The 135,544-nt window shown below is 44.9% G+C and overlaps 2 protein-coding genes across 16 annotated transcripts; one reads left to right on the forward strand and one right to left on the reverse strand.

The window, feature by feature from the left end:
- The first annotated feature begins 220 nt into the window (after positions 1 to 220).
- RBM47 (RNA binding motif protein 47) lies at positions 221 to 80,008 on the forward strand. 13 transcript variants are annotated; one of them, XM_049792572.1, is made up of 6 exons: positions 221 to 309; positions 483 to 625; positions 70,008 to 71,167; positions 72,676 to 72,882; positions 76,534 to 76,736; positions 77,151 to 80,008. In XM_049792572.1, exons 2-6 carry the CDS (start codon positions 597 to 599, stop codon positions 77,403 to 77,405), a joined length of 1,854 nt encoding a protein of 617 aa, XP_049648529.1. In that variant the 5' UTR covers positions 221 to 309; positions 483 to 596; the 3' UTR covers positions 77,406 to 80,008. The 13 variants fall into 13 exon arrangements, with proteins under 13 accessions (XP_049648529.1, XP_049648522.1, XP_049648520.1 ...); XM_049792608.1 differs by lacking the exons at positions 221 to 309; positions 483 to 625 and adding exons at positions 36,674 to 36,747; positions 49,430 to 49,623; XM_049792565.1 differs by having other exon boundaries at positions 251 to 625.
- A 22,531-nt stretch (positions 80,009 to 102,539) lies between these two features.
- Positions 102,540 to 110,180, reverse strand: CHRNA9 (cholinergic receptor nicotinic alpha 9 subunit). 3 transcript variants are annotated; one of them, XM_049835071.1, is made up of 6 exons: positions 109,926 to 110,180; positions 108,687 to 108,832; positions 107,728 to 107,882; positions 106,880 to 107,052; positions 106,520 to 106,627; positions 102,540 to 104,691 (listed from the first exon to the last, which is right to left on the reverse strand). In XM_049835071.1, the coding sequence occupies exons 1-6, from the start codon at positions 109,993 to 109,995 to the stop codon at positions 104,132 to 104,134; spliced, it is 1,212 nt and encodes a 403-aa protein (XP_049691028.1). In that variant the 5' UTR covers positions 109,996 to 110,180; the 3' UTR covers positions 102,540 to 104,131. The 3 variants fall into 3 exon arrangements, with proteins under 3 accessions (XP_049691028.1, XP_049691020.1, XP_049691012.1); XM_049835063.1 differs by having other exon boundaries at positions 106,520 to 107,052; positions 107,833 to 107,882; XM_049835055.1 differs by having other exon boundaries at positions 106,520 to 107,052.
- Between the last annotated feature and the right edge of the window lie 25,364 nt (positions 110,181 to 135,544).

The raw sequence follows: 135,544 nt of genomic DNA on the forward strand, positions 1-135,544 counted from the left end.
AGTATTTGCATATACGTGATGAAACACTGCTTGTCCTAAGCTTTCCAGCAAAAAAAGAACTGCATTTGAAGAAAAGTGACTGAAGGGAGAAGCTGAAAACTTTTTTTTTCCTTTTTTTTTTTTTTTTCTTTTCTGTTGCATGACAATGCAAGCAGGAATTACTACTTTAAAAAAAAAAAATCTGCTGGTGTGTGCTTCCTGTTCCAGTTTGTTTAGTCACAAGAGATCTCTGTTGGTTGGTTTCATTTACTATAAACAGGTCTTGTGCTTTGTTTCAATACATCAAAGCCCATAGCCAGGCACAGACAGGTAATGTAAAAGGGGGTGAGAAAGTTTACAGTCTTGCTTCATTGTTTCTTTAAGCCTTCCAGACAACGGTCAGAGGGATTACCCGGAGGTTAAAAGAAGGCTTGGCTGTTGGTTTTTTTGTGTGGTTTTTTTTTTTTTTTCATAAACTGGTTTCTCTTTTGTTCCTTTTCTAGAAACCACATGTAACTTTAGGTCAGAAAAGGGTAAAATGTGGCACTTCTTTAACCAGCGTTACCGCTGCCTTGGGGTAACCGGATCAGGCAAAGGTGTAGGCTCCTCTCCCTGCTATGCTAACGCCGGTGATGCTGTCCTTCAGGTGAGTACCAGTGGTTTATTTTCTTTTCAAATCTCCATCCACCTGAAGGATGCAGATGGCCGAGGAGGGTATTTTCTCATGATTGACACTGCCAAAAAACAGTCACTGGTTTAGCTCTTTAAAGATAAAAGGGAATCTCTCCCTCCCACAGCATTTTTAGTAAAGCTGCTCTAAAAGTTTGCTTTCTTCCAGCCTTTGCATCTCTCCAGGTTTCCCTCTCTCTTTTCTTCCTCTCTTTCTTCTTTTTTTTTTTTTTTTTTTTTTAATCTGCCCTCTTAAAACAACAGGAATGCTGCACTGGCTCTCAGCCAGCCAAGGCTCAGCGAGCAGGGTAAAATTTCAGTTCAGATTTACGGGAAGGTGTTGGGAGTAAAAATCTGGTTTGGTGAGTTTAAGGCAGGGAGTAGTCAAGAGACAACCTTGCTACTGTGAGCTCGGAGAGAAGGGGGGGGGGGGGGGGGAGAGATAAAAAAAAAAACCACCCAGGCTGGGGATGAGAGACCAATTTTTCCCCTGTCCGAGTTTCAGTGCGTGTTCCTGAGCTCCTGCAGCCTTATCGAGTTTGTAGGCAGAAAGTCGGGTCTGGAAGAGCTGCGCCGTGCCGGCAAGGAGCTCCGTGTCCGCTCAGCTCCCTGGAATGTGCAGCTTAGGGCAGGGGCGAGCAGGGGCTTTAGCTTAGCTGGTACTAATTGCAAGTTTCAGTGCTCAAAAACTCTGTTAAAAAAAAAAAAAAAAAGCCAAGAGAAGGGGTTAAGGCTAGGAGCAGCAGTGTGAGGAGTTGCTCAACTCTTGTTTAGCAGCGCGGTAGAAAGGAAAATGCACTAGGTTGCTGCCCCGAAACGTTGCCGTTGCTGCGAATGGTGCTGGGCGCTGAGGCGGGCTCCAGGTAGGTACCGTCGCTTTTCAGTTTGCTCTGCTCTTCCCCTGTCCTTACCTGAGGGTTTACTCTTCTGTGAGTGGGTTAACGACGCAAGAGGACAGAAGTCTGCACAGAAAATACATTTAAAAACGTTTTTAGGAGGAAAAGGCAAACAGAGGGGACTGCAGAGATTCTTGGTGAAGTTTTGGTGACTGTCTTCAAGTGACAGATTTCTGGTGATTCAGAGGAAAGACGACAGGCGAGAGGCAAAAGCAGGTATTGAACAAGGACAGAGAGAGAAGTGATCTGCAGATCTGAGAGTTTTAAACTAAAAGATGTATCTTTCTCCATGGCAAAGAAAATCCACGGCGCGACGTGCCTAATGTCTTTGGAGTAAATTTTGGAAGGGGTATTTTGTTTGTATGGCTGTTTCTTCTTTTCCAACGTTTGAAATACTGTTGTTTGTGCAGAATGCAGAGCGGTGGCACAAGTGACAGGGAGGTGACAAGAGGGCTCTGAGATAGGCTGCTGTCTGCCAGTCTGTTATAGACATTAGCATAAGAATGGGATCTTATCTGGGAAAAGTTTCTGATGAGCGTTTAAAATACTTGTATCGATCAGGAGGTCAAGCACCCCTTTCACTCTGAGGTATGTGTGATTATATGAGAAATACCAGGGACTCCTTATTCATGTTAAAAGAAATAGCAGACGGTTTTTTGTTTTGGTTTTTTTTTTTTTTTTTTTTTTTTTTTTAGAGGGAAAGCCACACAGCTCATTTCTTCTTAGGAATTTAAAATAAAACTTTGAGCTAACGCCAGAGTACTGTAATAGTTAAGGATGGGCTGGGACCTAACAGGTCGCAGAATCCCTCCTCAATTTTATCAGCCCAGCCGGGCTGACCTGGCAGAGGGCAGGAGCGTAAGGCCGGGCTGAAACGAGCCGCCTGAGGCGAACACCAGTTGAATCTGGCTGCCTTTGTGCGCGCCTCCTGGACTTCGCAAACGACAGTTCGGACGAGCCCGCGACCGCTCTTCGCCAGCCGAGCCGAGCCGAGCTGAGCCGAGCCGAGCCGAGCCGAGTTCAGGCCACGCGAGAGGGGGAACCAGGCGCCTTTCGCAAGCGGGCGCAGGCCGGGCGCAGGCCGGCTGCCAGCGGGATCGCCGCCGCCCCGCAGGTGCCAGGCCGCGGGGGCGAGAGGTCGCCCGCCGTGTTAAGCGGAGCCTGGTATACAGCTGGGGAACGGGAAGGCCGCGCGCGCCCTCGGAGAGGAATCGGAGATAAGGCCGGGAATACGCTGCCGGGCGCTGGGTGTCCGGCAGGCTCGCCGGCGCTGAAGGCGAACGAGCCGCCGACCGGGAGATAAATGAGGAGACGAACGCTCTTCTGGGGCATTCGTTGTCTCTCGCCCCGCTCCCCTGCGTATTCCCCTCCCGGGAGAGGTTTTTCTCCCGGCTTCGTTTTAAAGCCGCGCATCCTGCGGGAGCCGAGGGCAGGTGCTCCCACCTCGCCTGCCCGCCCCGGGAGACCCCCAGCTCCCTTCCCCTGCTTTCGGGTTGGTTTGAAGCGGTAGGAAGTAAAGGAATGCGCCACCTCCGATACGCCGGGTTAAAAAAAAAAATACGTTTAAAACCTTGGAATAAAAGTACTTAGTATAAGCAGCAGAGGTGGCAGAGCCTTCAGGGAATACTGTTTCAACGGCAGTTTGGTCTGAAAGCTTGACCTTGCGCGGCCCGTGCTCGGCAGGCTTCGGCAGGGCTCTCCACGGCACCGGGGTCCGCTTTTGGGACTGCCCACGTTTCGGGGTCTTGGCTTCCCCCATATGGCAGAGCCCACTCGCTCCTTTGCTACAGCTCTGTGAAATGCTACACCCTCTTCTGCGAAAGCTGTGAGAGCATCTGACAGAAGGCAGAGGAGTTTGCTTTTCCTTGTTAGGACATATTTTTTCCACTGTCAGCTGTTTCCCCCTGTGAAAATTAAAACCCCCTTGGGTAAAAAGCTGGAAATGATGCTGACTAAAAGTATTTAATCCCAACAACGTAGATGGCAATTCTTACTTCTACCATCACAGATTTATTATTGGCTCTGACAACCAGTGAAATTGATTTTTATGGTTTTAAGTGTATACTGAAGTCCTATTCACTGGGTTGGCAATGTTATATTCCGAATTTATTAATATCCTACAGCTAGAGAAGAAGGTCCAGGGGTTACCCTGAAGTGAGTATGCAAGCACCTGTTGGTTTACCATAGGAGCCCACAGCACTATTACAGTGACAAACTCCAGCAGATGTTATACTACACTTACAGGTGAAGCAATAATACAGTCTTGGCTTTTTCATTCAAACCACTGGCACTGATCATCTGTGCATGGTTTCCCAAATCAACATTGCTCTGACTTATTAAGAAATGTAATAGGGGAAAATATGTGCTCTCTGTGAAGAAATGTTGCCAGATCCTGTTCCTGTCGAAAATAAGAAATCATTTACTTGGATGAACTGAAAGATCAGGTTTGCTTTGTAGCAGGGAAGCAGATCTGGCAGACTAACTATGAAGGGACTATCTCCATGCCTGTGTATGGATGTGTGTAGTTGCCTCTCTCGTCAGGAAGCTGAGATCTCCAAATTACCGATGACCTAAACCCACAAATCCTTCCTTATATTGTAGTTGAGTCACTTTGAAATTTGTTTCATATGGGGATTTCTAGGTGCAATTTTCAAGGTTGTAAAATGGATCCTGTGAACAGGATATTTTTGTGTGCTGCTTTAGCAGAAGGAAGGACTCTGACCTTTATCTTTCCAGTAAGAGGCCTAAAATAATATTTCTTTCTGCTGTTGTAATTTTTTTTGTCTTTTCAATAAAATGCTTCTGGGTACACCTAGCTCTTGCCAAGATCAGGAACATCTCAGCAGCCTTGCTGAGACAATGCAGGCTTTGTATAGCTATGGCTGGTAGGGTTTTGGTGACACGGTAAACTCAACAGAGCAAGGCAACTTCTTAGTAACTGCAAAACTGACTACCTGATATTTGAGGGCATTTTCGTCCTTTCCAGTCTTTCATTTGCTATGATCACAAGCAAGATTTCATTTGAAAAAAAGAGAGAGGTTTTTTATATTTTTTTAAGAGTGTGTTTTACAAAATATACTTAAGAGTCTGGATGTTATCTTTTACCTAGCTAGGGCATAAAGCTGAATCAGCAGTGATGGGCTTATTTGGCACGAGATGGAAAGAAACTACAAATGCACGAGAATCCTCGACCAAGAATCATAAGACAACAGTAACTTTCAGCTATTTCCAAAGTGGGCATGGCTTAACCAACCACTGGCAACAGAAATGCTCTCTGTCCTATTCGCCAACATGAGGGCCATTGGGAGATTTACTCTGGAGAAGCACCATCCCAAGTGCTGTAGCCCAGGGTTTGCATTCATGTTTTGGCCTTTTGAGTACCCAGTGCATGTGCTTGAATTCTACCTTTGAAATAAACTGGAATACTGCCTCTGCATTTCTGTCTTTTATCGGAGAAACTTACTAAGCTCTACCACAAGTCACGGTGTAGGCTCAGCCTCGGCAAGTTGAATTCTCGATAACGTTAAAGATGTTGTTAATTATTGCACTATAATAGATTGGGATTCCTGACCTGGGTGTTGCTGCTGCATGTGTACCCGCTCCGCAGGCAGGTCACTGTCACCACCAAGTGGGGTTTATGGATGAAATACCCAGCGAGAGGCAAGAGATGGGTTAGACACGGGGTGGAGCACAAGGGAATGGTGAAAAGGGTCAGCTAGATACAGAGCAGGTGCAGCACGCTGGCAGCCTGGCTGCTGGTGCACTATTTCAGCAGCAAGGGAGAGATTTGAGAAAGAATTTAGGAGAGACAAGCAAAATTTCTCTCCATTTGTGACCAGGGAGGTAGTCCCAGGGAGGAATTACAAGGGAAAACAGAAAGGTACTTGATGGGAAGCATAAAGTGGGTGTTCAAAAGCTGCAAAAGGCACCCATTGGCCATTCAGCTTGGCCTGCCTGTGCTGTGTGTAAACACAACTTTTATTTTATTTGTTAGAGAATGGAGAGGTGGTCAACAGAAGCACAAAAATGAGTGGCACGCTCAAAGCATCAGGCTGTGAAAATGACCCTTGTAATAGTACTTGGAAGATGAAATAGTGGATCAAGATTGCAATTATGAAAACAGAGAAAAGGATGTTGCTATCATTACTGAGCTAATGCGAGGGTGAGACCCCGGAGAAGTATTTTAGTGATGAGGGCAGATAGAATAGGCAGTGTCTTTGACGTGTAAGCAGAAAGCATCAACAGATATTAGCCATACCTTGAAAGCAAGGCTGCTCAAATAAAAACTATGCCCTGTCTGCAAACAGAGCGGTAATTGTCACTGCGGAGAGAAAAGAGATTTGGGTTATCCTTTGAGAGTGGGGGTATTAGGGACTCTGTTTTACCCACGTTGAGCTGGAAGCAATGGCTAGGCTTTCAGCAGACAGTCTTTGAGAAGACTGCAGAAAAAGTGGGTGAGGGGCATCAGCTGGGCTGGATATTATGGGAAAGCAAATTGAAGGAAGTTGGAAGTATAGGGAGAATTTGCAATTGAACTTGGTAGAAAGGCAAGGGTTAAAAGCAAAAGAGAAGTCATCAGGGCTGATGGAGTGGAAATCACAGGAAGGCTGAAGGGTGGGGCATAATGGGGGAGGCTAATGGATGGTGCTGAATGGGACCACTTGAAGGTTAGTGCAGGGAAAATTCAGCAGTAGAGAGCCTGGAGTCAGAGCAGTGCATGCCAAATAAATGGTCCTTTTTTATGAGTAAAAGAAAAGGATCAGGGCAGAAGAGGAAGGGAATAGGTAAGATGGACATAGTATGATGAGGGGGTGATATGGCTCATCAGCATAAATTAGCAACAGTGAGAAGAGAAAAAAGGAGAATCAAACCCACAGGATTTTGCAGCAAATGTGGTGGACTTGGGTGAAGTGAAGGTGTCTGCAGGGCTGGGAAGGGAAGGGAGTAAATGAGAAATGAAGGATCCTTGTAAAGAGGAGGAGGAGGGAGAAGGCGGGGAGGGGGGGAAGATCAACTCACTGAGTATATTCTGATCACAGTTAGGGAAGATCTGAGATAGAGATGCTTCATTAGGGTTAGAAAGCCTTGCTGCTGAAGCCACAAGGTTTCAGGACCTGGAGGGAAGGAAGTATGGAGGCACTGCGGCTAACTGAGGTCTTTAAAGCTGGAGTGTGTGCTGGAGTGAGAAACAGAGGGAGTGAGGACCGGGCAGGCAGCATGCAGAGTTAAACTGCAGGAGTTCTCAAGGTTGGGGAGAGAGGAAGAGTCAGAGCTGGGAAAAAAGACACCAAAGGCAAGGAGGGAAGATAGAGTCAAACACGAACGTGCACGCAGGGACACATCCTCAAGATGTTTTTACAACAAAAGAGCACGTTCAGCTCACCTTAATAAAATATTAACATGACTTTAGGCCATGTCCACGTCATGTGCATGCTTCTAGCAGTAAAATTTCTGTTGGCTGTGGATGCTGCAATTTCACCAGAGTTCATGCACTGGTACCCACATCCTAATGTGAGCGCTACTCCTCACAGGGAGCGTTTCGCTGTCATTAGTATTCCCATTAAAGATAGCACTAATGAAGTGCCTGAAGCTCAGAGGAGCATGGTCACAGGTAATGCTGCAAGCAGAGGGAGATTTCACGGGTGGGTGTATTCAAACTTTTGGGATTGCAGTATAATCTGTGGTTCTTGAAGACTGACTCTGTCCTTGGCTTCTTGGCCTTGTGAAGCAGGCAAGAAAAGACCCGCCTTATCTGACTTGCTGAGTGCACACGTTCGATGGATGGGAAGCTGGAGGCACCTCAGGTTGGATCAAGGAGATCTAACCGTGCCTATTGTTGCTGCTGTGTGTAGTGTCTTACTCAGTGTTTACGAAGTAAACAGGGCGAGGAGATGCTGCTGACAAGGTTGTCTGCTCACCTTGAGCACCCAGGCCCAGGGCAGCTGCAGACATACCCAGCGGTGCTGCACAACCCCAGGGCCAAGGAGCAAGCTTCAACTTGGGCATGGTCCAAACAGGCCATGATTGTCCTGCAAGGAAGAAAAAAAGTGATTTTCATAGAAGCTAATTGTATTGAGCAATAATAAACAAAAAGGCTTCTACGTGCTTCTTCCACATACTGAAGTCTCCTCTTACCTGTGTGAGTCACAGGTCAGACTGTACGTGTGCAGAATAAATCTTCCCAAATGTCACAGGGGTGGTGAGGGGTGTCTGGTATGCCAGGAGGACGCTCTTCCTCCTGTGGCATGTGATCAGTGGGAACGCGGTCCAAGATGGGCAGCGGCTCCTGAACACATCTGTGGCTGCTCTGCTCCTTGCTGCCTTGTAATGTGCCAGCCTGCAGACTATGGACGCCTTCCTGATTTTGGAAGGTCTTTCCTCTGACCTGTGTTTTACCAGGGGTGTTTGCACGTCCTTATTAGAGGTGCTGAGAACATCAGAGACCATGCCTTCCCGCATTCAATTTTTATTTCTCTTGAAAATTCTGGTTTTCTGCAGGTATTCATCTGCAAGGCTACATTTGTGGTAATCAGCAAGACAGACTGCCAAACAATTTTAATTTTTACTGTCTGCTGACCTTATGAGTCTAAGTAAGAAAATTCCTGTTGAAATTCCTGTGCAAATTCCTGGCCATTCCCATGGCCACCTGCCTCGGGAAGGTTTATCAGCTCACTGTCTGGTTGATATATGGGGCACTGTATAAAACCTACAGCTCTGAGGGATGTGGAATGAACTGCCAGAAGCCCTGAGTAAGTGCAATTAAGTAGTGCTAAACTGGAGGCACTGGTGGCCTTGGCTGTTGGCTTTCTCATCAGAATGAAAAGAGCCCGGAGCAAGCGGCTGTTTTGCTCACAGAAAAGTTCCATGGCTTTTTTTCCCCTCTACCTACAGCATTACCTGGAGTTTTAACTGTGGCTTTTTGCTTTCCCAAAGATGGGTTTGTGGTGGTGTGCTAGTGGGAAGAGAGGCGCCATTAAAACATGGCAGGGATTTGAGAGAGGTGTGCTACCTGTGATCCTGCTAGCCCCTGGGCTGTGGGATTGCTGTGAGCAGACTGTTGGCACTGTTGTGGTGTCCATCCCATCGGTAAAGCAACAGAGTGGAGGGCTGAGCCTGCTCAATCAGCCTCAGCTTGTGGCTTTACCAAGGAGGCTGAAATCTGAGCCAGATCCTGGCATTTCCATCTGTAGATCACTGAGATTAAAAAAAAAATAAAAAATTTAAAAAATGTATATTTATATAAATATATAAACATTTATATTTTTTAATTTTATATATTTGTATGTTATTGCAATCCTTGTGCAAATAGTAGCCTTTCTTCTACGCTGGTATTGGTGATCACTGAATTCAGTGAAGTCAGTAAAAGTGCTCTGTACTTCTATAGGTGCAGAGACCAAGGCTTTTAAGTTTAACTTTGCAGCTTTTAGGGGAATACCTTGCTGCTTCTAAAGATACAGGCTTCTCTGTATACACACAGCAGGTATCAACACAAATCAGTCTCATTGCTGGATTTTTAATTCCCAAAGCACTGTCAAGCAGCTGTCAGTGTTTAGTTACCATCTTTGTCTCTGGTTTAGGGGCATGATCTTGATGGGATCATTTTCCCTCACTGTGCCATAGTTTCCCCACCAATATGTAGGAAATACATTCCCCCCCCCACTTCTTGTGAAACACTAAAAATGCACTCTTGAGGAGTGCTGTAGGAGACAGGCTGTTAAAGAACATACTGCCTATATACAAGAGCTAATAGGGATGCACCTGCTTCTAGCATGAAGCATGTCTCCCTCTTTGTATTTTTCAACAGACACAGCAGTTTTTTCTAAATAAACAAGTTGGGTAAAAAATACAGGGTCTCCAAAGAAAATGAAAGCAAAACTGCTGACAGTGCAATCTACTTACCTATGGGCAGTGTAATAAACTTAGTATTATGAAAAATGGCATGTATCTGTAAGCCTAGAAGGTTAGATTTGCAATAAAGCTTCATACTGGTAATAGAGGAAATCAGTTAAAAGACCATGACTCTCAGTGAATGCAGCGGGTACCCAAGGCACGGACTGCACAGGGGAGTTGTAAGCTGGGGTGTAAGTTTATAGTATCTTTGGACAAATCTTCGTGTTTTTAAAACGTAGGCAACTGTATGTTCTTTTTCTTCTTGTACTCTAGAGTAATCAGAAAGGATCCTGCTGCAGTTTGGGAGCTGTAATCGTGCTATCACAGGGTGGATACAAGGCTATCTGTCCTCATGCATGTAGTCGTGCCCTAGGAATACACACAAACGGCTTGGACAGACCCTTTCCAGAGCTAAGGCTGGTGCAAAGAGGATTAGATAAGCTTGCTAGCTGTTGTTGTGCAAGTTTCTTTCTGAGTACTGGGTTCGAAACAAAACTCGGCCAAAACCACAGGATCGAAACTCCTCGGTGGCCGGACTCCATCCATACGGTGCAATACAGCAGTCTGTATGCAGCGCCTACTGCTGACTCACTGCTTCCCCATCCTACGATGTCTGCCTTTGCTTTCTGGCACGGGTGCCAGTTTCTGGGGCCTCCACACTCTCTGCTTGCTCCCTCTGTGTCCATCAGTGAGTTTGGGTCCGTGGCCGGAGGTCCTGGAGCAGGATGCATGTTTGCTGGCATGCAAAGTGAGGGCTTGCTGAGCAAGGGGGTCTGTGGAGTGCCAGGGCATACGCAAGCCATTTCGGAGCGCTACATAGCTGGATGCGGAGATGCTGGTACCATGGAAAAGCAGAAGGGATGAACCCCCTCCCCACCAACATTGGGAGCTCTGAATGACATGCAAGGTGAAGGAACCAGGCTTTCATTTTCACTGTGTTTCTACATTGTTCAAATATGTGTTCCAGCCACCATGCCAAAATGCAGGAAGGGCTTAGTTTCTGCATTACCTCTGACAAGGGGGCACTGCCTCTGCGTCTTCTAAAGCAAGCATGGTAACGTGAACAAATGTGAGATGGACAGCATTTTATTGCTCCTTCTATAGATCCAAACAAATTCTATCACAGTTCCTCTTCATCTAATCTTATCTGTTTCGTGTTGCAATCCTTGCTGTGCTTCCTTATTTCCAAATCAAAGCACAATCTTTCTGCAAAAAATCTGAAAGCTGCCTCCATTTTGAAATGCAGCCTGTTTTAAACAAAGAACATCAGTTGGTTGTTAACTCATAGGTTTGTTAATCCTTACCTGGAAAGTAACTGATGCCAAAATCATTGCATTCTTAAAGCTCTTGCAAATGTCAATCACTATTAAATAAAGGTTTCTTCTGAGTTCACACATACTATTGTATGTATATGTGCAATAGGGTGTAGAACAAGCCAGGCAAGAAGCAAAAAGTATACAAATGACTGGTTTTGCAGGAAAGGCACCAGTATGAAGCTTAGGAAACCTGGGTTCACATCCCTGCCTTGCCACAGAAAATGGTATGGACAAGTTAACAACGATATGGTCAAGTGGGTTGTTTCTGGTCGCTGTGGATATCTGTTCTGTGGTTACTGGTCTCTACCAGTATAGCTGAACATCCCATCAGGTTGTGAGGTCTCGCAGCAGGATCTGCTATGGCCTATCTTTGGGGAGCTATGGCAAATCTCAGGGTTTTTTCTGTGTGTTTGGCTTGCGCCTCCATTTTGATAGGGTTAGGCAGTGGGCACTTGTGCTGCGAGAGCCCTGGGGAGGGATGAGGGAAGGTCCCAACTGGCTGGACACCTAACCCAAACCACCAGCAGACCCTGGGCTCCCTGTGTGAGCTCCCCTTCCTGCACTGTCCTCAGCAGCCCCACAGCCCTGGGGCAAGGGGGCCTTTGGGAAGTGCTGCTGGTGTTACGTAGGTCGTTCTTTGTCATCACCAATGGCGCAAGCCATCAAGGGAGGATGGGGAACTGCCCGGCAGGTTCTGTTTTGTGCTCCAGTTGTGCGCCTGTGAAGTGAGAGCAAAGTCTCTCTGCCAGAGCGGGTGACCGGCACTTGCTGTGAAACCCCAGGGCTGCGGGATATCCGGGAGTCCCCAGGGTGCTGGCTGTGACAAGTCCCAGGTTTCTGCTTTGCATCACTGCTTTTGGAAAAGCAGTTTGAAATGCACTGCTACAGGGCCTGTGGCATTAGTATTAATAAATAGGTATAACTGTTGTAGCCCACTCCAGAAAAAAAAATGTGCACACAACATAACCTACAGAGATCTAGGACTGTAACTGCTCCAAGGGCGTGAAACTTTGCATCCAGAAGTTCCCATTGTACAAGCAGATGTAAAAGGAAGAAGAGAGAGCAGTTCTGGTTAATAAGCATGCCCTGCATTTTCTAGTAGGAGACTATTTTCATTTGCTCGTAATTTTGCAAAGCTTTAAGTCCCTGGATTGAAAAATCGCATGGCAAAATGTCCGCCTGAGGGTTGTGAGTTGTTCTGCATTCGTCTGGATAGCGGCCCAAGAGTTGCTTAACCTAAAATGATTCAACCATTTCTGAAAATTACAAGTTAGAGAATTTGCATTTTTTCAAATTTTTGCAACCTCTTCCTAGGGCAGTGACTTGATCTTGAGCAGGGCAGTGGCTCTTGCGCAGAGGTATCCAGGTTTAAGCAGGTTATAAACCTTTGAAAATCACAGTTTCCTTGTGTTTAGTGGAAACTTCATCTTTTAACATGCAAGTCCCAGAAACCACTGTTCACACTACATATGGTCCAGTTTGAGCAAGACTAGTTGCAGGTCTGGTATGAGGCTGCTAGGCTGTCTGCCCAAGTTCAAGAGCAGTGTATAGGGCATCTAAAGGTAAAGGAAGCAAAGAAACAGGTACTGGGGCTTGGGGCTGCGAAGAGCAGGTCAGATCTAGGAGCAAGGGAAGAGAGAGAAGAGGACAAGGAGGTAGGAGAGGGAAGACAACTGGCTGCCTGGAAAAGCTGATGGGGAGTCTGAAGGCTGATGGAAAGGGATTTGTGGGGATAACTCAAATGGAATGGTCTGAGAACTGCTGGCTGAGCAGGGAGACAGCACATTTGGGAGCAGAGTCTGACATGGGGGCTGCAAATGCAGCCAGCCAGGCAGGGGGACTCAGGGTGAGAGGTAATGACCGGGGGGAGGTAATAGTGTGAGCCTGGGGCAGTGGTGTCGGACAAGGGCAGGAGGGCGAGATGGTGCAGGTCATCCAAGGAGCCTGGATGGAGCCTGAGCTGGAGCGCTTGGGGATGTGGATCCGGGGCTTTTCCCAGTACCACCTTTCCCTTGGGAAGCTGGAAGGAGTCCCTGGCTCCTGCCTCTTCCCTCTTTCACTGCTGTTGACAGCAAATGCTGGGCTGGGCTGCTGCCCTGCCTCTGTGGTTTACTCAGTTACTTCATGGAGCAGAAGTCCATGTGGTAAATCTCATGTGCTACCCCTCTGGGTGACACATGCATCAGTAGGATGCCACATGATGGAATTTGGGGTTGGGTTTCTGTTTGCATCTCCCTAAAAATATATAGAAGCTTAGGAAACAGTGCACAGATATATCCAACTCAGAAAAAATATGAAGCGTATAATTCAGATGGTGCCAGGTTTATAGTCTGAGCAATCCTAATTTGCTTTCTGGTATGTATTATTATAGTATGATCCTGTTTTTTTGACATATTCAGTACTGTTGAGTTTTTCTGAAGGATCCTTGCCATATACCATGTCTGAAAGGAGGGTGGTCAGTGAGCAATTTACTTTATTTTTTTCTCCTGCTGTTCAGGACATAAGTGGTTCGTGCTCTTGCATTGCTTTGCTCTGAGACTCTTTGGCTTTTTAATGGTGTTCATCTCTATAGCATTTAAATACTTACAAACAGTAATGGGATAATCTGCACAACAACCATTTGATATTTATTTACTAAAAAAAATAGGGACACAGGATATAAATTAAGAAGTTTACCATAGTTTTGACTGTACAGTTTAGGATGCCAGGGCCAGACACAGGTGAACTTTTTTAGTTAAAGGTTGTCTTCACTGAAAAATGTGCTTTAGGATTGACAAGCTTTAGCTATAGATTTATGTCAAGCTAAGACAGAAATGGGTGTGCAGAAATAAACATGTGCAAATAAGTTGGGGTGTTATTTCCACATTTTTTAAATAATGCAACCACATTTTTTTCTTTAGAATGACATTTCATTCAAAAATTTGACCAAATTTAACAATAAAAATGGGGTAGATAATCTAGAAATGAAATGTTTGGCTTGGGGCAAAATAAATTGTCTCTTTTTTTTTTTATTGCACTTCAGCTAGCAGTCTGACTCAGTTGCACTGCTTGCCTTATGACTGTTTTCCAGAAAACTTAGTTTTTCTTAAGATCCACATTTTCAAAGTGCGTTTCCCAGTGAGTTCACTTGCAGCTCTAAGTGGTCTTTGCTTCTGCAAGCAAATTGCAGACCAGAAAATGTTCCCATATGAAAATAAGGAACATGCAGTCAGTGACCATCTATACAAAGCTTGGTTTAAATGACTTGGCCAGTGATACACAGGATCCATACGCAGAGCGAGGACAGAAAGCAGTAACCAAGAGCCTGTTTATCTGCCTTAGCTATGAGTTCCCCTTTCTCACAGTGCATCAGGCGCTGCATCACCTCTGATGTCTCCAGGAGAGTGGTGGCAACAGCAGCCACCATCGGTGCCTGAGCCCAGCTTGTCTGCTGGACCACCCTCTCCACTGCACAGCAAGCAAAGGAGGCCACCATCTCCTGTGAGGGTCCGGAGCAGTGCGGGATGCAATTTGCAGCACCCAGCTTCCAAACATCAGGTGCTCCAGGAGACCTCTGACACTTCTGAGGGGGAGGAGAACATTGCAGTGCTTGCTTTCCCATGCGTGGGTCTGCAGGATCCGTCCAGACCCGGGCTGGCACCTTCACCTAGTAAAACATGGGGATGAGGGCAGTGATACCGCCTGTCAGGTTGGAGGGTACCCAGGGAAAGCACTGTGATGCTTCAGTCCCTTCTGGACCGGAGAGACTGTGTCAGGGTGTGCGCCCAGGGGCAACCAGCTGGGGTGGAGAGATGCCGCCCCCCTGCCACTGCATAGCCAGGGAGCTGCAGGGCCAGGAGGAGAACCCTCAAGAAGAGGCATCCTCGCCACCAACAGCTGATTAGGTTTGGGGCTGGGAAGGAGGAATCATGGAATGTCATTTCTGCGCCTTGTCCCTTTTCTGTGTTTTATCCACATTCCTCCACCTCTGTGTGGTAAAAGAGGTAGGAGTGAACACCGGCTTCTCATGGCTGGGAGTCACCCACGCTGTGAGCTGCACTGGCTTAGGGGCTGGTTTCAGGACGGTTCTGGACTCAATGGTCCCACACGCATCCCTGCTGGTAGGCTGGTGACCCTGGCCCAGCAGGGCAGGTGACCGGTATCTTGCAGGGGTAGCCTTTTTCACTGACACTGTTGCGGCTGGAAAAACAGCCTGTGGAAAAGATAAATGAGGCTGGTGTCCTTAGCATGATAAGAAAAGATAGGAGGATAAAGAAGGAAGACATTATGGAAGACAAATAGTGAGGAGAGTGCTGAGGACTGGGATATTACCTCTGCTAGGTGTCCTAGCATTAGACATTTCCTCGCTTAGGGAAAACATCCAGCATGGCTCTGACCGCCACTTTACATCTCTAGAAGAGATCTGTTTAATAAAAGTGTTTTTTAAAAGCAGGAGTCAAATGTAGCAATCTACCCTGTGCTGCTAGGGTGTTTGGCTCTCCTTTTCCTGATGGATGATAATTGTAAGTGATAGCTACCTGAAGTTAAGCTGTTTTCAGGTGAGGAACAGGAGATTGGGAGAAGACTGAGATGATGGGACTGTGGCCTCGGAGGTATCCACCGCACCGTGCTGTCTCTCTGCTTTGGACTTTGCCTTCAGACAGGTTAGGGCTGAGGCACAGCTGTGCAAGGGGGCTGCTTCTCCTCCCCTAGGGCCATCCCAAAAGCCTCTGTGACTTGAAAGGTGCAGGATCAGAGCCTGAATGCATTAAATGTCCCAGACAGCAAGAACTGGCAAAGATTCGGTTCTTTTAATATATTGTTCTAAAGCAGAAGTGGACAAATGAAAGAAGCCTGTTGCACTGGGTACCGCAGACACCGGAGGGAAAGGCAGCCCCTGGTCAATCAGCTTGAGATCCAGAGTCAGAAATAAAGCACGCAGAGCAACCTCCCTCAAGCATAGCAAATGGCTGAAGATAAGGACGAAACTTCCTGTCCTGAGTGGGCTGAAATGCGGTGGATCATGCTGCAGCCTTCATTGAGCAAGCCCAAGTTGTGAACATGCTTATGAAAACTAGTGGGTGGATGATTCGCAGAGAAAAGGACCCCCCCCAAAAAAGCAAAAAGAAGAGTTTGCACCCTTCTAATAGGGAACACAGCATTTAAACTCTTCTCCTAACCCAGCATGGTAGCGGTATATTCCCTTTCACGCGCCTGCTCATTGGCACTTTCCCTGTTCTTCTGCAAGGTCACTGGCTTTGAGAAGGACCTGCAACGCATGATGATAGCTTTATAACACATGACGGTAACTTTTCAAGAAATGCAGGACTGTCATTATCATTTCATGTCTGTCCATCCTTCTGTTCATTTAATGGGATGATCATAGAGAATGCAAGCCACCCTCTTTTCATCTTCAAAGCTTTGGTCAGGTCTGCAGTGTAAGCGTTCGCTGGCCCAGCTGTGTTGGCCAGATTATATTTAATTCCTTCTTCTCCTTGAGCTTCCCACCTGCTTTCCCACACCAACAAAACAAGGGGTCATACCTGACCACCTTACCAGGAAAAGCTCCTCATCTGCTGACCAGATTTTGCCCGTACAGGCCGTATATAGAGTGTGCTGGTACAACATACGGGGAAAAGACAGCCTGAATTTTGTGTGAGCCATGGCAGCTTGCAGTAGTGACCACCCAGCAGCAGCTCACAGCCACCTTGGCTGTCTAATGGTGGCAAGGAGAGCCTGTGTCTGCACTGGTTATGCCTAATTACTTGAAACTGGTGAAAATCAGCACGTGGTTTTCTGGCTTGCAAAGCTGAATTGGCGTCAACCCCCTTGGAGATAACACACATTATTATTGTTGTACTTGAGCAGGTTTTCTTGCCTTTGTATTCTCTCTCTCTGTTCGGACTTTGATTTAATATTCCTTCTCTCCCTCTGCTTTGGTTACTCTGTGTCTTAGTGCTTAGAGATTTCCTGCCCGTATATTGAAAGTTTTTAATGAAGAATTTCAGCAACACTCAGAGTTACCAGTAAAAGCCCTCTGCAGATTTTGACAGAAAAAGGAGTTATATGAAATTACTTCTAATCTCTTTATCCTTGTCACACCACTCTGCTATGCAGTAATACACCAAAGAATTTCCAGAAAGCAAAGGTTGGCGACTTACAATGCCTACTGACTTGGTTGAAAAAATAAATAATAAAGGAATTGGGAGGTGAATTCAATCTGCTGCTGTGTTAGCTGGGGGACAAAGGAGGGGAAAAGTGGAGAGAGAAGGCTGGAAAAAGTAAATGCTTTCTCAGTTTAATTTAAAAATAAAATAAAACCTTGAGGCCAAGCAAGCCATTTCCCTCAAAAGTTTAGATCATGTTCTGAAACTTAAAAAATGAGGCGTTCTGGTTGACTTTATCACGGCAGCTATCAATGGCACGTTGTTAATCCCTGTTAGAGTGGCAAAGCTGCAAAACAAATAACAGTATGTCCTTGAGTGTACCAGTTCTGTGCCTGACAGGTTTTCATTTTTCACCCCGTTGCATAATGCTGGCATGCACATATGACACGTAGCCTATGAAACTTTCTGGGTAGGGCTTGATCCTGCCTCCATTCAAGTCAAGGGCAATACTCTTCCAGTTCTCAAAAGAGGCAAGGTCGTGGCGTGAGCTGGAGCCAACCACAGCCCGATTGGGAAGCCAGGCAGCAATATTTTAGAGGAGGTCATCTGTCTCCCACTCTAGTCCATTCCCACGTGCCCTTGTGCAAGGACTTACCTTTTGAAATCCCATGGCAACTAATGGCTTTCACCACTTGCCTGCAGTTTTCTCAGATTTATTTCCTTAAAAGAAGAAGAAAAAAAAAAAAAAAGGAAAAAGAAACCCCAGCTACTATCTCCCCCCTGAGATACACACACAGAGGAAACAATATATTGATTTTCTTGTACTCTGTGTTTGTCAGTCTTAGCCAAGCATTGTGTGTAGGTGTTATGTGATTTTAAAAAAATAAGATTAAATGTGGGTGGGACTGAAAAATGCAGTTGCTATTATTCATCTACTTATGCTATCATACACGTGTGATCAGGCTGTGATCAGGCTGTGATCTGGTGCAGCAGCCTAGGAACCTACAGACTGCTTGAATCATCCTTTTGTAAAAGGGCCAGGAGATGTGTTATTTAATCCTTCTACTAGATCAGCAAGGTCTGTATATACTAAATTTGTATTTCATACCTACAGCCAGCATCAGTGGACACATGTGATGAAACATCAGCATAGAAATCCATACCTGTACTTTTTTTTCCTTACAACATGCAAGCTCATCAGGATTCCAGCTAGGGGAAAAAGGTGTAAACAGCACAATTACCAAAAAGTGAAGATTTTGTAAAAATAAAACTATTTCTAAGTTTGGGTCAGGTTTGCAGAACAATCTGATCTGCATAAAAATAAAAATTCCAAGGAAAATATTTCCGCTTTTCAATTTGGAGTACCTTATGTGGGAATTGTAGGAAATTTTAAAGAAGCACTACAGGAAAAAAATCAAGCTGAAATTGATTTTTTAATTTTGTTGAGAAAAGCGAGGAAAAAGAATCTTCGTTATTGTTTTTTCCAGGGTCAACTTGTGATAGAAAGAAAAAAGGTTGTTTACACACCTCTACTTTTGATACTTTCACCTTCCCAGAAGGAGTAAAGGTGTGGCACTGGCACTTGATGGCCAAGGCATCCTCAGCTGGTTTGAGTAGGGAGTTTTTACATGGGAGTTCAATCCTGAATGCTCTTTCAGCTCCGTGGAAACTTAGCTGTGACGTACGCAGACCATCCAAAAATATTAGGTATAGATCCCTTATCGTGTTTTTGCAGGCTTAACCACATTCCTGCTTCCATAGAGAGCAGTTCCTCTAGCTGCAGGCAGTATAAACTTGTTGCCGTGCTAATTATTTGATCATCTGTCTCAATATTTCCAGATGTAAAAGATTTCTTTATTTTGGTAGTTAAAGAACATTTTGGTTTTCTATCTCTGTTCCCCATTAGCTACATCTCTGCTAGTAAATTAAACGTGCCCAGAATTGCTCCCTGGCACGGAAGCTGATTGCCTCCAGAGGAGGATGCTGTCTCACCCGCCAAAACCAAATGGCTGCACTCAAACTGTGTGTTAGGAATGATCCAGAGCTCATCCTAACCCCCAGCCTGTGCCTGGGAGAGCAGTATCTGCCCTCTGGTTTGGGTGACTGGTATTTAAATGACGTGGGTCCAAAGTGTATCAGGGGCTGTTCTGGCCCTTAAAGGGTGCAATCAGTTTCCAGCACCCAGGAACGCTCACTGATGTGATTTAACTTGATTTACTTCTGTAGAGGTAGTTCTTACATCTCCCCCTTCCTTATTGGCACTGATCAGCACAACAGCCTTCTTTCGGAGCCTCCAAAATCAGGTGTATACTTATTATGTCCCCAAGCAAAGTATTTACATTCAAATAAAAGTATAATTAGTGCTACCAGCATTAGCAAGTGTTCTAGAATGAGGCTGGTAGAGGAGAATGGAGCCATCAAGATAAAACCCTGGGATCCGTGGGATGTCTGCCCAGGAAGAAGCAGTGAAACGAGGCAAAATGACAGGTAGCAGCAGATGCTGATGGTGAGGGCTGCTGGCTGCTGCCGAACCCAACAGTCTCGCTGGGAATAAAGCCAAGAATTTCTGAGCAGGCATAAGACAAGAGTGTGTTTTCAGAGGGGGAGGAGGAGTCTGGAGGCTTTAATGGCCTATTTTTGGTGGGGTTTTTGGTAGGGAGGAAACATTTGTTCAGCACAAATATGCTGTGGATGTAAATTCCATTTTCCCTGCTCTATCCTTACTGGGGATGTTATTGCAAGCAGTTCCTTATGGGGGGAAGAAAGCAACTTCTGATTCCCGTGGAAACACAAAAGAAGCCGATTCTTTATAACCAAGCCCCCCCCTGGAAGGACAGGGTGGAAAGCCACTGAGAGCCGCTGACTTCCCAGCTGGTCCGTACAACAGGAATGAGACTCGGTCGCTTTCTCAGTTTAGTAGCAGACAGTCCTTCTGATGAAAGTTTAGAGTTATGCTGTCCTTAGCCAGCTTTTGGTGCTATTCAGGACATGGTTTAGTGGGCATGGTTAATGGTTGGACTCGATGATCTTGAAGGTCTTTTCCAGCCTAAATGATTCTATGATTCTTCTATTTGTATGTACCTATATAGCCAATGGGCTACAGTAGTAAACCTGTAGAATAGTAGAAAATACCTACATTTCCTTTACAAGAAGAATACTGGAAATCAAACAATTTTAATTAAAGCTGGGATTGCCTTCTGTATGTAGAACAAAGTCTTTTCCTGTTACGTGGCAATACTGAATTCAAGGGAGACACTTTTTTCTATGGAATATACCCGATTTAACTGTCATCTGAGACTTCTGTTTCACAGATTAATTTTGTTATCCACTCCTTTCACCCGCACGAGCTAGGGTAGCATTTCAAAGAATTAACAGCAACAACTTTGTTTCTCAGTTATGTCTAGTTTAACTAACATCTAATCCTCTTAGCCTTTATACCTTCACAAACAGGGATTTGTTTGGCTAAAAACTTTTAATTAGCCCAATCACATGGAGCAGGTATTTAACAACCCCAAGGCAAACCCGTTTCAGACATCAGAGGTGTCTCACCAGCAGATTGGGAGAGCTAATTCTAGGAGCCCTTTCCTGCAGGCTGCAGAACTTGAATAACAGGGTTGGTGAGCGGCTGGCACCCAGTTTTTCTACATAAGTGGGCAGCATTCTTTAATGGTAACTTGCCGGCTCCAATCGTTGTTTCGCGATCCTTCGCTAGCCCCCAGTCTCTGCTCTCACCCCCAAGCAGCCCCTCGGTTTGTGCTTGCACAAGGCAGTCCAGCTCTGAAGAGAGCCAAGGATCTTCTCGTGGGTTTGGTAGGACTGCTGAAGACCTGGCAGGTCACTGGAACAAATACTTATGTTAAGCAGACCGAGAGAGGACTGAACCATCTGAACTTTTGATCTTAGTAATTTGAATCCAGAAGAAAGGCTACTCGAGCAGCATACGGGTCCTAACCCAGGAGGCACGGCGTCACTGCTGCGGGGCAGGCGAGGCTGGGCAGGGAACGCCGGTGCCCGTGGTGCCTGTGCTCCTGTGATGCGTGAAATCAGATGAGAAAAGGAGTGGCTAACACAAAGCGGAGGAATGGACGCCAGTGAAAAAGCAGGAGTGAATGCTTGTGTAATATACCAAACGTGTAATTATTAACTCGAGACTAGCTCTGCCACAGGACCAGGGCCACGGCCATGCAAAGCCCACCTGTGGGCGTACGTAAGCAATTCTCCAGTCCAGGCTGTTTCTCCAGCAGGCTCTCTGGGCAGGAATCCTGTGGAGCATTTAGCACTGCCCCTCGGGCAGGCCTCTGGGGAAACAGGCAATATGGTGATTGACTGAGACTGGAGGGGAAGACTGTGAGTGGTGGCTAGCAGGGGTCTCACTTCGTTGCACTTTTCCAGCTGTAGAATCTTCCTCTGCTGTGTCTGTCACCACAGAGTTTTCAAAACACCCGTGCCAGTAGGAGTGACACTGACCAAGAGTCACCCCCATCAAGGGTGCTGACGCGGAGTTATTTTTGGCCTCTGTTCTTATCTTTGGAACATCTCAAAACATGGTAGAAAGAAATAAGTAAGTAATTGAGAAATAATATCTGCATCTTCTCTTTAAAGTTGCAAGAGGCGAGCCTTCAGCATCTACCACTTTCAGCCCTGACTTTGCAACATACTCAGAGCTTGCCTAGGCATCAGCTTTAACAGATTGCCAATTAACCTGAGGTATTTGATACATTTGTCCCCACATTCTCCACATATTCGTTCCTGGCTCCAGCTGCTCCTCTTTAGGATGCCAGTGCTAACTCTCAGAGCTGCCCGGTGGCCCTTTGTCAGCAGGGGAGCAGATGCCTGGAAGGTTTGCCTAGTTAGCAGGGCATGGGGTGCTCTTGGGATGCCTTAGCACACACAGAGACCTGCTAGGAATACAGCTGGCCAAGCTGGTTTTTATGGATGTGTTATGATGAGCTGCTCCTGCTGTAAACAATAAAAAAGCGCCCTCCCATCCCAGTACAGGAGGAAAACCAGATAACCATATAGTGCACATGCAAATGCAGGCTATCTGCTTTAAACCTACTTGGTCACGTTCTAGCTAGACATAAAATCAGTTTTTAAAGCCAATCATTCTGATGAGTGGATGTAAAATCCATTGAAAGTATCTTGCCTGAACAAGACCTGTGTGATCAGGCAGAATTTCCATTACAGACCACTTACTGAGAGAAGTTAAAATAACAAACGTGAAGTATTAGAAGTTGTTCCTTAGAAAGCCAGCTTTTAAAAAGTCCACTGTCTGAGCTCATCCTGAACTTTTGACTTTCAGAGGATGTCTGAAAATCTCACAGAGTCCAGTCAGTTGGGTTATTTATCTCAGTAGTGTCACATGCAGGCATTTGCAAATAACAGTAAGTTTATGAGTGCTCACAGTGTTGATTATGTTCATATCATTAAAAAGTCTGTTTTCTGGCTGACTCTTACAGCTAACTGAAAGCAAGCCATAAGCGAAATGAAAATGCGGCAGAATGATGTGATGGGAGACATAATGTCAGGTAGTATAATTAAAAGCTAGTGAGTGCATCTAAATAATGAGGGGATCTTAGTTTTAATAGCCCAAGTTCAGTACACCAAGTAAAGCAAAATCTTTGCTATTTCACTGAGTACCAAGATGAGAGCAATTGTGGGAATTCAGCCCTCCCACACTGGTGATTAAGTATTTGGGATCACTGGTCCACGCTGAGCTTTGTGTGACTGTTACAGTCAGTACGTTCAATGTCCCGCCAGTGAGCGTGGGGTGAAGTGTTGCAGTGAGGATATGCAAGGAGCCTGGGCAACAAGAACATTTTAGTAAATTGCCTAATCCCTTGCGAACGAGCAACTAAAACATACGTGTGATACTCAGCTTCTGGCTGAGTAGGCTTAGGCTCAGGCAGAGACCACCATAGGGGCCAGTTTGATTCAGGTCTATAAAATCCCAGGTGGTGTGGAGGGGGGGTTGGGGGTGTGAGCTGCTCACTGTCTCTTCCAATGCAAGAGGTAGCGACTGTTAAGGCAAAGCTGTAGGAGCCGTTTTCAGAACAGGAGGAGATACTTCTTCACGCAGCAAATACTAGATCTGTGAAACTCTGCCAAAGAGTGTGTTAATCGCAGCAGTTTTTGCAGGCATTCAGGGGAAAACTGGGCAGGTACTTGGAAGAGAGGTCCACCACTGGGCAAACTATATCAGGCTCAAGGAGTTCCCTGAGCTGAAAATGGTTGGAGGCTAGGAGAGGACTTGCAGGAAAGATCACATATGTTCATCCTGCTCTTGCTGTTCTGCAGGGGTCAGTTTGTAGTCACTGCTGCAGACAGGTTACTGGGCTACATAAGCCCTGAAAATCTGAAGTAATAACACCGTCCTTTTCTTTGGATAGTGAACAATTTTTGTACTGGTTTTCTGATGTGTAGATGAATTCAAGCTGCTCTGTCTTCCCACCTGTGCCTGAGCTGGAGGGGAGAGCACTGCAGGGAGCAGTGGTAGCACAGTACCTGTGGGGAAGTAGGTCCCTCAGCTCTCTCTCTATACCATGGCTATAGGTACCAGATGCAGAGGAAGACAGTAGGGCTCAGTGGCAGGAGCATTGCATGGTGGTGGATGTTGGCTGGGGGGCCAGTAACATGCAGGCTAAGTTCTTTGAAGCCGTGCTACCCACATGTGCTGTAGTGCCCCCAGTTATTTATGCTAGGAAGGTTTTTTAACCCTGCTAAACTAGCCTGACAAGATTGACTTAGCCGAGAGCACCTTCTTCTCTGTGTCCTCTACCCTTTTTGTCCCTCTTTCTCTGCATGGGAAGACTCAGAACTGAGCTCTGTGCTTTCTTTTATGAAACTAAAATAACTTATGCAAAGTTTCTGGATTAACAAATGACCCCAAGTTCTTCCTTTATCCTCTAAATAAGTAAAACACCCATCACAGCAATACAGCAGAACTTGTATTGCCCTTGTGCTTGAGAACATATAGCAGGAAACATTAAACTCAGTAGTTTAAATTAACTTGCTTATCTTCAGACCACCAGAAAAAAAAAAAGCGCATTATTTATCCCCCTCTATTATACTGCAGCATTGATGAGCACTTTGTTAAAGCATATTACATGAATGCAATTCCATTGCCTTAAAGTCTGAAGCTGTGAGGAGGAGAGATTCTGACCAGCTGATTCTGGCCCACTATATTTTGTAGGTTTATAATCTGAGTTCTGATGTGACACAGTTCAAGCGATATAAGTTATGAAATCAGAAAAAAATCACTCTGATATTCCTATTGCTCAGGATTTTTGAAGTTATTTAAATTGAAGAAAAATAAATAATTTTTCAAAAATATTTTAAAATAATTTTTACAAAGCAACAAAAGTGATACTGCAGATTTTGTGCACACATACATGCACAAAAGCATGAGAATTGTGTCAAATATGTGTTCAAGTGCATGTCGTCCTAAGGTGTGAGTTTCTTTTCTGTGGCTGCAGGGAGTTAGGGCATGTTTTCATATGGACTTTTTTTTGAGATCTCTACATATCTGTGCTGCCTGGGATACAGGCTTTTATAAAAAATTTTATAAATGGTATTTCCTTTTTTTAAGTTGCATTAACTGCTATAGGATTTTTAGGTTTTGTCTCAGAGGCGATAAAACAACTTACTCCTGATATTAGTCACATTTCTTAAAGATCTACTGTGAAGCCCTCAGATGATAAGCATGGTATAAGAACATATCTGAAATTGTACAGCTACCTTGACTGTAGAGGAATTATGCTAATTTGGTTTAACAAAGAATGCAGACTCATTAGGTTAAAAGAAGTTGTCTCAAATCATAATCTGATAACCCAGACAACTCGGTGGATTCTGACTGATACATTAATTTGCATGACTGGGCACTGTATTGTTTTTCTTTAGGCTAGAAATGCAGGCATTTAACTTGGATATTGCTGCAGCATCTCAGTCACAAGGCAAAAAAAAGACCTTGGAGACACAGGTTTCTAAAAGAATGTCACCAATAATACGAAAGGGCTGAATCCTCTTTTTGAGCGACTGCCGTAGTCTCACCATTTCCTTCTTCACTCAACTGGAACGAAATCAGTAGAAAATTTCATTTTGAGAAATCTGTTTCCCAGGGATATGCATTTTTTAACGAGGCTGTGCAGAATTCCTTTCACCTTCTCTGGAACATCATTTATCTTCTTTCCTTCCTTGCATATAGTACTTCATGTGGGCCTACAGATGGCAAGGGAGGGATTTTAGCAGAATTAAGTCAATCCAACCCCTTTGCCTCCATTTCTAGTTACAGTGTGGAAGGAACAGAGCTTCCAGGACTAAACAGTTGTGTGTTGGCTTGTCCTTGGGTGTGTATGGCACCCAAGGGATGCTAACCTAAGGCATGGGACACATTAGACTATTTTCTCACTAGAAATAAATTCCCTCAGAATACCCACCACCAGCTTCTGCAGAAGCCCAGAAGCTTGCAGAGCTCCTGACAACCAGCAGCATCACGAGTAGCACAGGGATGGAGGGTCCTTTTGTTTAAACAGTGGCAATTCCTTGGTATAAATCCCTCTCTCCTTCATTTCTCCCCCTCAGAGATAATCATGGGTGGGAGATCTGCATGCCAAAGGAGCTGCGAGCTACCACTTTCTTTTATGTTCCTTAACAAAGAATGCAATCAGCAAGTTGCTAACATCCAAAATGTTGACTAACACACTGTTGAAAATGAAGTTCAGCAAGTGTTAATCCCTGTGCCATTTTTTGCGAAAGATCACTGCAGGCTCTGCCACACAGTCTGCAGACTGATTCATAGCCTGGAATTTCAGGCTCACACACGGTGTGACCCCAGAGGCTTATATTCATGACTGCTCTGCCTGGTGCATGTTTTTTGTGGGCTTAGCACCATAAGAAAACGTCAGTTATTTACTTAACGGCAAGCAAATGAAACTGTATTCAAACTATCAATAAAGTGACATCAGCCAAGAACTAGAAATGGTCTCAGTAACTGGGATTTAATCAGTAAGTGAACTGTAGCATCCATCGTCATAGCATCCAAGAATCAAATGTGCACGTGAAGAATAGCAGCAAACCCAAAAGGTGCAATTGTTCTTCCCCTGTGCTTCTATTTGTTTATTTTTACTGGCTGAGTTGCCCTCACTCGTTTGTATCTGGGAGCGACATTGTTCCAACACGCCATTGCCTTCGTTCCTGAGAGAAGCCCGGCGTGAAGAAACAACTTACCTTTCCCCTAAATGTGCTGGGGTTACGGCTCAGCCCGGCCGGGGCGGCTGGGCGCTCCCCAGCCAGCTGCCTGCCGCTCTGCCGGCATCCTCCCAGCCACGCTGGAAGCCAACGCTGGGGCGGGGGGAGGACAGCACGAGATCCGCCCCGGTGGCAGGCTCTCAAGCCCAGCTCTTGAACTGGTGCCCCAACCCAGAAATGAGCTTGCGGAGAGGAATGAGGCTGGTCGGAGGTGGTGCCGGCTGGTAGGGCAGGCTCTCACCGGCTGCATGCCGTAAGCTCTGCAAAAGACACTGCAGGAGCACTTCTCACCTCAGCTCAGACAGGGCTGGTATCTAGCAGGAGATAATTCATTATTTTTAGTGAAGCCAATACAAGTGACAAATAGGAAATTTGCAGACACAGCCTTGGCTGGCCCCAAACCAAACACAGCAGAGATGTTGCTCTTTGTTGCGTTGGATCTGTTGTCGCCCTCCACAGTTCTTCACTTTTGAGCAGTCATGCATCCCTACTTCCTACCTGAGCAATGGGTGAGGGTATGGAAACACTATTTGTGATCTAGATCCTTCTTTTATTTTAAAAATGAAATAGACGAGAGCTTTCTGACTTTTCCTAGGATGAATGGTGCTTGCTGCTGGTACTCTTGGAAACAGTGCTGTACTTTAATAAGAAGAAAAACCTTTAGAAGTGGCTAAGATGCTCCATTTCCCAAGCATAGCCATCCCTACATTTTTAACAAGTAGCCGGCTAATGTGTGAGATCAGATAAATGCGTCCTATCTCTCAAAATGCTCCCCGTAACCTTAGTGAAACCAAGTATTTTTTTAAATTTCTAACTTTAATCATTTCACACTGTGTTCTCCTTCAAGAGCTGACTGTATATCAAAGGAGGTGAAAACACTATGTGAAAATACTTCAGCAGCTGAGCTGGGATTCCTTCAAGGGAAAGGCTGTGCAAGCGTAAGCCATTAATAGCATTTAAATCCCACGAGTATGTAACTGTAATATGAAACACTGACTATCACTGCAACATGCTTCAGGATTATTCTAAAACACCAATCAAGTTTGGGTTTAGATTCAGGTGATAAGTTGCGAAAGTAAAAGGAGAGTATAATCAATCATGAAAAAATCCTGTTTTCAGGTTTGCAATAGCACTCTCACACTTCTCGACATTGCCAGACTGCTAATGGTTTGTCTGGTGTCGGAATCTGGTAGTTTATTAGTGTTGGGTGACTCTTAGACAGCCACCTAGCAATCTTTCCTAAAGCATCTTTTAAGACCTTTCTCATAATCCGGTGACAATTGGAGTGTTGGTAATTGTTAAAATATGATTTGTCATCTCTCTTCACAATGGTCTGTAACATCCATTTATTTCTCTGAATGTATGTTATTACAGAACAGTGGTTGCCATACTTCTATTCCCCTACGTTTACAGAACAAAAAAAAATCTAGCTGTCCATGACTGATGTGCAGTACCATAAAAATGACCCAACTAGGAGTTCACAACACAGGCAAAACTTCAATACTCTTCAATATCCACATGGAATAAACAGCTGTGTTGAATCAAATGCATCCTTTCATTTCAGGTGTTTAAATTCTCACTGGTCAGGGGCACATTTTGAATCTACAAAGCCAACGATCTGGCTCTAGTACAGATGCAGCTCAACTCTATTGCAAACTGTTGCCCTCACAGAGATTTTGTTCTAAGCAGAAGTCCTGCAAGAACAAGCTGGTCCTGAGAGTCCCTCTATCTTGTGCAAAGGTTAGTGAGAGCAAACTGTGTAATTCCAGTTTTAACATAAATCAAATCTAAGCCTCAAATCTGAATTGTAGCCTGCAGGTAAGCTGGACTGAGACCCAACCACAAATAGCTGCACCTGTGCTTAAAAATAGACAGTACTTTTTTTCCACTGAAATACATGTATCCAACAGCTCCTGATTTCATAGTAGTGAGCAGAGCTGGGTTCTGTATGTCAGCTCTCAAAATAGTGTGTCTGCCTAAGCTGAAGGGTTACAATGTGAATTTTGCAAAATCCAGTGAAAGGTTCCTGAATTCTAAAAACGTGTAGGAACAAGACGGATCTTACAACTTGGGAGTTTGAATCAGGATTTTTCCAGTAGCCATGCTGCGAGCCTCAGGATAGCCAGATTGCAGATCAGGTTGCCACGGATCTCAGAAAATGCATCGATATGCTGGCCAGAGTAGGCATTACAGATTTTCTCTTAAATCATTCCTTTGCATGGAAAAACAGATCTACTTTGAGCATTAATGGAAGCTCTAAAAAATAGAAATACCATAAAACTACTCTGGGAAACATATGCTGGCTGAATGCTGTGGTTTTCTGGTACAGAACATTGTGTTACCCAGTTCTCCAGCTTTCATACAATGGTTGGGAACACTATAAGCATAAAGTATTCCTGGTTGTGTGTGCATGGGAGTAAATGATATCTGGTTTTAGCCCTTACATAGGAAAAAAAAAACAAGTTTAGCAACATATTTTATCTGCACATGTGATGTAGCCACTGTGGAGAGGGTATTGCTGGTTCTCTTAGGCTCCTTTTATGTGAAGATTTTTAATAAGTAAGAAAATCTGCTTGGGGCTATTTTTATCACAAACAGGAAGAAGGTTTGTCGTTTCATTTTTTCTTTCTGAACCGTTACCCTTCCAGTTCCCACTCCTCCTTTCATCCCTGCCCCATGACCAGCTCCACCACACAAGTAGTTTTGGCCCTAACCTCCTTGTTTTTGTGCGGTCGGGCTCTGTTGCGCTGTCACCTCCAACACTTTCCCTCTGCTCTTGAGGCGAACTCCATCTCTTTCACCTTTGTGCCAGCATGGCTCCCAGCAGCCAGCACAGTGGTGCCAAATGCCGGGGTTGAAAGCAGATGACCCACCAATTCTTCCTTCACCCAGAGACTGGCAGTCCTTTTGGATACGTCCTTTCAGTACACTATTATTTTATCTGACTCATTCACATTTCTTTAGAGCCAGCCTTTGTAAATTCTGTATTTACTGCTTCTGCTTTCCAATTCAAACCTCATTTTCTCCTTGTAGATCATACATTTTTCTCCCTTCTCACAAGCATTACTACGTCTGATTAGTTGTCCCTCCAAAACACCTTACCTCACCCCAGCAGCTGGGTTGCACCATCCTATTTTTCCTTTCCCTTCAGAAATTAGGGATTTTCTCTCATCTCTTCTACACACAAGATGCTTTCCAGCTCTGCCCCACCTTCCTTTCCAGCTGTCACCTGCCCTATAAGGAGTTCACAACTCCTGTTCCTCCTGAACCACGCCTGTTCATCTCTGTGATTCTCTATTAACTTCTTTCCAGACAATTACCAAGTCCCTGACTCCATCCCAAGCATCCTCAGTCTTCCTCTCATTTTTGTGGTTGCCCATCTAGCTCCAGCCATGTCTTAGCCATGCTGCTGCCTCTAGGCACCTCCAAGGTGCTTCTGTTTCAGGAAGCCTCCCTCCACCTTGGGGTTCCCCCAAAAGAGAGGAGTGAGAGGCAGCTGGACACCTCTCACAGGTAGACGATAGAAAAACCACAAAGCAAGAGGTCCACCGTGTGGATCAGCCCTTCAGACCTCCATCCCACTCGTGTAAAATGTCATTTCTTGTGCCTTGAATTTGGTGATGAGGTGGACACGCTGTAAAAGGCATCTGTGTACTGAAGCTGAGGTATGGTTTTGGTTGCATGGAGATAATTAAGCAGTAAATAATAGCTTCCAAATAAAGTACAGTCCTGAGGAACTGGCCTCACAGAGATCTGTATCAATATCTCCTCTGAGATTCTCAGCAAAGCAAATAAGAAAAAAAATACTTCATTCATCTGCTTGGCAGTATCTGCCGGAAAGGCTGGTTCAGTCCCAGCTTTTCCATTCAGCTATAAAATCTCTGTAAGTATTATCTTCTTAAGCATTATTTTTAAATAGAAACTTTCCTTATCTCCTGGGGCTCATTCAAAGCAACTAGCTGCACTTGTGGAGTCTGATGAAGATATTTCATGTCATCAAATGTTAGGCACTGAATTATATGGCAAATATCTGCCCAAATTCAACATAAGGCACTAAGGACAGTGCTAAGAAGACTGTTCATTGCTAAAATAGCTACAGGATAGTTTCAGTTCCAATGTTAAAGCCCAAGAAAGTAGAATTAAGGCATTGTTAGCAACACATGTATACCCTTTTATTAGACATTCTTACTTTTTACAGCTCCACATACCCAGTCAGGTGTCCCAAAGGATTGTAAAACCTAGTGTGTCTTGAAAGAAAGATATATAATGCATAGATAAATAGACAGATATAGGCAGACAGCCCATAGATGCTGATTCAAGTACTCTCCTGTATAAAATAAACAATTTTATTCTTATCTTAAAGGAACTACAGGGAAATGAAATGTCATGTACCAAGCTATGGCTTGTAATTATTTAATTCATATGCGTAATAAGTGTATTTAACCAAGTAATTAAAAATGTCTTCACTGAAATGTAAGTGGAAGAAGTCTTTCTTCCTAGTAATACCCCTTTAAAGGAGAAAATTAGTAAAACCACTATATTGATATTAGGGTTGTTTAATTTTTCAAATTTTTACATTTTCTAAACAACTGTCACAGAACTCTATAAATACTTTATTCTAGTATATTTTCCACCTGCCTTTTATGTCTGGCAGCACATTTGTGTGGCAAATGGCACCCGCCGCGAGGGACTCTTTGTGGACCCTGTCCGGCTGCTGCAGGTCGCTTGGCGCTTGGGTAGCCCGATGCTCTGGGTTGGTGTTTGCAGTGCTTGAGCACGGTCTGAGAGATAGAGGCTGCCACGCCAACCTCCCTGGTAAAAGGTCTGATTTATAAAACCACTCCGCTCTTTGCAGCTCCACTTGTGACACCGGTGCCCAGGTAATCTCTGGGGTACTGTTTTTGGCTCAGGCTTATTTTGGTGCCTAAAGTGAGAGGTGGGCTCTTCTAAAAATGTGTTTCAACACACTGTGTTTTTCTCCCTGAAGAAGTAATAATTTCCCGCTGCAGTCGAAAAGCTCTCCAGCTTCGCCAGGGTACCTTTCTGTTGCGCTCACCTACACGCCAATGTGCTACAAGACACTGCTACGTGCACCCAGTGCCATCCCGATGGCAGGCCAGAGCAGATGTGCCTGCCAGGCACTCCTGGTGCTGCGGGTGCTCCTGGGGGCATCACCCCCAGACCACTGCCAACCTGCCCGTTCGCTCCTCTGCTCCTGGTCTCCACAGGCGGACACGAGGGATCAGGCACATGGCAGGGACATTGCTCAAGCACCCAAACCACACAGCCCTCCCCAGTTGCCCGGTGAGGATCCTGACTAAGCCAGCACTGTCGAAGCCCAAGCCTGAGATTCTCCCTGTTCAGTAATTGTCACGTCAGGGAAATCCCAGAAGCAGCTGAGCTGAGGGACTTTTGCACTCAAATCAAACCCATGGGGAATGCACAACTGTGATTTTAAACCATCACGTTTCCAGCACGATCCTTTCCTAAATGTGACTGTGGGTGGCATCACGCAATGCAGCAATACATGTAAAAGCAGTTGAACAGCTATGAAGAAGGGAATATTTTGAAATATTTGTCTGCAGTGTGAAGTTGCTAAATCACCAGCATAGTGTGGTCGTACAAAACACAAATAAAGTCAAAATAGGCAGTTCTCAAGAAAGCTTTGGATGATAAGGTTTTGAAATATTATTTTTGCAAAAAAAAAAGCTGCATATAAGGGAGTGAGCAAGAAAGGTGGGATGGGGTGATTTGTTTCTTTTAATAAAACCTCTTCTTTTAGGGAGTTTATAGCCTGGCATTATACGATTTTCTACCAGTGTTGCCCATTTTTGCTAGCCAGGTGTTTAACAAATCAGTTCTACAGAAACTGCTTGCAAATATTCTTTCCCATCAACGTTCAGTTTCTCTGTGAATCGTGAGCAAGTTTTCTTACATCTCTCATGTATTTTGCAAGGTCTGTTCCCTCCAAGGGAATAGCGAAGACTGAAACTCTGCCCAGTGAAACCACTAGCAAAACAGCTCTGGGATCATCTAGTAGAGACGGTTTGTAAATAATTCCCTTGCTCTCTCCTCCCTCTTATCAGCTGGAGGAGCACTTTGTCTGTCCAGTGCTGAGGACTTATTCTGCAGTAGATGAAGATCCACGGGGCATTTTGCTCTGAAATTTCAGCGCAAGATACTAAGTTATGGACCGAAGGGAAGAATAGGTATGGCAAGGCTGTAGCTCTTGCACTGCTGGCATGGCCAGGTACCATTTCCAAGAGCCCAGACATCCAGCCAAAGCCACAGCTGGAGAGGTGTCCTCATGTGTGCCACCTTCAGGCCACTGCTGAAGAGCCCTCTCAATTCACCCTTCACGTCTCTGCTATTTTCCTGTTCGATAACAATCTTCCACAGCTCACAGTGATTATTTTTCCCCTCCCACCTGTTTCTTTTGCAGCAGGCCATTGCTAGTCCTTCTGCTCCAGAGGAGGGGACGTAGGTCCCGTCAGAGGCGATCAGTGCTGTTCCAGTATTTCCTGGGGAGGTGGTTTCGACACGCTGCTTAGGGATGGGTCTGAACATATGCAGATACGGGAGTTTCTTTAACTGGGAATGTAAAGTTTTCAGAGCTTCCACAGTAGCCCCTCTGGATCTGCCTGTACTGTTTTCCAGAGTGTTGCCATGCAGGATGAAATACAAATGCATCTGTTGAAAGAGAACTGGAACAAAATTAAACCCCGCTTAAGAAGATTCACAGAAATTTCCCCTTCTGTTACCTGATCCCCATGTTTTAGTTTTGTTGTTTGATCTATGTGTTGTTAAGACTGCTAACACTTCGTAAGTAAATTGGTGTTTCACTGAACGTGCTTTGCCCAAAAGCCTCTGAATTTTAGGTACTTTTTCACTTTTAATATCCATATCTTTTATTTTACCTGCTCCCAAGCCAGTCTGAAGTTATACGGTGCCTGTACTAAATTAATGTTTGACTTTACAGTTTGTGCTGTACAGCCCAGCACCTCCTCCATTTGCAGTAAGTAAATACGCAAGTGTTACGCTGCCCTTGAAACCTGTGCTCTGTGACAAAGGTTGCGCACTGAGAAGAGAGTGAAATGCCAAGTTTCCCTGGGTCACAGTCCCTCCTGTCAGCCGTGCGTTAATCAGAAATCCACTGCCGGTTATCTGCGAAAGAGTGGTGCAGGGAACTTTGGACCAGGTGACACAGGGGCAGACTTGGTCTCCTGAGAAGCATCTGCCTCTTTCTAAGCCCTTGGCTGTGCAAACCTCATCTCTGAGAGCAGAAAATAAAGAGAAGCATGTTAGATTCAGGTTGGCCAGAAGCCGACCACACTTGTTTCAGGAACACTGGGAATGATACCTGCAGAGCTGACTGCAGGTGTGACCTCTGGGAAATTACTTTATCTCAGCCTACCCCAGTCTGTTGAAGAGCCAGCCAAAGGCATCAACACTTCAGGGAAATGCCTCACAACAGTACTTAATCCAGTCGTTCATGTTCACGATTGCTTTCGGATCTAACACCCTATAAAAATTACTACTGCTATCACTTTCTTACAAAGAAAGGTAAAACTCATTGGTTTTGGGTGATTTTTGTTTGGCGGTTAATCTCTGAAAACCAGAGGAAAGGTTGCACAAGCTTGTGTGAATGAAAGACTGAGGTTTTACAAGGTGGTAGCGATACAGAGGCACATAAGGAAGGTAATTATTTTTCGTATTGCTTGTGCAACAATGAAAAAAATGTTTGGTCTCTGTTGCATTATATCAGCTTATGTACAAGGGCAGATTTAGAGGAAGGACCCATCAAATTGTCCACTGTTCTATTTGTCCAAAGTGATATGATACAACTTCAGTTGTACGATAGTACAACCATTTTTTCTGTGGTAGCTACACCTGGCAGCTGTAACCGATAACTGAGTTTCTCGGAAGGCCTTTGGCCTCAGTGGGTCAATACAACACACAATTTGACTCTCTTAGGCCTGTACCGGGCTAACATGCTTTGCAGAAGTACTAGCACTGTAGAAAAGTGAGTATTTGCACAACCATCCCATAACAGGCAGTGACCTTGTCTAAGCTGCCAGGCAAACTAAATTTGAGCTGGCTCCATAACTCGAGTACCAGCGTGATGCTCTTCCCCTTTCAAATCTCACCACTGCAGCTTCAGTTTCCAACCTTGCCGAAGACTGGACTGGCAGTGTCATGACATGAAACACAACGATGATAAAATGTAGATCTGATTGGGCAGTGCTCCTCCAGAGTTTTCTGCTGAAATGCTTCTGCAACCAGGAAATGCCACCTTGCCAAAAGCAGACCTTTTCACAGACACATGATCTCTTCCACCCAGGTTTTATTTGGCAGATTTGAGAGATCTTGAGCGGAGTCCTTATTCAAGCAGGAGAGAGAAACAGCATGGCTGGACCTCCCCCCTCTCTGGGAGCAGCTCTTGATACCAGGTGGAGCAAGACTGCTAGGAGCAGCGTCTGCTCCCCAGAGCTGGTTAGGTAGGGTCTTAAGTGCAGATAAGCTCTTTCAGATAAGACCCCTTTTTCTGCCTGGGGGTCTCAGAGCTGATAGCCACAGCTGAGACTCCAAGCAGCTCTGTGGAAGAGCAGGTTGTTGTTATTTCCACTTACAGCTGGGGGATCAGCAAGGCACGGAGAGGCTAATGTGATGTGGCAAGTGTCCTGCCACAAGCCTGAGAAGCTGGCAGAAGAAGATGGGTCTCTCCCTCCCCTGTGTGTTCATCACAGAGCTCTTCCTTACAGGTTGGGAGCAGATGCTGTAAAGCAGCTGTGAGGGTTTTTTATCTAGAGGGAATACAAGTTGAAGGCTGGGAATTAATAAGACTTATGCAAAAGACATTACCAGGTCTTGCAGTTGTCCTACAGCAGCAGAATTGTGTCTAGCAGCTGTGGGGAAGTCTGTATGCCTTCTCTGCTCCTGCCAGCAGCCTCTCCTACCAGGGAGTCACAGGCTGCCATCATGGTGGCCTTAAATACCGAATCTGTGAGAGACTCCCCTTCTGCCCCTCCTTTTCCAGGCAAAAGGGGAGGGGAGGGGAGTGAGGGCCATCAGGAGGGAACACAACACCGGAAAGCACCCACACCAAATGGTGGCACCTTGGAGAGCTGAGCAGGCTCGTGTGCCTTGGGCGCGCTGGGCAGGCCGCATGCCACACGGGCTGCAGCCACAGGGCTCGTGCTGCGGCAGCGGCTGGCCACGCATCGGCCCCTGCGGGCTTGCCCTGAGCCCTGGGCTCTGAGGAAACCCCCTCAGCAGTCCTGGCTCAGGGAAGGCACTCCTGCTTTTGGTGACACATCTGCTCGTGTCCAGCCACAGCCCATTGCCGCACCGACAGTGTCACACGTGCTGGCGAGCTGGACGCAGCTGTGCCCCTGGCCCCCCGTGAGTACACTGCAGTGTGCCCAGAGGGCAGAGGAAGCCTCTCCGAACGGACCGGACTCATCTGGTGTCCCTCCGCACAGCATCACTGAGCGTGGGCAACCCCATCCCTGTGCAAGGCCACACAAGATCCAGATCAACAGCAAGCCCAGCACACGGACATGCTCCTTGTTGCACTAAGTGGCGGGTTTTAATAGCTAATCTGAGCTAATCTTTAGTAGCTGGTGATGTAGATTTTCTCCTCAAACACATGCATTAAAGTATGTACTGCTCAAGTCCGGGATCCTAGACTAGACAAAATGAATCACTCTTCCCCAAACCAGGACTGAAAGGCCATGACAGACAAGGCAGTATCACAAAACCACACACAGCATAGCCTCGATTTTCCTGTTGCTCCTCCATAAGCGCACATCTGCGTACCAGGCCCATAAAGGGTCTCCCAGGTTGGGAGCAGCCACCGAGTCCCAGCATCCGAGTCCTTCCCAAGCTCAGCAGCTGTCCTCTCCTCCTCAGGGAGCAGCAGCAGCACCTTGTCAACGCCGTGCTCGGCTGCCAGCCCATTTCGGCTGCCCTCTGCTTGTAATTGTTAACTTGCTGGGAATGGGAAAGCTCCGGTTAGCACAGGTAGAGCTTTAACTCCGAGGCACTCCCAAGAAGCTGAGACGCAGGAGCAGAGCTTCTACCCGCAAGGTAAAATGTCACAGATTGCCTTGGCCATTTCCTTGCCCCGTTTTTGTGTTTAAGCTCCCTTTGCGTTATTTTATGATGCAGTTTCAGGTCTTTTTGCAAATTTATGTACTCCCATAATTTAAGCATTCCCTCTCAGCTTTCAGCCAGACACGCCTAGGCTTGCACGCAGACTTAGAACAATACGGAGACAGGTTATCATGACTTACCTGCCACAAATTATCTATTAATAGCACCATTTTTGTTCCTTTTTTTCCCTCCCCCTTCGTGGCATGCTTTCCCTATGTCCCCCCTCTTAGCAGGTTTCCCTTTTTTGCTGTGCTTTGTTTTCCCTGTGGAGGACAGGGCAGGTAGAAGAGAGGCGACCTTTTTGGCACTGGCTCTGCCCCCGTGGCCCCGGCGCTGCCTTCCCCACGGGGTGTTTGCAGGGAGGGTGGGACAACAGGCTGTTCACAGCCTGGTAAAACATTGACCCGCGTAGGCAGCCGAGGCTGCAGAGGCACTGGGCTGCCCAGGGAGGCAGGCAGCGGGAGCCCAGCGGCAGCCAGCACCCACGGGAGCACGCCAGCTTCTCCCCAGGTACCATTTTCCACTTCAATTTTCCTAGCTTTAAGAGGCAGAAGGGCGACGGCGCCCAGTTAAAAGCTTTGCCAGAGGTTCGCTCCCTAAAAGTCGGAAGAGGAGTTAGCAGTGCTATTTTGCAGTTTGCTTGCGTCAACTGTAGTTGACTGCACGGTGTCATCTAGATCACGGGTTGATTAACCCATGCTTGATTAGCTAGTTGGTTTGATTTTGTTGTATCTTCAAAACAAACAAAAAAAATTAATGCACACTTGCATTTGAAAACTTAATGGTTGTCTAATAAAACTCAGAACAGCTGGCTTCTGCTCATCTAACTGAAGACTAGGAACAGGAGTCAGAGTTTCTAATGAAAATGTGTAATCCAATTATTGCAACAGGGATGAGGGTAGTGACTCATGCTGAAAAACACTTGCTGATTTTTGAACGAGCTTTGCAGAAATATGCAAAGTGACTAATTTTTTCAATATTTTTTCCATGTTCCAAGACAGTAGACACAGAAAAAATACCCAGATTTAAGTTCCGAGGATGCATATGCCACTGAGGGAGGTGAAGCTGAATAGATTCAAATAATTGTTTTAAGTTTGCCCAGGGACTGAAAGTTTCTGCCACATGGTGGAAGCTGACTCGGTTCATGCAGGAACCACCCTCCATGTGTGCTTTGCTAATCTGGATGTGTCTTTATATAAGTACATATGGTGACTGCCCAAAAATTACCTTTTACATCCCAGGTAGCTGTCAAGTAATCCTGAAAAGGGCTTAGTGTGAAGTGACCAACATGTAGTCAGTATTCATAATTTATTTACGGCATGTTTTGTGTGCAGAACAACATGCAAGAAAGAGATTTTTTTTTTTTTAGTTTGTTGCTTCCAGTTTATCAGTGTCGTGCACTAGTTGTGTTTGCTGCTTGTTTCAGTCCTCCCTGATGTGACAGATTTTCTTGATGTGTTGGCTAACCAGGCTTGCACATGACATGCTATTTATGCTTCGTAAATGCTCAGTGGTGTTAGGCGGTACTGAAGTGTGGTAACACATTTACTTTATTAAAAGTAGTCTAAGTGTGGCTTCAGTTCTTAGCAGTACTAAAACTCCCAGAGCAAAGTGCAGGGGAAAAAATTACCAGAGAACAAAGCAACTGGATTCCCACAAGTATCTGCTTTAAAGGATTGAAATATGATTCAAGAAAAATTTTGGTAAAGGCTGCACCATAGTTTCAGTCTGTCAGTGAATTCGTAGACATAAAGCATGACTATGACTAAAGCCTGTGATTTTTATGTGTGTCATAGCTGATGTGTGATTCTTGCCCTCTCCTCCCAGGAATGGTGGTTCCAGTATTCGACAGTAAATTGGACTGATGTAGAAGTTTCTTTTGCAGTAACTAAAGAAAGAGGTCAAATCCTACCTCAGAGCTCACAGAGACTGAATTTTAAAAAATAAATATCTAAATGAAAGACAGTGATGACAATGTTATCTTGTCTGTTTTCATACAAAGATAGGGTTCTTGCTGGTGACTATAAGGGAGATTATGTGGCTTAAATGGAAGGAATAGGGCTATTGACAAAATCTGTTCAGTCTTTGAGTCCTGTTTGCAATACAGAGGACCTCTTTCACAGGAATGCCAACCCCTTTCCATCTCTGAATCAAGGAGTCAAGGAAAAACATCATCAGACTTCAGGGCAAGGGGGTCATAACTATCTGTAAATTATCAGCAACTTAAATTGTTCCAGTAAATAATAACATATTATGACACGGTAAAATGAAACGAGCAGGTTTCATTCTGTGTGCTTGATTTTCAGCACAGCTGTTTACCAAGTTTCAGTTGGTTAAACCTGTGTACATATGCTAAAAGGAGCAGGGCTGCACAGGGATCACAAGAACAGCCTGGTCTGCAAAATCTTTTTCTGGGTATACAAGGTGGAAAAGACCTGCTTAGCCTGGGCTGGTTACAGAGTCACCAGTTAAAAAGAAGTCTCTCTTCACCCTTAAAGGCAGCTCCTGTGACACAGGTGTTATTGCTAGACCTGTGCAAAATAAATATCGTGGATCCCACTAAGATCTCACAGTGACACTTTTCTAAATTTATATTTGAACCAGAAACGACCATATTAAAGGGCTACATCAAAATGGGAATAATCTCTTCGGATGCTTTGGAGGGGAGTGATACTCTCAATAGAGATGCCGAATATTCGGATGGCAAAAAAAGAAACCCTGCCAAACAGAAAACCCCACGCAACCAGGATTACCGAAGAGTAACAGGGGCATAGCAAAACTCTGCTGTCTCCTCCCTGGAAAGTGTCAGGGTTTCCCCGGCTTGCTCGCATGCTGAGCAGTGCCCTTGCAGAGGCAGGAGTAGCCTGGGTCCCTGCTCTCCGCGGGCAGGTGACGGGGCTATCACCGGGACGGTGCCACGAGGAGCATCCAGGCTGGGCGCTCAGCGACCTCCTGCACTCCCGTCCCGTTCCAGTGGCTTTCCTTTGTTTACTGTACTTGTTCGTGTAGCAGCCATCGCACCACGGGTGAGATGTTGCAATCGCTTTCCTTGACTCCCCGTTACAAAGACGTTGACAACAAATCAGCTGGATCGGACGGGTTAGTTGGGGTTTGCTGTGCTAGACCTCTTGTTTAAGAGCGTATCCCGAGTGGAGATCCTCATAGTCGTTATTTTTTCCCCCTGACACAGCAGCCACATGGATAAGGCCATTGCAGATGCTTTGGGCTTGAGGCAGAAGAGCAAGCAGCTCTGCGGTCTCTGGCAGAGTCTCATTCCTTCTCTGAAGATGCGCCTCCCTGCTTTTCTCTCTGCAAATCGGAGAATCTTTTCTAAAGCTGTCCACTTGTACAATACCCACATGACTGGAATAGCTCCTTCATGTTACTTTGGGAGCAATTTAAAACATTAGCATTTAAGTAGTTTATTTCCTTAAGGCAGAAGTGTGACTTTTACTGGGGGATTTTTTCCTTTTATAGGAGTAGGAGTTTTCTGAGGGAAACGATTTACCTTTTCAGAGCCAGTTGCAGAAGCATATTTTTGTGACAATACGCTGTTTTTCCTCTTTCTGTTGCAGTGAACAAAATGATCAGGCAAAATGCAAACCTTTAAGGACAGTGATTAGAGACAAGCAAACTTACCCTTGCACAGTTCCAGCTAAGCATAAGTGCTAGTGATGCATTGAAACCCCAGCTCTTCAATTTTGCTAAAATAATACAAAGTGTTAACCCATGAATTGCAGCTGAACATGAAATACAATTTCTGAGAAATGAAGTAACTTTAATTATTTTAATTACCAAATTATTTTGTGCTGGATGCATGTATATGCAGTTCCCAGTGATGTCAATGAGAAATGAATGCTTAGCTCTTGATGTAGCTTTTTTCTTCTTTGCAATGTGTGCTTTCAGTGAGAATATTTCTTTATGCAATTTGTTGCTTTCAGTAATAACTTTCAGAACTTTTACCTCATCAGAAGTCAGATGTTGCAGAGATCAGAGTGCAGTATATAGTTGATGATTAAACATATCTATCCAAATGAATGGCAGCCCTGCCCTCCCCTGCCCTGGTGCTGGGTCACAATGTTTCCCTTTACCTGCAATATTTAACAACAGCTGTCAATATCAAACGGTATTTGCTTACACGCTGGAAGGCAAAAGTAGAAATAATAACCAATAATTTTAGCAGAAATAATTTTTTTAATGGTTGACTAAACAAAGGCTTACTTCTCATATGACAGTATCCTGACTCATGTGGATTTACTGGTCTTCTTCCCTGCATCTCCCAGGCTATAAGAGTGAAAAAAAAAAGACACTGAGCAAACGCTGCAGTGCCATTTTACCTTCATATTTGGGAGGAATCAAGTTTGAGAGGTCGTCAGATTGCCTCTCTTTCATCAGATGATCATTTGGCTTAAAAATGAAAATGCATTGTTCAAACCAAAACCTTTTGGGTGTTGAGTGAAGGAAGTCATTTTTTGCAGATGTGAAACCTCCACTGACTTTTCATCCTTTCGGAAGACCTGCAGAAAACAGTCATTATTCCAGTCCTTCCTACCTCCTGCAAAGATATTATCAGAGAAATGCTGTGGCAATATACAGTGATGTATTTTTTTTAATGGTCTCCAGGAAAAAATGCACATCTTGCTTGGATCTTCTTTCCTCTGGACAGTTTCCGTAATTGCAACTGAAGGCAGCCCCCGCAGCAGCCCTTAGACAGACTATCAGCTGGGATCATGCTAAGCTTTACTGAACTGAATACTTTCACCTGAAAAATTGGGGATGCTTTAAAGGGAAAATTGCTATGTAAACATTCTGTAATGCACAGAAACAGCTTTTTCTAACCTGGTTTATGGCACTTTTGTTAATGCTTCTCCAAGCACTACTCAGGGCAGCCACTCTGTCATGAAGCTCTTCCACTTCAACGGCTCCCAGAGTTGCTCAAACCACACCTGTAGTTAGCTCTGTGTGGGCAGACAACTTTCTAAATAAAGCTGAAGCTAAGGACTTGACAATAGAAAATTCATGGATAGGCAGCTTCAGGTTGAATTTGATGGGATTACTCAGTCCATTGGTGCTAATTGGTGGGATTGATAGCTAAAATCTTGATTCTGCAAACCCTTCTCTACCTGATATCATGTTTATTCCTGCTAACATTATTCTTGGGAACTACATTGCCATTAGGTACTGCATACTGAAGGGGCTCAATCAGGCTATGCTTATGAGCAAATGCTGTATCCGATAGGGCTATGCCTACCTGGACCATTAAATAGACATAATGGCAAGGATGCTTCTGAATGGAGTTCCAGGGGAAAACTCAGGCTGTAGTACCAAAAATTTATAGAATGTGCCTATGGACCTTTATAAGTCTCTTCAGGCACCACATCTGCATGAAAATGTAGGAAGAGTGCCTGGGATTACTGCTTGTTTGGCTTGGTGGTGGGTACCATCAGTACAGATGGCAGGGAGTGGGTACAGTGGAGGTTACTGCAGGTACTATCACAACTTCATTTTTATTTAAAACTTCTTGTCATTCAATATTGAAGCACAAAGCTTAGCTCTGCATCAGCAATCAGTTGGGAATCCCTCAGCAAGGGGGACGTTGTTTGAAACTGTGCAATGCTGTGAGTAAAGGCATAATCACAGTGGCTGCAAAAACAGTATTGTAGGTAGGAGCGTGAGATGATCAAGCACATCTACCCAAATGAGCACCACTGATCCCAGAGCTCTCTGTGGAGAGGGCTTGAAATAGGGGTGGGCATGGGGGGGCCTTCATGCCCTCTGCCGAGGGGAGGGCTGGAAGGCAGGGAAGGAGCTCTGGGTACCTGGTGTCTCAAGACGACCCTGTGAAAAAATCCCACGGAGAGGAGCAGTATCACAGAAACAAACAGGGAGAGCGGTGGGTGAAGGCAGTAGGGGAGCAGCAGGAATGGCCAATGTCCAGATGTCTGGACGTCGGAGAAGCTGCCCATCTCGGAGGCTTATCACACCCCATAGCAGAGCAGGGTCATCCAGGTGGAAGTCCGAGCTGACAGTGCTGAGGAGCAATAAAAAGGGCCTAAATAAGCCTGTCTTCTTGACAGGCTCCCTTTTCTTCATCTTTCTACTTCTGAAAGACCTTACGCTTCAGTGTCCTGTGATACCCTCTGTACACCAAAATACCACATGTACCACACCAGAGAGTGAAGGATTTCCAGAGGTTTACAGGCAACAGACTCCCTCCTTTTCACAATCTGGAGATAAGGGAAATTATCAGTATATCCAACAGAAACATATTTTGACAGGATCAACAGGCTACAGTCCTCTTCTGCAAAGTCCTAGTGGGGTTTCACCCTGGACTAAAGTCAACGAAGACCATCCTAGTCCATTTTGTGCTGTGCAGTTGCTCCAGTGAGGCTGAAGAGAAGAATTTCTTTCTGATCAGCCAGGGTGAAAACCATCATTATGATTCTGTACTACCACCATAATTACAGATAACCCACATTGAAACTAGCATCATGCACAGCTGTTTAATACGGTGCTGTTCTATATGCTAAGTTTTTTTGCTCTAGGTAGTAATCTATTTTCTGCTGCAGAATATTTTGATGTAAATGGCTGGTGAGTTAATGCTGATGTTGGATACAAATACTATGACTCTCACTAACTGGAGTAATGTAGATGTCTGCAACTGAGTGTTTTTCAAAGAGACTGCTTTCTGCACAGGCGTAAAGGACTTTTTTTTGACAAAGAATGTGTTTCTTTTTAGTTAGTTTTTAAAATGGCAAATAGAAAGGTGAGCAGCCTTTTGTAAACAGAAGCAGGATACATACATAGAGAGCTTTCTTTTAAACTTCATGATGACACATCTCCGTACGGAAGAAAAGAGGAAGGCATGGAAATTAAATCCGGTTAAGGCACTTCCTCAGCTCTGCTCTTCATTTTCATTTAAACAAGGAAGTTTCAATAAAGAAATTATTGAATTACTTGGGAGTGTCTTCAAGGCAGCATGAAAACACAGTGAAAGCTCTTCTATGCATTAACTGCAGTGGTAGGGAGGTTACTGAGACCTCTGGCTACCTTTTGGGAGAGGCAGGTAGGGCACACCCCAGCCAGCACATGTGTCATTTTAAACACATTGTAGTTGTGTTAATGTAGATGAGACTTAAAATGTTTTCACTTGCTTAGATACTTTGCTGCATTGGAAGTCTAATTAGAGATTTGATTTATGAAAAACTGAAGAACTAGGTTAAAAAGAAGTTGAGAAGGAATTATCTCAAAAACATGCATAATAATCATGCTTAGTCAAATCTTAGAATTTCTGGCAGACACTAACAAAACTGGCAAACTCATGCTTTCATGAGTTCTTCCCTTTCTTCCCTTACAGAGGCGAAAAGCCTTCTTAAACTCCCACCTGATGAAGGGAAGGGGCTCTGTGTTAGCACCCCATAACAGCACTTCATGGCGCAGATCTCCATAGGCCCTGAGTATGTAGCGCTCTCCAGCAACCCCAGTAGACTTTGTGTCCAGAGTGCATGATTACTCCGCTTGGCAAGTTATTAACTGGCACTTAAGTTTATCTGAACGTTGAGGCCTCATGGTTTTGTTCTTCAATATACTGGAGATGTATGCAAAAAAAAAAAAGGGGGGGGGGATTGTTTTGAAGAATTTTGACAGTGTTTTAGGAAGTCAAATTTTGACAGTGTTTTGGGAATGGAGTTGTGCTAACATGCCAGGCTATGGGAGATAGGATCTCTCTCTCCTCTTTTTTTTTTTTTTCTTTTTGCTTATCCAATCCAGTTCTAGGGAGTTTGCTGTTTTGTTTAAACTCAGGTTTTCCAGAGTTGTAATTATGTAAATTACTTATCATTAATGTTATGTTTTTGTGAGTGAAGTCCAAGTAATTTAAAAAAGGGTTATTCTAGCTTATAGATTAGTTCCTGCATTAAGGCAGCAGGCACATGTTTCTTAAGGGAAGTGAAAAACTGAAAATATCTCTGTTTTGTGTCCTTCAGACTGTTAGCATACAAGATCTGCGAGTTTGTGTAAGGGGGGGCATCTGCAAGTATCTGACAAACAGATTTGCAAGCAAGTCATTGAGCGCAACCTCTCTCTGCTTCTCCTCTTTAATCCGGGTGACCACCTTGACTCTGAAAGACAGTTAATACTCCAATATCTGCAGGTGGAGTTTTGATATTAGAGATGATGGCAGAGGAGGCACTGCATATAGAAACTGGCATTTGGTCATTCCAGATCTAACTTTCATCTGATTAAAAAAAAAACCCAAACCACTACTTTTTTAATTAAGCAACTTTATAAATGTTAAATATCCTTAGCTGTGATGGCAGCTTTTTGAGACCTCAGATAAGTGTAGTACATTGGTGGTATTTTTATGTGCAATAGATTTTCCTGATTGCTTATAAAAATATTTGGGAGTAGCAGTTTTTAGTCATATAGCTAATTTATAGTGTGTATGTCTCCTGTCAGGTCTATCAGTAAGAGATGGATAGGGTCAAATATTTTAGGGGTTTTTTTAGAAAATTAATGTGGGGCTGAGTAAAGAGGCTGGGAGGTTGTGGGGTTTTTTTTAAGAAAACCATCACCAGAACAAATGCATCCTTCTGGATCATCTGTTCAAGTCGCCTTTCAAACAGGATTTATTTCTGATTCACAAGCATGCTCTATTTCTCATTTATTCCTCTGAATACTGATGTGAAAAAGAACAGACACAAATACCAGGAAGATGGGACTCCTTCCCCAGGCTTAAAAGTGGGGAAAATGCACAGCAAAGGGCAGGAGAGCTGCACACCAGCTCACAGTCCCAGCTGTGCGGAGGGCATGTGCACAGGGGCTCCATACCCAGGTCCATCGCCAGATAGGTCTGGTGGAGAGAGCGCAATTTTGCCTTCCTGAGGGGGACAAAATGCAAAAACTGACTGGTGTGGACTGGGCTGGTACTGAAGGAGGAAGCATGCAACTCTTGGCAGCTTCTCAGATTATTATACAGCAATTAAAATAGTTCCCACCATGTAAAAACACACCATCAGATAACAGGACACTCTGACTCATTAAATACACCCTTGCCAAAATCGTTTCTCTGGGTGTTCCAGTTTCTTGCTTGGGTCACGATGTTAAATCATTACATGCACTCAAAATCTATGAGCCAGCTACTTGCTGATTGAATAGACCCATAAACACAGCTGTGCTGGCGGCTACTTTTTAGAAGGTTTTCTTCAAGCATTTGGCCTGACTTTTAAAAATAGCCTGTTTCTTTTGCACAGCCTCTCATCTCCAAAGCATGACCCCCTTGTTGAAATCTGATTGTGAAATATGACTCTCCTGTTCACCTGCTAGCAGCAGGATGGTTTCTGTACGAGCTGGGTGTAATAGCACAGTATTTCATTCATGTCGTTTGGTGATTTGACGCTCTCGGCAGCTGGCTGTGCCATGCCGTGTCTCTGTCTCCTCTGCTTGTCTGTGTTATCCCAGGGGAAGGCTCCATTTTCATTTGTGTAGGGTTTTTTTTTAACCTCTTGCACTGCAAATGCCCGTGAGAGGGGGGCAGGAGGGGGGATGCGTGCATTAATGTTTACACCTCCCTCAAAATGCTCCAATGCTAGATGCGAGTTTCTTCGCATTTATAGATGAAATAACCTTTTAGCTGTAGGCCTACATTTCATATAACTACTCCACTTCCAAGGAACCAGAAGGAAAACAAGTTTTGCCTCACCTGAGCCCAGGATAGGTTTTTCCTGGCAGGTTTCAGTAGAATCACACAAAATCTTTTGGAGGTATGACACCAAACATTTGCAGCTTGCACCTCAGGTTTCCAAATTTATTTAGCCTACTGGACGTGATTTTTGCTTAGAGTAGCTTTCGTAACCAGCAGGTTTCACTTCCATTTACTAACTACGCTGTGTTGCTTAGGGGAAAACAAAAAGTAGGTAGCAGATGATTTATTAATTTAAATTAATATAAACTTATTATTTATATCACAAGCTGTGGTGCTCCGCTAACCGCTCCAGAGCAGGCTAGCTCATCCACACAACACGTGTCCCGGGTCTTCTCTAGCACCTGTAATGACCCCCCTAGTCCTAAGGCATAATTATCATTTCTCATACGCTTTTCGTTAGCTGCCAGCCCCTGAAGCATCGCAGGGGGCTGTAATGAAACTGAGGTTGTGCGTTTGGCCGCAGCACGGAGTCACGCAGGGACACCTGTGGGTGCAGGGATCCTCTTGGAAGACTGTGTTGCATCAGCCCAGGCAACCACACCTGGCACAGGCTAATCCATTTAGTCTGTCCCTGGAGCCACATCTGGGCTTTGCTGAGGAAGAACAGGTTGGTTCTGTCTGAAAGAGGACCCAAAAGCAACCACTGCTGCAGTGTGGATGCTCAGCAGACCAGGACAGATGATGACCTGGAGAAGTGAGCTATCACAGGGTGCAGATGTGCGGCGTGCATGGGACTGCCCTGAGCTGCTGCAGGGATCACAGCGGGCAGAGGGTTGCACCGGCTGGGGCAATGGAAAGGACGCATGTGCCCTGCTCTGCTCTCTCACAGGCCAAATGGAGGTGCAGCACAGGCAGTGGTCCAGCCGTTCCTGCACCAGGAACCTCCTCCTCCTCCTTCCCCTTGGGGGAATAAATGTGACCGTCCTTCGGGAGGGAGTATCTGCAGCTCCTCGTCACGAGACGAGACCTAAGTAGGGGGTTATGTGCTTACGTTACAGCGGCTTGTTGAGGATTTTTTGGTGGAGAGCATACATGATTAGAACCAGAAGTGTTCAGAAGAACTCACAGTTTCAGTCAAACTTGCATGTCCATGGTGTAATTTCTGGGCTAAACCAAGAGAAAGAACTGCTCCAAAGCAGCCAGCAGGGCAGAGAACTGCCCTGAGACCCCCAGCAGCAACCTGTCCCCCGGCTACATCAGGTGGGGCTCTTGCATGCCACTCTGCCACCTAACTGCAACATTTTCATTTTCCCCAGACCACATCTCCAGCTGTCGGTTCCTCTTTCTGTGCTAAGAACTGACACCAGCGTTTGTAAAACATTGTGCTCCCAGCTTGACAGGCACTTAGAGGACCAACCTGACAGGTCGTGATGGGTTCCTTTTGCTCCTATTACAAATTTTCCCTGCTTTCACACTGTTCCTTATTTTCTTTGACAAGCCCAGTCGAAATGTATAGTTATATAATATAGTTATATTCTGGCTGTGCAGTTGAGCAAGCATTGGCTTCCCTGCTCTGACAAGAAACAAGCGCATTGTTTGATATTAAACAATACATTGTTTTGGTGCTTTTGCTGCTTTTGAGAGTAAGGGCATCAGAAACAATGCCCTATAATGGGATAATAAATAAACTGGGTTTTTCCTTTGCTGAAATAAATGCACAGTAGTGTGCAGTACGTTAGCTGTCAGGGGTTTCCAAACCACCAGGCAGACAACTAGTGGGATTGTTCCCTTATACATCCTTATTAAAGGCATTGTTGGCTCTTCAGATTTCTACCTGTCCTAGGTGTTTCTTGCTTGTTTTATTAGAAGGTCAGCTCTTCCTGAATATGCCTCCTGTGTTACTATTGCCTTAAAATTAAGCACTGTAATAAAGAGCAACTGAAAGATGGAAAAAGATAAGAGAAAAACAATTCCTCCTTCAAACCATTCCTTCTGTGCATTGTCCTCTTTCTAGAGAAGGAAGGAAAGCAGTTCTCTCTGGAGACGGCACTTCTACCAATGAACTGAAAATAGAAAAACCAGCAGCCAGGATTTTCCATACACGTCCTCCCATTGCACGAGTGCAAAAATCCATTTTTTTCTCTCTGCTGTAGGCCACGCTTTTAGATGTTTTTATTACTTCTTCTGCAACATTCCAGTAACTTAACATTTGTATCTGTAGTATACTTAAGGAAGCCTAATTTAGTGTTTTTGAAGACAGACAGACTATTTTAGTGTCTAGGTGTATTAAAAAATGCTAAATGCTTAATGAAATGAAAGTGTAGCATAGCCTCAGAAATTTGATTTTTACTCAAGGTTAGAATGTAACTGTGTACTTTTTGCGTAATTTTGATAATGTTTCTGCGAGTTGGGCAATATAATGATTTAAGTTTGTGTCTGAAAGGCAGAACTGTTTTTTTATATGTTGTCGTTTTAAGATGCGGGTATTTAAAGTCAGACCTCCCCAGGGCAACATCTAGGCACTTATACAGTCTTCAAAGGCCCTCGAGCATGCTTAGTTCCTACTTATCTCAGTGTGAATTTGACAGACAAGGACTGGAGGATTTAACATCATTATAACCGGCTGATCTATGAATAGCAGAACTTACTAAGTCTGGTTTTCTACAGTATCGCCGCAGGAATGCAGAGCAATTCCAGCTCCATCCCATGTCCCCAGCTCCTCCCAGCCTTGGCGTTCCTCCCTTGCTCCTCTCTGCACCCCCTTCCCGCAGGTTGGGTGGCTGCCGGGGGCCATGGGTGCCCTCACCTGCAGGTTGTACAGCCCGGCCGGCTGCTCCTCCTCGGGGGGGTGGGTGGGGGGGGTGGAAAGCTTGTCCCCAGCTGGCTCTCCCTCAGTCGCATACCAATGTCATTTCCCCGAGTTAGCCCTGGCTTTCCTAAAGCTGCGTGAGCTCTGAGACCTCTCTCCGTCCGCGTGCCGCTTGGCCGCAGCTGGCCCGCAGGTCCACAAGCGGTGGATGGGGTGAACGGGGGCCGGCAGACACGTCACGAGTTCGTACGCCTGGGGTGAGGCACGGGGGTGTTTTTAGGAAACCAGGCTGGGAACACCACGCATTCGGCAAAACCAGGAAGAGCATGCAAGTGCTAGGATGTGCAAACAGGGAAATGAACTCCCGGAGACAACTAGTCTATTTATTGCCTGTTTGCTCAGTTACAGTGGCAAATGCTCTTTGTCTTCTGTGCCGAAACGCACTCCCTCCCCTTCCAAATTTTACAGTAGTTTATAGCTGTGAGCTTTGAGCGTCACAGCAGCTTTACTTCTGGAGCACCTGCGGTAAGCCGGAGTGGCTTTAGCCATTTAACCACAAGCTACTGCTGGACTTTGTTCGCTTTGATGTGCTGACCTTTGGCCAGCGGAGGTAGGAGAGAAGTTGGTTGCTCTTGGCAAAACACAGTCACAGTGTACCCAGGGAGGAACCTTTTGTAAAGTGCCCTTTAACCAGCTCTGGTCGCTGTTAGGGGTTGTAATGATTTAGGTTCCCTTGATAGTTTCAGTAAAAGAGCATCTGAAAGCACGAGGACTGTCCTGCTGTTCCTCCGTGACCTACGAAGTCCCCAGCTGAGGTCTTGAAGCAGCGAGCGGCTGAGTGCTGGGGACGCGACGGCGACGGTGGCACCAGGCACGCAACGGCTTAGAGGGGCACAAGCCTACCACTGCTGGCCAGCTGAGGAGCAACCTGTAGGTTAGTAACCGTACCCTGCGGCAGTATTACGGTCATGGTTATATTTCCTGTGGTACTTAGAAGGGTTGCAGGCTGTGTCGGAGGGAGCCTGGTCAGCGAGGCACCTGTTTCAGCCTCTTGGGCAGTGGTAGGTGCCCTAAAACACAGTATAAGGGTTCATAGAGGAAGTGGTTATGGAAAGTCCTTGTTTCAGAGAAATCTGTCTTCCTAGTCGCTGAATGCACCATCTTGTGCTTTAGATGGGAAGGTTGTTTCTTTTGGGAAGCTGACTATGCTCTGAGTACAACTGAGTCTCTCTGTCAGAAATGGGCAGTCGTTGTGGAGGCTCCCGTTCTTCCAGGTCGCAAGTGTCCTCCTGCGCCGTGGGGGTATACACGGCATGCACAGTGACCGTCACACTGTACTCTGCAATCACTCTTGTGACACTCAATAACAGACCCAAAGTAACCTTTTCAAACATATAAAATGGTCTTTTCAGGAGTAAATGCGCAAACTCAAAATATTACATTTTTTCCTCTCTGAAATGATGTAGCTTAGTGATAGCATAAGGAAATTACATTTCTTTTGCTGGCATCATCAATATACTTAGGAAATTATGTGCAAGGCAATTTTAATCCACTTACTTAGGTTTCATTTTTAACAATAATTGTCAAAAGAATCGAGAGTTTCCAAAGAAAAACAGTCTAAAGCCTCAGTATAACCTTACTACTCTTCATTGGTCTTGTGGCACATCTTCTGAAAAAGATTTTGCTTCATTTTACAAAGGCCAAAGATCAAAACAAGGGAAACCTCACCACCTGATGTCTTTATTTGTATTTTTTGGGATGCGCTGTCCTGTACATACCACCAGTATCATACCATGAAACATATAAGAAGTCAAAAAAGTTAAATCCTTGACGTAACATTGTTCATGTCAAACACGATGATGTGGCACCAAGAGTGAACTGACAAAACTTCAACCATGTCTTCACATACACCCCTAAATAGAAACAGAACAAATAATTCTTTCTACAGATAGAAAATTCAGACCTCAAGGGTGATGTGGAAGTCTAAATATTTGGACAGGTGAAGGATAGGTGACCACCTGGTTGTTGCCACATTAATCTGTGTACTAGGCAGCAGTATTTCATATTCAGAGATTCCGTGCTAAATCATGTATTGGTGAATTAAATGGGGTAAGACTGGGACAGACTGCACACAAATGTCGTCCTTTTTCTTTTGGATTAACCTCCAGCAATGTAGCAGGAAGGGCAATGTCCTCAAACGTAGGTCTCTGCTTACCTCCAGTGGTGCTCTGAAGACAGCACACAACCCTAGAAAGGTCAGATTTCAACCATCTTAGCTGCTTCGAGACTGTAGCAGCTCTTTTTCTGGATATTGGGTAACATGCTTACCTTTAAAATGCAACCTGTATGTATTCCCACCAATTAAATGTGCTTCCTTTAGGAGTTTATGTTGCATGTTTTTGAGAAGGGTGAAGTCACTGACCTTTTAAAGTTCCTGAGAAGACTTTAACTGTTTTTTTCAAAAAAAGGGAGTATCTCTGCAGATTTACGGGTCTTTTATCACCTGGTCAACCTGCTGACAAGCTGCAATTTCCTGTTTAATTGCAGATGCCTCCTTGCAAACAGCTAATGTCTCAGGCACATGGTGAGCATTATTTATGCTCAACAGTTGAGTACAGTAGTTCCCATCAATTACATTTCTGCTAACAAATAAAACGTGCTGGTGTCCCTTCCCTGGATCCAAAGGCAGCACAGCAGGCAATCTTCGAGCTGAAGTCTTCTCCTTCCCCCAAAACCAAGATGGACTTGCCCACAGTGCCTACCCTCAGCAGTCCCAGGCTCTACATGCATCCACCCTGCAGGAGAAAAGAAATATGAGAGAGAAATAGGGCAGACCTGAGAGTGCAGATACTGCTCAGAAGAGGTAATTGTGTGTCTCCAACCCCTCCTTTAGCCAAAGTAAAAGGACCTTCCTGTCTCAGGACCTTTTCATGCAGCTTCTGAGTCTGCACTTAAGGGTTGGGTTAGGCTATTGCCAGTTTGGAAATGTCCCACTGAAAATACAAACCTTCCCAAAGAGATAGGAAGTGTGGGGCTTAGGTACATCTTGAATGAGATACACCCCCCCACTTAGGTGTTGTCAGTGGCTCAAGAGCAGGCAGATCCTAGGTCATTGTAGAAACATTTTCTTTACCAAGGAAGGGAAAGAGCAATTTAACTAATGGATTTAATAATTACAGCCATTCAGGCCATTCTTCTCATTCCTAAACATTTAAGCTATTATGGTCCTTGAAATCACAGTCACTTTGCCTGTTTTATCTTGTCAAATATCTATAGAAGTAAGTTATGTCAACAGCACTCTGAGGTCTTTCTTTGAGAGAAGTGTTTTATAGCAGAAACATAGTCCTGTAAAAAAATCACCTTCTTGTGATTACTGAGAGCTGCCCATTAACACAGCCCTTGAGCACTTTCAAGTTTAATGAGGCTGGCCCTACCCCCACAGGGTGACCTGGGGCAGCTCTGGCAGTCAGGGGGATGATGCCTGAGAGCCCTGCATGGGCAGTGGGCCCCAAGGTGCAGCTGTGAAGGTGAAAGTGCCCTTTTACTATTTAAGTGTGTTTGGTTATGGTGGGTGATTTTACCACAGGGTTGCAAAGTTCATACCAAGAGCCCCTTACGTTACGCTTGTGTTTCTGCGACGTGCAAGTGGCACGGTATAGATGTAGCTCTAGGGCTTGCCTGTGCCGTAGATAACATGTTTGGTGGAATAACAGGCAAACCCATCCTGTTTCCCCTGCCGTGGAAGCACATCTTAGCCTGGCAGCAGAGTCCTTATGGTTGCATTGCTTAAATCAGCCCCAAACCGGCGCGAGCCGCAGCGGCTCGGGAGCGGCGTGCCTGCGGCTGGTTTCTGGTATAACGCTGGCTGCTGAGAAGAAAGCGCAGCTGAAGGCAGGTTTGCGGCCCAAATAGTGCCTGCCCGTGGCGAAGGTCAGCAGTGGAGAGGAGCAGACAGGATGCAAACACTGGCAGAGGAGGAGCCGGGGCGCCGGGCTGAGGTTAGGTAAGGCGAGAGCATGTGACGACACGGGCAAATCCACGCTGGGCCATGGGGACAAAGTGCAGCGTGCCAAGGCAGGGCGATGGGCCAAGAGGTGTGACCCCGATCCTGAGTCCCCGCAGCATGCACCGCCGATGGGTGACTCGGTCGCAGCAGCTTTTTACCATATAAAGTCCTGTCCCAGGTCGTCTGGCAGCATAGGACTGGTATAAAGCTTAGTCTGCTTAACACAGACTTCTTCAGTAATGATGCCTTTTCTGTGGATGGCAGTTCAGACTCTGCCAACACCAGAAAGAGCTGCATTTTCTAATTCTGACAATAAATCAGTGTTCTGAGACATGGAAGTTGTGAACGTGTAGCAAAACATAATGTAAGAGACACGGGAGTTACTGGATATGGTAAACGCCACTGCAGCTCATTCAGTCTCTTCTAGTCTAAATTTTTCCTTCATGTTACTGGAAGGCAGAAAAATAAATGTGTTTTCCTGAAGGAAACAGTGTCAGTTCCCTTATCTCATAACCTCTTTTTACAAACAATTTCCAAGTGATGCTTATTGTCTTATTTTCAGTAAGACATTAAGAACTAAAATAGAAAAGCTTATGCCCTAACCAGAGATGATGCGCGTTGGCTGGAGGAAGCTCTTTTGCTTAATATTCTTATATTCTAGTGCACGCTGTAAAAGGGCAGAGCAATTGCTGGAAGTGAGGAAACGAGGGTTATGTGCGCTAACCATGTCCATTTTCATACCCCGTTCTGGAAGCCTAGCTTCATTCTCCTATAAATAAAAGTTTGGAGGTCTTTATCCTCCCTCTTGTGACCACATATCACAAAGCTTTTGTGATGCTGTCCTTTGCAAAAAGGCCCCAGAGGGAACCAACGAGAATGTTATTTGCTAGGAACCTTTTAATTATCAAAATTGGTTGGCACATGGTTGGCTTGTGCTGGCTAGATATCCCTGCCCGCCACCCGAGGTGGCCACCGGGTGCCTTTCAGTGACCCATGGAGCTTACACCACCACGCTGTGCCTCCCTCCTTGATTTCTCCAGTACCTTTAGCCTCTCGATAGCTGCAGCACTAAAATTCACTGGCTGCATCCAATCTTTTAAAGAGTAACAGTTTGCTATTCTACCCTCTGATTGCTCTGGATGGTTCAGTGAGCTGCTTGGTGTTACAGAAAGGCTCTCAACTCCTCCGCTGTGAAATCTCATCGGCTTCACCAGAGCGGCAGCTCTGCTGTGAAACTAGAAGCAGCAAGCTTCAAAAGAAATCTCTCCCTTGTTTTCCCATGAATTTGCTCAACGCTGGTGATTCGACAAATGCTTTAAGCCAGCAATGCTGGCAGAAGGACAGGTCCCACCTTCTTCTTCCCCTCTGCCAGCACAGGTGTTCAGGTAGCGTGTGTGCAGGGTGCAGCCGCACAAACGCTTGTGGCTGCACAAGCGGAGGCTGCACGGGGTGGCTGTGGGAAGGATGGAGCGGGACCTTACATTGGCAGCACCAGCTTAACATGTTTGTGGGTCTGTGGTGTGAAACACTGGTCTTGAGCAGCCACATCAGGCTAGTGAGGGCTAAACCTTTTTCCCACAGAGTGTTTTATTTAGCCAGGAACTGAAAAGCAATCATCGTATTAACCTCCCTTGCAGATGTGTCTATCCAGAACCCACCCTATACTTATTTTAATGGAAAGCAAACGTGCCACAGAAATGTAATGGCTGTGGCTATATAAAAAACTTTTGGGTTTTGCTGGTTTCCTTCTTTTTTTATGTGCTAATTTAAATCTATTGCACTCCATGGGTTTATTCAGTATCTGTCGTCTTATTTTGGAATCTAAAACCCGCTTTCAGGTTTAAATGAAAGCACAAAACTGCACACAGGGGAACTGAACCTTTGTGCTGACTCACCTCTGCAGGGTGATCCTCTGTGCTTGACTTTCATTGCAGAATGACAATTAAAGTGTTTGCCAAAAATAAAACAAAAATTTTGTCCAGGAACTGTTAGGGTTACCAGGGCAACTCTCGCTGCCCATGAACCAGAGAAGCCTAAGATTAAAAAACAAAAGGGGAAAGCCCAAGGTGTCCTCGGCCAAATTTCCCCCTTGGTGGGCCTCCCTCCACCTTCAGGGCTGTGACTTTGTCCTTTCCATGCTGGGATGGGGGATGTGGCTGGGGCTGGCAGAGCAGAAGGGGAGTCCACCTTTGCAAGGACGTTTACTGGGAATCCTCTATGACATGGCAAGATAAAGGTCAAAGCACTGACGTAGGCTATGCATGGAAAGGGCTTTGGTGTGAGAGAAATTGGAAAACTGTTGTCTCCAAGTGTCTACCTGGGTGCCTGAATACCTCTTAAAATCTCTTGAGACTATACAGTAAAACTGTTTTGAGACGTGTAATTATATGTGTGTTTGTTGTGTACTATCCACCCCAAAAAACCCCAAAGTGCTGTGGTACCTGTTACAGATTGTACGTTCTCTGAAGGCTCTCCCCAGGTTTTGGTCTGCAATAACTTATGAAAGTCAGGAAATGATGAATTGTGCTGCATTAACTCACATTGTGTAAGAACAGGTGTAAAATAACATGTTATTCATTTAAATAAAGTGGTGTTGTCCCTTTAAACATTCAAATAGGCAATAAAATGGTTCTACAAACATGTGGGAACCTGTTCCACCAAACACAAAGTTGTTTTGTTAAAAAGAGAAGGAAAAGAAAGAAAAGGAGAAAAGAGGCGGTCTGTTACATTATGAGATCCTAATTTTTGCGGCTGTATTGTGGTTGAAGATGGGCTTATGTGTGAATATACTGACAGACTGTAAAGACTTTCTGTGATTGAGATGATGAGAGACCGTGCATGTCACCCTTAAATTCATGTGTCCTTTTGGTGAAATATTTTACTTGGCACATTCCCTTCTTATTCCACTACATTCTCTCAGTAGTTTTTGAAGACCATATATAACCATAAAAGCCAATCCACCACTCACTCTTCACTCTCCCTTCTTTCACTTGCTCACGTGTCTGCCCTTAACACTTTTCCACTCTGCCTTAGGTGTATCCCCCTCATGATGCCAGAGCCATCATAAAGAGACATATAAAAAGTCATGCAATCGTTATGAATACAACCTGCTTGAAGCCGAAGGGCAGTAGGTGCCTAACACCAGGAAAAGCTGGGGGACATACTTGCAGAATTCTGCCCAACTTTCCTATGTTCCCTATGAAAGCACAGCCTGCAGGACAAATTAATGTATTTTCCAATTCTGCCATTGGGGATGCTAACACCTCAGGATACCCTGCAGCAGCTTGATCTGCTGATGTTCATTGCTTTAAACAATAACGGGAGCATAACTTGGAAATTAACAACAAACTGGAGCTGAAAGTGAAAGTATAAAGGAAAGTCAAGAGTCTCAGCAGCCTCCCTACATGATCCTAATGGACATGGTATATTGAAAAGCCTTCTAAAAATGAGCCCATTGGCTCACTAGTAACTGTGCTTTTTCATGCCACTTACACTAGAATAGTCTTCCCTGTGCATTCAAGTACATACCAGCTAAATATTTTATACTCACTTCCCTATATAGATCAGTGGGATTGAGACATGGATCTGATTTTGGCAGAATCTCCTAGATTTTGTCCCCAGATTTGAGACTGATTTCTTCCACAGTCTTGGGCAAACCACTTAATCTCCATGCTGCAGCTTCCCTGCCTGCAGATCAAGTACCTGCTTCTCTGCAGCTCTTGTAGCTAATGAGTTAACATTTGCAAAGAGGAATTCTGCAGATGAAAGACTTGTACAGTACACTTGGGCTGCAGGCATTTTGGGACCAGGATCCAGGCTCCAGGTGTGTTTGTACAGTGCCCAACACACAGCAGCCACAATACTGTGGATAAACAAGTATAAAAAGCCAGAACAGAGTGATTGCAATCACCCTTTGGGTTTGTGGTATAAGTAGAACAGCTATCCTTCCTGTTTGCTCTCAGAAACTGCCACAAAGATGCTTCTTTTGCCAGTCTTTGCCATCCTCCACATTTCTGCCTCTAATTTGGAGCTTTCTAACTTTAGAGCTCCTATCTCTACACCAGTTGACTCCCCTAGCCCTCTTCTCTATTGACCAGCCTCTGACTCCGCCGTACAAGGATGTCTCTAAGTTTTACATGCCCAGATTAAACCACTCAGGGCGCAAGAACAAATTATCATGTAGGACCATCTGACAGTGCTTCCTCTGCAGAATCCACCCCTGTGCACAGTTTGTCATTGAGAGGTTAAGACACTTCTCCTTCCAAACAGGGATGCTCTGAGGTTGCTGCCTGTGTGTTGCTTGACTGGAGATTTGGACCAAGATTTAGTTTCTGGGAAAAAAAAGAGAAAGAAGAAAGGAATGGCTATGTTAGTAAAAAAAAAAAAAAAAAAAAAAAAAAAAAAAGGAAAAGGACTTAAAGCTGTAGTTGTTTTGCTTCTGTGATACGCTGTTTGCTTTTCACCTTCTCCAGGCAGTATCCTTTCCCAGAAATTAGTCGTCTCCCAAGGCATGCCCTGCTCCCTCTTCTCCCGCTGGCTGGTTGTGCACACTGCTTGCCGACCGGGCAAATCCATCATCCAAAGAGTGTTACAGTGCAGTTCCTCCTCTTGGCTGCTCGAGAAGGTGTGTTGTTTGCTTTGCCTAAGTGCTCCTGGGGCCTAATGCTCCGTTGTTATGTACAGACCATTTGTGCTGTCATGAATCATGTTTTACCACCCCTGTGCTTTTACTTCTGCACCAGCCTCTTTTTTTTCTTTCAAGCAAACACGTTTGAGTTTCCGTGTTTGCCGCTGAAATGGTGCACGCCGGGTACGCGGCACAGGCTGAGTTTTTCCTACCATCCCGCTGCTGCCGCCGAGATCAGCAAACCTACCTGTCGCTCCAGGAGCTGCAGATCATTTTTTTTCTTACAACCAAAGGTAAATTGATTAAGCACAGCCTGAAATAATTTTGCCAGATACATATAATGGAAAAAAAAAAAAAGATTTCACTGAAAAAACCTCATGCCGTCAAGCAAAATATGCCCTTTTCTTATCTTATCTGTTGTGAGTAACTCAAGCTATTTGCACAACGCCTTGTGCTAGGAAGGAGTTGTTTGTACATGTTTCACTCCCTTTTTTTCCAAGTTTTGAATGAAATCTTTCTCTTCAAATTCCTCCCCCCTGCAAAAATGTAATGGTTTCTCTTTCCTATGCTTCCCTGAATGTTGGACCCAGCCCTCCCTCCAAAGATACCTTCGTTGCAGATGGTTTTCTATTAATCTTCAAACCGCTTTGGAGAGCTCTCTGTGTCTGGCAGCGCTAACATCCCCTCTCCCTCCCGTCCCACCCACTTAGCCTCAGCCTAAGAGCCCTTAACAAATGACTTCCAAGGAATTTAAATGGCTAACGCTCGCTGGCCAATAAAGAGATGCATAAACTGTATAACCAGGTTACACGGCTCTTGCCATTAGGAAGAAAGGTTGCTCTGGCAAAGGCGTGAGTCCTCTTAACCTGTCGCACTTCGATTGCGGGGCCGGAGAGGTAAGGGAAATCTTGTTTGCTCTCTAGGGCTTTTTATCTGGTTTTCATTTATCAGGCAGTTGAGACCGAAAGTATGTCATTGTCAAGGTATCGGGTTTGGGTTTTGCTTTCCTTTAGAGGGTCCTAAAGAGTTGTTTGAGAAGGAAGCAACTACTTCTAAGTTTGAACTACGAGTTCAACATGTGATTATCTAAAAGAATTTGTGTAGCAAATAGCCAAGCAAATGTCAGAACGGCGAAAACTAAACCACTGATATTTTAGACAGAGGAAAACAAAATCATCTCAGAGACATTTTTTCTACTATCTTAAATTAATGAAGTGAAAGGTAGCCATTTACAACTGCCTGACATTGTGTTTTCAATTGGTTTGTCTCTGCCGCTGTCTGTGCTGCTTGGTTCTGCTTTTTCAAGAGACTGACATAAAAATCAAACTTTAAAAGTGAGTTATCAGCTTTAGGTACAGAATTTGGGGCTTGTAGATTGAAAGTGGCTTAGAAGGTCGAGCAAGGTTGAGGGTGTATATGCAAGTATTATTAATACAAATGAATCTATATAACTCATTCTTCATACTGAAAATTTGATAACATTTTAAGAAAATCAAGTTCTGATATTCTGTTCATATTCTACTTAAGCAGCATGTGAAACGTTTAAGGCTTGTGTATGACATAAGACATGCAACATTAATCTGTTCATCCTTATTTATTTATTTATTAATTTATTGCTTTATTGGGCTCACTGCTGATAACAATAGTGAAGTTTGAGCTTAAATCTGGAAAAAATCAGTTGACTCTAAAACCTTTTTAAAAAAAAGAAAAGGAAATGTAGCTGTTGTAAGTGAGGTTCAATTAAAACCAATGACAAAATTGTCCATTCACATGTGGACCAGATGCAGCAGTTGTGTATAATCGTGTCCTGTTCTGAGCTAGGTGGGATTGAAGCCGTGCTTCAAAATGTGCATGTAAAATGCACCTTCTCCCTTTGCACACCCAAGCTTGCCATGGATGACAGCCGGTGCTCACAGCGAGTGAGCACGTCAAAACGTTACTGCCATCCCTTGCAATGCTCCATGGCCTGACAGGCTGGGGTGCAGAAAGGGCAACTTTTTCAATTGTATTATCGCAGTTGATCTCTGAAGGCCTTCGTATCCAACACAGTCCATGGAGATGCATGTTGGTGTTAGCTGATGATGTTGCACCAAAGACCTTGCCAGTGTCTGAAAGAGTTGAGAGAGCTTTTTAATTAAATTAACATGGTTAATCTAACAGAACTGCAAACATGTCCTTTTTGCTCATCAAGACAAGGCCATATGACCATCTATCAAGAGCTTGTTGTAATGTTGTTGGTTTGATTGTTTTTCCGTGGGTTTCTCTTACAGCTCTGCAGTATATAACTGAGATTAGATAATGTGTTGGATAAAAATAAATAAAGTTAACAAAAGAGGAGCCATTTTGCTACTGTCTTTAATAATTTCTATTCAACTCTGCATTTCAGCTCCATTCTTTGCTGAAGAAATGATATTGAATCAAATGTTGCTTGTCTTCTTTCTTCAGCTTTTAATTAAAAAAAAAAAAAATCCCAGTCACAGTCAGCAAAAGGTGAATTTTAAATTACATCTGTCTCAAATCCCACTCCTTTTCTGAAGTGCAGAGGAATTTTGTTTCCAAACCCTAGGTATTTCCAGCTGAGCTGTAATTTCAGTAGACTTAAATTGTCTTGAATTAACCCAGCACAGAAATAGTGCCTCCTGAGAGAGTCCCTGCCTTGGTTAAACATTTTTTTTTTATTTATAATGTTAACCCTGGGCACAGGTAACGAGTGCGGGAAATATCTTCCTTGTACTTGTAAACTTTGTTTCTCAATTTCAATCCAAGGTGCAAAGGTTTGTACAAATTTCTTAGATCAGAGGTCAGGTGCAAATTGCTGCACTTTGCAGCTCCTTTCTGCCGATATGACAGAATTTCACAGCAAAGATGATTGCCTTTCATCCCCCTCTCTTCCACGAACGGGCAACGCCAGGCAGTTAAAAGCGTGATATGTACAAGTCAGCTATTGGTACCTGAGTTTAATAAATAACTAACTGGGTTTCAGTGGTGCAAGGTGCATATTATAAAAGGGGTCGAATGTCAGTGCACAAAGGAAAAAAAAAAAAAACCACAACAAAACACCCAGCCACTGACTAAGCCAAAAGCTTTGAGTTTAATGTACTTTCAGCAGCGAACATTCACATCCCAACTGCCGTTTGCTTTATGCTGATTTTCATTTCTGTGACCTGAGGGGGAGGGAACACGTCGGGCGACTTTCAGCTTTCCCTGAAATCTCTGCCTCCTGCTGAAAGCAAGGTTGCATGTTGGGCCCCCCGTTGTTGCAGTGTTCATGTGGTGAACACAAAACTGAGAATGTCGCAATAAAAACGGTGCATAAGATTAGGGCGAACTGAAAAGTCTGAAGCTATTTTTATTGTTATAAAATTGACTAAGCAAGTATACTTTGTATGAACAGGCAGGATGTGTTATGTTTTGCTTTGGGATCTCCTGAAGAATTAGCTGAAAAAGTTAGATTAGAAAGGCTGAAAAGGAACTGTAGTTTATGAACTTTTTTAGATACTCTTGGTTGCACTGTAGGGTGGAACATGTTACAGTAATGTTTACGTAGATGAACAGACAGACAGATAGATAGTGTTATGCATTATAATAACAAAAAAAAATCACAAGCGCGTGCATGCATATCCCTACTCCACAGAGTTCAGCAAAGCCTTTCACAGACATTTTCAACAATAAAATTAAATAACCATGTTCATAGATAAGGTTTTTCTTCGAAGAGGCAAGAAGTGAAATAGGTGAATGTCTTATCTTCCCTGTGTAATAATTAACAGATGAGTTTAGTTGTGGTTTTGTTTTTCAGTTACAGAAGATTTTTCCTGTCTTTCTTATGGCAAAAGCTTGCGAGCTCCTAGTCCGCACTGAATGAAACACTTCTTCCTTTGCTAGAAAGAACTCTTTTTAAAGCAGGCAGTTAATGAGGAGGACACACTTACCTGTATCAGCATCTCTGCAGAGAACACTGTTTAATTGCATTTGTAATAAACAAATGCTGCAAAAAGTTTCCCATCAAGTACAGTTCATCCAGAATGGGAAAGACTTGTTACATACCAAGTGACTACATTGCACTTTATGTGTGACACATTTTCCTGTCTGACTCTGGTAATAATAGATGTTGTTGACTACACTGAAATATGGGAATTTGGGGAGAAGGGAAGGGTTGTGTTGTTTCCTGATTTGGAAAGCTGATAGGAATGATTACACAACCCATCTCTCATCTTCTCAGCTTTCCTCAACATGTGGCTTCAATATCTTGCCATTCAGTAATTTCAGCCTCAGCCAGCGACTAGTCCTATCGAAATAGCTGAGATATATAGAATTATTTTGAGTTGGACTGGGTAAAAGACAGAGCTGGGGCAAACAGTACAACACACGGGTTGCACAACTTGTTGGGGCAAAGTTCTAAATGACTTGCAGCAAAGTGCATTATAAAATAAGGGAGGAGACTGGGTTTCACTTACTGAAACTTCCTTCAAAAGTGGTTTAAGCGGAGATGGCTGATTTGGTACTGGAGTGGCATAAAAACACTCAAGAAACACACATTGCATTGACAGAATTCACATTGCAGAAGCAGGGAAAATAACAACTGTGTTGGTAGGATGCTCTAGGTGTTGGTGGTTAATAACTTTTTCATCAGCATCGCTTCATTCTCGCCATGGGAAAACCATACATGCATGAATAGAATTTTCACTTGTGATCATCAAAAAGCAATGTCAAGAAGTAAAGTGCCAGGCTCAGGAAAGTTTTCTCACTTTATTATTTGAGATATCATCACTGATATCTCACTGAACACTATTTTTGCAGTTTCTAGGCCAGGAGGTCAGGTCGTTGAGGGACCTCCATCCTGGGAATGTTCACTTTTGGGCTCTGATAGTGCTTATAGATAACACAAGTGGAACCTCTGACAGCCTTTGAAGGATCACACTCCAAACTAAATATGCCTTAGAAGGATGCAGAGAGGGTTGATAACAGAATAGGCGGGAAGTTTGCACAATACAAGGTGACTTTATTTTGTAGGGGAATCATAATTTCAGCTCCATTTTTTAAATTGTATATAAAATTGCTGTGAGGTAAGATTAATACAGCTAAGGGAACTGGTATAATATGGCTAAGAGAATTAGATCTGTAATTGTTATTGTTCTTAATGATAGTGATGAAAATAAGAATTTTACCCTTCAAATCCTAGTCTGAAATTGTAGCCAATTGTTGGCTGTACAAATTCAGTGTTCAATTATCTGGTTAGCATTCAAGTTTTAATGTGGGAAATTCCAGGTTGTTAATTTAGAGAATAATTTCAGGTGTCTTCCTCTCCAAAAGGAGCAAGAGGTAAAAGAACAGATTTATAGTAATTTTGTTACAGTTTTTTAAGCCAAATACATCGCTTTTGATTGGTGCCTGGAGGATATAACTGGTCCCTGCAAGACTTTTAAGGCAGGATTTTCAGTAGCGCTCATCACTGTCTTAAATATGTCCGCATAGAAGCCTTTAGAGCCTTATAGCTGATGTCAGGGGAGTCGTGCTAGGTGCTGAGTACTGTTGGAAATATCACCCTTAATTTTCTGTTTCTTTATGTTCCTTCTTTGAAGAGAACACAATCAAAAAATGAAGCCAAGAATTTTTTGTGTGTTTTAAATGGAACCAATACTTTTTAATGTGCTTAGGCCACTTAGGACGAATTTAAGCAACTGCGAATTGTGCACGGACCTGCTCTGCAGTGCTTTTCAGGCCCAGAACATTAACTTGCCCTGTATTAGGGAAACATCACTAACTGACCAGAATAAAGTTGCAGTTTAAGCTTGAAATATGAACTCTTCCACTGAAATCAGTGGCCAGACTCCTGATGATGGGCCCTAGGTTAGGATGCCGAGTGTCACCGTTAGCAGAAATGGGAATTTCAACAACTGGTCTGGGGATTTAGTAGGCCAGTCTTATCCTACCCCTTAGGTACTTTACACTGTTTCTCTCTACATTTAAGTGTAGTACTTCTACTGGGCAGAGAGCCACAGCTGTACATGTTCATACCTGAACATACCTGGGAAATGATGTGGTGCAGCAAATGCTGCTGCATGTGCATCCCCTTGGGTCCCATGCAGCACCTGAGCCAAAAGGTTTCTCGCAGGTGACCCTAGCTAGAGATGGACAAGTTTGATTGCCTTAATTCAGGCATGCACGTGATGATGAGAGTATGCAGTGCTTTAGCGGCACTGACAATAGGATAACTTGCACAGCTGACGGACATGTCGTTGCCAATAACTAGTGCTGATCTGATCTATGCGATTACTCTCTCGAGCTGCTCATCACAAGCTCCTCATCAAGTCTCTTGCCAGCCAATGTTCCTGCCTCTCCAGGTCTGCTGATGCAGTTCACCACTTTCTCCACAGAGTTTTGCCAAAATGATCCAGATTAAGAAAATCCACCTTTTCAAAGTGTTTAACCTAGCCCGGGGCAGTTCACCCAGTTCAGCTGCAGGTAAAGCAATGTGTCTGACGTGCTGCAGACGTTGTCATGGCCTGTTGGCCTCAAGTATTGCTTTTTTTGTTAGAAGTCTGAAGACATCATCCATCCCTAGTAACCTTCCCTTTCCTGTATGAAAGACTTTCAGAAAAGGTCCCTAGCCAAAAAGCTGTGCTGAAATGCTGCACTCTCTCTTGCACTGACCCACCGCAAGGTTCAACTTCAGACGTTTGCGTTTCATGAGCAACAGCAGGTAGGGAACCAAGCTGTGGTCCAACTCCTGTTGAAAACCACACCCAGGCCTAGCCTTTGACACTTGAAATATAAATTAACCTGGAGTCAGGCAAAGTCTTTGCATGGATTTTTCGCCAAAGAGCGGACCTTTTTTTTCACTGCACCTGCTGCCTGCCTGGCCTCTGCCTGCACTGTGCGTGGAGAGGAGCCAAGGACGCTGCTTCCAGCAGGATGTCTCCTAAGCTGATTGCAAACTGAGGGCGAAGCCTTCTGCCAGGCAGCACGTGGGATGGCGAGCGCTCGCGGGGCCTGTGGCTACCTTAGGCACGTTCGTAACAGAGGTGGGACTTTGTGTTTCGCCATTAGTTTGGGAAGGAGCACCCTGCATGCCAGCTCCCTGCCGCGGCTGCAGCTGCAGGACTGCTAGGCTGGCCCTGGGTCCTGCAGCCAGGCACGCCGTGGCTCAGCTTCAGTAAACAGCCCCAAAGACACTGGCTTTGTTCAGCTCAGTTATGCAAATAAATCTTAGGAAAGGAGTGACGGTCTTGCCAAGAAAGAGAAAACTGATTTATAATGATACCATAGTTATCTTTAAAAGGGGAGGTAACTCGCACATTACACTTGAAGCAATGCTCGAGCCGCTACCTTATATCTAATTGATGTGTTTTTCTGTTCAGCCGATATATCTGTGAACAGGCAAACTGTGTTTTCAGCAAGAGCATTTCTGTGGATATCTGATGTTTGTGATTAAGTTATACAGTTGTTCTTAGCAAGCTGTTGTTGTATACATTCTATGTATCTAAAGTCGCCATGAGAAAAGAGTCAGCTTTTAAAAATAAAGAGCTTTAATGGCAGCTGTGCTTCCAGAGCTGCTGCTGAACGTCAGCAGCAGGATTACCATTTGCCCTTATTATTTCAACTAAAAAACTAGGATGGTCACATTTAAACCAGTAGCTGTTACCTCCCTGTCAACAGGGTGTATTTAGTTAAAATTTCAGCGACCCACCTTCCCTCTGCAGCAGCTGTGGCTTAAAATGCAAAACTGTGGGTGGTGGTTTTCTGGAAGCAAGCAGGCGGCGGTGCGGTGTCCGTGAAGGCGCGCCGTGTCAGCTCAGCAGGAGTTTGTAGGGTGCAGGGTCTGCAGGTGGGGCACGGGTGTCCCCGTCCCCTCCTCCCTGCGGTTATCACAGAGCCAGCAGGTCTCCCTGGGCTCTCCTGCTGCCTGCCGCCGTGCTGGCACCCGTCCCTGTGCTGTGTGATGGCCGGCGGCCGTGTCACCCGCAGAAGGACACATGATGCCACTAAATCTATGTAACACAAAACCGGGGGGATGAATTAAGCACAAACATAAACAACCCATTTTATAGGAGCACGTGAGTGGAGCGGACACGCGGTTGCTGCCACAAGGACACTGGCTGTGTCCCTGTGTTTGTAAAAGCTGGTTTTACCACACCGGGATCAACAGAGGAGCAGGTGGCTGCATAACTTTGCAGGGCACTGCTCAGTGCTGGACAAGCCCAGGGATAAGATGCTATACGGACGGTGGGCATTACTTTCTCGCCAGAGCCCCAGGCCGCCTTTGCCCTGGCACAAGGGACATCAGGGTTTGGCCCTGCGTCGTTGTTAATCAAGGCGTGGTATTTCTATTTAATAAAAGATCTGCCTCAGTTAATCAGCCTGCTCACAGTATGCTTTAGGCCAGTCACTGCCAACACAGTAGGTTTCTCATTTAACGTTCTGAGCTGTGATTCAAAAAAAGATAGGTTAGAAGGAAGGTAATTAATGTTTAGGGCAAGAACCATTTACACCCGCCCGATTGGCAGAGGGGAAGAAATTCTGTAAGCAAGGGGAATGGTTTCAGTGAAATGTCTCCATCTGAGAGTCCACCTGCCTAAGGGAGAGTCCTTGGAGCAGAAACACTGAACCGAAGGATTCGCAAGCCTGGCTCCTGGGAGGCTGGCAGACGTTAGCATCCATCTAATGTGGCATTGAACAAACAAACAGGCTTTACCTTTTTCTGAGAAGAAGCCAGTCTTGTTTCAGTCCTGATAATTACTCATTTAAAACTTAGTCGTCTCTAGAGCACAATCTTTCTCATTAGCAATTAATATTTTTGTCTGTCTCTTTTTTACGAATCTTTGTCATCAAGATCAGGCGTACCTTCCTCCTCAGGCACTTATAATTCACAAGACACTACATTTTAATGTAGCTTAAATTTTTGCCTCTTCTAGGTGGATGTACTGAAATGTGTCTAGCTTTATTAGGGCCACTAAACCCATAATATTAGCTCATGCCGTGTGTACACCCACAACACATGGTAGCAAGTTTTCACGACCAGTTTACAGTGTACCGTGGGCTAAAAAAATGCACAAGTGGGGTTGAACACTTTAGAAATAGGTATTTCTGAAAACAATTTTCTTTAGAGTGATTGCTTTTCGACATGAAAAGGTTAGGTTGTGTTGGCAGCCCTTTTTGTAAGACAGTAACATGAGGAAGAGAGAGCTCTCAGACCAGACATGCCTGCGTTTTTTCTCATTAAGGCAGATGATATCTGAACTTTATGAAGGTGTTGATTGTGTCATGTGGTAATGAATGTTGTTAAGTGTGTATGTAGCTACATCAAGTAGGATTACATGGACTCTGTAATTGTCTTAGGTAGTATATACTTATGAAACCCAGCTCTGTGGAGCTGCACAGAAAAAAATTAAACACATTTGATCATGTACCTTGATTCCCAATAATTTACATAGGGATAAATACATTTTAGGTTCACAAAGAATTTTTAATTAGTCACTATCAATCACAAACAGCGTATGGTAGTGTTTGCAGCAAAGGTGGCCATCAGCACTTAGCAGCAGCTTCAAGTACAACTTCCAATACTAGAAATTGTCTTGCTGGTGCAATGCAAAGTGCTGGAGAACATGCCAGTTGCTGGATGGCCACTGAATTATGGGCTGGTTTCTGGTGGGCAGGGGAAGCTTTGCTCCGTCTCTCCTCTCTCCACAGTTCCAGTGCCCATCTGTAGCTCTCTAGACAATAGTCCCAGCAACAGCCCTGCAGATAACAGACTACAGAGTCTTTTATTTTGTAAGTTGACCTAAAACTGAGAGTAATGACTCATTTCCAAACTTACCCAAACCTGGGGCGATAAGTAATTCACTTGCTAACAGGTGGCCCATGTGAAGGTAATGATTATTCCTCAGTGAAGTGTTTGTTTATCAACCTTTGCTTTCATTCAGGCAAAGGTGAAGTCACATTTTTAGGAACAAATTATCAAGTGAAAAACGAAAATGTTTTTCTCTGCCTTAATTTTTTTAATTATGTCAAATAATTCCCATGTAAAATGAAAATGTCTGACTGTGACACATTAAAAAGGGTAACAGTTGAATCTGAGAGAAACAACTTTATCAACAACATTATAAAGCAAGAAACTATCAAAACAGATGCACTTCCATGAAAGACCAGGCTTCAAAGAAATTATGTTTTGTAAAGTATTGCCTGGGCATCAGCATCACTATTACTGCCCTCCATCTTCTCTGCCTCCTCCTCTGCTCTCCATATTTTTTAATTAAAGTGGATCACATGCATCAGCGTGTAATACCCACAGCCCAAACACACCTGCAGGATCAGGCCCTACCACAGAACAAGGCTCAGAGGTCTGGTTTCCCAATCCCAAACACATGGAGGAGCTGAACCAGGCACAGTAGTGTTTGCCCTGGCTGGTGCAAAGGCGTCTCTGGATACAGACCAGCAAAATTCTGGGCAGTTCAGGAGATTTATTGAAAAAAAATCTCAGGTGCTAAGCTTACTAGGATTTAAACGGGTTTTGTGGACCATACAAATCAGACTTAGGTGCCTAAATTTTGCACCCGTATTTCTGTGGACTTGGGCCTACTGTACTAGTGAAAAGCCTGCCTGCATGGTAACCGATGCACTGAAAATGGCCAAATCGTTGTAATGAAGGGTATATATCAGAGTCCTTGTGGGACAGAGAGAAACCTGTGTCCCACTGAATAACACAACAGCACAGACTAAACAAATCTGGCTGAAGCTTTGTCCTTTTTTTTGAAAATAAGCCTGTCAAACCCAGATTGGGATCATTTCTTACGGTGGTTTGCAGAGTTTCCTACAGGGGCCAGTGGTTTTTGACAGTTCCACCAACAAAGTGGTCATGAACGCAAATCTTAGCAAATAAATTGGTGGATGATGCAAAGGCTGATGGAGTTGTAAAAAACAATGAGAAGGAGCTAATGTTGTAGCACTCAGTAGGTGGGATCTACTCAAACGGCAGTTGGGATAGGGCTGAACACAAGGTTGTGGCATTTAGGAGTAACAAACACAAGGCATACCTGCTGCATGGGACATAACCCCAGCAAGTGGTGCTTCTGGAAAGGATTTGGGGTTAGAATTGACAAAAAAACTTCATGTGGTTTGCTAGTGAGAAGGTGGGGAGGAACAGGTCTCGGTGATAAAGAGATGGGGAGAGAAGAAAGAGGGATGATCTTCATCCCTGTATATAGCAAGGGTGAAAAAAGCTGAAACTCTAGAGAACTGCTGAAAGAGCCACAAAAACAATTTTAGGTGAAAAAAAATGACTGATTGCAAAGGAATTCAGGAGTTCAGCACGCAAGTTTTACTAAAAAGACAGTTGTGGCTTGATTACACAACTTAAATATCATCATAAGAAAAAAGCAGAGGTCTTAAGACTCTTCAGTCTATCAGAGAAAGGTTTAACAAGTAACCCTAGCTGGAAGCAAAAGCCAGACCAATTCTTATGAGAAATACAGCACGCTTGGTTGTCTGAGGGAGTGATTAGCAAACAAGCCATAAATGGAAGTGGTGGGGTCTACAGCTCTTCAATTCCTTAAAGCCAAGGTCCTTCTGGAAGATACAATTTACTTGGATAAATGTTATAGGACTCAATGTGCAAATAACAATAAAAAGTAATGGTCCATTTCATATACAATCACTCATATTAAATGGTCTGATGGACCTTTCCAGCTTTAAAAGTCAATGAATTAACTGCTTTCAGAGACTCAAAGTGTCCTATTTAATTGTGCTCAGAGAGGAAGCCCACTGTCTTGCAGTTGAGAATATTAGCATGGTCTTCTCCTCCTGTATGTCTGCATTTCCCGCTCTCTGCCTGTGTTCAAATGCAGAACGAGGTTTGCCTTCCTCCTGCTGGCTTGCAGGGCTGTGCTGGCTGCTTGCTCTAAAGCAAGTTGCCTGTTATAAGAGAGTGATTCTTTTCAGCTTTTGTGGAGTTCTCTTGTAATAATGGAAGAGACAAACATGTCAGACATTGTACCACAAGCAGCAGGCAACTCAGAAGCTTGCCAGATCGCCCTTTGCACAAGAGAACAAGAACTGGCCCCCCTGATGCTAAAGTGTATTTATTATTTCCTACTTGTCGGTTCCTGTGAAAGCCTAGAGGAGTGAGGGGTAGTTATCAGATGGAAATTGTGCCTAGTGCTTCTCACGTATTTGCCATCTTTCACTGTATGGAGTATGGCACCTGGCACTTGCACTGTTCAGGAGTAGATGGATTAACTGAGGAATGACTGAGAAGGAGGAGAGGGATCTGGAGATGGGAACCACTGGCTTCATGGCAGTATCTTCCCTTTCCCAATCCTGTATCAGCTCCTTCCTACCCTTTCAAAGAGGAGACAAGCCTCCCTAGGGTCTTGAGGTTTTGAGGTGCTTGGTGGCATCCGTTCGTGTGACTTCAGCCTCCTGTGGCAGCAGCTCTCGGTGCTGGGGTGGTACAGACAGGTGATCCTCAACCACCCCCCCTCAAAGAGGGGCTGTGCCTAAATCCAGGATGCGCTCTGCCTGCAGTATCAATGTTCAGGCCGGTATGGCTCGTTCATCTGCTTTTCTGCAGCCTTAGTCCCAGTTTGAAAAACAAACTTCCAGAACAATTACGGCAAGACAAAAGAGAGGGGTGGGATGCTGGTGGTAGCTAACAGCTTCTAACAAGTGTCCTCCTTCTTACTTTGCCCAGGCTTTATCAGGCCGTGAATGAGTTTGACACCATGACCGCTGAGGACTCCACTGCAAGGATGAGCAACGATTCCTCCAACGTGACTACAACGAAAGTCCCCGAAGGTGTTGCCGGTGCGCCCAACGAGGCAGCTCTGCTGGCCCTCATGGAGCGCACTGGATATAGCATGATCCAGGAGAACGGGCAACGCAAGTACGGCGGCCCTCCTCCCGGTTGGGAGGGCCTGCACCCTCCTCGCGGCTGCGAAGTCTTTGTGGGCAAAATCCCCCGTGACGTCTACGAAGATGAGCTCGTCCCCGTGTTTGAGTCCGTCGGCCGCATCTATGAAATGCGCCTGATGATGGACTTTGATGGGAAGAACCGTGGCTACGCCTTCGTGATGTACACGCAGAAGCACGAGGCAAAGCGTGCCGTCAGGGAGCTGAACAACTACGAAATCCGCCCCGGCAGGCTGCTGGGTGTGTGTTGCAGCGTGGATAACTGCCGGCTCTTCATTGGAGGCATTCCCAAGATGAAGAAGAGAGAGGAGATCCTCGAAGAGATTGCCAAGGTGACGGAAGGTGTGCTGGATGTCATCGTATATGCCAGCGCCGCAGACAAGATGAAGAACAGAGGCTTTGCCTTCGTGGAGTATGAGAGCCATCGAGCAGCAGCAATGGCCAGGAGGAAACTCATGCCAGGAAGGATCCAGCTGTGGGGACATCAAATAGCTGTTGACTGGGCAGAACCAGAGATAGATGTGGATGAAGATGTCATGGAGACTGTTAAAATCCTCTATGTGAGGAATTTAATGATTGAGACCACAGAGGACACCATTAAAAAGGTCTTTGGGCAGTTTAACCCTGGCTGTGTAGAGCGGGTGAAAAAAATACGTGATTATGCCTTTGTGCACTTTACAACCAGGGAAGATGCGATTCACGCCATGAACAACCTTAATGGTGTCGAACTGGAAGGCTCATGCCTGGAGGTTACCTTGGCCAAGCCAGTAGACAAGGAGCAATACACTCGCTACCAGAAAGCAGCAAAAGGAGGGGCCGCAGCAACGCCTGAAGTAACTCAGCAACCTAATTATGTTTACTCTTGTGATCCATACACACTAGCGTATTATGGATATCCATACAATGCCTTGATCGGGCCCAACAGAGATTACTTCGTGAAAGGTTAGTAAGCACAATTATGGGATGTCGTAGGCAGGTTTGATCTCAGGCTGGTTCAACCCAAGGTCTGCCTGAGCCAAAGGACAGCTGGTGCTATGCACTTTTTCTTAAACACTCTTACAGGTCTTTTTGCCATATTTGTGTTCAGTCTCATTTTAATTTATGACCATACAGAGTGTATTCATCTGTAAATAATTGCTAACATACAGGCTAGTATGAAGGAGGCATCAAAAATATGGTTACAAATGAGCCAACAGACCAAGCACAGGATGGGGAAGAAAGGGATCTGTTTTTTATGAGTGCTGTACTAAGTCTGAGTAAGTCCAAGGATTCCAGCTTCTGATGCCTCCTTCCAAAGAGCTGGATCCTAAGTATTAGAGGTCATGACAGAGTGCTCCCTTTGCCTTCTCCTGGAGGTGTGGGTATGGTGACCTGGTCATCCAAAGCGAGGGCTATCAGGGAAAGCCTCAGCTGGGAGCTCTCTAGGTGTCATTTCCCCTCTGCATTAAAATGACAGTAGTGCTGTGTCCTTTATAAAGTCATTTGAAAACTACCAGCAGAAGGCATCACACGAGTGCAAAATAATTCTATTTAATTAGTTATCAGTTACAGTCATTAAAAATTAACCAAAAATCACTTATTCATAAGAAACCCTAGCAGCTATAACTGGTGGTATAACTACAATTACCCTGTACTTACAGGAATTATAGTTTCCTGAAATGTAATGTGTATTTCCATATAACAGGCAGTTTAGCATGAATATATTCTTAAAGCACCCACGTAAACCAAGAAATACTTTTAACACTAGTTGATCAAGAATTTCAGCTTCTTCTTAATTTCCAGATTTGTACTTGTAATGAACTACAAAGGAGTTAACTGACAGTCTAAATATTCAATTAGGCCATCTTAGAGTGCATTAACACCACAGTGTCCAAAGTACTGTCGTAATGTGCATGGAGTTACTAAGATAAATAAAGGCAATATTTTTGGAGATGGGGTATATTCACATTACTAATCAAATAGAAGAGAAAACAAACAACACTAGTAAAAATATACGCAATGGTGGGACAAAGTTGGTTAAAGGCCAGGTACAACTTCGGGCCATCTCTGCAGGGTCCCATTGCGGCCAGCTGAGAGGCTGGCTCTCCTCTGGAGGACAGCTGAGGGCAGAAGCTGTTCCTACTGCATAGAAAACACCCTGGAGGAGCCCTTCTCTCTCTGCTGAGTGCATTATATCCATAACAGTTGCCACGAGAGTTGTGTCAGTATAAATAAGTGGTTAACATATGGTCAGAAACATCAAGAGCAAAACTTGCGTAGGCTTACTGGGTGCTTCTAAGGCCAACCTCTTCTGTTTTCCTAAGTGAGGTCACTAAGAGTCAGACTGAACTAACTTCAGCAGCCTCATTTCTAAGCACATGCCTCCCAATCTAAGCCTGGGACTGTTCGTGCTCCCCGTGGGGCTGTCACTCTCCATTATTCACCATCCTCTTCTATGTTGTTATCATAAGCAGGCAGCATACGAGGCAGAGGGCGAGGTGCAGCTGGCAACAGAGCCCCGGGCCCCAGGGGCTCCTACCTGGGGGGATACTCCGCTGGCCGTGGCATCTACAGCAGGTACCATGAAGGCAAAGGAAAACAGCAAGAGAAAGGATACGAGCTGGTACCCAACTTGGAGTTACCTGCGGTCAATCCGGTGGCCATTAAGCCCGGTGCAGGTTAGTATGTGCAATGAGGGGAGGAAAGCAGAGGTGGCGGGCGAGCCCCCACTCCAAGCCCTGTGTCAGGCATGCAGGGACCCCTCCAGGGCCAGCCCATGGCTGAGGCAATCGGAACTGCTCCAGGGCTGGCACTCAGCACTCCCCTGTGCTGAATGCCTCCTGGCCCTGGCCAGGCTTTCTGCAAAAAAGAGGCACACAGTGGGACAGAGGACATGAGCATCTGGGAGCTCTTCAGGCCAAAGAAAAAAGAGCTGAAGTTGTGCCCACCCCTCCCATCCCCTTTTGCACCTCCTCAGGAGAAAGCGGACTTCCCTCTCTGTCTAGTCATGTACACTAGAGCATGGTGACTAAGAGCAATCTTTCTCTCTTTCAATTTCTCCAGTGCTAATTTCACCCTGGGAGATTCCCTCCCCAGGTTTCCAGCCAGACCAGAGCTCTCCCCTGCTTGGTTCGTATTTCTGTGGTACTACAAGGCTGGAAGAAGGACCTGGGGCTTTCCCATTGCAGGGAAGTCACAGGCTGAGGCAAGCTCCTCCGTCACCATCAGCGGCATGGGGAAGGAGCAATGCAGGGAGCCCTCCGGGTCCAGCTTGCAGCGATGCAGCGCCTACAGGCGAGCTCTCAGCTCTGCTGGACTGCATGGAGCCAGCCCAAGGGCCAGGGCAGGGATCACCCCCTTCTGCCACATCCTCAGCTGAGTATCCAGCCCTTGCCCTTCCCAGGCGAATGGGATGAAGGCTGAAGCCCAGCAGTTCCTCAAGATCCTGTTTGGAAAGATTTTTATTTGGAAAAGCAGCCTGAGGAAGAACGTTCTTGCAGGTGATAGGGGCAAGCCCTCTTGCAGAAGTCCGCAGATCTTCTTCCCATGCCTCCCTCCAAGTAAATTGTACCTGCAGGACCTAAGTGGTGTTTAATAATAAGAGCTGCAGTGGTTTCCCAAAATATGCTCCATACTGTCAGTGGAAACTACAGCTTGCATCTAATGAAGCCTGTTGAAGAGTTCTTCACAACAGCTGGATGAGATAATGTGAGAAGAGGTCTAGAGACAAAGGAAGGCTGTTAAGATTAGAGCCATTTCCAAAGGAAGATCAGACTTCCTGAGAAAAATACCCACTTACAATCAGAAAATATTACCGCTATGTGTGTTTGTAAAGATACTTCAGGAATTCCAGGTATTACTAAAGGATGCTTGAAAAGTGGGCTTTGAAATGCACTCCTATTAGGGGTGTCTGTAATTCATTTGACTGCCAAATGAAAGCCTGAAGCTCAAGTCTAAATGTTTCTACGCTTGAAGCATGTTGAGATTCAGATTTCTTTATCGGGTCTTCTCCTCTCATATGATTCCAGCACAGCCTCTGAGCACAGAAGCACCTGGTCTGTTTTCCCCAACCAGATCAGATGATCTAGTAAGAGGTACCACATGCAAGGCTTACGTCTGTTATTAATAGGGTATGACTCTGAAAGCACATTACCAGAACAAAGGAATAGAGATGTACCAACTCTGCAAAGTTTCCTACTGTTTAGAACAACCTTAAAGCTCATTTCTTTGCAAATGGTTAGAAAACTCCTGAGAGGTCACCCCAATACCCCAGCTGCCTGTTACAGCTTTTCTGCCAGAAGTCACCACAGAATGGAGCACGTGAGCTCTCTGCCTTCGCTTTGGTGAAAAATTATCCAGGTTATTTAAACCAGTGATAAAACTGGTTTGAGCTGACCAGGTAGACTTGGTGTAGAAGGAGAACTGGAAAAGCTCATGGGTGGAGGTCTCTGCTTGAGGAACCAGTGGTAGTCCAGTGGCAGTGGAAACATCTCTGCCTGAAAGCTATCTGATCAGATCCTTTGTTGCAGTCTCCAGGATCAAAAGGAGAGTACTGCTTGCTGGCACCTTGTCCTTCTCACAGGCAGAATTGCATACTTCCACATTGCAAATTTTCAACCCAGTGAAAGAAACCCATGTGCATATTTTGCTTCATTTCTGATTTACTGGCTGCACCTCCCATCACCTGCCAACATCATTACTGCCAACATCACCTCTTAGCCATTTATTGATTACACTGTTTTCCTTGTGAATACCCTTACTGCTGAAAGGCTCACAAGCCAAATGCTGAAGTGTGCACTATGAGGCAACAGCGGAAATCATAGCATCATAGAACGGTTTGGGTTGGAAGGGACCTATAAAGATCATCTAGTCCAACCCCCTGTCATGAGCAGGGACATCTTTCACTAGATCAGGTTGCTCAAAGCCCCATCCAACCTGAACTTGAACACTTTCAGGGATGGGGCATCCACAACTTCTCTGGGCAACCTGTTCCAGTGTCTCATCACCCTCATCACTAAGTATTCCTTCTTTATGTCCAATCTAAATCTACCTTCTTTCAGTTTAAAACTGTTACCCTTTGTCCTATCGCTACAGGCCCTACTAAAAAGTCTGTCCCTGTCTTTCTTAGGGAGCCACCTTTAAGTACTGAAAGGCTGCAATAAGGTCTCCCTGGAGCCTTCTCTTCTCCAGGCTGAACAACCCCAACTCTCTCAGCCTTTCCTCACAGGAGAGGTGTTCCAGCCCTCTGGTCATTTTCATGGCCCTTCTCTGGACCTGCTCTAACAGGTCCATGTCTTTCTTATGTTGAGGACCCCACAGCTGAACACGGTACTCCAGGTGGGGTCTCACCAGAGCAGAGGAGAGGGGCAGAATCACCTCCCTCGACCTGCTGGCCATGCTTCTTTTGATGCAGCCCAGGATGCGACTGGCTTTCTGGGCTGTGAGCGTACATTGCTGGCTCATGTCCAATTACTGTGGTTACTGGGAATGTTCAGCAAAGCACATTTCTTCCCTAAGCACTGCCACAAAGCTCCATTTTGGACCATGTACAAACTCACCATCTCTGAACACTGTCATTCTGACGAGTATTTTCCCTTTGTCTGAAAGACCACAGCTCTAATTATTTTGCGTTATCCAATTTTGGCGTGAGGGAGAATTCTCTAAAGAGCAATTCCTTTTTTTTGGTGTCATTAAATAGATTGATCCTGTAGCAGAGAGATGGGATAAAACATATGTAACCAACTTAGTCCTGGGAAATGCATAATAGTAAATGAGCTGATATTTCGCAGAGTTGGCCAAAGGATGGCATATAGACTGGACCAGTTGCTGCCTGCAACTTCTGCAGTACAAACCACACTTTTCTTTCCTGGGGCAGCTCTGCCTATGGCAGCTACATGTCCTTTGATCTCTACAGCTGGAGCAAGGACCCCACCGGGACAGTACGCACTGCCACCCGTCCCTGTGCTCGGGCCACACTCTTGGCCTGGGGGGAGGACAGTGGTGGTCAGAAGGGGCTGTGTAAATCTGGGTCACAGCTCCTGGTCCCCAGCAGGGCTCTGGCCCTGGGACACCCATGCTGGGAGCATCGGAGAAAATGCTGGGCTGAGGAGGCAGCACTGAGCCCATCACTGTGCATCAGCCACGGTGCTCCCACTCGTGGGGAGGGCAGAGGTGCCCCAGGTCTCCCGCCATCACATGGGGCTACCTGCCCTGATAAGAGCAGCACAGGACTGCTGCAGGAGAGCCGGTGCAGCCAGGAGGGAGGGCTCTTTGAGATGAGGTCCTGGAAACCCTCTCCCAATGCACCTGATGTGTCTGCTCTCTCCTAGTGGCCATCCCTGCCATCGGTGCCCAGTACTCCATGTTTCAGGCCGCGCCGCCAGCCAAGATGATGGAAGACGGCAAAATCCACACTGTCGAGCACATCATCAACCCTATAGCCGTCCAGCAGGACCCAGCTAGTGCGGCAGCCGCCGCCGCAGCCGCAGCCGCGGCTGTAATACCAGCTGTCTCAACACCTCCCCCCTTCCAGGTGAGTTCAGCACATAAGTCCTGCTTCCCGTACATCCCACTTCCCATACATCCTGCTTCCCATATGTCCTGCTCTGCGTACCCGGGGTGGGGGGAAAGCCTGGCCTCCTGCCCTGCTTCCATTCAGGAGATGTTGTCAAGGATGTTACGGTGCCCAACAGCCCTGTGGTTCATCTGACACGTCTCAGACATCTGCACTTTGGTCAGCTGCTCTCCCCGCTGTGGGGGACCCAAATCCGGGAGGGACGGAACAGCCCCCCATGATGGCATAACTCTCATTCAACGGGACACGTGCTGCCTACCCTCCTGTTATCACCGCCCCTTCTAGGGGGTTTACAATTCAGGAGGTAGAAATGGGATATTACAGCAATTGAAGCACTTTTTTTGAGGTCTGAACCCGATGCTTTCCTTCCAGGGCCGCCCCATCACACCAGTATACACCATGGCTCCCAATGTGCAGCGGATTCCCGCCGCCGGGATTTACGGGACAAGTTACGTGCCATTCGCTGCACCTGCCACAGCGACAGCGACGATAGCCACGCTACAGAAGAATGCCGCCGCCGCTGCCGCCGCTGCCGCTGCCTATGGGGGATACGCTGGCTACATCCCTCCGGCATTCCCGGCTGCGACCATCCAGGTCCCCATCCACGACGTCTACCAGACGTACTGAGACTGTCAGCAGAGGAGGGTGGCAGAGAACCACACACTGAAGGAACACTTTACTATTTATGAAGAAAGAACCGGCTGCAAAAGAGTAAACATTTGGGCTCGGCAAACTGATGCAGGAAGTGAAGAATGTCATAGAAAAACGTGTTTGAAATATTTTCTACGCTTGAAGTTTTCACTAACTTTTTTAGGCTATTTTTAAAATTTAACATGCCTGTATTCATACATTTCTAAAGGACCTCAATGCATCCAGCCCACCGCTGACATGCATTTATACGCATCCTAGTGGGGTTGCATAGGGTCTTTTTTTTTTTTTTAGCAGTTATATTTTCAATATATTTGTGGTATGAAGGTTATTTTTTAGTAACTTCTGCACTCCAGAGATGTCTATTTTGTAGTGCCTTTAATAATATATCAGCTATATATTAAAAAGCACACCTGAGCAGCTAGGGAAAGTTTTAACAATGTATTTTGAAGAATATATTCAATATTTAAAGAATACATACCTTAGATTTCTTTTTTTTTAAGAAAAAAACCAACAAGTATCTTATTTAAAAAAAACATACTGGAAAGTGCAATTTGAAAAATGTGCAAGACCTCTGCATTTTTGTGCTATCATTAATACAACCTGCTTGTTCTTATTTGAAATCAGAAGTAACTAATATTGCCTGTTTGGGAGAAGGAGAAAAAAAAAAGCCTCCTCACACAAACCTCTTCACAGTGTGATTTGCAGGCTTGTGTTAAGTAAAGGAAAGGCTCTGAGTTTTCCTCGACAACTGGATTTTCTATTTATTAAAGCTACTCGTAGTTGGATCATGTGCAGAAATGAGTAGCCAATATTTTGCATGAGGTATCTTGACTTAGATCGTCAACCAGTATAAAGCCTAGGCTCTTTTTCAACACTCTTTATTTTATTCTTTGAAGTATATGTTGTAGTCACTGAGAATGTATGTTGGTGTCGGCAAGAGCAGGTGCGCTCTCACTGAGAGGATGCGCAGCGTTACTTACCCATCGCTCCATCGTGTTCCGTGAGAAATTTCCGAGGTACTAGGGGTGGTAGTGATACTGGAATTAGTGAAACAGGGCTAGCCTCCCTCCCGGCCTCCCTTCCACACTTAATTCCCTTTCTCCGCAACTGGAGTTGTACATGCACATCAGGGGCGGGAGCGATTAGACCCCATGATTTTTAAGACATAGAGCTTGTAAATATCTTTTAATATACATTTTAAAAGTCATTTTATGTTGCAAATTTACATGGTATGTGGTTTGCCACAAAACAAAAACCTTTTATTGCGATGTTATAAAAAAGTTTGTTTTATTAAGAAGTAAATATATTATTGCAGTGTTTTGTGGCCTGTTTAAAGGCTTTTATTTAGTAGTGCGGTGAATGTAAAATATAGTAAAACGGTAAAGAAATATCTTGCCTATTGTATGAAGTGCATCAGCCCTGCAAACACAGCTCCGGTGACACGAGGTGTGAAGCAGGGAGTGAGCCAACAACGTTCCTTTACTTTTTGTGGTATAAGTACCAACCGAAGGGGTTTTGTATTGAGTATATTTTGACAACCGAACCACTTCCAGACCACGTCCAGCTCAGTTAAGTGACCTTTTAATACACTTTTTTTCCTTGCCTCAAAATTGAGCGGTTGTTTTTTAGGTGCTCTCGCTCAGCCAGGCTGAGCTCTCCTCAACCCTGTCGACCCGTTAGCGAAAGCACTGTGAGGTTAACCATTAGGTCGGACTCTGCCCTCCCGCGCCCCTTCCTGGGAGACTTTTATTGTCTCTCCCTGCGCACCCAGCCCTTAGCCCCGAGGCCCTGCTCCTTTCTGGGGCGTGAGGAGGTGATTTGGGCAAAGCGCTGAGGGGCCAGCCCCCAACCCCAACGGGGAGGCCAGCGCTGCCTCCTCCAGCCCTCCGGCTAAGGCCTTGCACGGCTCAACACTAAATGCGGCCGTGGGTCTGTGAGCTCTGCACAAACACCCCTGGGGTCGGGAAGAGGCAGCCTAGTGGTTTGGCTCTCTGCCGGTCCCTTTCCAGCCCCGCGCCACGGCTGACCCGCAGAGGAGGCACGAAGGGTGACGGCTCCCTTGCCGCTCCTCCTCTCCCGGCTGGCAGGACGAGGGTCCTGCCGCTCGCAGAGGTGGCGGGGAGAGAAAGGAGCCAAGGAGAGCCAACCCCAAGGTGCCCCAGGCCAGCGGTGGGTGCTGCCTGCGCCAGGGCAGGAGCAGGCAGGACCCAGGGACGCAGGCAGGATGCGGGGATGCAGGCAGGATGCGGGGATGCAGGCAGCCAGGTCACACGGAATCTCCCGCCCATGCCTGTCTTTTACACTTGCTTCTAAACCATTTCATGTACACTACTACTGAGGTAAGTCTGATAACTTGAAATGTGAACATCTTTAGGTTAAGAACAAACTATTCAAAGAAAAGAATATATATATTAAAAAATTACAAAACTAGTGTGCCTTATTCTCAAAAGAGCTGATATTTTAGGTGTTTTATTGTATCTCTGTTCTCTGTACTGTCAGAAGCCTCTGAGTTTATTTAGTTCTTGCTCCATTTACGGTACATTTCTAGGACATAGTGAATAAAGAATTTAAAAAATGGAGACTGTTATTTCATTGCAACATCCCACTGCCAGTCTTAGCCGCTCCACCAAGGCTGTGCTTCCCTCCGAGCTGGGGAGAGGGCGTTCGGGGCACGAGGGGAGCTGGGCACCGCAGCTGGCATCCCCACAGGCTCCTGCGGGGAGGGGAGATGCACCGTCCCACCGGCTCCCCCATCCCACCGCCTGCAGAGGACAGCGACCTTCCCGGCAGGCATACTGGGCATCTCCCCATTCTTCCAGCAGCCGCTCACCAGCCTAAATCTCTTTTCACACCCACTTCAGAGTCGGTGCCTGGATGTGGATGAAGCTGAAGCTGGCATCCCTCTGTGCTTCCATCCACCCAGCGCACAAAGCCCCAGTAGCTCTGTTGCATGTCCTCGCTGCAGGGCAGAAGCGCTGTGGACCAGCAGGTTGTTTTCATCTCTGCATGCTCCGCCCTTCAAATGCACGGAAAGCTAAGCTGCACCTCTTGGCAGTATTTGCAGTCCTCCAGAATCCCTGGCTGTTTCCTTGGTGTAAGTCTGCCTGGAGAAAATTTGCTGCAAATACCAACTCTGGGGAGAAGAGCAGTGTGAGGGAGCAGAGGTAAACGGAGGCAGAGCAGAAAGATGGGAGAGGTGTTGGCCACCAAGGCAGGGAGTAGTGCTAGTGATTAATCTGAAAGAGAAGGAGACCAGAATATATACTGCATGAGCTTCCACGTCCCTCATAAGAAAGCAAAAGTGTCTGCAACTTCCTACCTCTAGCATCATTTCTCATAATGCAATTAGGACAAGGCACTTTATGCCAGCATGACATGGGTTTCCTGGGCATACTAATCATGAGAGGTTTCCCTAGTCTTTTTTGTGCAAGGAAATGGAAAGAAAATACATTTTTAATTTTTTTTTTTTTTTTTTTTGGTAGGATTTGGGGGTGGGGATAGAGTCACCTAATTTTGCCTGTTTTCCCTGTATAAACATTGCAGGTTTGGTTTAGGAGCCTGTGTGTCCCAGAAACCATTTCCACTACCAGGTCAATCTATCTTGTTCAGGGAATAGGTAATCAACATGATGCTAAAAACAGCTTTCAAGGAGACAGAGCCACATTAGGACTTCACCTGTCAGACAAATCATCAAGTCACACAAGAAGACTGTCTTCCTGCAATTCTCTGCTGACCTTTCCACTCACAAGAGGTCCACCTATGTTCTCTTGGATGAGAAAGAAACCACCAGCAAACCACAGCCCTTTACAAGTGTTCAGATGTGAGGTATGCCCTTCACAAAAAGCAACATTTTCCAAGTGAGGTGAACTGTGCCAGCCTGAAATGTGTTTATGGCTCTTTCCCTTTATCCAAGCTACCCAAGATTAAAATAAATCTACACAGCTTCTTCTAAACAGACGCTTCACAAGATAGTTTTTTATTTTCCTAGACTGCTCGTTTCTAACTTCAGTTTTGTAAGAACTTAATTAATGATTAACCCATTGTAAGGTTGAAATATGCAAGTCATTCTCAGGATATTAACATGAACAACACCAGAGAAATGCAACTGTGCTTTCAAGATGACCTTGCTGCCTTGGGAATGTCAGGAGCTCTGCTGAGGCCTTGGGCACTGTGACAACTCAACAGGCTGCCAAGTCGATCCCATTCCCTTTCTGAATGTCTTTCTTGATGATCTTGAAGAGCAGACGTGCACTTCCCTGGCTGGTATTGACCTAAATGACTAAAAGCCAGCTTTGACTTTCTGCAGGAAACACCACCCATCAACACAACTGTGATACAGCTACTATATAAACAGATTAACAAGAAATTCAAGTGGATTAACACCACTCTGATATTGCAACATCCCATTTATATAAGCACTAGAGCTCAAAGTATATGCAAAATGCAATTTTTATACGTTTGAAAAGGTATATGCGGTAACCCATTTCCTTCTCTGTGGCTGGTGCTACACTCCTAACGTCTCTGGTCTGGCTGCGTCCTGAGCACCTACTGAGCTCCCTGCTCCCCGTATGCCTGTCAGCCACAAAACTGGCCCATCATGCTGACCTGTAAAATAAATAAACCCCAGGCCTACCTCGTAACAAGAGAAACTACCTCTACTGTGCATCTAAAAGCCAGCAAAGTCAGTTTTTATGCTCCAGTGTGTCAATTAAACACTGAATCACACTTGACTGAGTTTCAGGGCCAAGTCCTGCCTGGCAACAAAATGGTTGGAGGGGTGTTGCAAGAACAAAAAACCCCGCAGTTTTGTGGCACCAAGTCCTTCCCACCTGGCACAAAGGCAGGCTGTGCCATGCAATTATGGTCATACAAGATGCCAAAGAGCAAAGAGACTATGGAAATTTTTAGAAATTTGGTACTGTAGAAGTACTTATTTCCATTCAAGCTGATTAATTAGGTCGGATATTTTTTTCCTCCAGCCAGAAGACCAGGACTGGAGTTCACTGGTTTTCTAATCAAAGAAGACAGAAGCTCTGCCTTGCAGTCCTTGGTCAGACAAAATGCAGATCCTGCACGTGGGAGGTGAGCAGTCAAGGACTAAATGTTCACCAGAAAACTTTACGGGGAAAAATGCTCAGATGTGCTCAGGTTTGTCCCACGTGCACCAAACGGCTGTGTCTTCCCAATACAGTCACAGTCGTCTCCATCTAAACAGACTGTGCTGGTTGATGCTCTGCCCCACGGGGGGCCCCAGGGCTTTGCCTCCATGCGCCCAGGGCTTCCCACAGCCGCCTTTCCCCAGGGCATTTGGAGAGGCAAGATCACAAACTTGGGTTGTGGCTTTGTGCTCACCCTGACTGTTCCTGCACTCAGGCATGCAGCTGGTTTGTAGGGTGGCTGCCACGCTGAAGGAAGCTGTATCACTCTTCATAGTCTGGTTGTCCACAGTTGTAGTTTTACTTTGAATCAAGATATGCTTTTGTTCTTTTTTTTTTTTACCTCTTTCCAAACACACACATGTAATATTTGCCAGCCAGGCTGCACTTTGAGCCTGTCCTTGTGTGGTTTTGCAATGTCGCTAAAGTTTGGTGTTAGCTTAGCCACTGCCTGTGATCCGCACACTGGTGGGAAGCAGGAAGCCACAGGTAAGTCAGAAGATCTTTCTGAAACATGAAAAAAACCCCTGCAAGCAGCCTACACAAGCCACAGAAGTGACCTCAAGCTAACCAGCAGAGACACAGATGCATTTAAATTGGTCAGCGGCAAACCAGCCTACACTTAGAGCAGTTCCTTTGTTCCAAAGCTTTGAAGCAATAACTACAATGAGCAATTCTCACTCCTGTAGCAAACCTGTAGGATACAGACCAGGGTGTCTTGCAGTCACTCAACAGGGCATGCAATGACAAGGGATTACTTATTAAACTTGTGCATGCACTGGCTGTACACCAGGCATCCTTAGTTTCTCTAGTCTTTGACTCTTCAGCTGCTGTGCCTCACAGGAGGGCTTTCTGGTCGCAAGGATAAGCTAAGGATTCCCTCAAGGCTTGGCTTCACTCCAGGCAGACAGATCCCTTGGCTCACCAGCCTTTGTGCAGGATGCAGAGGGACACAATCCTAGTCAGCAGCTGCAATGCTGGCATCCAGCCAGCACCGTGGAGGCACTTGTCATCCTGCAGTCCTCCAAGCAGCAATGGTACAGCTGCCAAGCGCTTGGCAGAGCTCTCAGGGGGGGCTTTGGTAGACAAAATGTTGGGAAGCACCAGCACCTCACCAACGATCAGGTCACCAAGGACATATCCAAGGAAGAAAACACCCAATAGCCCTGCCTTTTAGCATCATGTAAGCAGTCCAGTTCTCCCCTCCTCTAACCCTCCACTACCACCAGCTGGGTCGTTTCTTGCTACCACCCAAAGAGTTGCAGTAAATTCTTCCAAAAGAAAGACCGTCCACTGCTGTATCCACACGGTGGAGTGCTACAGCCTGAGAGGGCTGTGGCATACTCCATGCAGACGTACCTCCTGCAGTGTCCTGGCAATGCTGTTGGCCATCCCCTGACCCCATGGTGCTGCAGCATGTCCTGGAGCACACCCAAAGGCTCTCATGTTGCAGATGAGCCCCAAGGAGCACAAGGTGAAGTACATCAGGCTTGGCATACGTGTCAAAAACAAAAGATGGGGAAGAGCATATGTCTGACTCAAACTTGCAGCCTAAGTCATGAGGTGTTTGATGATGTACTACTGGTGGAGACGTACCTAAAGAAAGCACTGCAGATATCATGCAGACAGACTGGGAAACGGCAATGATGGGATGGCATCCTGAGGCCCTGGGCTGTGGGAAAGCTGGTCAGAGAGGACAGGTGTCAGCCTGTGGCAGGAAAGGGATTGTTTTGTGTCCTTAATTTGGACACACATCTCTCCCCACTGGAGTTCCCCTCATGGGGGTGTGCAGAGGAGGTCTCCCCCACTGATGCACCTGGCCGCGTTTAGGGGCTTTCCCCACTATTGGCTTGTCAAACTGAGGACTTTGACTGGGTAAGTTAGGCAACACCCACAAAAGGCAGAAAAAACCCCTATATCTCTCTTGTCTACTTTTTTTTTTTTGCGCACCAAGAAGGGCAGTGACATGAGTGCATTGGCTACGCACCCCCCTCTCCTGCTAGCATCTCTGAAAGGAGATGCACAGAGAGGCTGGTCTTGCTTCTGCTGACAGATATTGCATTAACCTTCAAGCCAGACCTCCCCAGAGTACACACAGGGGAAGAGAGTGGGCTGGAAATGGAAACAACCAGAACTGATCCCCCAGCCCTGTGCCTGCTCTCACACAGATGGTGAGGATGGTAAGCGGAGCTGACCTGGCTGAGACGTTCCACTCCATCCCAATCAGGACTTTTTTCTCAGGGTCCTGCAAAACAGAAATAAATGGAAGAAATAATTCTGCCAATCTGTTTGGGTCTGACAGCTTATTTTTCTTTTGCCAGGGAATATACTGAATATGACATAGACCAAAGAAAAGCTGATTCTCTCCAAAAGATGGGAATAGTCAAATACACATGTGCAAAATGACTGAAAATCAAATTATGGGTTTGTATTCGATATTGAAGTAAGGGGGATGCTTTTTTAAATGTCTCTGATGCTGAGCAGTCCTGTACCAGCAAGGTGACCACTACCATCAACACCAGTAAGATTACAGACATCATTACAGTAGGCATCAAAAGTTCAATATTAAGTGCATGTCAGCTTAGGAAAAAGGTCCCTTCTTCCCCAAAGGCACTACTGGAAGCTCATTCAGAATCTGCCACGTGCTTTCCCTAAAACCAGACAGCATCCATACTCTGGCTGACAAAGATGTTGTCAATTGTACTTTAACTAAAGTACTTACACTCTAATTAGCAATGTGGTTTTCCTGTGGTTTCACTCTTTTCTCACATGAAGCAGAAGAGGATTTCAGCAGAGCACAGACCTCAGGCTGGGTCCCACAACAGGGTAGTGTTTCACCCATGAATACGTGCTTCAGCTGAAGCTTTACCGGTAACAAAGACTTCAGCTGAGCAAGGTGTCAGCACGCCTTCAGCTTTCACAAGCAGTGCCACTGCCCAGAAGCAGTGGACGTGGACTCACCAGCTGCCAGAGTTAGCTCCAGCCAGAGCTCCAGGGTGGTGAAACCCCAGGAGCTGCTTCGAGCACAATCAACATGAGGCTGCTGCTCATGGAAAAAGAGCGCACAGCAAATCTGCTGTAATTTGTTGTTGGGAAGAAAAAATCAAGTCCTGTTCCGCACTGTGCTGTCTCAGACTCCCAGACTCCTTTAAGCCCATCACCCCTAACTCAGGAACCAAATTCCCAAAGGCTGATCCAACCCACCAACCTCCTCACCATCCCCTGCAGGTGGGTTTTCGCCAGGTTCAGCCACCTCGCCTTTGCCTGAGTCCCCAGCTGGGCTGCAAGGGGTGCGTAGGTAACCCAAAATTGCAGGGAACTGCTTTGCTGTTTACACATGCTGCACAAGGGTCTCCTTCCAAGCTCACCTAGCATTTCTTAATTTCACCAGGGTGACTAAGGCCTGGACCCGGTCCTTGCAGCACGCATGGGTTTTTGAAGCACTCTATGATCATTTCAAGTGACTTTGTTCCGCAGTTTGGCTTTCATACGAGTTCTTCTCAGGCTGTTCCTTTTGGGGTTGGGACTAGGACAGCACTGAGGTCTTGAAGGACTAGATTTAAGAATAATAAATGCTACTTCAGTTTTACTAAAAAAAAAAAAAAAATCCACTCCCTGAAAAAGCAAACTTCCTTGTCTTTCTGTGGCATCTTTGTGAGCGATAGGAGGGGAGGGAGAATACGGAAATGTACAGCACTTGGCACTGGGTATACCCCAAACTAGTTTTTCAACATTTTACAACCAGCTCTGGCCATGTGACCTATGTGGAAAGATAAACTGAGATATTTAATCCTTTTTTTTTCTTTTTTTTTTTTTTTTACCACAAGGAAGTGAATTTTATGTGGTTGTGATCATTAAATTACAGTAAATGATTTGCCCACAAGAGAAAAAAACCAAACCAAACCAGAGTGGTTTAACGTAGGGAAGGCTGGGATAGGACAGTTGTTCGTAACCAAATACCCTTCCCTAGCTTGAAAACTCTCAGTGAGCTTTGCTGTTTCTCCCTGGCTGTGGCATTTAGGGACATATCAACTCATTGCAGGTGAGGATTGCCCACCATTTGCTTTTGCAACCAGAGTACGAATAACAACTTTCTAAAAGCCGACTGCTTTTTGAGCTAAAGCAGCAGCAACTACCCACATGTAAGTCGTTAGGAAGTTATTTAACACCATATCGCCCTGGAAAGCAGCAAGCTTTACAACTTTCACTTCACCTCCAGAATACCATCAACTTTGAAATGAAAGCTGGGTGCCCACAGTGTACTGGGGTAGGGAAAGACGGTTTGTCCCAACCGGCAGCACAGGGCTGCCACCACCCTGGACCGGCAACATGCTCCCCACCATTTTACCAGCAGTGTGAATCATGTCCCCAGCACAGAGAGGCTGGGGTGAACTCAGTGCCTCCCTCCTGCCGGAGCATCCCCGGGGACCAGTGTGCAGCCCCCACAGTGACAAGGCCAGCCCACGCCTCTGAGACACTTTAGGCCAGGTTATGAGTGGGGAAGCATCCTTGGTGAGGCAATGGTTAGTCAGCATTGTCAGCTGAGATGAGGACAGAGGCTGGGAAGAGGTTAATGGAAACAGATGTGCAGAAACTCTGCAGACCATGCCTATGACTCGCCCCAGCGCAGTCCCTCCTGCCCATGAGGGTACATGCTGCGATTCTCCTGTTAGCACAGAGAACCGCCCCAGAAACGACTGTCGGGTGCGATAACCATTGTCAGAGTGCCGGTCACTGGAGATCGCCTTCTCCAGCACTGAGGGTGACATGCCTGCTGATTTCTGAGAACTGTGGTTTTTTGCTTTTGTTTTTTCTGTTTGGCTGCACTCCCACATGCTAACACATACCAATATCTTCTTTAGGGCAACATTAGTCTGACTATTTAAACAGTATTTTGCTACAGTCTGCTCAATCCATGGAAATGTTGGCCTAAGCAAGATAACAGCTAAAGTTGAAAAGTACCTTTGTAAAGGTCCTGCTGCTATCCCCTGGGACATGCTAGCTGTGCATCTGCACAGGCTAAGCAGGGGTTTTCATCCCAGGTGCTATGAAAGCATGACATCCAGGTTTCCAGACCGGAGCTGGATCAGCTTTGAGCAGCCCAGAGCAAGAGCAGGCGAGCCACGCACCCCAGGCACCCGCGACCATCCTCGGAGAACCGCTGCTGCCGCCCCCGTGCTGGCTCTGCCAGCCCCCACCAGCCAGCACGGGCCAGAGGGGAGGAGTGAGGGCTCGTGTTTAACGAGGCTCAGCTTCCTGATGCGGTCTGCCACGTCCCCAGGTGAACCATTGCGCTGGCACAGGCAGGAGGCAGAGGGGAGAGCCCGTGCAGCCCAAGGGAGCTCCCCAGGAGCAGCCCAGCGTCTGCTCCCGTCTCAGCTTGCCTCCATCCACGGGGCGATGGTGAGGGCACAGCGGCAGAGCACACGAAAAACACACAACTAGCGATGCCCTAGGCAGGTGAGCGCGGCTGAGCGATTTGAAAGCCCCACCTGCGGCACAGAAAACATCTTGTAGGTGAAATAGGGCGATGCCACTTCTTATAACTGCACTGTGACTCTTCCTGTGAGGCTGCTGGCGCTCAGCCCCGATATTTCCTGCTGCGAGCCATTTTTATTAACTGGCAGCTCTCCTGCTCCCATTTATGCTTGCGAGGAGTTTTTTTTCCAAAGATAATTTCCAGGGCCTGCTCCACCAGCCCCTGCTCACCTGCTCTCCTGACTCTCTCCTGCTGCTTGCGTAATGGCGTTACGCATCTCCTCAAGGCTTAGGAAGGGCCGTAGGGCTGGCGGCAAGCACATCAGCGAGAGGAGGATCAAGCGCCGATAACTCTTTCACACCACAGCGCTGCCCCCACTGCTGCTCCCCCCAACTTTCTCCTGCCGCCGTCTTGGAATCCTGCCGATGGCAGCACTCCCACAGACACCGCAGTTACCCCCTCACCTTTAAGAGGTTTGACTCCGGTTCGCTTGAGAAATGGGTTCTCACACCTGCAAACGGGGAAAGCTGCGGAGAAAGCTGACCTGGCTGTTGCCATCCTCAGAGGTTACGTTGCCTTTGAATAAGGAACGGACAAAAAAGTTAATGAAAACCAAAAGGTGAACAAGTTTCCTGTGGCATCACGCCTCTGTATGTCTGATTTGACTGGTGTTGCTGATTTGACTGACTGCTTCTGCCTCCGCAGAAGTATTTTCTTCTCATCTTACCATGACCATGGAAAATTCCTACCAAAAAGCATTTTAAAATTTGACTTTGGCAAAACTTAGAACACCCTGAAATGGCCTGTATAAGATAAGTGATCACATATAGTAATCTTAAATATTCATAACTCAATGACTTTGGATATTTCAAGACAAGTCTTTAAGAAGAGACTACTCAAACATCCTGGCACCACACGTTATGCTGGGAAAAAAAAAAGAGAACATGCCTTCCAGAAATATACTTCAGAATAGCCTTCTGATAGTTCATTACAAACTTAAAAGCTTTACTCTAAATTATGCTTGGCAAGCTTTCTTAGAGCGTCTCCATCTTTTCCTATTGTTGATTGCAGTCTTACCAGAACAGGTTTTTTTCTTTCTCTCTTTTTTTTTTTTTTAAATTAATTGTTACCTGTCTATTTATTAATTGGGTCAATCCATAAGCCCCCAAAGGTTTAAATCCCATAGTGAGTAGAAGGGGTGGGAGTATACTCATTATCTGACAAAATTGCATCTACATGCAATTCCAGAATGTTTTTCCTTGGAGCCTAATGTTACAAGCCCCGTGTGATGGGCAGGACAATGTCATGGGGTTGGACAGGGCTTAGAGGTCTCAGGTCTTGTTCCCAGCAAGTTTTCCACTTCTGTTGAGTTTGACGTGAAAGCAGTACAAAAGGGCCAGCACAGGAGCGTTCATGGGAAGACACACCTCCCGAAACAAAAGATGAAAGCTACTCTTTTAATGAAAACAGAAGGGGGAAGGAAAAAAGTGAAGGTAGAGTGGAAAAACCTGCAAGAGGTCAACAAGGGAAACAAGGGCAGCTTTATGCAAGCAGCTGTTTCACCGCAGAAGTGGCAGGACTGGCTAAGGCACTGCTGCCCAGTGTTTTTAATACAGAAATTCAGCGTAATTAGGGCTTTGCTTGTACCAAGAAGATAATGGCAACCCAAAAGATAAGATTTAATAGTAGATAAGAAGAGAGGACAAGGAACAGGGCTTTTCTTCTCAAAAAGCAAAGGCCTGCTAAGGAAAATGGAGGTGATTCTCGACATTTTACTTTTCTGCTTTGATCAGGTGGAACAAAGGCTTTTGATGACTGTCGTAGGATCTATTGATCAAAAATGAGAGCCAGATCCAAATGAGCCAATATCTCTAATTGAAGGGTAAATAAAGCAGATTACAATTTTCTAGCAAGAAAGCAACTTTTGGACAACTAGTGACTGGTGTAAGAAAGTACATTTTTTTTCAGAAACATGAGGCTCAAACTGATGAAAGCTGGAAATAGATACATTTAAATAGACATAAAAGGATCAGTGTCAAGGATAAACTGATACAAGAACTAGCAAATGATAAAGCTGGGCAAACCATTATAAGATTTCTGTCACAAAGCTGTTCAGAGGCAGCCACTTGAGCTGCATCCCAAGCAGGACAAACGCAAATGCGTCGAGCGAGCAGTGCAGCGTTGGGCAGATGTAGCGTCAGCCCCCGTACTGCAGCCCTGGCCCCTCGCTTCTGCTCCTGCAGGATGGGTCTTGCAAGTTCGAGCTGCCAACACCTCCCCGCTTGGTAGGAAGACTTACCCTGGCAGCTTGCTGGATGACAGCTTGCTAGCGGTCTGTTACCAAAGCAACTGCTCGTGTGAAATTTTGATTTTTGGTTGGACATTCCCACTCTAAGAAGCCTCATGCGATGGCTGTTCTGGTCCAACATAGTATGCAGGGGGTTTTTGCCGGAAGAGAGACAACTGTGCCTACTTTAAACTCTTTCATTTCTACGCTTGTTCAGCCCAAACTGCAAAGTAGCTTGAATTTACCTAACTTGCTTGCTACTACAAGGAATGCTAAGAGAGAAGATGGCGTTTCAAAGTAGCTCAAGATGAATGGCATAGAAGCAGCAGAGTGATGGTATCTGTTTACTTCCACACCATTTACAGAGAATTCATGAATTGCCCAGGAAGATCTTTCCATCTCTTTAGCAATTGCATATTCAGAACTTACGGGCAGCTGTGCTGAGAATGATACAGGATCCATTTAGCCCAAGATTTAGGCTCCAGCAATGACAGAAGTCAATAGCCAGGGAAGAAAAAGAACAGGGCAAGTTTATCTACTGTGCCCAAGCACTTCTCCAGCCTCCAAGCACTTCCCAGCTCAGGGGATTTCTGCAGGTGAACGTATTTTCTGTTTATCTAGTAACTGTCAACAGACATCTCTGCCAAGTACTCTCTCTCTCTCAAATCAAACTGAAGGCAACTCAATCAGCCATCCCTCCTTTTTATTCTGCATAGGTACTTTGTACCTTCTGTCACACAGTTGCTTCCATTTAAACTATACATGACTTTTCTGGGCCTGAAACATAAAAGCAGGACAATAGCTCACTGTGGGGAACATGGGAAGGAGCATTCACCTTTGGAGACAGCGTGGCAGACGATCTGTGTTTCACTGACAAGCTGACCTGTCCAGCAGCAGCTGCTCTGCAACTCTGAAGATTTAGCCCTCATTCTGGTGCTTAAGCAAAAACATTTTTTGAGACACTAAACTCAGTTTAGAGCAATGTGCCCTTAAAAATCTCATCTTGATCACTTTTGAAAATGTTGTCATTTGTTGCCATTGATTTTAAAGAAGGAGTTATGGATGAAAGAGCTACTTTCCACAAGGCAATTCAAGATTAGCATATGGAGAAATAGCAGCCACACTCTGCCCACATGAACAATTAAAGCTTACAACATACCCACTATTGCAGAAAGCGATTTGCATTGGCAGGTAGATAACATCTTCAATGCCAGGGGTTGCCATAGGTGTTCAGGCTATTCAGATCATGCCTGAACACTGTACTGGTTAGGAATATAGCCTGACAGCTGGCAGAAATGGAGCACATGTAATGGACATACTGGGCATAGTACTGCTCATGTATCCAGGATGTCCTGTGCACATGGTAAAATGAAGGCTGGCTTCATTTGGGAATCTCATCTATCCGAGATCAAGTACGGATGTCACGCTGCAAATTATTTCAAGTTGGGAAATGATGGAGCAAAGGAGCTGTGAAGTTGGGCTTTGGAAAAATGATATGCAGTAAGTAAAAAAGGAGAAGACACGAGGACTGGATGTTCCGGAAAGGGTAGATAAGCAAATGCATTTCTTTAAGAATAATTTTGAATGTTGCATTTAGATTGTGGTTGGAGACCCTTTTTTTCTAAAGCTGCCCTAGCTTCCACCACATGCTGCCTGAAAAGCTGCTTTAAGGTACATTTGGTCATTGCATTCATATTTTGTGCTAAAACATAATCCAGCAAAGGGGCCGGGGACAGCTGAAATCAGCTTTTCCCCAGTACAACAGGACACAGATGTTACAGTGTACGTTCCTCCTCCATGCGCTCTGCATAACCCCCGCGGGCCTGGACTTGCAGAGAGGAGGGCAGCTTGGGGGGGTCAGGCCCTGGGCTGCAGCCGCAGCACCCTGGCAGAGCACACCCAGTGCAACCAGAGGCCCCGGCCCCACTGCCTGAGATGTGGTATGGTACTGGGATACAGATCGGCATCTAGCTGATTCACTCGTGCAAGTACATAAGTACATCCAAAGTGCTTTGCAGATGAAAAAATTCACATTGTTACTTATTTCCCATGAACCTGCATAAGCATTTCAGGACTCTCCTATTTAATGTAGTGGATTGCATCTTGCCTCGTGATTCATATAGCCATAAGTGTACTTTACGCCCTAGTTTTAATCTCATAAGCTACATGTTACAGGTAGCACGGTGGCTTTGCTGCAGCTGCCTCAGAGATGCTCCTGGCAGGAAAGGCAAGGCAATGCTAGCCCATAGGGACCCCAGAAGATAAGAAGAGACAGCCGAGACCTGTGTATGTCCCTGGGCTGGCTGCCTCTGCAGGTAGTGATCTTCTCTGCTCCAGCTGCTCTGGAGAGCTTTCTAAACTTCAGTAAGTCTCTAGCACACCACCACCCGCTATCCTGCAACAGCTCCAGAAAAGCTGCGGTGCCACCTTTGCAACGCTGTCCCCAGTGATAAAACACAGGAGGACCACCTCAGCAAAGATGAGCTGAAGGGGACAACATGCAGAAAGTACGGGGGCATACGCTTCTGCGCATCCTCCACGCACACGTGCTCCCAACAGCTCACACAAAGGGCCATTCTGCAGGATTTGGGATTAACTCAGCTCTACCTGCCCTGCTGGACTCTGCCAGTGTGACTTCCAGGAAGAGCGGCAGAGACGGTCCCGTGCATTTCAGTGTGAGGGAGCAAAGGGGTGCCAGATGGAAGGAGCAGGGTGACCCCAGGTTTCCATGAAGACATGCTGGCATTAACTTGCTCCTGGTTCCCTCAAACAGGACCAGGCTGGTTTGGGGCACCAAATCCCCTATTTGTACACAGGTGAGGCTTTGGAAAGCAAATCTGACCCTCACAAACGCGTACTTTCATGAGTCAGTTGTCTGCAGGGGCGCAAGTGAATGCTGAGTGCTGGCTGGTGCAGCTTTAGGGACCAAAACACCATTGACTGATTCTCAGGCTTTGCTCCAATTTCATCAGCCTGGAGATGTTCCTAGCAAAGGCAGAAAGTTTAGAGTGAAAACAAAAGCAACAGCATAGTTTCCAGTCTCATGAAGTAGGGGAAGGCGTCTATGCAACAGACAGTACAGGATCAGGTTTATGTCCAACAAAGCTGTTTCTACCATCTGATTGCACCCAGTAAAATTAGAGGTTCTTAGCTCTGAGATGTCATGCAAAAAATTGGATGGAAATGAACTACAAAGGCAAAATAGCTTTTCTTTACGATGAAACCTCAGAATAGTAATTAATTTAATCAGCAGACTTCAACACTGCCTTTCATAACCTGAGATGCACCAAGAGGTTAAGCTATAGGGGCCAAGTTATCTTTGTGACCTTTACCACCAGGAAAATTTACAAACGGCAATTAGTAGATTCGGAGGCCAAAAAATTAACCTAGATAGAAAGCACGTAATAAACCTCTGGCATTTAACTCAGCGAGGCTGAAGCAGAAAAGCCAAGACAGAAGCTGGGCTGTGCTATAGCCACTGACTGCAGCAAAAGGAATTAGCATTGATCTTCTCGCAGGAGGAGGTTTGCAAAACGTCACTTAGTTGTTATGTATTGAGGTGATAAAAGTAAACCCACGTATTTCAGGTGGGAACTAGAGTTGTTGGACAGTATTTAAGGGAACAGGAGCAAACTACAAGTGACTGTGTAGATCCCTGATAAGATACTTTTTCACCCAGTTTTGCGGTGAACCTTGGAACTTCTAGCTCTGTACCAAAGTGAAACCCTTTTCTCTCAATAGCATGCAATTAGGTCAATTACTTGGTATAGATAAAGTTGCTCTTTGGAGAGATATTACTTACAGTGAGACAGCATAATCCATAGGAGTGATAAAAAGAGGGGAGGCTCACGTACCAGGTAAAGAGTAACGAAATTCTAACAAAGCTGCGTTTTGTTGGGCACACCCTCCCCCCACAGCTCTTCCTGGATTAAAGTAATTCTCTATTCCCTTTCCCTGAAGATTTAATCCATTTTAAGAGAAATCTTTGTCTCTGTAATACAAATTGCCTGTGTTTGTTTATTCAGCAATAACGCCTGGGTGCACCTGAAGGGTCAACACGTGAGAACTGCAGAGCTGTAGGCAAGCCCAACACACCTTTGGGACACCTCCAAAGCAGTGGTCCTGCTCCCATGGCACAAAGCACCCACCAGTGCCAGCAGCCTAGGCGGGATCCAGAGCTTCACCAAGCAGCTATTCTAGCACTATGCTCTGTTTCTACAAGTGCCATCTCTAAACTTGTCAAGAAATGCTTAATTTGTGGGGGGAAAAAGCTACAGTCCTTAAATAGAGGGAATAGAGAAATCACTAATGATACACACTGTCCTAGCTAAGCATCCCCACTAAACATATCAGGCAATGAAAAAACCCAGTATCACTCTGTGTTCTGTCTCGTATTCATCCCCATCTAAAGCAATTTATTCACACATCCTGCAATAAAACCACAGGGTGCTTGCTTGCTGCTAGGCAAGCCACAACCATAGGCCTCAGTCTCAGCAAGACCAGCAGCAGCAGGACCATGGCCCAGAGCTATAATGATACTTCAGTGCCTCGTTTTTAATATCCTAAAACATCTAATCGAAACTAGATGCCAAACCACTGCAAATCTGCCCATTGCCTCTCTCCAGTCTGTGATAAAGACCCATCATCCATGTGCAAAACCTGCAATTTTAGGTCCCACGGCATCCCTTCAAGGCTTCTTTCTTTTGAGTTCACCAGCTGTAACCTTTCAGATGTCCTGTATGGACAGGAATTTCTTAAATCAGTAATTGTTCCATGCTCCTTCATTAAAGGCAGGGCTTGATGTATTGAATGGATTTAAGCCAATACTCATACAAATCTGGTTGCTATTTACCTTCTTGTTTTGGCTGGGTTTTGTGGGTTTTAGGTTTTAAAGAAAATACGTGCTACAGAATAGCAATGTAACAGTCACAGCTGCAGCGAGGTGGAAATGAACATGACTTAACATTTTGCTGCTGCACAAAGGTGAAGTCCTGCTCCCCAAGCTGACCGTATCATCATTCAAGCAAATACCCCCAGATCAGTGACAGAATCTGGTAGTGTCTGCAGCCATTCTGCCTTCTCAGCAACATTGCCTCCTCCCCTCTGGCATGTGCAGGGAGAGCTTCAGGTGCGAGTCCCTCTGGGATGGAGAGGCAAAGGGAAGGAGTCACCCACCTAGGTGGACTCAGGAGGACCACCTCCAAGGAGCAGAAGCAGGTGCAAAGGAAACAGTGTCCTGGGGGAAGGTTAGAGCATAGGCAAGGACCAGGCTGCAGTTTAAGCGCTGTGGATCACTTGAACTGGACCAAATTACCTCCAGCACAGCCTTATTACATCTGGTACCTCATATGAGTTGCACAGTCTCCACACTTCAGGAATCATCCAGAGGATTGCAATCTGATGGGACAGTGGAAGTTTAAGTTGGCATTTTGAGAAGAACCATCACCTCCAGGAACAAGTGCAGAATTGGATTACAACAATGAACCAGCCAGAACACTGTTTCTTCTGCCTTCTTCAGAAGTGTTACAAATTGCATTTACCAATGTGTCCACCTTTTGAAATTAAAGCCATCTATGGAACTGCCTCCATGACTTCCCCCTCCTCAGTCTAGCTGGCTGTAGAGACAGTCTCATACATAGAGAGGACCTCCTTTCACACCAGTATTATGTGTTTGCAGCAAGCAGGGTACAGTTAGTTGTGAAGTAATAGCGAGAGCAAATGATCCCTCTTTCTTCCATGTCACGGATGTTGCCCTATCCAGTCAACATCTGTGGCTACTGAACTCAAGGAGACACATTTGTGGGGCACAGGGAACAGTACCATGATGCTAAAGTTGTTTCTTATAATGGGCATGGTCATAATCTAGGGCATAACAGGATTTCTTCTACTCTCAGAAAATACAAGGACTAGAGGAGGAAAAGGACTGAAGAACTCAGAAGCAACCCAGAGAAGAGCAAGATCAATGGAAGAAAGCCATTTGCACACAGCCATTGTTTTTCCAAGCTACTTGAAGTTGGTTAGAAACCATAAGTTCACACATCTCTGCTGACCTGGCCGAGGGATCAGGTTCCTCCTGCTGTAGTGCCCAATGCCTTCAGCAGGCATTTTCTCTTGGTCCCAGCAATGTACCAGACTGTCCTGACCAGGTGTAGGACCAGTCTCCACTGCTCATGAAGCCTTCAATCTGCAGTACTTTGAGGACTAACAGACTACCTCAGATCAGTTCTGTTCATAAGGCTATTAGCCCCTGGATCTCACTGTAAATTAAAGCATGGCTTCTGAGGAAGCAATAAAAAGGTCTTTCAGAACAGCAGTCTTTGCACTGGCCCATGGGACACAATTCTTCGTTTACTTAGACCTCAATAAAAGACGAGCAGGGACAACCGTGCTAACAAGGCACCAAGTCTACATCACTTGTGGCATCTTGGAGAAAACAGAACATTTAGGGTTAAGAGCAGTTTTGGTGGGGTCGGGGTTTTTTTTAATCATTAAAAAATTGCCTACAAGCACTGCCTTGAAGCACCCCAGCAACTGAACAGCACTCCTATGACCCCTACAGGTCTCAGGATTTGGGTGAGGAACTATCTCCACAGGAGGAGCTTTTACAAGGTGCTGTCTTTCACAGCAGACACACCTGGGTCCTGGACTCATTCTCACCACCAGCCTTCAGGTCTCCTCCCATCCCCTGGGGGCAGGACCTCCAGGCTGGTTTGCTGCTGATGCCTCAGGAACCGAAGGTCCCAAGTGTAATGATCCTAGTGACACAAAACTTGCTGGCTTGAAGCACTGCTGAGAATTCATGCAGCTCAAGGATGCTGTGCCAAATCAGCACTTGTCCAACCCACTCCGCTTTGAACCATGGTGTTGAGAAATGCTCTTTGTTATAGTTCAAATAACCTCTGCAGGTTGGTGAACATGGCATTCAAAAGCAGAACTAAGGTAGCATACCTGAAGGTGACCAAGTTTTGCCCATATCTGAACACCAGACCCCTGAGCTCACTTGCATTACTCTACTGGTTCAGTGCACAGGGATGAGGGGCCAGTTTACCCTTGAGTTTGGGATGGTAGTGTTAAGTCTTTATGAAAAATTCCCATCCTTTAGCTACAAGGAAAGAGATTGTCTCATGATCACCATTCTGTTTCCTGCTATGCTAAAACCACTAGAATAAAAGCAACACAAGTTTCACTCACCACAGATGTCTTCCTGGCAGTCACCTAGAGCATTAACATGCTGAACAAAAATGGGCACAACCTGCAGGACACAATACACTTAAACAGCTCTAAACCATGTCAGAAGACCATCTATCAACTTCCTGTGAGAAAGTGGGTGAGGTGGCTAGAAAATTATTTGAATATGCATGGGTACCAGAAGTAGCCCAGAGGAAGGCAAACTTCCAGACCATATAAGCGATAATCTTAATGAGCAGAGGGATGAAGTGGGACTAGGTTACTAGCAGGCGGTAACGGTGGTCCCACCTTTCCCTCACAAGCTGGTGCAAGCTTGGACACGTCATCATGACTTGGGGTAAGCTGGCAGCCTTGTCCCCGACCGAGCCAGTAACCCCAGAACAGACCTGCTGCTGTGATACAGGCCAAGGGTGGGACCTGCCTTTGACTTGCTGGCAGTCCATCCCTGGACACAGGACGGCCAGTGAATGGGATGTGAAATAGAAGTAGCTATGCTACAGCAAGAATGCGCTCTAGAGAACTAACTCACAGGTGCTGATGAATGAGATTCTTGGTAATTTTACATCTTTCACCTCATTTTTAGTTAGTTTTCCCCCTCTCTTTCCTTACCCTCATTTTGCAAAACCCACGTAGCATTATTTTGCAACACAGGTATGTCTGCTGCCTTCCTCTAACCAGCTTTGGCCCTGTGGAGGTCACTTTATCACTTTCATCACCACTGAACATGGACTACACATTCTAGCCAAACGCTTTATCTGTGAAGGGCTTTTCTAAACTCTGGAGGCTACTCCAGATGACATTACCATTTATTTAACTTTCTGGTTAGGTTAGAGTCCATTTGTGTTACAGTGAAACACTAACGAAAGGCACTCCTGCCACTGAAGTACAGTGAGCAGCTTGAACTGAAAATACAGAATGAATAAATGAGCCAGATCTATTACTTACCTATGGCACACTAACAACAGAACCATACAGATGCATGCATTAATCACAGTATTGTTCTTTATTTGTTCACATATTGGCTCAATAATTTCCTGCTAGCATGTTCTTAAGCATACTAATAGAGAATTCACAAGCAAACAAAAACAGAAGACGATGTTATTATACAGTATACAAGATCACTATTAATCAAAGTTATCTGTTAGTGGTGACACATAGCAAGCAAATAGCCAATGAATCCCAATTTACTCATTTTATTCACTGAGACACTGCCTACAATAATTTGGATTAGGTTTAAGCAATTTTAAAAAACATGTTATTTTTTGCTCCAACACTCTTCCTTTGCCATCTCTGTCATTGCATTCAGAGTAACTAAAACCAATGCATTCTTCAAACCAAAGGGTAATGCAGGACAGACTTCATGGAGTGCAGTCCTCAGCAACTCCCAACACCGTAGATAAAATCTTGTTCAATGAAGAGTGATATGAATAAAAATAATGGCATGTAAAAAAATCTGTTCCAAGTTCTTTTGCAAGAGAGGTGAAAATGTATTGTGAGTAGCTGTGTGAATGTCATTAAGCACAGAACCTGGTAAAGATAAATGCTCAGAATGGCAGGGGAAGCAAACAATACCTGCTCCCCAGAAAAATCCATAATTCTAGGTGGGTTACTTAGAAGGTAGTACTGAATCACTTTTTAAATAAATATTTTCAGGAACTAGAATGAAAAAACCCTCTTTAAAACTGTAGCTACAATTTTTAATTGTGATTTGTGTCTTCTGGATGTTCACTAGATTGACATCTACTCTGAAGCAGGAGTGCCCAAGAACAGATGAAGGCATAACAGTTCTATGCAAAAACTGCATCTGGAATCAAGCACAGACCACATTCTCCACCCTGCTACACTCCTCAACAACTGACATCCTTCCTTCAACAGTTAGATGTGGATTTTGTCCTGTTGCAAAGGTACCCCTGAATTGCCTTCTCAAACACATGCAGCGCTGTTATGGCCAGCCAAAGCAACACAGGACTTCGCATGACCAAGAACAGGCATGACTTAGTTCACCACTAGCCTGTTGCGAGGCCAGTCCCCGCACCCCGATGGAAAAACTGCTGTGTATTCCTGGTGGCCTTGCAGACCTTCAGTGGTCTGTGGACTACAAACTAGGAATCAAATGCATAAAAGTATTTAGAAAGAAACAGGTAAGAACAAACTTGAGCTGGATACTTGCAATCTCAGTTATTCCTTACCGCAAGCAATGTGAAAACAGTATTGTTCACTGCCACCTTGCAGAAAGGAGTTCTTAAAAGGTGTCTGGAGACAATGTGTTGTGCAAATTAGAGCTTCAAAGGAGATAAACTTCTCTGGTACCTCTTGTCCTTTCCACACAGCTAGACTTGTCTCTAACAAAGAAGGAAGATTTCTCCTTTCTAGTGGACTTCAGAGTCAGTGAGAAGAGATGTTCAGCTTGCTCTGCTCCTTTAATTGAGCTCTAGGTTACTCACTCTGCCTGCAAGTACAAAAGAGGTGGTTGCACACAAATGCCATAGGCCACCTTTGGTCCTATATCCTGTCACTGATGAAAAGATTTTAAGAATGAAAACAAGAGTCGACATTCTTTTCTTCAACAAGTAACAGAAGTTTGCAGGAAGAAAAGATGGATTCTTCCCAGTTTTATAAACAAAATGAAAGTAATTCCCTCTCATCCCATACTCCTTTTCCCATCTCCTAAACAATCCCATTACAGGTCTTCAGTTTCTCAAATTGGAACAGAAATCAGGAGTTCTTGCTACACTCCTACATTTCTTGAGAAACAACTCTTAGACACTTCCCATACTTCTGGCAGGGTCAGAGAACAAAGCTTTGTTAAACAAAAGATGAAACATGCACACAGATTACAATGTAACATCTGAATTCCTGAAACATGAGGAAACCCACTTCTCTATTTCAAGATGTCATTTACTTGTCCAGGATGAGTCTTTTGGGTTTAGCCTGAATCCTCAGGCTACAATTTCTGCAAACAGAAACAGATTTCCTGGGGTAGCTAAGGCCATCTCCTACCCTTCTGCACCACTGGAAACTCAACACCCCAACATCCCATGACACTTCATCTTCAGTTCTGTCATCCTGCTCCTGGAAGACAGCACAGGGAAGGCATCACAGGAGACAACTTATATTTCTCCTCATTTTAACACCGCAGTGACTCAATACAAGAGGGGACAAGTGATCTTTCTGCCAAGAGATGGTACAACAAAAAAATCTGTCAGCTCATTCCTCAAAGGCCTCTGCAGCACACAGATCTCAAACAGTATTTTTACAGCATTGTTGTCCTCCTCAGTAAATATAAAGTCACCCCACTGCCTTCAAGTTAAGCCTGCAGACTTACTCAGACAAGGGTCTAAATAGTTATTTTTCTGTTACTATAATCAGTCATTCATCATCTCTGGATTTAATCTTCCTCAAAGATTACTGGATCTAAGCATGAGACACAGAAATGAAAGATGAAGAGTCCAGAACAGACAGAAGTAGATCAAACATTCCTGTCTCAACTCAGCACTAGAGTTGTCACATACAGTTCTGACTGCTAACACATTTGGTTGATTTAGAGCAGGTTTTTTCATACTGAAATAGCCATATACAGAGATGTACAAAGTGAACATAAGACTTGAGGGACACTTAAAACTACAGTCCCTACAGTTTAGCTAGAAACTTCTGAGCTAGCTTTAAACCAGCTAGCCCTTGTACAGCTGCAGTAGCACAGACCTTCGGTCAGCCTTGTCACCAGAAGCATGGCCATGCAGTATGACATTGCATTTTTACCCTGGAAAATGATCAAGTCCAAAGATGTGAATCTGAGCGTCCTAGCACGAGGCTTCACAATAACAATTCAGGTACCAACTTCTACCCGCTGCCATCATCTGCTGCTCACATTCTTTATTGGGTCTGGCTCTTGTGAAGTAAAAACAGAAAACTGTTTGTAACGAGCAAGATGAAGATTCACCATATGTAAATAAAGGAAGAGAAATACTTGAGAATGCCTGGTGATCCAAAGAAAAGGATAACAGAAAATAATAAAAAAGCAAAGGTAATAGTTACTAAATTCAAATAGCTATGAATAATTTTCAAATCGTATTCTTGTAAGGAAAAGAATTCTTTACTACTATCACATCTTCACATAAAACATGCTAGGGAAGTGCAAAATATGATTTCAGCAGCATCATCAAAGCATGCAGCATACTGAGGAGCACCAGCATGATAAAAAGACCCACGATCCATCTACAACTGCAAACTTTCCCTTGCACATGGGAAGCCCACAACTCTATGCACACATGCTGCAGTTTGTTTTGAACAGAATGGCATGGGCACAATCTGAATTTCTAAGAAAGATATTGAGTTACACTAATGATCTGTCTAAACCTGGAAGCTGTCTCCACTGGATGCCACCAATGGGATAAAGAGCATACAGTCATGAATACCTAAAATATTGCTTCACCCTTCATCACTTCATGACTGTATTTAGTAGTATGCCAACAGATTTTTCTTTCACGTTTTTCCCCAACCTTTTAAATCCATGTAATCTTTCAGCATTCACAAATCCTGCTGCAAGGAGTTCCTCAGCCTTCTCACATATTGTACAGACTCCTCCACCGTCACACACTGTGTATATTTGATGTACCCAGTTCCTGTGCTAGAAGAGACAGTGAACAGCAACTCTCTACTTTCTTTATGCCACCCATAAGCCTCGGACAAACCCTTGGTCATTGGTTTTCCATGCTGAAGACTCGTGTTCTGAATATTTTACCCTTATCTTTAAATACTTTGCTCCCCGGGCTATTGGGACAGTATTTTTTTCCACAACAAAGAACAAATCAGTTTCCTCAAACAGCCAGTGTAAATGCCAAACCCTGAACTCCATGGCAAATGTGTGCAACCCTTTTTCTGCACAGTGAAAGTGAACAGCTTGTCTTCTAAAGGAGCTGTTCAAAGTTACCCTGGTTGACTGAGAACTGATAATATACAGACAACACACTTGAGACTTTTTCCATGTCTGTGTTTATTCTTGGCTAGCCACCCAGTTTAGCTTTACATTAGAACCTGGGCTTTAAGGCTTGCATTATGTATGAGAATCCAGATAAGCTTACAGCATTAATTATTCCACACAAAAGAAAACCTGCCATTAGCAATTCAATGTATCATTTACATCATAATAATAATAATTACAATTCCCTTTCTTCCAATAAATTTGGGCATAACTTCATCACTTTGCCATTTTGACTCCTCATTCTTAAGTTACAGCTTCACAGGTATGCTCCTATTAACTGCAACAATTATGAAAATGAGCTTTATCACATGAACTTTTGACTGGGATCCATTACAGTGTCATTCTGCCTCTCCCACTGCATCTAGAATATCATTGGTTTCAAAGTTCAGGGTGCTTTGCAAAAGCAATTTATCTGCTGCAGGCATGCCTGGGGTACTAGCTTCTCACTTCACTACATGAGACATCTTCCAGATCTGTTAGTCTGAGAGGGTTAACAGAAATTAACACACAGAAGAGGGGTTTTTGGTGTTGTCAGCAACAAACACATTCACATACACATCAGTGCTAAGGTGTTGAGCAAGGAGAGTTGTTTATGGCACTACTTTAACGAGCCTGTAGGATCATGCTTTTGTGCCAAGTAACACACAGAGCTACTGTAAACAGTTTGAAATTTAAGTATTAAAGAGGATATAAGAGTGGACAAGGGACACACAGGGTGAACACTGGTGAAGGTCAATAAAATGAGCAGAAACAGAAGTCACAGCTTCCTATTTTAGCAGTCTCAAGTAGCATTTAAAGGCCCATCTTGCACAAATGCCCAGGGGAATGAGACATCTACGAAGGACAGGAGAAGCCCTTCCTATTATTAGGCTCATGAGAAAGAGAATGGAAGAGAGGGCCTCTGACTTGGCGAGGAACAAGTCCTGGGAATCTGACTTAATGGAGCCATGGTGACAATGAGGCAATATTCAGCAGCAGGAAATGATTAAGGGGAAGATCAAGGTAACCATCATATTCAGTAAGCTCAATGGTATTAGAAGTGAAAGGCACACCAGACAGCAGATAGACAGGTAGAGCCTATAAAATGAGAGGAACAGTGGTCAGAAAGAGCCATAACGAAAGGGTAAGTTAGGAAGACAAGCTAAAAAAGCAAAAAAATAAGGCAATGCCATGAAGAGATGATTTCCAGGAACTGCCACCATGTCACAAATACTTGGGTTTTTTTCTGGGGGAGAGAAAGGGCTAGCCAAGTTACAAAGTGCAGAGATGCAGCCCTGTCAGTACAGTTAGAGTTAGACAGCTAGCCTGTCCGCTCCATTGCTGCAATGCTCCGCTGCGTTCAGCCTGAAGTCATGGCCACCACACGGAGCACAGAGTGCTTACCCAGCAGCCTCATCAGGGCTGCACTCCCATACTAAAAGGCAAGGACGGTCACTAACAAAGCCCTCAGCTGAGCAATGTCTCAATACGCTGTCGCAGCCTACAGAATCAATTTGTTTATTGTTAGAGAATGCAAGACAAAGATCTCAAAAGCACCCCTGTCCCAGAGCTCCACCAAAACAAGGTAACCCAGTACATTCAGTTTTACAAAATAAAGGTGTTCATCTTCAGTTAAGCCGCTTTCCCAATGATCAGCACACTCATAAAAAACACCATGATAAAGAAAATCCACATGAAAAACCTGTCCATCACTTTTGCGACTTTTTTCCACTCAATTCCTTTGGCCCGGTTTGCTTTATGGTCTCGAACACAATTAGCAATATACTCGATATTTTTAATCAGCATTTTGTAACAGGAACAGCAATTAACAGTCTCCCTAACATTTTCACCATGAACCCCATAGCTTTTATGCAAATTTCCATTGAGCTTCTCCTTGAGATCACAGTCATCATTCCTATTATTGGAAAGGTGACTCCTTACTTCTTTGTGCCTCCCCTCACACCCATCATCCCCCTCTAACTTATGTTCTTCTTCCTTCTCTCTTTTCGGACTCGTGCAATTTTCACCCACATCATAAACAAAAAAGATTTTTGACATGTAGTCCAAAATAACCACCCTAGCCCATTGTGGAACAGGCTTTGCTTCTGAGCCACAGTGATGGAGATTCATTATAATGATCGTCAACGCAGTGGAAGCTGTGATCATGGTCATAGTTGCTATGTAATACTTTCCTGGAACATGAAATAAAATCATATTAAAGATGCTCCCCTAATAAAAAAAATTCAATGCAGAAATAACAATGTGACAACATAGCGCTAAACAAATGCAAGCGAAACCAATTTTTAATCAACCCTGTTCTCTGTACTTAGATCACACTTAATTTGCTATTTAAAAAAATAATATTAAAGCAATTAAAGAAAAACCTCATACTCATTACTGGCATGCCTTCATCAGATGAGTAAGTGACTATTGTATTAGCACGGTAAATATTTGCGAGCCAAAACCTCTGATTTCTCGAAATACACCCATTCAGAAAGCAGCTTAAAAATGTTTATCGGGGGCCTTGTTCTTTTCCTAGTGTCTGCAAAATCCCAATGTTGATGGCTTCACGTGGCGCATCAGAAATCCCACTTCCTGATGTACTAACAAAAGTGATGATAACGCTTTGTTGGAGCTATTGACGCACCCCACAGCAGCACATGGATGCTTTCGCATTCACGCCGGCCAGTGAATACGCAGACCTCGCTGGTATCCACAACTAGTGTACTGACCAGCTAAGAGGCCAGGCACAGACCCGAAGGGTGGCTCCGCTGCCTGTTGAGATCTGTTGTCCGGATTTTCTCCAGCCTGCACAAATTTTAGCGTGGCTAGTCCAAACAAGGACAAAGCTCATTCTGGCCAGGAATAGCTAACAAATACAGTGAATACAAGCTGTGCCCCTCAGCCACTGCTTTTCACAACTGAAGTACAGATCCGACCAGCTAACCTACTGCGGCTTGTGCCGATGCAGAGGCAGCTCCCAGCCCCGCTCTGCTGCTGCGCAGCCTCTGCAGGAAAAGCAAGGGCTGGCGGCACCGATGACACAGGGTGCGCCACGGACAAGCGTGACGTGATCCCAGTTTTCAAAGGGCTCGGAAAGGGTGGCGAGGGAGAGCGAGGGAACGGAGAAAGCAGGCTGAAGCTAGGTCCTGGCTCCTTAATTTAGACAGCATGATGGGAGGGCAGGAAAGGTTCTCCAGCACAGCAAGCCCACACTCTAGGCAAGAATAGCTGCTGCTGGCGTGGGAAACACATTCAACAGTCTTTTTCATTGACCAGTGTTTTGTCTCACTTAAGCCATGCAGTTTTTTCTATACACAGTAATAACGAGAATAAAAATAGCGAGATCTGAATTATCTTAACGAAGCTGGAAGCCAGCGTGGAGGCAACTGCGTTCCTAATCCTCCAGCAATCCCACCGGGACAGCCAGGCAGGCTCATGCCTAGGGGCCACGTCGGCCAGGGGCAGGAGGGTCTTGGCAGAGGGGACAGTGCTGAACACCCCCCTTTTGCTACAGATCAGCTCTTCTGCACTCTCAGATGTAAATTAAAATTCAGTGTCATGGATTGCCAGGCATTACAATTTAATGTAACAATTGCCAGATATTAAGTTAACCCTGAGTGTCCCAGCCAGGCCATCCAACCACCCGGATCTGACAGAAACGTATCCTGAAACAGCCTGACCTTGTGCCTACAGCTCTTGCTTACACTTCACACACTGGTTCTAAAATTGTTTTCCATTACTAGCTTTATTAAAAGATGCGAGAAAAAAATCTAAATGTCTAACTATATTTAATAAATACAAAATAGATAGCTAATATATAATTTAAAATAAACACAAAATAACCTTAAAGAGCGGCAGCATACCTGTAGAAATTCCATGCGCATTTTAAGTATTTCACTATGTTTTAAAAATGTAGCACCTTTATTTTCCCAGAAGCCACAAATCACATATGGTTTCCCTGATATACAGCCCTGCTATTAATAAGCCATGTTTAAAGACAAAGCGTGTAAAGCTCACCTATCAAAGGTACGTTTTCAGAGGGAGGCATGATCTCTGCAACCATCAGCTGGAACACAGTCAGAGCGAGAAGAACCGTAACGCCCAGAGACACTTTTTCCCCGGAGTCTGCAGGGAGATAGAATCCCAGTGGGGCCAGGAAAGAGATCAAAATACAAGGAAGCAACAGATTAAATATGTAGAAAGAAGATTTCCTTTTCAAAATCAGTGTGAAGGTCACATCGGGATAAGGTTCAGAGCAGCAGCCATAAGTGATGACGTTCTTAACTGCTGGCATACCATGAATCTCCCATTCCACATCTTCTATGAAATCAGAGAGGTCACCACTATCAAGAGAATTGACGATGTCTACCTGATTACCATTATAGGTCCAGGATCCAAATGTAAGGTTGCACTGCTGGCTGTCAAAAGGAAAATAAGATACATCCACTACACATGAGCTCTTTGTGATAGCAGGTGCATCCCAAGTGATTTTTCCATCATATCTCAACACAACATTAGTATTCACTGGTTCTGAAAAGTCATCATCCGCCCTAAAAGACAGAAAAGTGACAGTCAGGATTGACAGGCAACAACCTAGAGCGTGGGCCAGGGAAGACGGGGCAAGGAGGAAAACCCTCTCTTCACACCATTAAAAGCATGCCTCTGAAATCATATATATATTTATACTGAATTTTAGTAGGAACTTACTATTAACTATTATTTACAAGTACCAGTGCCCATTAATGCCAAATGTCAGTGCTGCTAAATTACGTTGTATTTATTGGCCATCGCTTCTTCAAACTTGACCTCAAACAGGATACAGTAGGATAAGAATCCATTCAAAGATGAAAATAATCTGCTGCTCATTATTGGCCTGGGAGAGCGGACGAGTGCAGCCTTTGTGTACCACCTTCTTGTGGACAATCTTCCAGAGTTATTCAGCAGCCGCAGTGCAGAAAGCACTTCAGACTGCCAGGTTATTCAATTCCCAGTGCAGAGAAATTCAGAACAGCTTTGCTGTGTAGCATAATCAATTGCCAAATCCTGCCTATGGCTTTATTGCAAAATATTTAGATGATCAACAACTCCTGTTAAGACAACAAACAATACCCCTTGCTAAAGTAAGGTAAAGTGATGAAAGTTCAGACTCCATGGGTCCATTCCTCCTTCAACCCCCTCCCTTCCTCAGACAAATATTCAAGCTGATTTTCTCCAGCCACACTCACTTGTTATATAGGACAATATCTGGTCTCCAAACCAAATTGCTTGGAATCCTGATAGAATCCAACCCATCATATTTATCTTTGTCCCATTTGAGGTATGCATCATACCAGCTTTGTCGAATCCATAAGTAAGCTGACAAAATCTGGTTCCTTTCATCCTGCATAAAAATGTAGAAATATGTCTGGCTGAAGGTGACAAAATCACATCCTGGATGCAGACAGCATTTGTTGTACAGCTTTAAAGTACTGCCCAAAACAGGCCAGAATGCTGACAGGCCACAAGAGCACTTCTCAAACAGGTACATATGCCCATACACTGAACAGGGAGCTTATTTATTTGGACTTTCTCTTGTCCAAACGTTCTTCGCCTTGCACCCTCCCTAGCTTTAATCATAGCTGTCTAAGGCTCCCAGTATCTTAAGGATTTCCTTCTGCAAGCTTCAGAATACCAAACAGCTAACAGATTCAGTCTAACAAATTCTCTGAAAGCTTGGTGAGGCCTTGAAGTTGTAATTCAGAAGCCACAAAAGTGATTTTCCATTGTCCTTCCAGACACATTTTCTTTTGCCTTAAAAGTAGATCTGGTTGAACGAAATTTATAAAAAAGTTACTGAACGCTAAAATAGGGAGTTTATGTAGAAATTAACTGCATCTTACAAAAAGTATTTGCTCTTTCTATTTAAAATTCAGCAAAAGTTGCCTGGAGGGTGCGATACCAACACCTAACTACAAAAGAAGTCTTAACAATTCAGCAGCTGTAAGTTTGCAGACTTATAATGGAAGTCCTCATGCTGCAATCAGATTAGAATTTACGAAGAACTGGAGAACATGACCCTCGTGAGGAAGCATAACTGAAATTGTCACAACAAAATGCATGTTGCTTTTCCTGCTCCAAGCAAAAGGTTTACAGCTAGTACATTTCTGCACATCTTTAGAAAAACAGAACTGTACTCTTAACTCACCATGTCCTTAATTTGGGATAATGTGATCTGAAGGGTGACATTCAGCACTTTATCTGTGTCTTCCACTGGTCTTAGAGCATTTGAGTAGTCCTCAAACAGTTCATTAAACAGCATGTGAGCATATTTTCCTTTGGCCGATTCTACAGCTAGATAACATAGATTTGTTCAGTATATCAGATTAAGCACTGAGCAGTATCAGAAGATATCCTCTTTCTACAGCTTCAAGTAGTATTTGCTATAACTGTATTTATCATTCATATACTGTAGAATATCATTTAGTGCAGAAACAGAAGTATACCTGATGAAGCTATTCAAATAAGGACAGCTTTTACCTGTAGTAAATGAGTAGCTAACTCTAGCTTTTCGTACCCACTGAAAAAAACCTCTGCATCCAGAGATTCCTACCTTTTTTGAAGGTAAATATCATTAATTTTATTTTACTGATGTCTTTCATAGGCATAGAGATTATCAACTTACAGTCACGTATCTGCCAAGCTAAAATTAGAAGCAAAGTCTGAAGTCAAACCTGCTCCCAGGGTAATGACTTGTGATATCTCCCTAAATGGAGCACTGACAGATTCATGCTACTTTCAGAATTTACTCTTTTTCTTTTTTAACTACCACCTGGAAAAAGCATGAGCTATTTTTCTTCACAAATTGGCAATTGCATGACGTATGAACACATTCTTGCACTAGCACCTTTTCCAAACCATGGACGTGGAGATGCTTCTTGTTATCCAGACTTAGTCACTAAAGATAATTCACTGAAACTTCAGGTTTTAAATGTCGCTTTTACTGTTCCATGCTGTTTTGTGCACCACGGTTTCTGTAGGCAGTCTTTGTATTACCTTTAGATACATTCACATATTTCTGCAAGCAAAGGGCAAGGACAGTAACACTTACAAGACCTGCGCAAATGCCAGCTGGCACTATGTAGGAAGCAAGTGCTTTGGAGTACATCACACTCTGGTGACTCACAGTGACTTCCTGGGCTAATAAGAGTTCAAAGCAAACCTTCCTGATTAAAAAGAAATCCTAACAAATCAAAGCTTCACAAAGAGTATTTAAGTTCTGGCTGTACAGGATCATTCATTTTGTCTATGCATCAGTGAGACAAAGTACAATGAAACAGATGAAAGACTTCTGGAGCTCAAGCATGTAAGACACATCAGGACATCAGCCCTTATCTGAGTAAAATAAACCTCAATGCAACATTCAGCTACCAAGCAGCATTCTCACCTTGAAGCATCACTGCTGTAAACAGCAACCAGAGAGAGACGGAAAAGGAGGACAGGCTATTTCTCTTCATTTCTGGACCTTAAATAAAATTGTTCACTCAAGGGCACAAAAACACTTATCACCATCCAAAACTAGCAAACAAAAAAAAAAACAAAAACCCAAAACCCCACCAAGTTGCACAGCAACATAAAGATGCTGAGGCACTGGCTGAGCTGCTGGGAGCAACTCAGTCCTCCCTCAGCAGCTGCCAGAGTCCTAGAGCGACCGACCGCTGGTCTTTGTCCGTCTGTCTTTGTCCCTGCCACCGCCGGAGCTCCGGCAAACCCCCCCTTCCCGTAACCCGAGAGCCGCCTGCTCTGAAGCTAATGCTGAGGGAGAAGACAAACAGATGGGATGTCAGTACGAAAACTACATTCCGATGCATTTTTTTGGTACAAATATAAGATTTTGACCAATTTACGAAGAGCCCTTCCACATTTCTTTGGTGGGCCACGTTTTACTGCCCATATGTTCAGCAGTAGCTTGCTCAGAACCAGTTCTGTGGAACCTGTGGACCCTCACAAAAAAGTGATTTGCCTCAGTACTTTAACTGGTATAGTCACGCTGTACATCACACGTCCAATGTGCCACACAGAAAAAAAACCCACAGCCTACCTACTCCCATGCTGACAAAACAACGTTTTCACCTACCAAAGTGGTGCCACATGGAAGACATGCATCTACACCAAAGTCAGGCAACATTTGCAGCAGCCCAATACCACTGTGCAAATAAGAACTTCCAGTGGTGTAGACAAGCCTGAGACCAGTACTCAGCACAGTATATCAGGAGCAAAACTGGACTCTGCAGATAAAATGCCATTTCCCAATACAGTACAATTTTTCCCAGGTAAGCTTCACAAGACTTTACAAAGAATTACGGAGTTACTGGACAGCTCTTGCATTAAGCTAAAAGACTTACAGGAGAGAAATGTGAATATGAAACAATATCACACCCGACCTCCCATCTACCCCAATGGTCAGAACTTCATTAGCTCTGTCTATATTACTCATGTTGCCAAGTTAGTTTCCTAGTACCGCAGGCATTTTCTTACAAGTTTCTCACAGACAAGAGGAGATTACTTCCTCTTTCATAGTCCAGTCCATCCTTCCTGATATACTGCAGTCCATTTTGCCATCCTTTTAGAACAGGTAACAGAAAATAGTCACTAAAATTGAAAGGTGAAAATATAGAATTAACTACCAGCAAAAAGAATTGGTTCAGAACAGTTCTGATCCACACAAAATATAAAATACTGTTGCTTTACTCTTGTGTAGTCTTTCGGCTAGAATGAAGCCAATCCCTCCATACACATAATTTCTATATAGTAGCACTCCTGGCACTCACTGGCTAATGTTTGTGCTTTCATGGGGTCTATAAATCAATGACATTTATGGCCAGGTTTAGTAGGTAAGCAATAAATAATTTCAGTCAAAGCACTTGTAATGAAATCCATCTCTGTCACTTCATTTGCTGAACTGTCAAAGGGGAAAAAAGTGGAAAACAGTTTAGAAGTCAAAAAGGTCAGAGCAGCCCATAGGCAGTATGCAATAACCTGCTTTTTCTGTGGGAAGAAGGTATATGCTGTTAGAGACAACAAAAATCAGAGATGAAAGATGAAAGATTTTTGGATACAGTCAGATCAGCGCATTCTCAGGGGATACCTTTAGTCTACAGTACATTGTCATTATGTCAGCAAGTAGCTACTGCTTCACTTCTCTTACTGTAATTACAAGAGTGACCAGGGGTACTGCTTTAAGTGTGCTGCTAAAAACACCACTGGAACCAAGATTAAGCGTGCTTTGCCACGGGCTGGAGACAATCCTGTGACCTGTTACACCAGCAATATCTATCTCCCCAGTGCAAGTACTTTAATTTACACAAGATCAGGTACATTAAAGAACCCTGCACCTTTATTGTAATGACATCTTCTTGAAGGGAAACTGCAGGTTCTCAAAAGACAAAAACAAGAAGCATGCTTATATGTGTTGTTTACTCAATTTATTCTTATACACACATATATTCCATATGTTATTCATTACAAACTTGCAAAGGGAAAGATCATAACCTCTCAGTTATGATCTATCATATTTCCAGTCATCAAATATATCAAATAGTTGCCACATATTGGACATACAGACAGGCAAACACAAGCACACACATAAAAGAACGTGCTTGTTATGTTTGAGATGCTGCACTGATTACACATTGCTTGTAAAAATAAAACTAAAATACATCCAAAAGCCTTTTCAATATTAAAGATACAAGAAATTTAACAATCTTAGTATGCCAGACCATTTGGCTTCTTTATGTTTGTTCACAAGAAATCTGACGTGTAATTTTAATAAAAATGTCCCTAATGCAGACATTTTGTGTGAAGAGTGAGTATTAACATTAATCGTTGTTCATTGATCTGAGAGTTTCATCTACAAACCCACGCTTCCTCAGACTATAGTTTTAAATTGTGGCGTAATCTATGGCAACACTACTCCCAAATCAAACATCCCATTTAACATTTGAATGGAGCTTAAATTTATAGTTAAGTGGTTCTCTATTTTTACAGTAATAAGTTCTGCTATGAAGTCAGGAATTAGTATAAAGTATGAAGCAGCTTACAAAAATAATTTAACAAGAGTCGCGGGTGTTTGCAAGTTAGAATCAAACCATTAACCTCTCCCAGAACTAGACTTGTTCCAAGTGAAATTCAAAGTTACCTTGTTTGAGTACATCTGCCAGCAGATGGCCCTGTTAGCCAGCCTACTGATCTACCCAGATACTCAACACGATTTTTGTTTATCCCACAAAAATCACATCGCATTTTAATCTACTTCCATTAATTTTGCTGATTATTTGCTTTCCATTTGATATAAGACAAGCAGAGCCAAGATGTTCTTTTAAAGAAAAAAGATAAACAAAGGGAACAAAACTGCTTAGTGGCAGTTAGAACCCGGCTCTTGGGTCTGCCTACCATACATGAGACCAGTCACGAGAGGGTTGCAGGCCGAGCAGATACATGTCATTGTCAACAACTGTATGATACGAAACCATATTTAGAGCACAGGCCGCTTCTGCTGATGCAGAGAGCAGTTAAGGCCCGTGGCACAATATCCAACTCCGTTTCCATGTATTTTGTTCAAACATTTGACTTTGTGAGAATGCGTACCGGCTATTAACGGAGCAGACCGTTGTGTTTGTGCTTACATTCAGTGGGACAAGAGTGTACCATTCATCACTGCACTGAGCTTGTATGACACTCACATGACACATGTAACTTTGTGGTTCTAGACAAACACGCATGCTCTTATCAAGACAACATCAAAAAAATCTGAATTCAGTGTACTGCCATGTAAGGCAAGTTTGACTTTGCACACACTTTAGGGACAGACTCAAGTGGAGATGACATGGGATGATCTCTTTCATATTAAGACTTCCAACTTTAGATACTTATCTTAGCCAAACCATAAGGAAAGCAGGAAAGAAGTGTAGAAACATTAATTGAAAGAACAAATTTTTCATGAAACAAACCTTTCCTCTCCTGCCCAAAATAGTGGTTTGCTCCAGAGGCTGAGGTTTTGACGTGTAAATTTTCAGATTTTTTTTTTAATGGCTTCTTAGCCTTTTTTGCATAAAAAGCATTAAGAATCTTAAAGCCTCCAACTGGAAAAGCTACAGATACTGTATTACCACAGGCCTCAAGGCCGTCTGTACCATTTATAATCCATCCCTTCATCAGAGAACAATAAAGAAGAACAGATTGGTTTCTAAGCACAGTTTGTAAGAAGTGTCTCACAGTCTGCTTCTACTTGCCTTCCTGCCAATTTTTCTCCCCAGAAGCTGTTGTGTTCACATTCTTCGCAGCATTTGCTACAGAATATTATCTTGTGATGGGGTCAAGCAGCACACTAACTCTTCAGAGTCAGACTTCTCTCCTTAGACTAACTGAAGTCTTAACAGCACGGGTAACAACAGCTCTTCTTGCCAGTAAAATAGCCTCACTGTGCCTGCTCTGGAGAAGGAGAATACAGCACTTCATTTAGATGCAGCATGTTTCTCTCTGCCTCATTTTTTTTCACCCACCTACTGCCTCCTCCTTCCTTCTCTCTAAAAATCCCCTACCACTTGAAACCAGCATATTCATTCATATTTTCTTCCACCCTGTTGTACACATGGAAGATAGGAAATACACTCAGAAGCATTCACAATGTCAGGCCATGAGATAATGTAGAATATTAGCCACATTTTCCAGATATGAGAAATTCTAATTTACATGCTACAGTTGAGTTTTTCTGAATATAAATTTTATTTGGGTCCACTTACACAGGCAGCTCTGCTGACCACCTCCCAGCACCTAAAGTAGAGAAATCTTTTGCCCCTAGAAGCCTTGTATCATTTAATGTGATCTAAAATGCAGCATGTTCATCCTTCTTCACCAAGATGCTTGCAAGCTGACTGGTATTTTGTCTGTCCTTGAGAAGCATTCTGTATCTGGCATGGTAAGAACAAAGCTATTTTATAATTTTAGCTATCATAAAGCTATTTTAGATACAGCTCTTTCTTATTGGGATAATTTCCAGCTTTGTACCATGCCTTTGAATGGCTGATCACAGGATCTGTGCTCTACACAAAGACAACCTCTGGACCTAGACACTGTTGCAGATCACACATTTGCTCTGGCAGGCAGCCTGATGCTCCCAAACAAACGGGATTAGAGAAATATTTCTACCCTGTTACAAGGGTGCAGACTGACTCAAGCATCTTCCCCTTTGTGACCACTCTTGAGCCATGGAAGTCAGCACACTACCTCAGCTTTTGGAAGCAGAGGGAAGCCCCCCAGCTACCACTGAAGGCTGAAGACAACTCTTCTGGTTCCCCAGAAAGCAAATCCTTCAGCTTGCGTGCACATCACCAAAAAAAAAAAAAAGAGAGATATTAAACTGATATCTGAAGAAGCAAAACTGAAGGGCAACAGTTTAGATACTTACTCAAAACTGAAGTTTCACTCTCTCCAAAATTCAAAGGGGGGTGGGAACATGCCTCTAAACCACTACCAATACTCATCATGTTCACAATGGTATCTGCATAGAGGGTCTAGCATTCCCTGAAAAGATCTACTTTCCTGATAAGCTCACATCCACCTTGCAACGCAGAATATGGTACATCTAAACTTCTGTGTCCTTATCTGAATGCCTCACAGTTTTAAGAGTTCCCTACAAAGAGCTAAGACTAATGCTGTCCACTGTGCAGCTGGCTGAAAAGGCAAGATGCCAAGAGATGATGAAGACGAGAAAAAAAAATGCAGAGGAGAAAAAAAATGCAGACCATAATGGATCAACCTAAACTTTAACTTTGTTTTCAAGGAATTCACAGAACTCCAGTTGCAAGATGACTGCCAGAACAGTATTCATACATTCTACTTCACCAGTGTTGTATACAATTTTACTTACATTGTAATACAAATCTCTATGAAAAAGACCCTAAGCAAGCATTTATATTGCAAAATTTGGCATTATCTAATTGTTTCTGCTCCATCTAATCACACATATCAATCTACCCAGGGGACTTCTCCATGTTCCCAAAATTTAGACCAAAAAAAAAATAATAAAAAAATACTGCTTTACTCAGAATGCAAAATACCCACCTTGGAACCACTGCAACAACAAGTTTTTTCTAAACCAAATAAACTAGTTTCCAAGCTTACAAATATTGGAGAGCTTCCCACTTTAAAAATATCAGAGCAACTACATGGGGAAGGATACAACTCTAAATTATCACAATGCATTTATGCCTCTCCAAACCTCCCTGTAGGATAAGGCAAGCAGCTGCTATTCATCTCTGAGGGAAAAGAACTTCTGATAAATCATGGGTTTAGCTACTGAAACATCTTATGGTACATGGGTACTGACATTCTTTATAATGTCCTAGCACGAACACAACTACATTATGCTATGGACTGAGCCAAAAAAATTCCTCTTCAGAAAAACATGGTAGTAAACCTGCAGTTTTGTTCAAACTTGTTCTGGCACAACAGAATCATTCAGGTCTCAGGGGCAAAGCACCACCATCTCAGCTGAAGACTGCATCCCTTAAGCATCTCTGAGCATGCACAGTAGCTGCAGATCAGTTAAGGGAACATGTATTAAAACCATAGGTTTTCATCTGCACAATTCTAAGCAATCGTCCAATGCCAAGATATTGGTTTCTTCTTTTCAACCCACAACAAATGCATTGAAATGAAGGCTTAGTACTTCCAAGGGAAAAAAGTTCAAGTGTTAATATAGGAAGTCACCACCAAGGAACATCCTTTTCTTTGGTTAACTGGGTTAAAAAAACACAACACTTATTTTGCCCACAAAGACAAAGGATTTGTAGTCTAGAAGTGTTAGCCTACAACACTGATCTCAATCTTCCAGGCTTAATAACTGCTATTTTTCAAGTTCTGTGGAAGGTACTATGAAGTATAAAAGCTGTTAAGGCCAAAAAAACTATCTCTAACATTAAAATGCTACTATAACCACATATTATACCTGGTTGGTTTGCATGCTTTGGAAAACATTTGCTGCCTGCCTGCCAACAATTGGCAGGGGACTGTGAAGTATCTGCCAATTGCTCAGCTGCCTTTAGCTTAAGGAAGGGCGTTTTATTCTGAAACAGAACCAAGATGTAGGGGAAGAGGCAAGAGGGATTAGTGCACAGTTTATAGCTGTAGCAGAGCTATGAGAAGACAGACTATCTTGCAATCATCCTGTAGTTATAGCTTTTGGGAAATTTATATAAAAGTGCAAGAGCCAGTTCCTCCAACTAGTATAAAAGAGCTAGTATAAGAACATTGCTTATGGAACAATTTTAGCAACAAATTCCATACTGGCTTTACTCCTGGGCTCTAGAAAAAGCAGCATATTACATTGCCATTTCAGAGAGCTGCTCCTAATCCAATGGTGTTTAATGGCTGCGGTATAGTCAGGTCTGGACCCTGACAGGTAACTGATTTGTTCTTGGTGGGAAACTATATATAAGGAAAAAGCACGAGATTTGTAGTACACCTTGTTCTCTAACTCTTTCCCTTCTGCCAGTACTTCAAGGTAACAGAAGTAGCAAGTAAGATGCTGATATGGTTAAGCAACATGTTGCAGTGAACACACAGCCAGCCTCAGAGAATGAGATGGCAACACATTATAACATCTCATTGGAAGACATGATTCAATGAGCCAGTAGCAACTGGTGCATTCGGCACTATACTAATGCTTCTAGCCAAACTTACATCACAACATGTAAAACAGAGCCTTCTTCACCCATGTTGACTGAAAAACACTGCTTTTCCTTTAGATATCTTAAAATAAATGTACTTTTAATGCCTATACAGCTTCCAAGTTCGCAACATTAGCAATTACAAATCTCCTGAGGAGGTACAACTTATGAATATGAAATGAAACATCTTCAACAGAAAGCCAGAGCAGGGTACATTGCTATTAGAGCTGCAGCAGAATGTTGATATCCTCCTTGCTATGGAGTAGAACGATCAAGTATCTCCAACGTGCAAGTAAACATCACAACTGATAGATATACATATCTTTAAGTAGAAGGAAGAAGTCAAGGTGACAAAAAAGACTTCCAGGTACCCAAAAGGCACTTTGGGTATGTTTCAAGTTACACATCAGTGGAACCCCTCAATCTTTAAAGTCTTCTTTTGCTAGCTAGTTCCCATCCAGGTGCTGGTTGCAAACAAGAAACAAAAGTGTGGGAGATGCAATTGCTTGTACATTTGCAGAATGTTAAAAAAAAGTCTCCTCAGCACTTTTTATAGCACAAATAATTTTCTATATAACCACTGAAAAGAAAACCCCAAGAGGTTTAAAGGCACTTGCCTATTTATCCTTAGCTTTCTGGACTCAGGTCTTTGCTATCAAAGAACACTGAATGCTGCTTAATCAGACTAACGGAGGGTGCTTTCATTCTACAAGCAAGAAGTACTCATGGATCCTGGGGTGAAGTCTAACAAATACCTGATTTAGTTACCTACTTCATTTTCAGTAGATACAGAAAGAAGCCACTTCTTTCAAATTTCATCCATTTCAGGAACATGAACTCTTGAGGTACTATTTCAACAATGAAAAATTTAGCTGTGTAAGGACATACACTTTATACTTGATTAATTAGTACAGTAGTAATTAATAGGTAATGTTACTTCTGTCATTCTGAGGAATATATATATGATACAATCATCACAATCAGAATAGAACCAAATGCATATCAACTAGGTATACAAATAAAGTTTTGGGTTTTTAATTAAAAATACAACTAATCACTTCCCCTTTATTATTGAAAAGAGTCTAATTACTTAAATTCAACAATTATCAGTTGTAGGAATTATAAGAGTTCAAACTTCCGCATGAATAATGATTCACCAGTATCTCCACATAACACAGTGAATTCCCACAGCAGACAGTGATCAGTAGTACAAGAGTAACTTAGCTCTTTCTGGAGTCAGTATGCTTAGCCTTTCACCCTTAACACGATAAAAATGTGCGAAATCATTAATTAACATTGTAAGAAAGAACTGTGAGTTGAAATGATTCCCCATTTTGCTTCTTAAAGTAAATACCCTTCTTATCCCCCTTCTGCTTCTATTCAGGATCTTTAAAATAACTAAATGGAAAAACCTTGCAAATATTAATTTGTTATAAAGATAACCATTTTAGGATTCCAAGCTGATGAGATGTGAAACTCCCAACAGTCAGGAGAAAACGGGTCTCAATTACTTAACAACTGTCTTATTTGTTTTATTTGCCACGTAAAAGGCTCCAACAATTATAGATCAAGCTCCAACAATTATAGATCAAGCACTGCATTTATAACCCTGTTATCTGAAAACATGCCAGCCTATCAAAACAGGGCTTTTTGAAAAGCTAATTACCTCTGTGATGGCTGTTCCTTAAAAACAAATTTCTCTTCTTCTCAATGCTAGGATCAGAACTCAGTGAAGCTGATAACTAACTATAGCTGATTCTTTGTCATCTCCCCAGCTACTTACCAGATTTTACTTCCACCTGGGGGGATACAAGACCAAAATCTCTGGCTACAGCTACAGAATGTAGGTAGAAATAAGAACAAAGGCAATTATCTCTTCCGCTTCATGTATCACACAGGAATAGAAATTACAGATAAGGCAGACATTCATTTTCCCAGTATTGTAGAGCAATCATCATGGCATTTAGTTGCCAAATACCAGGCTCCCCAGAAGATAGACTTACCTCTAAGCTTTAAAAACAGCACATGTATTGAAGGTGCTAGCATTAACACAGCCATTCCTGTCTTACTAGAACATTCATTTACATTCTAAAACAATTTGCAAGGCTTTCCTGTCTCCCCATTTGGGAAGCACAATTTATTGCTAAAATCAATTAAATGGGAGAGTCCTAGCAGGGAGTTAAATGGTCAGGCACATCCACTGAGCTGGTTTTGTACTGCGCTCATTTTGATACCTCCCAGGTCTGTAACGCCGGTGCAACTACTTTGGATAGAGGGCTAAAGACAGGGAGATCACTTAATTACTGTCACTGTTAAAATAGACTCAACTTGGGAAAAAATAATTTATTGCCAATTAAAATATTTCAGTACTGGGAAACAAAAATATGAACTGGGCAGCCCCTTACATCTTCCTACAGAGGCCACCCTTGCAGTCCCCCCTGCCCCCACTGCCAAAACCATGCCACATACAGCCAATACACAGACCTTTCACAGCAAGCCAACAGACTTTACTAGAAGCTGGCATGCCTGGGTACAGCACAAGCCAGCAAGCAGACACATCGCATACACAGGGGACAGCAAAAATCCATCAAAGCTTCCACAAAGCAGTTCCTTAGCCAGGTATATTCCAAGTGTATACCTGCAAGCCTAACCAGCAACAGCAGCTGGTGGGCACCTCAGGATAAGTTCCTGGGCAGATAACGACATTTGCATCACCTTAGCTCTGCTTACACTTACATGTCATGCAAAGAAACAGAAATCTCTATACAAACAAACATTTCTAATGAACAAAGCCACACAATGAAAGAGACAGTTTTCAGCTGAACTGCAGTTAAAGATCTCAGATATGGTCATAACCACAGAAGTCTTGCTGCACTGTAGTTAATTCCCACAGTGAACACAATGCTACTCCCATAGTAAAAAGTAGCAGATTGGTGCTGCACGACATAGACAGTATTAATTTCTACTAATTAAAAGTCTCAGAAATCTTGGCTAATTATCCACATGGAGATCAAGCCAGCATTAAATTTCAGCTAGCTCCCACACTTCTGTAACCCATAGTTTTCTTAGAAAAGGGCACATGGCAGAGTAAGACACAAAACTAGCCTCTTTAGCAATAATGATGGTCCAGGTTTGGAGCAATGATAGTCATAAGGGTGATCAAAAGGCTTGCTCACCACAGTTCTCAGCCAGGGGACTGTCTGACTCACCAACTCCCTTCCCAGTCCAGCCATATGGTGAAAAATACATTCCACCACATGCTATCAAAGTACTACAAATGCTGTAATTACAAAATTAGAAGTGCTCCAGCCATTGCACTTTATGATTATGGTTGAAAACTCCTCAATTTTAAGTAGTAACTTAAAATTCGGGGGGGGGGGGGAAGAGCAGGTTGAATTAAGGACAGCAAGTATCACATCCTAAGGAAATCATTAACTGTTAAGTGAACCATGTGCTATTTTTGTTATTTAAAATACTGATTAGGCTAATTATGCTCAGAGGGAAATAGGTGTAGAGGAGTAAATGAAATATTTTCAGAGGCAAAGTTTGCTGAATAGAAAAGCTGCTGTCCCCCATTTAAACAGTACAAGATATCACTTTGAGCATCCTACGATTATAAATGTTTTTAAAAGCCCATCCCTTGGTATCTGTTATTGGGCTAATAATGTAGCTTGTATTTCCCTTTTGACCTTAGTGACATATGTTAGTGTCAAAAAGTGTACAGCTATGCCAAAAGATATTACAATTTAACCACCTCCTCTTTTACAATGATTACCTTAAAGTCTCAAGAGTTCTCCCTCAAAACTTCAGTCTGCTTGTCATTCATTGCTCTCAAAGCCAAGACTACAATGTCTTCTGGGTAGAGAGCAACAACATTACTAGCACACAGAGACTGTTTTTAAAAGGGAAACCTTTATTAACTCACACTATACAAGATAAAACTGTCTGAAGACTTGCTCTGTCAAGACAGACAGACAAGGTCCACACACAGCAGGTTTGACACTCCCCCACTGTCAACACTACATACAGCACAAGCAGCAACTGTGAGTGAACTTCAGAAATCACTCCACTGTGAGGTAGAAAGTTACAGGTGTTAATACTAAACTACTGCCAAAGACTAGAAACTATACAGTTAAAAGCCAACTCTACAGAAAGAAGGTAATTCATTAGCTTCTATTTTCCTGTTGGTCTCCATGGCTATGATCTCTCTGGGATCATACAGGGCCATCTTGCCAGGCGAATGATGTCTTCCCTAGGATACCCGCAGCGTGCAGCAGTGACAGCAGTCCCCAGCCAGAAGGAATGCACACCATACTGCTCTGGGCACAGCCCCAGCAGCCGCAGGGCCCATCGGAGAACAGTCAGGAATTCCCTCTTCGTTACAGTTGTATTATTCGAGTGCATAAAGAGTGGCCCCTCCAGTTGTGAACGAACTGTCACATAGCTCCGGAGGGCCAGAACAGGGCACACCCATGGCTCTCCAGACAGCCCAAGGCTGATGACATGTCTCTCCTGTCCCACAGGAGAGTTATGCAGACAAAACACCACTCTCCTCTCCATCAGCTGGAGATCACTCAGGTGCAACAGCTCAGGCTGCAGTACACCATGGTGCTTTGCCACCATCTCTCCTATTCGAAGTGCCCCAAAAAAAGCTGCAGTAAATAATGCACGAAACAGTAAGCATTCATAGTAAGTTATGCACACAGACTCCAGAGCACCTAAGAGAGATCGCAACACCTCAATGGTTATAGGCAAGTATTTATCTCTCAGGATGCCTGCTCGACGTTTCAACCCTATCACCATACAACGGGTTATGGGATCTTCCAGAGGATCAGTGTTACCAGTCAATTTTGATAAATAAGACAGTGCCCCCACATACATCAGTGTCTTTGAGGATGAATAAAGAGATTCCGTAGCCAAAAAGCCTCTAACTTGCTCCTCTGGAATTGGCCAGGCTGCAGGCATTCCCATGCTTCTCCTAAAGACAAGGAATTTCTTCAGTCCTTCGAGGTAGGCTTGCCAAAGCCTACTATCCCCGGAGCACTCCAACAGCGACAAAGTCTTCAGAGGTCGAGGTCCCAGGGAATGTTTCTGAGGGCGACTAAACTCACTTCCTACAAGAGAGGATCCACATTAGGACATGCTGACAACAGACACAAGCATGCCACTTATGCAGCAATAGTGTTCCTCGTTACAATAAACCCCTAAACAATGCTCTGCTAGTTTATCTGATTAAAGACAATTCACAGACAGCTACACCCAGAGGTGTTAAAGAGCCAAGATATTTTTCAAACGGCAAACTGCAAGCAACATACCAGGCCCATTTCAGGCACTAGATCTGGTAGCACTCTGGGAATTTACAAGTTTGTGGACTAGTAACAGAGAAGACCAGCAAAAAGCAATTTTAAACCCAAACCTTCCCGGTGTGGCTTACAGAAGTTACGACTGCCAAGGGCACACAGCACAGTCCCAGGAAAGGGAACTCCCTCGAGGCCTCCTTCCAAAAGCTCCGGCCTTGCACAAAACCTCGAGCAAAGCCAAGGAAAGCCTGCCCGGCGGGAGCCACGGCCGCCGGCGATTCGCTCACCCCCCACCCGGAGCCAGAAACCAGCCCCCGGCCACGGCGGGGGTGCAGGCGCTGAGCCGCCGCACGTGTTGGCAGCCCCGCCGCAGAGCACGGTCCGCACCTACCAGCCACCGCCGCGCCGCGCTGCCCGGGGCCGCCGGGGAGCGCCACCGCCTCGGTCCCACACGCTGCTCCTTGGCCGCGACGCGAGGTAGCTGCTTGCCCAGCAAGGCCCAGCTCCAGCCACTCCATGCCCGGCTCCCGGGCCAGCAGCGCCAGCATCTCCCAAAAGGGTGCGGCCGCAGGCCCAGCCGGGCCGCAAGCGCTGCAGGACATAGCAGGACGACGAGCGGCACACTCTCCCCCCGCAGCGCGAAGACTCCCGCTACTACCACCACCACCGGCCCATTTATAGCCGCGGAGCCGTTCGCCACGCCTCCGATTGGGTACTCTGAGCGGCCCCGGCGACCCGAAGCGCTGCCATTGGTTGCCCGCCCGACGCGGTCCCGCCCCGGCCCTGGCCGGCGGGGAGCGGCGGCGGGTGTGAAACGGCCATTAGCAAGGGGCGGCGCCGCCGAGAGGAGGGGGCGCGAAACTGAGGGGCGCTTCCTAACGCTTTCTTCTGCCAAAGGCTGAAGCGCGAATGGGTTTATCGGTGAGGTTCAAAGGAGGGAGGAGTACTTGCGTTATCTACCCGTTGTTCTCCTGGGCTCCGTAAGACCTGGCTTCCAGAAAGCTTCCTATAGAGTAGCTCAGGGCACCTGACTCTGATCTCAATTACTCCTCGGTCATCCTCCGCTGTTAATTACGGACAACCCACCTAAGCGTTCTGTGCACGGTTTAATGAGACAGCCACCCTTCCACGGCAGGGAAAGATCTGCTGATCCCAAGGCAAAACAAAGCAAGCAGGCACCAGAGCCGACAACTCCAGCTTTTGGCTTGGTATTTTCCTGCGTGCCCTCATCTCCTTTGGGGTGCCTTCAGAGAGCCCACTTCCTCTGGGGAGAGGGTAGCCCGGCCCCCTGCGGGCTCCTGGCCGCACAAGGCACCGGCTGCCCCTGCTCGCTGGCACCCTTGAGATCCGGCCTGGTCTCCCTTTCAACAAAGCTGTGCACAGACACCGGCAATAGCCATCCGGGAGCCTCCTCTCCTTCGAGATTTGGGCCTTACTCCTGGCCCTCAGCCGGTCCTCTGCCGTGTTTGTACCTCGGCCTGCTGCAGCTTGGCTCATCCTCATAACAAAATGGCGCAGGTTTGAGGCGGGGGAGAGAGAACACGACCAGGGCCTAGGAGGATAAGTCACGCGGCGAAGGCACACCCGCTGACACACCTTCTGTCACCTCCGGCTCCTTCTTTAGCACCCCCCCACCCCCCCACGTTTGCAGCACAATGAAGGCGATAACGGGCCGCTTAGCTCCAGGCAGTAACACTCCATCTTCTGGGCGATGCCCGCCGGGCCCGGGGGAGGTCCCAGCGGAAGAGGCAGGGCTGGGGGACCCCACCGTCCCTGCTCCGTCCCTCAGGCACAGGCTCCAGGGCGGGGCGCAGAGCCACGTGGCTCGCTCCGCGATTGGGTAAGAGAGGGGCGAGGGTGGGCGAGGCACACTCCGATTGGTTAGAAGGAAGGGCCAGGCTATAAAGAGGCAGCACGGCAGCACTATTGAGGAACTGCTGCCTCGCGCCTCGGGGGCTGCGGTGCCATTTTGACGGTAATGCAGAGCAGTGGGATCGAGCCGTCCACCACCCGTTCGCCCTTCTGGACGCTGCTGGCGCTACTGCGGCAGGAGCCAGGTGTCGGGGGGTTGCTGCGTGCTCTGGATGGCTGTGCCGGATTGTGGGGTCCTAGTGGAATGGAGGCTGGCAGCAGGGGAGGAGCTGGTGAGTGTGGCCCTGGGAGGTCTGCTGTGTGGTGGGGGAGGTTGGCGAAGCTCTAGCGGATTCTTCCGTTGGATCTGACTTCTGTGCTGGAAGACTTTTGGGACCTGTGTGCACTGCTGAATCTATTGCTATTGAGTAGCTTTGTTATTCTCAACCCCTTATGCCCCTTGATGGAAATCTGAGCTGGCAGAAACGTTCCTGTAGCGGTGCTGGGTCTGTCACCAGGCTTGAGGTGTTGCTTCAAAGAGAAAAATCACTGGGGTTTTTATGTTTTCTTTGAGAATGTAATTATCTTCTTGTGCTCTGGGTGTTGGAAGCTGTGCAGGTGAGAGTCACAAGAATGCAAGGGACAGGCTTTTTTCAGAGCAAAAGCTGAAGTGTATTGAAAGGGAGGAAACTTCTGTCTGTGAGACTACCTTGTTTGCCATTGCTAATGTGGATTTCTTTCAGCAGGTGAACTCAGCCAGGTTCCTGAGAAGCATCCCTTGGGCCCTTGGCCCCTGAAGGCTCTGCTATTACTGGAGGACTCGAGAGATAGCCATTTATGGCAGGTCTACCATGAGGGCCTGAAGAATTTCCTGGCCTTTAGAGAAAGCATGGCTCTGTCTGCAGTCTGGCCAGTTCCAGTGGATCACGTGAGAGAGTTCTTGGCTGTCATGGAGTCTCAGGATCTGCCTCCCACAAAAATAGTAATGTATATGGAAGGACTGTCCTTCATCTCCAGAATGGTAGATCATACTGATCCTCTTCAAGATCCTGTTATCTGTCGCATGATATCAAGGTTGAAATGTAGGACTGGCCCTTCAAATGATGAATACTCTCCTGTAACTATTGAAGTGTTAAGATGTCTCCTGGGGACTCTGGAATCTGTGTGTAGCTCTCCTTATGAGTGTGTATTGTTCCGTGCCATGTTTACTGTAGCTTTTTTTGGTGCACTCCGTATAGAAGAGATGGTGATAAATCACCAAAATATAGCACAGCCAGAGCTCCTGTACTTGAGTGATCTCCACCTGACTGAAGGGAGTGCAAACCTTTGTCTGCATACATCTCATATGGGCCAAGAGAGGTACTTGATCCAACTGAGATTATCTAGAGAGATGTGGGTATGTCCTGTTGAAGCTCTTCGTATGTATCTGGCAGCACGGCCACAAAGAGAGGGCCCTCTCTTCATGCACTCAGACAGTATGGCTGTGACAAAGAGGGAGTTCCTCGCTGTCTTCCGCTGTGCTCTTGGGCTTGCTGGACTTCCTCCAAACCAGTATGGTGTGCATTCCTTCTGGCTGGGGACTGTTGTAACAGCAGTATCTCATAGGTATTCTGATGCAGCTATTAACAGAATAGCTAGGTGGTGGTGAAGATCCTGAAGAAGATGTAAGTTCCATCTATCTGTTAGGCTTCTGTAGTAAGGGGTATCTTCTGCAGTGCAGAAATGTTACACAGACTAAACTTTCAGTGCTCTGTAAAATTACAGAGAAGGTGGGTAACTAGTACAGGGTGTCTTTTCCCACCTGGTTTTGGGAATGGTTTGAGAGTGAAGTGTCATGGTTTTAAAACCACTGTGACTTGTGGGTCAGTGTGCATACTGTTTGACCTGTTTGTTCTAATTGTATTTTGACCTTGTGTGATCTTATATTAAACTGCATTTTCTTTCAAGAACTAGTCTAGTCTTTGTTACTCCCTGGTCAAAGGCTATTCATCACAGTGGTGACAAGGTAACTTGATACAAGCATGCATCCTTTTTACAGTCTAATGTAATAAGTAAAGCTAGCTGATGGTCAGTGAATGGAAGCTGTGAGTGTGTAGGGAATTTAGCTGCTAACTGAATGTGAACCCAGCAGGGAAGTTAGCCCTGTTGTCCAAGTTGCAGTTCCATAATAGCTGCATCCAAACTCAGCTGTTGCAGCTGCAGTCTTGGTCTCCTTGCCTATACCCTTGACAATTCTTAGGATCTTTTGCTGCTCCCTCTTCAAAGGATGTATCAAACTCAGATACTGACCAAAACTAGCCTTTAATTGAAATGTGGCTAACACCAAAGATGACCCTGCTCAGTTCAAAGGATCCTTTGTAGCGGAGAATGTAAGAGATAGCTAATACAAATAATCCTCATTCTGTGATTGGAGCACTTGTTAAAGACTCTTAATACAGATTAAATAACTAGTAGCTGAGAAGCAGCATCATAAGAAGGTTGAGTGTCAATTTTCATAATGAGGGTGTTTAAAGTAATGGCACCCCCTGTAGTGCATCACATCAGCGTGTTCAGGAGCTACCTAGGTGACAACTAGGTATACAGAAAACAGGCAGCATCCTACTGCACTTTTCAGTATCCAGTCTAGTTTCCAAGAGGTTCTTCAGTTACAGAAAGTTCTTGTTCTGCTCTCCATGCAGAGCATACTGCAAAGACAGAGCTGTGACAGTAGACAACAATCTGTTAATTCCCTGACACACATTTGGTAGCTCCCCTTCTACAGCTTTACTACAAGCTGTTGCAGAATTAGCACACAGTGATGCTGAGTCCCAGTCATCTTGCTCATATTCATGAATGTGAAGTGGTATGTCAGAGTGGCTAGAACTCTCTCTGTGACTGCAAGGGAATTGGTTTAGTTAACATATCCATGTGAAAATTGTGCCAGAGGAAGCAGAAGTCTTAGGCTGGGTGATGACAGAGACGGAAGAATTTGGCTCACCAGCCTGGGTTATTGAGGGGAGGCAGGGGGAAGACTTTGGTTTATTGTGAGGATGCAGGGGGGTTCTCTGGGTCACAAATGTTTTACTCAAGAGGGAAAAGGGATTTGTTAGGGAAGGAGAAGCAGGTTTCTACTTTGTGCATGATGGTGAGGGTGGAACTGACTGCACAGGCCCAAGTGTTTGTGGGCATGGCTGCTCAGCCTTATGCTGTGTGATCACAGGTAGAGCCCTGGACTGCTCTTTCAGCCTGAAATCCAGGGACTGGTATGTGGCAATGACAGGTTGGAGGAAAGTGGCTGGAGGACCTGTTTTACTGTCCTTTGTGCTACCAGAAAAGTGCTGATGTAGATCACAGAAGCATAGTAGGCTGCAGTAACCAAGATAGCATGGGAAACAGCAACCTTGAGGCTGTCTGTGGCTGTGCAGTTGAAAGTTGGTTCTATCCCTACCCAGCAGGTCTCTGTTAAAATCCAAGTATGAACTGATAATCTTTTCAAGTCTGCGAGAAGAGTGCTCTCAGCTACAATGATGGTAAATGCTGTCATTTTACTGCTTCTTAATTTTCTGAGAGAAGGGGATGCTGGCCTGTCTTGGATAGAAACGAGGGTATTCATGGTAGTAACAGTGATGGCTTCACACTAAGAATCTCAAAGATGGAAATGTGCTGTCTCTCCATACTGGTGTAATTACAGTTCACCTAAGAGATGGAATGAGAAAGGATGTGTAGAGCTCACTCAAAGTCAGGGAAGCCACTCTGGGTGTCCCCAGTGATGATCTCTGTGATGCCAAGTGAGCAGGGAAGAATGGTGTGGAGGAGGAACTCACAAAAATCGGCTGAATGCCACTGTGCAGAGCAGTGGTCCCACAACGGTTCCTTGTCAGCTCTGTAAGCAGTTCCAAAGGGCAATGGTTACTTTTCTCCCAACAGGGATCAAATGCTTAAGGCTGTGCTGCACCTACAGGTTCAGAAGTGTTTTCTCAGCAGCAATACCAGCTTACCATAAGCCTTTTCTCATCCACCACTGTTGATTCCCTCTCTGTGCCATCTCCCTCAGCTAGTAAACTTTGCTTGGCTAAACCTGAAGCAAATATAGAAGCAAACATAGACAGAAATTATCAGATTAACTTTATCATGTAAATCTACAGAAAGCTGTACTGACCTAGCTGAGGCCAAGTAAGAAAATGACATAGGTTGGTTCTCCTGCCAAAAAGTTTTCATCAAATTACATCCTAAAAACACCTCTGTGAAGTGGTCTTCCTGGAGTACTATCTTCCTACAGTGCAATGTCCCATAGTTTTAATTGCTGCGTATCCTGAGGCTAAGTTACTACAGCAACAACTCCTGATAAAAAAAGCCAGGCAAAGGAAAGGAAATTACATCAATTTAACTGATGTATTATTAAAACTTCCAAGGAGCTTTCCCTGCTAGGTTGCTAAACATTGTGCATATCACAGGGGTGAAGCTTTGCATCACAGCATAAAAAATACTGTAATCCGTTGGGCACAACAGCACTGAAATGCAGCCACTTGCTACTGAAGGGGAATCAACAGACGAACAGAGAAATTTAACCTTGCTTTACTGTAGCAATGTGACCAGATAGATGTAGATAGATACTTCTTTTTTCTTTCCAGGCTTGGTCTGTAGCAGAGTGGGGCAAAATGGTATGTAAACATGATCCTCAAAAAGTCAAGGTAAACTGATGTAAAAACTGGAGGTAGCATACAAACTCCTTGTGGAGATCAAGCCTTAGACTCTATATCCTACAAGTTGGGACTTGGAGAGCTCAGACCTTAAAACTGTTAAAGCCTTTTGTGTTATTTCACACATGCATTCTGCATTGAGTATTTATAAAGATATCTAATACTCTTTAGCCACAAATTCCAACAGTGTCACGTAGGCTGGACCCCAATATCCAGTACAAGCCACTTGTTTAGGTTTACTCAGTTCTTTACTTCCTGGCACATTGCCTTCATTCCTTCAGAAACTCAGATTTACTTTAAGACTAGGTCAGTTTGGAACCAAGTCTTGCATTTCAGCTTGGCTTTCATGACAGCATGCTGTAGCATTAGCTGCCCCCTCACTTCATGGCACACCCCATCCTCTCACCCTTAGCTGCTCGGCAGCATGAGCTCTCATGTCCTCAAACTACAGACACATCATACAGTTTGTTTGCTACTAACCTTTGGAATGAAAGCCCTTAGGGGGTTAAACAGCAAAAATCATAGATGATTTTACTGAAAACGCACTGTTGTTGGTCATGCAATAGAATAAGCCAGCACATGTGATATTAGCGACCAGTACACCTTGTGTGCAATGAATGTCAGAGGGGAATTTAACAATAAGGTGAAGTTCCGCAAGCATGGGAGGAGCAAAGGCAATGCACGTTGCCTGTGGAGCTGCAGCAACCCACTGAAGCATCTTGTTCCTGTTACAATACCTCCTCCAACCCTGACTGTATGGGCGCGGCTGTCTTTCTGCCATTGAGGTCACATCAGTGTGAAGGCATTTTCTGTTGGCTTTTTTCTTTTCTTTTCTTTTCTTTTTAAATAAAGATATTCTTTATTCAATGGATATTTAAGTTTTACCCCTCAGCTGATCCCTGATCTTTTCATGCCTGGACATGCGATGATTGCCAAAGGCTAGCTCTTCCACAAGCGTTTCTGGCCCTCACCGTGTAGTTCACAAAGTGGGTTCTACGAGGGCCCGGACTGCACCCTTTTGGTGTACTTTGTCAGCTTCACAAAAGCCCACCTACTACAAACCAAATGCTACAAGATGTGTAGGAGAAACATCCACTGTGTCCGAGAGCTGCTCTGCACTGGGTGGCGCTCACAACAAGCGGCGGTGCCAGCCGTTGAGGATACAGTAGCTTGTAAGCCGATGCCATCCTCCTGCCTCAAGCATGCTCAGCCCTCAGAGCCATCACTTTCCGCAAGACTTGCTAACTGCAGTCACCCGTACAGACACCTGAAGGGAACTAGGGGTGAGACCCTATGCACTCCAGACCCTGCTGCAGCCACGCAGTTCACCTGCAGCTTTCATGGTCAGGGAGGAACTAGTGGGCTTCAGTGCACTGTAGACCAATATCCACACTTGCATTCACGCATGTGTTCATCCATGCATTCGTTCATCCATGCGTTCACCCGGAGGTGTGGGTAGGAGATGACACTGAGAGGGTTAAGAGCTGTCAGACCCAGCTGGGCTTACAAGACTCAAGGGATGGCTTTCATGGGCCACAGGTACTGTCCTCACCAGGGTCCCCAAGTGCTAGAACTTAGACCTGCTTATTGGACAAACAGTACACATGGAAAATGTACGAGACTTAGGCAGCTTGCCAAAAGCCGCCTGTGCTTTTACTGGGCCCGTTTTAGCAAAGTTGAAAAGAGACAGGATGACTTTTTCCCAGTCCTTGACATTTAAATGTGCCCCGGCTTGGCAAGCCTCCATTTTGTTGGAGGAGAAACGCTGACGAGCGGGGCACAAGCAGTGAATCGTGCACAGTGGGTTGCTGCTGAAAGAAGGAAGAGGCAGAAACGTTAACTACTTGTCCGATCAGGTATTACAGGCTGCCCCTCCTCTGCGGGCTGCACTTCGCTAGGCACAGGGTGCAGGGCTCACATGTTCCTGCGCTCGGGCTGTGACCTGCCCTGGGCTTTTGTCATGCAAACCACATGTCAAAGAGTTCAGAGGGGACACAAGCAGCCAACTGCTCCTCCTCATGAAGCACCACCAAGCTATCCTTTCTAATTACAGAAATGCAAGGTCACCGTTTTGGCCGAGGATGTGGTACCCCTTTTGGGGGCAACAGAGGGTCCAGGCCATCCCGGGGCAGGGCTGCAGCTCCTCTGTTGCTGGAGGACCGGGGTGGGTGCGGACCCAGTACACACCACCCCCTCCACAGCAGTGGGGCTTGGGGAAGAGCTGCTCACACATCACGTCCTGGGCTGGTTGGTCCACAGTGCCGTGCCTCCACGCCAGGGCCAGCAGCTCCAAGGCCAGCGCCTTGCAGTATGGGGTCCGAATCACACAGAGTCATTGTGTTGCAATTCATTTTTCCCAAATTCTTTTTGGCCAGTAGACAAAATGCACCTCTCAGTGAGCTGGCAGCGCACAGCCTGTTGTCAAAAATGCATTTCACAGAAGCCTGCCGCCCCACACCTCTATTTTTGCCGTGCACCTGGTGAAACGACACAGTGAGCTGCCTTGAATTTAAACCGGTGTACCGAATATCACCTCCTGACCTGTTGCTGTAAGGCTGGAAGTTTCATTTGGGGCTTTTCTTCGTACAGCCTGAGTGCACGCAGCCTTTTTGGCAGGTGTTTCCGGCACAGAAAGAAAACAGGCCCCTGTGGTTAAGCCGCGTAGTTTACTTCAGCTCACTCGCCAATCGGCGCTGAGTGCAGGCGGCTCCCCCACCTTATCTGAGCCCCTGCGAAAAAACTCCAGAACCAGGAGAGCATTTTAACACCCAGCACTAACCTCAGTACTTAATGTTATGCAAAGAAGGTAACTTTCAGAAAAAAATTATATATATTTACTTGGTTTTCTGCGACAGTGGCTGCAAAAGCTGGGCTAGAGCAGCGGTGTGGTGGGTGCTGCCAGCAGGTCCCACCTCCAGGAGAAGCTTCCTGGCCTCCCCCAGCCCCTTGCGCACATCCCCATCTCTGGATTTGCTCATCCCAACCTGAATGGAAGGGTGGCTACCTGCCTCCTTTCTGCCAGGGAGACTGAGGAAAAATAAAGACCTCTGAAGGCTCCTGAAGGAAAATTAAGCAACAAAATTAAGCTGAAAAATCTAGTGATGAAATTCGTGGTAGTACTCCTAAGGGCAGAGCACAGCCAAGCCCAGCGAGAGTGCAGGTGGCAAAAAAAAAGGCTTTCCCGGGCCAAAGTTTCTGGGGCATGCCTGTCTCTACTCCTCCAACCATACAATAAGCACTGAAGCGAGTTCAGCTTTTTTCCTCTTCCACAATATTTCCCCACCTAGTTCTGTAGAAGCAAGCAATAATCTTTTTTTTTTTCTGTGATTCTTTTTTGTGGCTACAAAAACCTGAAGAAGGGGTTTGGGTGCCTACCAATTTTAATCGGGGTGTTGGCACCCGAGCTGAAGCTGCCACCTTGAACACTCCAGCTCCTGTTTCTGCCAGCGGTCCCTTCCCCTTGCGGTTCTCCAGGGCAGACCCGGTGTGCTGCCTTTGAGTCAGCCTGAGACACCGCGGGGAAGCCTGCAGGCACACGGTTTGTGGCCATAAGGTTTCTCAGCCACTTGATTTTCCTACTACATATGCACAGAAGCAGCTTTGTTTTGACAGCATATCTTCCTCACACCTCTCCTCACCCACCATCCAGAAACAGAAAAGGGTGTTCCTCTATTTAAGAGCATGGGCACATGAAGAAATTAATTGACAGTGTGAATTTACAGCATGTCATTTGTTCCATGGTAACTACCCATACCTACACACTCCTACTCAGCAAAACACAAGGTAAAAAGGTGTAAATGACTTCATGCTTCATCAAAGAGCAAGAGCATTCACCCAGCATTCACCCACAGCATACTCCCCAGTAAGCTGTGCCTTACTTCTGGCCTAATCCAGTCAAGAGTGCGTCTCTCAGTTTCAGGCAATTAGCTCCCTGGCAAAACCAAAGCTTTCATGTGTCCTTTAATTAAATGATCTGTCCCTGCTTTGGGGTGTCATATTTGTGTTCTGCAGTATAGGATAAGGAAAATTCCTTTCAGATGGGAGCATGGTCAGGCTCCCATTGAACAGGACCTGTTTGTTATCTCCCGTTAAGTGGGAGATAAAAGGACCCAGTAGCCAAATGCTTTTCAGTGCAGGGCTCAGACTTTCACAGAGTTATCTAGTGGTTTTATTTATATGATGGTGTTTCTTCTCATCGTAGGTAGGAACCAGCATTTAAAATTCAGAAGAGGAGTGAGATTACATGGCCAAGAGCTCTTTTATCTTCAGACTTGGAGTTGTACACTTGCAATTGATCAGGCTGTCTGAGTGGAAAACTTCCCAGTCACATTAATTTACGTGAAACAGCCACTTTTTTATTACCTTGAGCCCAATGGCATCTCACCAGCTTCCCAGTGGCATTTATCTATGAGCAGGGAGGTGACAAATGCTGAGAATGCCAATGACAAACTTTTCAGTGAAATATTTTTTCTCCTGAAATCCCCATCCAAGGAATACTCCAGGAGTTTTACTTAAGAACTAGTGAATGTTAAAAGGAGAGAATACTGTTTGCTGTAGGAGGATATGCTGCATCCCCTCCCAACGGGGCTGGAGACCACGGAACAGGGCAGGTGTCCAGTAGGCAGAGCCCAGTGACTGTCATTAGTTGCTTCTTGGTTTAGCTATCAAAGATGCCAAAATTAGTATAATTTGTAACTGCATACCGGACATACTTTATAATTAAAAGCATTCCCAAATCATAGTGGCAGCGCAGCACAGTGATCTACAGGTGCATGCAGTAAGGGAGAGGGAGGTTCATCTGATGCCAAAGGAGGGACTAAGCATCAAAGAGCTTCTCCCTCTTCTCTCATTACATGGTCTTGATAAAACACAGGAGTGTCCCCTAATCTCACCAAACATTTTATATAACAAACATTGTCTGGCACGCAGACAGCAGAGGCCTCCTTATTTTGCTGCAGTCTCCTTGACTGGTTTCTTATGTGTGTGGACCTCAGAGGACAAGACCTAGTCCTTTCTGCACACACCTCCCTTTTCTCCTCCATGAAGGAGATAAAGAGAGTGGGTGGGAGAGCTCAGCTCCTCCCTGAAGGCACTAAGGACTGAATTATTGCTTGAACTGTGGGTACGACGCCCACTGAAGCAGCTTCAGCTCTCCTCCCACAGAACCTCAAGTAAAATTACCAAGTGCTTAGCCAGGTGGAAGGAATAGTATTTCATCGTGATAATTCAGCTGGCATACACTTCTGTAAGGAGACCACATCAAAAAGTGAAACTGCAGTCTCATGCGGTTGTTTGCAGAGTAGATGAGTCAGAGCCTCTCTCTTTCCATGCTGCAGCTCGCTAAGCCTGCGCCGAGTTTAATAATTTCCATTCCCTTCAGGAGAGGGGGCCACGTTCATGCTGGGTGATTGCCCAAACACTCTGTACCACGCAGTAAAAGATTTTAAGGTCTCAACCTTAATGTGCAATTGATGAACAATACTTCATTTAAATTGTTAGATTTAATACACATCTGCTTTGGCAGAAAACCTCATGACTAAAAATCCAAGAACAGACAAGTTTCACTGTTAATCCAGTGACAAAATGAACTCTGGATTCCCCTCTGGATTTAATACCAGCTGCAAAGTTGACAGGGACCGTTTTATGAGTGAGGATGGCTGAAGAGGGAGGGCTAAACCCATTGCATTAGCATCAGGCGGTGCATTCATGCTGCACATCACTCACACCCCATCGGTGTCCATCCCTGTCTCAGTAAAACCTAAGTCTGACATCAACTCATCACAGCTGACTTTTTACCCTGTCCAACGTGAAACCTCTGAAGCGGCTGCCGTGAGATTAAATGCTTCAAATCTACAGGGTAGAATAAGCCTGTCTTGATCTTGATGCAAAAATTGAACTTCAAACATTTAGGCCTGCAAGCTTACCTTTGTCTTTAATTCCTTGGAGCTTTATTTGATTCTACATCAAATATAGATGATTGTACCTTTATGCCGCTTTGTTGCACAAAGTCATTCCTGGCAGTTTCTAGTTCTGCCTCTGGTGTGACAGGTGGGGAAAAACACCTTTAAAGTGCAATTTACTTCAGAAAGACAAACAGGAGCTGTGACAAGTGCCTCCATCCCTCTCAATGGCATTGTAATATAAAATAAGGTTTAAATGCAAGTAGAAATCTGTTTTGTTATATCTCTGCCCACAGTTTCAACAGCAGTGTCTTGATCATGTGCATTATGTAGTTGAATACGCTGTTTGTTTGGGAAGATTTTTCCCTAGGGATCAGACTAACCACAGAAATAAGGTGATCGCTCTAGTTGCTTGAATTCCTAAGAAAACAAGGATTATGTGATTGCTGTCTACTTGTCTCTCTCCTCTCCAACAACTTGTTAATGCATTGGCAAATTTGTGCCGTGCAGGTGGGCACGTGGATCTGAAACACTTTGAAATACCAGCTGTTGGGGCAGCAGCCCTGCTCTAAGCTACACTCAGAGTAGTTATGTTGTTCTAAAAGCA

This window comes from Accipiter gentilis, chromosome 3 (assembly GCF_929443795.1).
Source record: "Accipiter gentilis chromosome 3, bAccGen1.1, whole genome shotgun sequence".
Taxonomy (NCBI): domain Eukaryota; kingdom Metazoa; phylum Chordata; class Aves; order Accipitriformes; family Accipitridae; genus Astur; species Astur gentilis.

Bases quoted from the DNA above. Each gene is read 5' to 3' on its own strand.
- CHRNA9 (XM_049835055.1), bottom strand. From the start codon at position 109,995: ATGAAGAGAAATAGCCTGTCCTCCTTTTCCGTCTCTCTCTGGTTGCTG. The intron at 108,833-109,925 runs GTGAGAATGCTG...TATGTTATCTAG, and splicing joins TACAGCAGTGATGCTTCAAG to CTGTAGAATCGGCCAAAGGA. The intron at 107,053-107,727 runs GTGAGTGTGGCT...TCTGTCTTTTAG, and splicing joins GATATTGTCCTATATAACAA to GGCGGATGATGACTTTTCAG.
- RBM47 (XM_049792572.1), top strand. From the start codon at position 597: ATGCTAACGCCGGTGATGCTGTCCTTCAG. The intron at 626-70,007 runs GTGAGTACCAGT...TACTTTGCCCAG, and splicing joins CCGGTGATGCTGTCCTTCAG to GCTTTATCAGGCCGTGAATG. The intron at 76,737-77,150 runs GTGAGTTCAGCA...CTTTCCTTCCAG, and splicing joins CAACACCTCCCCCCTTCCAG to GGCCGCCCCATCACACCAGT.